Source organism: Hyperolius riggenbachi, chromosome 3 (genome assembly GCF_040937935.1).
Source record: "Hyperolius riggenbachi isolate aHypRig1 chromosome 3, aHypRig1.pri, whole genome shotgun sequence".
In the NCBI taxonomy this organism is placed as follows: domain Eukaryota; kingdom Metazoa; phylum Chordata; class Amphibia; order Anura; family Hyperoliidae; genus Hyperolius; species Hyperolius riggenbachi.
Window position 1 is genome coordinate 136,455,374 of NC_090648.1, and position 144,179 is coordinate 136,599,552.

The window sequence follows — 144,179 nt, forward strand, 5'->3', positions numbered from 1 at the left end:
CCCCGCAGTATAGATTAGATAGGTGCCAGCCCGCAGTATAGGTTACATAGGTGCCAGCCTGCAGTATAGATTAGATAGGTGCCAGCCTGCAGTATAGATTAGATAGGAAGGTGCCTGCAGTAGGTTAGATAGGTGCATGCAGTATAGATTAGATAGGTGCCTGCCTGCAGTATAGGTTAGAGAGGTAGGTGCCCCGCAGTATAGATTATATAGATAGGTGCCCTGCAGTATAGATTATATAGGTAGAAGCTCTGCAGTATAGATTAGATAGGTAAGTGCCCCACAGTACAGGTTAGATAATGTGCCTGCAGTGCTGGGGAGAGTGGGCATAGTTGTTAAAACTCAAGTGTCTTCACTGATGCTCACAGCTACCATCTAGTTCCTCTCTCAGCATCTGTGTATTGGTAACAGTGCCCTCCTGTGGTGACATGCGGTCACGTCATCCCAGGGGGCGCTGTTACCAATACACAGATGCTGGGAGAGGAAATAGATGGTGGCTGTGAGCATCCGTGAAGACATGTGAGTTTTAACAACTATGCCCGCTTTCCCCAGCACTGCAGAGGGTGCGGGGCCTGGGGCGATTGCCCCACTTGCCACCCTCAAAGGCCGGCTCTGACAGATATCTACCTGTAGTAATAAAATTAACAGCTAGAAGTGTGCCTTCCCCAACTCTCCAAATGGTGTTCCTATCACCAAAGAGGGGGCAGCAATTTGGTAATGTTAAATACTTTTTTGAGCACATATAGAGGTGATCTTTGCCACTGTATCTATCATCAATGAGGTGCTAGTTCACCTCCTGAAGGATGGCCCCAGGTGGGCCCTTTGGCCCAGGGGCCCAGGTGCAGATGTAGCCTCTGCATCCTCTATTGCTACACCACTGATCATTGGCACAATGTTGAGAGTTGTTACAATGAGTTTTACACAGATGATACATTGAATGCCAGCTCGCTATGCAGTTTCCATACTCTGGCTTCAGGTTTTGAAGCCACTCAAATGAGAGGGCGCTTATCTGACCTCATCCTAAACTGAAAATGTGGCATGCTAATTCTATCTTAAAGCGGCAGATCGACTCTTGCACAGCACACAATAAAAAGTCATTCGTACACATATAGTTGCTGAAGAAATCCACTGCTCTGTGTTCTGTGTTTGTTAAGGCAGTTTGGACAAAAAGTATGAGCCAATAAACGTTACACATCGCCCTGGATACTAGGCACCAAAACCATACAAGAGAAAGACATCCATATGGCGTAAAAAATGAAGTACACCAATACTCCAATATTAGGAAAAAGTAACAATCTTTATTTAAACAGGGACGTATTCCATAAAACCAATTAAAAACAGATAACCAGCGTGGATCAGTGGCTGACACTGGGCACTAGGCATATAATGTACCAAAAAGTAATACATGAGTATCTCAAAGACACAGGGGTAAGTATTGTTAGCTGCGATGCAACCGCACTCAAACAGCCATACCCCAACAAGGGGTCAGACGTGCCGGGCCTTTCACCTGGGTACCACCAGGATCCACAAACTGTCAAGGAGAGATAGAGGTCCGCACTGTCTTCTAGCGTTATCAAAGCTTTATTGTATCAAAATAATAAAACATAGTGCTGAAAGATAGCGACAGTCTGCTGTTTCGGGCGTCCGCCCTTCTTCAATCCATCCAGCATATGAACACAAGTTAAAACACATTGCTATATATACAAATTTCAACCAATCACAACGTTCCTTGCTACAAGAGGACCTGATGGGGAACTGCTCATTAATATGCACTCGCAAGTCACATTTTTTGTATGCCCAATCTCATTGGTCACTGCCACACGTCTAGAAAAAAAATCACAGCGATCACATGATACTTATCAGCCATATGATAGGTTGCTGCCCATGAGATGCAAACAAACCATTGTCACATCAAAAAACTGGTCATCAGATACATTATACATTATCCTTACATTACTGTGAGCTCTGCGCATACATATAGAGGAGAATCGCCATAGCAGGGGCAGCCAGCAGTGTGTACTAATGCGGCAAAATCAAACGCCCATTAGACCAAAACAAGACCAGAGTTCCGCCTCCATCCGGAAGTCAGCTGACGTAATAGCATCAGCCACAAGAAAAGCCTCTCAAATGCGTCCTAATGGTTGTGAAGAGATGCATAAACAAAGAGAGAGGCTGAAGTGTGTAAACACACTAGCAGCTACCACCGCAACAGTAAGAAAGAGAACGCTGTATATACAACCAATGAAGTTACTGACAACAAAGGCGTTAATTGTAATATAAAATATATGTGACAAATGACCAAAGATCTACCAATTGAAGCTAAGATCATAATCCTTATTAGGACCTGAATTAATGGTATCCAGTTCACGTATCCATTTAGCCTCCGTTTTAAGGAGTTTTTTTTATGTCTATCACCACCCCTAATGTCCAGTGGGACACCTTCAAGAACCATGACCCGTAGTTGACTAACATTATGTCTAAAAATGGCAAAGTGTTCAGATACTGCCTGTTCCTTGTCCCGATTTCAAATTGCAGTTTTGTGAGATGATATCCTTTTCCCCAATTCTTGTGTAGTCTTCCCGACATAGTATTTCCCACATGGGCATTTAAGCATGTAAACCACCCAACTAGAACTACAAGAAAACCTATCATAAACCCTGTATTTATTACCTATAGTGAGATGGGTAAAGGTGTCCCCTTAAATGACATTATGGCAGAGGTGACACCCCAGACAAGGAAAAGTACCGTTACGAGTCCCCCAAGGGCTTCCTAATGCTCACATCAGAATGAACTAGCTTGCTTCTAAGGGAAGGTGCACTCTTATATGAAAAAAGGGGCAGTTGACAAAATTCTTTAATATGGGGTAATGAGTCAAAATACTCCAATTACGACGTAGACTTTTCTCAATGTCCTTACTAACTGTGGTATAAGTGGACACAAAAGCCACTCTCCCATTATGGCGACTACTTCTTCTCCCCTTGTCACTTCTTTTTACACTTTTGTCCAGTTGTTCACACAAAACATGATCTGGATACCCACAGATCTTAAAACGCTCAACCATATCATTAAGTCTATGGGATTGTTTATCTGAATCACCCACTATCTTGCCAATACGTTGTAACTGCCCACCAGGAATGTTATACACTGTATGTCTCGGATGAAAACTATTGAAATGCAAAATCGAGTTTCTATCAGTCTCCTTTATATGCAGGTCCGTGACCAATGACCCATTATCTTTAGAAACCATGGTATCCAAATATGATATGCTGTTAAGATCTCTAGTGATAGTGAGTCTAATTGCTTGACACTTGGTTTGAACTGAATTAACAAAATCAATTAGGGTCGAGTGTGGCCCCGCCCACACACAAAAAACATGTTCGATGTAGTGCCACCAACATTTGACGTGCTTTTGGAACAACGATGATGTATAAATAAAGGCCCATGAATAAGTTGGCATAGGTAGGGGCCAAACTCGACCCCATCGCCGTACCCCTGCGTTGCAAGTAGAAACGGCCAGCAAAATAAAATTAATTGTCAAACAAAATAATGTTCAAAAGCTTAAGTAAAAAAACCTCTCTGTTGTTCATCAAGATCGGAACAAGTAAACAAATAGTGTTCGACAGCCTCCACACCCCCATCATGTAGGATGGAGGTGTAGAGGTTCTCGAAATCTAAGGTCACCAAAAGCCTTTCGTCCTGCACCCTACCTAAACCATGCAAAAGATCCAAAAACATTCCAGTATCCCTTACATATGAAGGCAAGCTGATGACAAAAGGTTGAAGAATACGGAGGGGGGGGGGGGGGGGTGGGGGAGGGGGGGGGGGGGCGTCACGTTTTTCTGAATCTTAGGAGGTGCATACAAAAACAGCGTCACCAGTTGTGCATTGATCAAAAGACATCGAAGATCACCACTAATTATGCCCGATCTGTGAGAATCAATCATTAATGTTTCGATCTTTTGCATAATCTGATGTACTGGGTTGTACCCAAGTTCCCCATATACCTCATTATTACTTAATTGTCTATACATTTCCTCTTTGTAATAACTTTTATCTAAGATCACTACCGCCCCCCTTTGTCAGCTGGTCGTATAATTATATTGTCGTTATGCTCCAATGACCTCAAGGCCTCCGTTGCTTAACCTGATATTGTCCTAATCTCAATGTATGTTCTAAAGCTTTAATCTCCTTGGTCATACGCTTAATGTATAGGTCGATAGCAGGATGACTATTAGGGGTAAAAATGCTTTTATTTCTGAGTCCCAAACCCTGTAGTGAAAGACGACCATCATCATTAGGACCCAAAAAAAATCGGGCGCAACTCAGGTCGTGGAGTCCCAATTTTTTTTTTCAATTTTAGAGTCCTGAAAAAACCATGAAGTTCCATGTCAAGTGTGAAAAAATTGGCAAAATTTGTTGGGCAAAAGGAGGGTACATTACTTAACGATTCCTCAGCTGTATGGGGCTCCTCACGCCTTTTCTTCTTATGTTTCTTCCCACCCCGCCTGTTCCTCCTGTATTTCTCATTGGAGAGGGGTCCTGGGATGACAAATAATAAGATGATGAGGCATCACATTCAGAGGTTACAGCATCAGAGTTCCTGGGATCAGTGTTAGGGTTTTTTTTCTTAGATTTATGCTTGTTGGTTTCATTAAACTTCCTAAAGGAACGCTGGGCTGATTCTTACCAGCAACAAAATGTCTTTGCCACCCATACACATAACCAGTAGTGTAATCCATCCGGTCTCTCTGAAACATAGATCTCTTGATATCCTCATTGTCACCAGAGGCAACACTCATTTTAATTTTTAAAGAGGCCATATATTCCTGAAATTCAGTATCAGATAACAACTTCTTCAGATCCAGCTCCAATTGTTTACACCTCTCATCCAATTTGGGCAATTCTTGGTGTATCCTCCAATGGTATGCAGCATAACATCAAAAGATGCCTTGTTCCAAATTCTGATCAATACACCAGTGAAATCATCATCATCGAGGAACAGCATTGGAGCTACTTGGGATCTAATGGCCCTCGGAATTCTGCAGGCCTTATGATATTTGGCAAGGGTCTTAGCATGCATGTCCAGAGATAACCAGCTTTTCTTCGTTGCCTCCAATTCTCGTTTAAGAAGTTTGATGTCAGGCTTGTCAAGAAATGTAGAACCTCCGTCAGCCATAGCTAGAATGGTAGCAGCTTGATCATTGTCATAGGAAAAAGTCAATTCCTTAATGTTACTTCCACCTTCCGCCATGGTGCAGGTGCCTCAGTACCAAAGAGAAGCACTTTTAGCTGTGATGGAACCGCATTCAAATGGCCATACCCCAACAATGGGTCAGACGTGCAGGGCCTTTCACCTGGGTACCCCCAGGATCCACAAACAAGGAGAGATAGAGGTCCGCACCGTCTTCTAGCATTATCAAAGCTTTATTGTATCAAAAGAATAAAACATAGTGCTGAAAGATAGCGACAGTCTGCTGTTTCGGGCGTCCGCCTTTCTTCAAGCCATCCAGCATATGAACACAAGTTAAAACACATTGCTATATATACAAATTTAAACCAATCACAGCGTTCCTTGCTACAAGAGGACCTGATGGGGAACTGCTCATTAATATGCACTCACAAGTCACATGTTTTGTATCCCCAATCTCATTGGTCACTGCCACACATGTATAGAAAAAAACTCACAGCGATCACATGATACTTATCAGCCATATGATAGGTTGCTGCCCATGAGATGCAAACAAACCATCGTCACATCAAAAAACTTGTCATCAGATACATAATACATTATACTTACATTACTGTGAGCTCTGCGCATACATATAGAGGAGAATCGCCGTAGCAGGGGCAGCCAGCAGTGTATACTAACGCAGAAAAATTAGCCTCCCATTAGACCAAACGAGACCGGAGTTCCACCTCCACCCAGAAGTACAGTAATGTAAGTATAATGTATTATGTATCTGATGACCAGTTTTTTGATGTGACAATGGTTTGTTTGCATCTCATGGGCAGCAACCTATCATATGGCTGATAAGTATCATGTGATCACTGTGAGTTTTTTTTCTATACATGTGTGGCAGTGACCAATGAGATTGGGGATATAAAACATGTGACTTGTGAGTGCATATTAATGAGCAGTTCCCCATCAGGTCCTCTTGTAGCAAGGAACGCTGTGATTGGTTGAAATTTGTATATATAGAAATGTGTTTTTAACTTGTGTTCATATGCTTGATGGCTTGAAGAAGGGCGGACGCCTGAAACAGCAGACTGTCGCTTGTTATAATTTAAGTAGGCCTCAGTTATTTGGACTGAGTTAGTCAAAAAGGCTTGATGAGCAGACCTGCCCTTTAAGGGGATTTTCTCTGAAGAGAGAAAATCTGCAGTTCTGTCAGCAGAACTAGAACATACCAAGAAGCTGTTCTGAACAAGGCCGCAGGTCTCCCTGACCTGGGCCTGGAACAATAAACATCAGTCATGTTTTGTAAATATTCACATTCCTGCATGTATGTCAAATGTCTCATTGATTATTAATCGAGTAGGTGTGTATGATGACACCACAAGTGGGTCCACCAATAGATTTATCTAGGGGGTGGCGAAGATGATGTCATATTTAACTCTTTCCTAGTCGGTATTAAATCTGGAGCGAGCGATGGGGAACTCACTTCTGCTTCTTCCTTCTGCACTAGCTCGCAAGGCCGACTTGGACCTCTAAGCATGTTATTCCTTTATGTAAGCTGATATAATGTATGCTATGTACATAGGTAGCTTAGTGTAACGTAGGTAGGAAGAAGGTACCTGATAGACTTCGGTAGGGAGTCCAATCAAGAGCTTGTAATGCAACATGAAGATTTGCATAGCTAGGATATGATGACTGTATCTATCTGTCTTTCTGTGATTTGAATAAATAACGGAAACATTGGAGAAGCCTGAGAAAGTCTATATCCTGTTTGCGGTGTGGAGAGTCAAGTGATCTCACAGTCTGTGAGACGTAACTGTAAGAAGTTACTGGTGTCGAAGCAAGGTGATATAAGAACAGTTTATAACAGTGGTGCCTGAAATCCTTCCCTGCCTAGCTATACAGGCAGACGGGGCCGGGGCCGAAGAAAGTGGTTTCAAGATATTCCACAGCAAAGCAAGCGGAATAGACGGACACGGACTGTAAAGCTTATCAAGCTGAGACTGATAAGCTGGTGTGAGTAGTGTGTGGGAGCCGAGCACACACGGGCACGGGCTGCAATTCGAGAGAACCAGCGGCGACACTCGTGGATGTTAAACTTTGACCGACAGTGCACATCAGTCACAGCCTAAACCGGATCACAGGTGACTGGAAGGCTCCGAGGCCGGCTGGCAGCTGCCGCTGGAGATTGATCCGCTGAGCCAGTGTGGGTACACAGAGCTGACGCTCAGTAGTTCCAGGGATCCACTCAGTGTCGTGGAAAGTTGCCAAAAGCTGGTCGAATTCGCAGGCTTACACAGTCCTCTGATCAGGCAAGTATGTTTTACGTTGTTGTGTTGCATTATCTTTATTGTATGAGAGGAGGATAATGTGTTAATGTGTATATTCTGTGTTAATTGCAGAGTGGAGGCTGCGGGCTTCTCATCTCTCCTGTGCGTGAAGGGAGGGGTGAGGAGGGGTGCAGCTCCGATGTAAATACAGAACGTGTTTTCAGAGTTTATGCGCTTTGATTGTTTCTTAGGATTCGATGTTCTTGTGTGGCAGAGGTTTTGTTTTCTCTCTCTCTGGGTTTTGTTTTGTTTTTCTCTCCCTGTCCAGAGACTGGGCAGGATGATAGATAAGGGGGGGGGGGCGTCCCCCGCGGCAGAGGGAAACCATCAGTGTTAGTGGAGAGAGGGGATAGAGGGAGAGAAGAGGAAAGCGAGTGTCTTTCTGTTTGTGAGATGTTCTGCACGTTTCTCGCATTTCCAGTCGGTGCTGCTGCTAACATGTTTTTTCAATGTCTGTATTGTGTTGAAGTTCTAGCTGGGATGTTAACAGTTAAAACAGTTACAGTGGTTTGGAGTCGTATAGCTCGCTCGGGCGGTTCTTAGTTATGTCTGTGATAGAGTGAGAAAGATTCCTACGTCTCTGGGGATCCGTATGTCTGATTGCAGTTCGGATTACAGCTGAGACGTGAAGGAATGCTGAGGCTGATTTTTGTGCATTGTGGATAGATGCTGTGTGTAACTATGCATAACAAATGTATGTTCTGTGTGAGTTTTGTTCTCTCTCCTAGGTCTATAGGAACGAGAGGCTGCTATGGGAGCAGCCATCTTGGCTGGCAGTCCAGGACTCAAAATGGCGGCAGTGGAGAGAGCCCGCCCCCATGAGTCATGGCCCCCACACGTCATGGCAGGGGGGAGGAGGGGCTGGGGGATCCAAGTCACGTCAGGCTGTGCTCGCGGCTCCGGGCAGAGCAGCTGAAAGGAAGGGGGGTAGAAATACAGAGACATTCTCCTGTGTGTCTCGGTTCTCAAAGTATTTCCCCAGAGCTTTTCCCTGGGTCCATGGACAGGAATGCCAGAATAGGAAGTGTTTCCCAGCTGGGTGCAGGGACACACGTAGCAGTACAGATCAGAAATGGGTCTGTACTGTGTTGCTTATGGGATTATTCCTGTAAGTGAGGCACCTTAATGGGTGGTGCAGCATGAGTTCCCAATAGAAGGAAAGGGGGACAGCGCATCAAAGGGGGTGCCGGAGTTGGAAAAAAGGGAGTTGACCAATTCGGGTTTCCGTCGCCGCTTCTGCAGAGCGGTAACGTTTTTTCCGGTTTTGTCGTGAACAGGGCCAGAGCTGGACCGAGAGGTCTATGCTGGGCTGGGGCTGTTTTTTGGTGCGGTTTTTTTCGTCCACTGATTGGTCAAAGGTGTTTTTTTCCAGCTCCTGTCAATTGTAGCACAAAGAACAAGGACTGACAGCAGTTCATGGGGCAATTATACAGATGATAGAATTGCCGTTTACAGAGTGACAGTGTATCAGTACGGTGTTTGCCATGTGACTACCTACCAAGTGGGCATTCAGGGATCTGCATACAGGCATGTGACACTGGTATGCTTAGCCCTGCACCCTGTGTAGTTTAAGTGTAAAGTGCTCCTTCCTACAGGGAGGCAGCCGTTTTTTTTGTGAAGTCTGGGGGTAGTGGCACGGCAAACATTGATCAGAGGGTACAACACACAGAACTTCTAGCAGAGCTGGTATCGCGATGAAGTTCTAGACAAGTAAATGCGATAATGAGTAAGAGCATTGCAGGCTCACCTGCAAAGCAGCATCAGGTGTGGCATCCGTAATCTGTGCATGCGACGGCCGCGCATGGACAGATAAGGGGGGATGTGGAGTGAGCTGCAATGGGGTGAGAGCTTCCAAAGGTGAAGCGAGCTTCCATAGGTGAAGTCCGCGGGAGCATATTTTAAACAGGTAAGTACTGAGGATAGTACTGAGGTAGGGGGGTGAAGTTTAACTCCAATCTACCAATAAGAGTAAACAGAGTTCATGAGAACCATAAAGCAACGAGATCAATTACGATATATATTGATCAATTTAAAGTGTAAAGAGTACAAGCCGCAGGGCGAATCCAAATCATTAATAAGAATTGATTTGTTTGTATTTCGATTTCAGGTGTTTGGCAATATGGATTTGAGACAGATACCGTGCTGGCAGCAAAGCTGGAGATGTCAGTCGGATAAGCGAAAGGTTCCAGATGCCAATCTAAGCTTGGAGGAACACGAGATTCCTGAAATCGGAAAGAGACTAAAACACGAGATTCCTGAAATTGGAAAGAGACTAAAACACGAGATTCCTGAAATCGGAAAGAGACTAAAACACGAGATTTCGGAGATCGGAAAGAGACTAACAAAACTGTCGGAGCAAAGCATAATGCAAAGTGCTAATGTTTTTCTTTCCCAGGGTGGTGCTTTTATAATGAAGAGTACCATGCTGATGGTGATCCTAGGTTGCCATTCCGTCCTAGGAGAACGAAGATAGGACATTCTCATGTATAATAAGGGGTTAATGAGAATGCAAGGCCCAAGCATGTTAATGTTGGGTGACAAAGGTACTGATCCTTTCACACCTCCCTCCGCTTGGCACAGATGGACCATGCAGGGACGGAGGAAAAGAGCACTTGTGCCAGAAAGCAAATTTCATGGCACAAGGTGGGTGAAAGGTCTGAAGGGTCAAGTGTGCGGGCAGTGGGAATTTAATGGCAGTGTAAATCTGCTATTGAATGCCACACTCCCAGAATCGATGCACCGATCCAAAGGTTTGTTAAAAGGTACATTGCAGTACAATGGGTACATGCAAAAGGTGGAGTGCGTGATTCAGGGGTACCTTGTCTTGGTTATGCAGAGTGAGATGGTTCCAGATTGGAGAGGAACAAGCAGGAGGCGTCAATTCTCTTACCAGAGAGACACAGGGGACAACATCACACTCTGGAGCTACCAACAGAGAGTGCCTCTGAAACAACTATACACACGTAAAGGCTGGAAAGCCGAGGGTGGGTGGTTCTCGAAACAAGAAGTAAAAATAGAGATCAAGCCACATTTCCAGGTGACAAAGAGGGTGGGGAGAGCGGTCCCGGGGGAGGGAAAGCCCACACAGGGAACCCCATTCACACCACACGGGTCACAACAGGGGACGATATTACACAGTCCATATGCAGCAGCTTATCCTCATGATAGTTGGGTAAGTGAAGAGGTACTCTTAATTGAAAGATTGCAGAGAGTACAGTCTTCCCGACCTCAGGTACATATTGTGCCTCAGGACGTAAGGGGGGAAGAGGTCCAATCAGGACAGCTGGGGACATATTTTGTCAGCGAGAGATTGGACAAGGGGAGGTATATTAATTTTTCTGGAGAAGGATCTTTTGCATGGCAGCTTCGAGATGTTTGGGTGAACAAATGGAAACGGTGCAACATTCCTTTAGGCACCGCTACTTCCTTAGTTCCCACCTCAACCCGTGTCTTACACCAGGACCTGAGAGGTCAACCTTTTTTGGTGCTAGACAGGGAGGTGAAACAAGTAGAGTTGTCCTCATGCGGGCAATTCTTGCAGAAGTACCTGCGTTGGCCGGGGCAAGTCAAATTTAGGGAAGAAGCCTGCAGGCTCAATAACGCAGAATGCGAGGCTACCATTCAAAAGATCCACCCTGAAGCCCAACCGATAGTTCCGGTGGCTGAAGGAAAGGTTTGGTTTTTTAACATAAGGTATAATGATACATTCAAGGTATATTCTCATAATTGTTCCGATAAGGGGGAGTTTCCAAGGGGAACATATTGTGTGAGTGGAGATCCCATATGGATCCGGTCATCCAGGTTTGATGACGTTGTTTCTCAAATTGTTAAGAGAACTCTAAAGGTCAAAGTTTCACGGGTAGTTCCCATCCTGAAAGAGAACCCGACATGGGACAAAGGGGAACAGGGTTTGATCCAAGACGACCACATTTTGTTACAAAGGTTAAACAAACAGTACACTAAGTTAGAGGTAAGATTTCACCATGATACAGGTGATCTTAACGAGGTAGAACACAAAAATGAGCAGGTGAGTTCCAGTCTGCCCTGGTGGACAAAGGTTCCGGTGATGTTCCAGGGACACTCGGACGGGGCATCTGCAGTTCCAAAGTTCTTTCTACACCCACTGGTCGTCTGGATGGGCATGACAACTTTAGGCATCATTATCCAGGTGAGGTTGCGGGTTAAAATTACGTAAAATAAATTAACCTGGTCCAGAGATTGGTGCCTCATAAACAATCTCCGGAACCAATAGTTTAAATTAAGGGATATACAGGGTTACGGGTATAGGTTTAGTAGTACCTAGGAGCTGATTGTATAAAGGCGCTCTTTTAGAAGGCACCTGGCACTGCTCCGTTTTGTAACAACCAAACGAGTTTCACTTTTCTGTGGTCATGCAAGTTTGTGAGTGATACGCAAGTGACGCAAATGCTGAGCATGTGGTATTGAGGGACTTAGAAGTAGGGCTTCCCCAGAGAGCCTGGTTACAGGAAGACCAAGAGGTCTTGCTCTCTCTCTTCGAGGGGTAACCACCGAGAGCAGAGAAGTTGTGTGAGCACGAACATCGAAAAGTGAAACAAACGAAAGAAACCAGGTACTGGGAGGTTCAGACGCTGGGATCTGCGGGTCAAGCCGTTTTAGGGGGGATTGTTATAATTTAAGTAGGCCTCAGTTATTTGGACTGAGTTAGTCAAAAAGGCTTGATGAGCAGACCTGCCCTTTAAGGGGATTTTCTCTGAAGAGAGAAAATCTGCAGTTCTGTCAGCAGAACTAGAACATACCAAGAAGCTGTTCTGAACAAGGCCGCAGGTCTCCCTGACCTGGGCCTGGAACAATAAACATCAGTCATGTTTTGTAAATATTCACATTCCTGCATGTATGTCAAATGTCTCATTGATTATTAATCGAGTAGGTGTGTATGATGACACCACAAGTGGGTCCACCAATAGATTTATCTAGGGGGTGGCGAAGATGATGTCATATTTAACTCTTTCCTAGTCGGTATTAAATCTGGAGCGAGCGATGGGGAACTCACTTCTGCTTCTTCCTTCTGCACTAGCTCGCAAGGCCGACTTGGACCTCTAAGCATGTTATTCCTTTATGTAAGCTGATATAATGTATGCTATGTACATAGGTAGCTTAGTGTAACGTAGGTAGGAAGAAGGTACCTGATAGACTTCGGTAGGGAGTCCAATCAAGAGCTTGTAATGCAACATGAAGATTTGCATAGCTAGGATATGATGACTGTATCTATCTGTCTTTCTGTGATTTGAATAAATAACGGAAACATTGGAGAAGCCTGAGAAAGTCTATATCCTGTTTGCGGTGTGGAGAGTCAAGTGATCTCACAGTCTGTGAGACGTAACTGTAAGAAGTTACTGGTGTCGAAGCAAGGTGATATAAGAACAGTTTATAACATCGCTATCTCTCAGCACTATGTTTTATTACTTTGATACAATAAAGCTTTGATAACGCTAGAAAACGGTGCGGACCTCTCTCCTTGACTGTTAGGGGTAAGTATTGTAACACCATTGCTTCTTCAGAGGTTCCTCAACCTTGATTGTCACATATGCTTACCGCTGTGTCTTTGAGATACTCATGTATTACCTTTTGGTACATTATATGCCTAGTGCCCAGTGTCAGCCACTGATCCACACTGGTTGTCTGTTTTTAATTGGTTTTATGTGCTGTTTAACCCTCTTGGACGTCATGGACGTCGTGATGTCAGAGGGAGTCCTGATCCACCCCTCAGCGCTGCCTGGCACTGATTGGCCAGGCTGCGCAAGGGGTCGGGGGGGGGTGGGCTGCGTGGCACGGCGGGTAGCGGCGGATCGGCGGCGAGCGGTGGCGATCAGAAGTTACACGCAGCTAGCAAAGTGCTAGCTGCGTGTAACAAAAAAAGAATTATGCAAATCGGCCCACCAGGGCCTGAGAACTCCTCCTGCGCGACATACCCCGAGCTTAGCTCGGGATTATCGCCCAGGAGGTTAAATAAAGATTGTTACTTTTTCCGAATATTGGAGTATTGGTGATACTTTATTTTTTCCGCCATATGGTTTCTAATTAGTGCTTATAAGCAACTGTGAATAGACTGCAGGAGAGCTCTGCCTCCACAGCTCTCCATACAGAAAACACTGAAGCTTATCCCATTCAGTCCTTCTGCAGACCTGAAATCAAGTAAAACTTCAGGAGGCTTTTTAGGATTTCCATAAATTGTAATTAAGATTTCCATAAAGGTTATCATGCTGTACCTAATCTTTTAGAGAAGAGAAGTTCTGAGTTTAGTTCCACTTTAATCATATAACCATATATGTCATCGCATTACACAACTTAATGAGTAATATTGTAAACCTGCCATGCCAGAAGAGAGTATGAAAGGATCTTAATTGCATGTATTTTCATATATGTAAATATATCAATATATCTATATGTATCATCATTTTTGCAGTTTTTTTATGATTCCCACGCATTCCTGTATAAATGACTACATATGTATGCAGAAACCATAACCGTACATGGGGAAAGTTCCCGGAGAAATAAGATGTATGATTTCCTTTTCAGTATTCAAATTCCAGCTCTATCATTTCTTTCTTAAAAATGTAGGCAGGGCACTTCTGCTCTCATTCTTGCCTTTATTGGTAAAAGGTAGCTGTTATCCTTGGTTCATGTAGCATGCCTGTACTAGTAGTTGCTGGGTAAGACTTAATAGATTATTTTTTAATGACTTGTGTTTAAAAATTTAAAGTGGGATAAAACTCTGACATAACATTCAATAAATATGTGTTTTCCTACTTTGTATTACCCATACGGTTACCATATTTGCTTTTGTGCACAAGTAATATTGTCCATTTACAAGTTACAAGTTTCCAAAGTGCATTTTATTCATTGATGCTGTAATTATATATTAAAATCTTCTAGTGATCATTTCTCAACTGTGTGCATATTGGAAGCAGAGGCAGCTCATTTTCAGCACAGCTAGGCATGTAGCAACAGAGGAAGGTAAACAAAAGAAAATGTTATCACCTCTTCGGATGTACAGTAGATCAGAAGCTGAAGGAGCTGTCCACTGAAGTACAAAGTCTTTGTTTAACTGTTTGAATGCTGTTTTGCTGCAAATATTTTTTGTGGTAGTAGGTTTAAAGAGACACTGAAGGGGAAAAAAATTATGATATAATAAATTGGTTGTGTAGTGCGGATAATCACTAGAACACTAGTAGCATATTCTCATATTATATATTTTTTTATAACATTGCATCATTCGCTAATATTTGTAGTTTACACACTACTCAGCATTCTAAATGATTTTACAGAGCAGGCTAGTGAATTTTTGAACTGTCCTCTGCAGAAAAAAAAATACAGTGACAGACACTTGAGATAATAAGCTTTAGAAGACAGAGCTCTCTGCGACTTTGAAAGTTGTGGAGCTCAGTGGCTCTTTTGCATAGATAGCAACTGGGGTTTCTTAACTCTACCGATACTGGAAACAATATTAGACGCATGTCTCTGCTCCTAATGCTTTATTTCTTAGCTGTACTACACATACAAATCATGATATCATAAGTTTATTTTCACTTCAGATTCCCTTTAAGGCTGTAAGTAATCTTTTAGAGAAAAGAAGAAATGCTGAGTTTCAGACCACTTTAACCACTTCATACCTTTACCTGATCACTTTAATACCTTCAGTGTATTTTCCCCTTATGCATCAAAGCAATTTTCACATTTCATTCGCCAATAACTTTATCACTACTTATCACAACAAAATGATCTAAAGTATATCTTGTTTTCTCTGCCACCAATTAGGCTTTCTTTGGGTGGTACATTTTGCTAAGAATTTTTTTTTTCTAAATGCATTTTAATGGGAATATTAAGAAAAAATGGAAAAAAAAATCATTATTTCTCAGTTTTAGTTAGTTATAGTTTTAAAATTATACATGCTACCATAACTAAAACCCACATATTTTAAATTCCCACTTGTCACGGTTACTACACCATTTACATTATGTCCCTATCACAGTGTATGGCGCCAATATTGTATTTGGAAATAAAGGTGAATTTTTTCAGTTTTGCATCCATCACTATCTACAAGCCCATAATTTAAAAAAATAATAGTAATATACCCTCTTGACATACATATTAAAAAAAGTCACTGTAAGGGCTGGCGGACCCGCTGCCAGCACGCACGTGGCAGCGGGCTCCGCTTCTCAGCCTCCTCCATGTGGCGTATCTCCGAGCGGGGCAATGTGGACGGCAGAGTCCGCTTGCCCGGCGGGGTCCGCATGCCCGACAGACTCCGCCGTACGCTCACTCCATGTGGGGTCCCCCTCGCCGGCCAATAGTCTCCGCTTGACGCGCGCGCGCGAGAGAAGACAAGAGCTTTATTCTTTGAGGAGAGGAGTCAGCTGACCAGGCCGGTCAGCTGACTCCAGCGAGGCTGTGGATTGGCTGGGGCTCTGGGGTGGCGCTAGGGAGCCTTCTGGCTACATATGGGACTTGCTTGTCAGTAGCAAGTTGTCTGCTGTCGTGAATACACATGCTGTGTTAGCGCTCAGACCTTAGTGCAGTTCCCTGGTGTTGATACTAAGGATTTCACCCCTTAGCTTAGGAATATTGTTGTATATTGATCTGTGTTTTGACCTTTTGCTATCCCTGACTACTCTATCTCTAGCTGATCTTGTACCTTTGCCTATCTGATCCTTGTTGCCGACCTCCGCCTGTTTATCGATTACTCTTCTGCCTTCCGCTCCTGTACTGCTGCCGACATCTCTGTTACTGAACCCCTGCCTGTCTGACCTTTCTCCCTTCAGTGGAACGTCTCCCACTGGAGGGTTATCTCTGAGGCTTGCCTCTCCGAGACGCCTGCCCCAAGCGGACGATTATTGCTGGGGGTCGAGATTCCTCACTCAGCCTGGTTAGAGGATCTCATTCACGGGGTTCCCATTCACCACACCTCTGAGGAATTACCGTGTGGTGGACATTTCCACACTATCTGATTTATTACTGTCTTTATTGTGTTCTTTTGCTGGTGTCCAGAGGTTAGCAATATATCGGATTATCGGTGATACTGCAGATCACCAATAATCGGGTATATATCTGCATTCTTGGTGATACTGCAGATCGCCAATAATCAGATTCTCTCTGCGTGCTGACACCGATCATGACAGTCTCTAAGGTAATTTTTTTTGGGGGGGGGGGGGGGTGTTATGTGTAATTTTTTTTTCATGCAAAAGTTTTATTTGAGTATTTATAGGAGAGTGTGGGAGGTAAGGAGTTAATGTTGAATTATATGTAGGTCTCTTTATTAAAATAAATATATGTAGGTGTAATTTTACTATTTGGCCACAAGATGTTCTCAGTCATTAGATTCCTGCGCATGCTTTTAGTACGCGAAACAGGAAGTAATGTGTGTAACTTACAGTATTTACAAATGACTGCAGGCATCTCATTGATGCCACGATCATTGACACGGGGACCTAGAGCATAAGACACACCTAGGTTTAGAGGACAAATCAAGGGGAAAATATATATACTAAACCTGGTGCATCCATGGTGAAGAGGCTTCTTGTGGATTTTGCCCGTTTTGTACCTCATGCCTTCTTGTACCTGTTGTGTCTCCCTGTGTCCGCCTCTGTCCTCCTTCTGTCCTCCTCTATGCCCCCTTTGTGTCCCCTGTGTCCTCCATTTGTCCCCCTGTGTCCTCCTCTGCATGGGCACAGTACAAGAAGTCCCCAACATTGCGGTGGGTTGGAGGTTGGTATTGGCAGGGCGTTCACAAGTCAGGAACTCCCAGCATTTGGACTATAAGACGCAGTGACTTTTTCACACACTTTTGGGGGATAAAAAGTGAGTCTTCTATTCCAAAAAATACAGCATCTCTTCCACTGTTCCTGTGATAACTTTTTATAACATATATGATGCTTTTGAGCTGTAGTGACAACCAGGGGCATAACTACAAATCATGGGTCCTCACAGCAAAAATTTGGTGGGTCCCCTTAAAGTGGACCTGAACTCTTGCACAGGACAGAAGGTAAACAGAGATAAATGCACCCTGTATGTATTTAGAGAGTTTAGCCTGTCTAATTCCCCCTCATCTGTGACTAATCACCACTGTATATTTGATCTCTCAACTGAGTCAGCTTTCCTCTTCTCTGCCACCACAGTGCAGCTAATTTATAAGCAAGGACAATATGTCTGCCTCCATGAAAGCAAGAAGTAGACACACCTCAGATTTATAGCAGGATTTGTATCAGCTGTAACAAGGAAATGCAGGGTGTGTGTGTGTGTGTGTGTGTGTGTGTGTGTGTGTGTGTGTGTATCCATAACATGCCTCTGTGTCTCTCTGCCCCCCCCCTCCCCCCTGCGCCACACTGTGATCCCCTGACATTGCCATTATTCAGCTTGTTGCCAATCTGGAGGGGTAGGGGTGTCCCTAGCAGGAGAAGAACTCCTGCAAAACGCCCACCAGGGGTGTTCCTAACACCCCTTCTCCATCTGCCATCGGGCAGCTCTGTCTCTCCCCGGCCGTTCCCCCCGCTGCTCCCCCGCCTCCCTGCACTCTGCTCTGTGTGAGACACACAGGGCACCGCATTCCAGCATCGTGACCCCAGGGGTCATGAAAATGAACATTAAAGATTGCTGGCCACATCCAGCCAGCTCCCTGAATCAGTTAGTAATGTATTTTAAATTTTACAATTTTCGTGATAGTAGTCCTTTAAGAGCTGTGTTAGGCAAAGTCCTCTTCTCTTCCAGTGTCATAATTTGTGCTTGTTATCTATGTGGATTTGTCATGTTCACACCTTTATTGTACAGTGCTGCATACAACACTTAAACTGTACCAGAGATGACACGAGACATGATGAAATAGAAATGTGCATATACAGAGGCAAGCATACAGACACTTATGCTGTGCCCCTTTTCTTTTTTCCCTGTCTGAAAGAGTTTATAATTAGCTATGGAACTGACAGACTTTCTCCAGTCAGGACCAGCTGACTGATAACAAATTACAGCTATAGAACACTTTCCTAAGCAGATTTACTGTGAGAGGAAAAGATAAAAAGGTTAATAGTTCATGTATTTTCACTCTGGAACTCTTGAGACACTGCAATTGAGCAGACACTATAAAACATTAAATCTGCTTAGTAAATGTTTATACATAAAATAAAACCTTGAGATATCTAAAAGAGTCATTTTTAGGAGTAGAGTATGTTTGCTTCTCTGACTGATAAAGATCCTAATAATGCTTTTGTAAACAGCATCTCTTCCTCTCAGCACGGCACTACATAATTAATTAATTCCTTTTTTTGTATAGTGCTTTTCTCCTGTCAGACTCAAAGCACTTGCGAGGCAGCCACTAGAGCGCACTCAGTAGGTAGCAACCTACAAAGTAAATGCAGCCTGGAGCGAAAAATCACAAGCAAGCCAGTCAGTCAGGAATAAGTGTATACTCGTCTCCCTGCTAGTTACATTACAGCAATATTACAGCACATCTAGCTACATGTTACCTCCTCAGATCAGCTTCCTCCTCCTCTTCCTCCTGCATGCTGTGACACAGTAAAGTATATTTGTGAGCTGTGTGAGGAATGGAGGAGGATTTTTAAGCATGGAAAGAGGGAGAGAGAACTGGGTGCCTCTAACACTAGTGGTAATGTGTACCCTAATATAAAATATTAAAAAAAAGTTGTTTTAATTGACAGTGTTCCTTTAAAGCAAACCTGTAGGAAGGTTGCCCCACACGCTTCTCATGTCCTCCTCAACCCCAGTGGCTGTGACATGTGTGAGTACAGTCTGCATCTGCACAGTAGCCCAAAGTTCCTGGAGCACAAAGTAAAAAATTGTAAATAGGTAGAGGAAAGTATCCGGGCACCAGTCGCAGCAATGATGCTTAAACAACCTTTAATTCATCCCCATAGTAATGACAGACAGAATGTGGAGGCCTGACAGCCGTTTCACAGGATTAACCTGCTTCCTCAGAGGCAGCAGGTTAATCCCGTGAAACGGCTGTCAGGCCTCCACATTCTGTCTGTCATTACTATGGGGATGAATTAAAGGTTCTTTAAGCATCATTGCTGCGACTGGTGCTTGGATACTTTCCTCTACCTATTTACAATTTGTTGCTTTACTGGTCTGGAGGTACAACTGTCTCAACCTGCTACCCCCTGTGTGTCTGCTGTCAGTAGTATCTTGTGCCAATCAACTCTATCCTCTACTGAACAGAGTAAAAAACAATGCATGGTTGAGTGGCTTTGTGCTACTGCCCAGGTGCGGACCATACTGCAGTATGGCGGCACTTGTACACAGAGGGGTGCACAGTCATGAGAAAATATTTTATAAGCTCTTGTCGGATGTATTCAGAGGGACCCTGCACAAGAACGGTGGGCTTATGGATGGATTGGGGGGTCTCTGGACTGTCTCCGTCAACAATCTGCCAGCGGCGATCGCCACTAACAGACTAAATAAAAATAAACAGCCATTTCTTTTCTTTGTATAGCGGTGCTGGCGCTGTACTGGGGACAGCCCTGTCACTCGGCTGTCCCCTGGAGGGGAAAAACAAAGAATCGCTGTTATAGGCTGATGTCTATGAGAGACGATCCTGTTGTTTGGCTGTTGGGAGGGGGGGGGTGAAGATAAAAAAAAAATTACAATTTTAATAAAAAAAACAACCAACTAATAAATTAATAAAAAAAAATAACACTGCCTGCAGCAGCGATCAGAGCCTACCAACAGAAAGCTATGTTGGTGGGCAGAAAAGGGGGTGGGGGATCCATTTGTGTGCTCAATTGTATGGCTCTGCAGCAAACTATCAAGGCTGTAGAGCACTGAATTGTAAAAAATAGCCTGGTCACGGGGGGAGGAGGGGGATGCTAGAAGTCTCTGGCCCCTTGAGGACCAGAGACTGCTGGTACTGATAAATGGTGCTTACTGACATCTCTCCACAGGGACCCACTGCTCTGGCCTTCACGCCGCTCACCCATGACAGCAGAGCTCTGTGAGCCAGTCAGGAGGTAATTTCATTGGCTGCTGACCCTGTGATCAATGGGAGATTGGCTCACAGTGACCATGGGGTCAGGAGCCAATTAAATCGGCTCCTAACCGCCTTACGTAGCTCTGCTGTCATAGTGATGGCAGAACAAGTGTCCTGTAGTAACGAGAGTGGGGCACGATCGGCGATAGTGGTGGGTCCGTGTGGTGCGGTATGTAAAATCTACACCCTGGCAGGGATAACAGGTCCCAAACAGGGTATAGATTTAAGTTACTGAGGTCTGGAAGCGGTTAAAAATAAAGGATATAAAAATAATTCATGTGTCATGGAGTTCTTTAACCAGACTTGATAAAAATGCAGGAGGATGAGGAGAATTTGTTTGTTCTTCCAGGCTTTGCTTGTTTGTACAGTCCAAATATCTTTCATCTGCACTTGTGTACCCCGCTGGTCTCATCTCAAGGCAATGCAGTCATCTGAGGGCACTGATGAAAAGCTCCTGCCTCTGCCTCTTAGCTTACTTCTGTTTCTTTCATATTTTTTTTTAATTTATTTTAGGACTGACTGATTTTGTGCTTGTTTGTCTACTTCAGAATTCTTCGAGTGACAGACCCAGAGGCAGAGAAGCACAGTATAGGTGTGGGATGCAGAGGTCCCACCATTATCCACCATGACAGCCAGACTGCGGAATCTGTAAAGCAGCACAGCCTGGGGGAACAGAAGCTCCCCTCAAAGCACTCGTTTGTTCCTATCTGCTCAGTTTCTTGTCACCTGCTGTTATGATCATGTCTGCAGCGTTTACTGCTGGCTGCAGTGGTATTGTAACCCAAGCAGTTCTGATGTCATTCCATGCATTTTCTTGCATAGTTTGGTTTGCACTTAAACTAGTTGCTGATTCCATCTGCAGTCGCTCTGAAGTTAATGACAGTTTAATATGCTTTTGTGTAAACAAACATTGTCTGCTACAATGGAGGGGCAATCCCTTTCCTGCAGGCTGCATATCATTGTCTGCCTTTTCCTGCTGTCAGCCTGTGATTAATTACCATTCACTTGTGTGGGAATCTGCAGGTCTGCTCCCATTGGATGACCTCAGTATAAAGAACTGCTTCCTGCAATGCTTGATGGGCTACCATAGTCTCAGATTCAGTCTGTTACTCTGCCCGTGCCCCACCTCGTTCCTAGTCCGTGTGGACTGCGCTGACTCCTGCGAAGGGGTCAGCGAGTCCTCCTAGTTCTGCTCTTGTTCTAGAAGTTGTTACTTTGCTTGTCTTGTGTCATATATTGGTTCATCGCCAATATATACGCATACTTGCACGTTTATTATTTTCCTTGTATTCGTGTTACGTTGATACATCAGTGTCGCTGATATATACGTACACGAACTGTTTATATCCTGTGTTCCGTTAGTCAGCGTTCCAGCACGTTTTGGTAGTTTGCGCGTACCGTGAGCACCTGTGCTGAGCTAGTTATCCTGTTCCTGGTCCTGTTTGTGGATTGCGTTCATCTCTGCGAAGAGATAACGAATCCTTCTGAATCCTGTTCTGTTACTGTTTGTGGATTGCGTTCATCTCTGCGAAGAGATAACGAATCCTTCTGAATCCTGTTCTGTTACCGTTTGTGGATTGCGTTCATCTCTGCGAAGAGATAGCGAATCCTTCTGAGTCCTGTTCCCTGTATTACTCCAGTCCTAGTCAGCGTTCCTGCTTATGTCATATTTCGGTTCATTGCCGATATATACATATGTTAGTCAGACGTTACAAATAGTTTCATTGATAGCTGTAATTGTAATACGCTAGGAAAACATACTTATTGTATATTTATCTGTGTTACGTTCTATCTTGATCCTGCTATTTCCTGACTATCCTGTCCTGTCTTTGTGAGGCACGCCATCGCCGCAACGCATTGGCTGCCTCATTCCAGTCTGTCTGGTTTTGGACGCTTGCTGTCGCTAAGTAGCCGCTAGCTAGCAAGCGTTCATTCTGTCTACCTGTCCTGATCTCCTCAGTCCTGGTTTATGCGCTCAGCGCTACTTTGCGCTGAGACGTTATTACGAAAGTGTTGTTTGTGGCTGTTCGGATCTGCACCGGCTCTGTGCACCACAATCTCCTATTGGAGTCAGTCCTCTCCTCCACTAAACTGGGGATATCCTGATCCCTTGTGCTGGTGTGTGTACCTCCTTCACGTCAGCTTATGTGTTGTATGCTGACTGTGGAGATTACACCTCCAAGCTTAACACCTGCAGTACACAATATTCTGTTCTGTTACCTTCATGTACAACATTTTCTCTGGATTTTCACTTCTGACAGTAACCAAGAAACTCTGGGTGACCCAAACCACTAGGAATGTATAGGGGGATAAAAGAGATCGAAAAGCCCTCCTAGTAAAAAGAAATGCTTGGTGTAATTTGCCTTCTTAAAACAGAAGGAAATTTGCAATAATTCAGCTATAAGTGAAAATTTGAGGTTACCCACAATGCACTACTACTGAATATGCAAATTATCTATTTTTGCCCCTGTAAGCCAGGCTAGCATCCAGAACCGCTGGTGTTCACTTCTGACCAAACTGATTTTGTTTCTGCAGAGCATTGCTGCATATGCTACTGTTGCCCAAAGGCACATATACGTAGCTACTTATATACATTCTACTGGCTCCCTTTACCTCCCAACCTCTTGAAACTTACTCACCACCTAAAACAAACTAAAATCCTTGCGCTCACACTGCTGATAACACACACTTGTCCAGGAATTCTTTCAGTCTTTACACAGTTCACACATGGCTCAGCTCCAAAATTATGGGAAATGTCACAAGATCTATACAAGAAAGGAGGAGGAGGAGCGCTCCATAGTGCATTAACTGAAACAAACTGAGAAAAACTCTATCAACATCAAGAGACCGCGCTGCTGGCCCAAGTCGCCAGGGTACTAAGCGGAAGGGCAACTCCGCTGATAAGCATTTTATTGACTCATCTTGTGAGTATAATTTTAATTTTGCGCAATAAAAGTTTTCCTCATTTAATGCACTATGGAGTGCTCCTCCTCCTCCTTTCTTGTATAGATTTTCTTACTCACCACCTACCCTAACTTTACCTCCAGACTGTTGCCTAACCCTAACCTCTCTCTTTGCCTATGCACAATAGGCAGCGTAATATGTTGGCACTTTATAAATACAATAAATAAATAAAATAAGAGGCTCTACCCCTCTCCAGAGAGCAGCATGTCTTATGATGTACAGTATATACAACTATTGTTCCAAAACTGCCTCCTAAAATGGTCTTATAAGATCATTTTGGCTGATATTTTAATGGTGTACACAGCTGACGCTGGAGATATTATGTCATTTCAGGAGGTACGGGTTATTCTTTCTTTTGAGAAATGAATCCTGAGTTTTAGCCCATTTGAGCCAGATCCTCTGCTGTTGACACTTTTCAAGAACTAGTAAAGATGGAACTAATGACCTAACAGGAAATCTCTCTAGCTATGAAAAGTGTCTCTAGCCTTCTTCCAAAATGACCCTTCTGTAGTCATCAGATCAGCTGACAAGGGATGAGCCATTGCTGTTATGGATACGGGTGATTATAAAGCAGAGGTTTTACGCCAAATTCAAGATGACTAAACTTATAAAAGACTTAAGGTGCCTACTAATGAGCAAATCTCTTTTGCCCAATCTTACCATTTCTATGTAAAATAAGGGACTGCCTAAATTATCCATTCAATATATTGACTCAGTTTACTGCATAGATTTGCAGTAGGGTATTGTACCGTGTTAGTCATCAGTAAAAGCAAGACGTTTTAAACCAGGATGATACCATTTATTGGCTAACTAAAAATGAATAAAAACAAGCAAGCTTTCGGCCTTGCAGCCTTCGTCTGGCTTATATCCTGTTAGTTTGCAGGCTGGTGGTACAGACAGCTTATATACATGCAACATCAAAAGGGAAAACAGATATTTTCTTAAGCATAAATACATGTCATTAAGATGCCTTAATTCACACAGACCATCGACCTGGGGTTAGAGGTTGTAAGCTAAGATAAGGATCCTTGTTTAACACCTGCTCACAGACCTGGGAGTTGGACTGACACAGAGGTATCGTAAATTCTTAGTTCACAAGTTCACCTATAATGGCTGAGAAAGTTCAAATATCATCAATCTCATACCAATATAGAAAGTTGTTGTCCTTATTCAAACCGTTCTGCACAGCTTTGAACCAATTTATAAATTTTGTTTCTGCTAATAATCGATCATTTGACGTTTTGAAGCCACCCTTCAGGGCAGTGACACGAAGATCATCCATGCTGTGTCCGTTGGACCGAAAGTGTGCAGCAACTGGGAGTCCAGATTTGGTATCATTAATAGTGTGCCTGTGTCCATTCATACGTTTGCGCAGAGTTTGTCTAGTTTCTTCCACGTACATAACATTGGGGCATTTAGCACACATGATCAGATATACCAGATTGGTGGAACCACAGGAAAATGTACCTTGTACTCTGTACTCCTGTTGTGAACCTGGTATCGTTACCCTGTCAGTGGAGTAAATGTGTCTGCAGGTCCCACATATTTTTTGTCGGCAGGGTGATGTTCCGTTTTGTTGAGGCCTATTCAAAGAACTCCTGACAATCATCTGTTTTAGATTGTGTGGTTGCCGATATGACAAGAGTGGAGGTTTCGGGAATATCGTTCTCAGTCTGTGATCCTTGTGTAAAATGGGATGTAGTTCCTTAGCAATCCTCCTTAAGATTTCCAGGTGTGGGTTGTAGGTGACAACCAAAGGGACACGTTCCTCTTTCTGGTTTTGCTTATATTTCAGGAGTTCAGACATGGGGATGTTGCTGGCTTTCCTGATTTGGGCCTCAGCCATAGGAGGACTGTAACCTTGTTTAATGAAAGTGTTCTTAAAGGAGTTCTTTCGCAAAAAAAGTAGGCAGTTATAAAATGTGACAGATGACAGGTTTTGGGCCAGTCCATCTTTTTAAGGGGTATTCTCAGGGCTTTCTTTGTTTTCAACAGCATTTCCGGAACAACAGTTGTAAAATTTAACTGACATAATAGTGTGCAAGTGAATAGGGAGGCCGGCTGGTATCTTGCTATTTTGGCAGTTAAACTGCTGTTCAGGAAATGCTGTTGAAAACAAAGAAAGCCCTGAGAATCCCCCTTAAAAAGATGGACTGGCCCAAAACCTGTCATCTGTCACATTTTTTAACTGCCTACTTTTTTCGCGAAAGAACCCCTTTAAGGGGGATTCTCAGGGCTTTCTTTGTTTTCAACAGCATTTCCGGAACAACAGTTGCAAAATGTAACTGACATAATAGTGTGCAAGTGAATAGGGAGGCCGGCTGGTATCTTGCTATTTTGGCAGTTAAACTGCTGTTCAGGAAATGCTGTTGAAAACAAAGAAAGCCCTGAGAATCCCCCTTAAAAAGATGGACTGGCCAAAAACCTGTCATCTGTCACATTTTTTAACTGCCTACTTTTTTCGCGAAAGAACCCCTTTAAGGCGATCCAGGTGCTTATCTCTGTCCATCCTGTCAGAACAATCTCTGTGTGAGAGTAGGTAAGTTTCAATTTGATTGTAGGATGGAAGGCATTGAAGTTCCTGTGGAACTGGAGAAGATCATCCCCACTTGCGGACCAGATGATTAAAATATCATCAATGAAACGGAAGTGCAAGGCCGAAAGCTTGCTTATTTTTATTCATTTTTAGTTAGCCAATAAATGGTATCATCCTGGTTTAAAACTTCTTGCATAGATTTGGTAAGATTGGACAAAAAAGATTGGATCATAGGGGCTACCATTATATCTGATCCCACAGCAGTCTCTACTAGAGAATGTGAAGATCTTTTATATGTGGGCTTCACCTTGGGGGTTTATCTTACCCTGGGATTCCCATGCTTCATCACCTCCCCAAAATTCACAAACCACATGTTCCCCCACGGGGCTGCCCAAGCGGGGGGGGGGGGGGGGTAGGCAAGCTCTCTGGGGAACGCATACCTCCCAACTTTTTGAAATAAGAGAGAGGGACACTGAAGCCACGCCCCTGCCATACCGTTAATCACGCCCTCGGCACACCCGTAGTCATGCATACCATAAAGATTTCATAAGAAAATTATGTTGTTTTGCCTTTCAAGCCATACAGGTCCTTTCTATCCTGGTTGAATTCCTTCATATTAACATTTGAAAATAAGAAAAATATCAATTTAAAGGATAGGAATAAAGTTAATTAAGCACATTTTTCAGTAGAAAAATACATATATTTACATAGATCTGTACATCAGTCCTGAAAGAGGAACAAATGAGGAAGAAAGAGGGACAGCGGGACAGGGTTCACAAAGAGGGACTGTCCCTCCAAAAGAGGGAAAGTTGGGAGCTAGGGGAACATCTCGGAGTTTGGGTAGATGCACGCCTATAGTATGTAGCTAGGAGATTACTGAGCTATTTACATCTGTTAAGCTGGCCACTAACGGTCCAATTTCTAGCGAAAAATCGTTCGAGCTATCAGAAATTCTGATCGGATTGGTTGTTAATAATCTCAGTTGATGGGCACAATCGATAATGAACGATTATAAAAACAATCGTCCGATTGAATTTTCGTCAAACCAAAATTTGGATTTTCTTGTTGGTCGTGATAGATAGGAAGCAATGATTGGTTAGTTGATGGTGTAGTGAACGATTTTTCGTCCGATCAGAATTTCTGTTCGCTCGAACGATTTTTCGCTAGAAATTGTACCGTTAGTGGCCACCTTTAGAATGATAAATGCAGATTGGCGACCCCTGAGGTCGCTTCTCTGTACTTGCCAATACAGAGATTTAAAGAGAACCTGAGGTGAAAATAAATTTATGAGATAAACAATTGTATCTATCCCCCTACTCCTAAAAATGGCTTTGTTTTTAGATATCTGACAGTTTTATTTTATGTTTAAAAACTTAAAAAGTAGATTGAATGTTTTATTGTCTTTGCTCAATGGCACAACCTTTCAGTGTCCCAGAGCTAAAATATATGTACTTAAACTCATCATGGGGTTGATGCACGAAGCAGTAGTAATAGTGCTGTGTGCATACTCGCAAGGCAATATTACCATTACTACCGCCAGCAGAGTACAGCGAGTTACGCTATTAGTGTGACCTGCGGTACTCAAGTACAGTAAGCATTCTTCCGCTAGTGCGCATTAGTAACACTTATTACTATAGCAACACTCACATTACACGAGTACCGCAGGTCTCGCTAATAGTGTAACTTGCAGTATGCAGCTCGTAGTAATAATGTCATGCACTGTCTACGCACAGCAATATTACCGCTGCTTCGTGCAATAACCCCCATATCTCATGTCATCTGGGGTATACTTTAAGATTTTATTTGGAGTGGCTCTGATGAGTCAGAAGATGAAATGGGTGGAAGTTGTGAGGCAATTGACACAGAGACGCTATTAGGAAGAGTGGGACCAGGTCGTACGAGCAGCTGTGGCTGTGGGGAACGCTTACTTATATGCTTTTAATGGTGAAGAAAACTGTGAACCTAACCTCACATGCCTTTTATGTACAAAAATATTCTTGACTTACATTTTTGGAAAGTCTGCTGTAGTTCTGCCTCACATTAGTGTTAGAATTCATTCCTGGTCTCATGAGAAAAACGTTAGAATTCAAAGAGATTAGGAGTTGTCGGTGAAACATAACATGAAATAAATGTGCTGCCTTGAAGTTGGCATTTTGTGCCCAGGGAACGATTTAGAGGAAGAGGGAGATGATTAATATATATTTTGCTTTGTTGTTGTTGTTTTTTTTTAGTTTAGTAATTCACGAACCTGGTACCTAAATAAATGTTATCTTCTGATGTCTACAACTAATTCTTTTAGATAACAGTGAAAATAATAATGATACTTCTTATAGGTACATTCCATTAAAAATGGAAAATTGAGTGGCATTTCCATAAAGCTACAATAAACTTAGCAGTGAATTATAACAGACTTGTGCGTTTTATTGCTGTGATATTGCTGCACTTCTCAGAGTAGTTTTCTTGGTGCTGTATTTACTGTATAAAGGGGCCCAAGATATGGTACTTAAGTTTACATTATACTGGTGTTTTTTTCTATGGATAATTTCTTACCTTTTAGCACTATGGGCTTGATTCACAAAGCGGTGCTAAGTGTTAGCACGCTTGTGAAAAGCCCTTTAGCACGCCTAAAATGGGTTTGCGCGCGCTGTGCGGTGCGCCGAAAACGCCGCGCGGTAACTCGCCTTGGCGTGAAACGTGGCCCCCGGTGCCCTGGAAACGTCGCACCCATTGCGCCGAAAACGGCGCATGAGGAGCACCCGAAACGTCGCATCGATGCCACGTTTCAGGCGCACACCCATGCACTGTTTTCGGCACACCGGGTGCAACGTTTCCAGGGCCCCAGGGGCCACGTTTCACGCAAAGGCGAATTACTGCGTGAGTAGGATGCGACGTTTTCGGCGCACCGCGCAGGGCGTGATATCTGGGCATGCTAACTGGTTAGTACCCTAGTTAGCAAGCCCAAACCCTTTAGGCGTGCTAGCTAGGTTAGCACCAGTTAGTGAATCGACCCCTTAATGTAGTCCCCCTCTGTTTTACTCCCAAAGGTAAAATGGGACCTTCTCCCTCTGCGCAGTCCTAATTGGAGTGGTAGCTGTGCCTGTCGCAGAGGCAGTGGGGGAGAGCCTGTTACACTAATACTTTATGCGCTATAAAATCTAAGGAACATGTGAGTGGATTTTAGAATAAAATTTGATATTTTTAAATCGGTATCACGCTACGGGAGTGTTTACTCTGGTTTGAGGCAAGCTGCTTATTGGATGACATTTGGTTGGGAGCCCGGATCCTGATGCATGGAGGATCTTGGACAGTACTGAGCGATCATTAACCCATCTAATAGGGGTTACACCATGAGGGTGAGTTTGTTCTCCGACGGGTGCTCTGGTGGTGAATTAGATTCCCTTTAAGTTAAATAACTGTTTTAATGAAGATATATGACCATTCTTCATGTGGATGAGACCATATTGATGTGCGCTTGACTCTATATGCTCTATGTTTGATTGTGGAATGCCATCCAAGAACTGAGCGCACTCAACATCTAATTTATTGACATTTGATAGGGTGTATATTTACTGGAGCGATTTTGGTGAATTTGTTTTTAATACCATAGCAAGGTTCGCATTACCCCTGTTTGGACAGTTTAAGTATCCCCACCTTAGTAAGAAGTGTGGTGGCTGTGGCTTGATCTACAAGATATAAAGCTAGACTAGGGGTTATGATCAAAAATTATATCAATTGTATTTTGCTTATATTGGTCCCTGGATTGTAATTGGGGCTTGGGTTCAGCTCTGCAACTGTATTATATAGTTCTGTTGGGTGTCTTGCACCAGCCATTGGCTGAGTGCTGTTGTAAAACATGCAAAATTCAATAAAATTTGTTGTTCCCCCCTTCTTATTAAGAAGTGCCAGTATCTGTCATTTTTTCTTTATAAGTAGAATTTCACATTGAGCCACGGAGAACCGGTTACACTTAGATTTTTGTACTGATCCAAAACCCTAATTTTATGCTTTATAAATAGCTGTTTAAAGCTATTTTTAGCTTACCTAAGTGCAAGGTATAGATTGATATGGTAGGGATAGCGGGGTGGAAGTTTTACCAAGTACACTTATGTAATGGAGAAAGAGAACCACGAGAGTTCCCATGGATGGTCAAAAGGAACCAAAATGATTTGACTATAAAACTATGCAAATAACAACTTTGCCTTCCTATAATGGAAGGTATTTGCAAGTATTGAGCTTCTAATGTGCACAAAGTTGCTCCCATAATGCTTCATTGTATAACAACAGATATGTGCCGCACTCGACCACTGCCAAATTTCCCCGAAAATAAGATACTGTCTTATATTAATTTTTGCTCCAAAAGATGTGCTAGGGCTTATTTTTAGAAGATGTCTTATTTTTTGGGGAAACAAAATGTACTGTATATACTGCATGCCATGCTGAAACACAAGCAGCATACACAGAGCTTGCGGTCTGCAGATATTGGCTCTCACTTACAAGAAATTGATTCTGTTGATTATGTGGATAAGAGTCTATTTCTTGCAGACAGAGAACTTTGTCAGGCTCCCCAGAGCTATGGTAGGATAAGCTGTGTGTCCTGGGAAAAGGTGAAGAGGTGAAGTGCTGCTGATGCTTATCACGACAGATCAGGAGGGCTGTCTCCAACAAAAACACAAATTGCCTGACACATATGCAGGACTGCAGAACTCACATTATACTGCTGCTCTCCTGTATCCAGGCTTTGTATTGAGCTTGACTTGCTTGTGTCATGTGGGCTGCTGCTAGGGCTTACATTTAGGGGATGTCTTATATTTCAAGCATGCTAAGAATTCCTGCTAGGGCTTATTCTCAGGGGATGTCTTACTTTAGGGCAAACACAGTAGGAGTGAACTATGGGCAGGCAAGACATAGAATCAATGGAAAGAGAATAGATCTCCCCATATTAACAGCACCATTCCAGGGTATAATAAAAAAATGATAACAAGTTTATTAGTATAAAAAACACATAGCAATTGTTATAACACACAATTAAAAGCAATTGGAACCATATACACTCTCCTATGGTAATAATGAATAATATCTGCATTAATGTTCAAATGAAACCTGGTATGACCTTATCTACACACCGCTGTTATCCAATTGATACAGAGTGTGCTTGAGCCCGGGTTCAGAAAGAAGTGCTATAGCAGTGAACAAAGGGAAACAAAGTGCATATACAAAAAACACAATTGAAAATGGCCATCTACTTAAATGATGCTGGTGGTGGCTGGTGAAAGGTATAGGAGTGTGTGTATATATATATATATATATATATATATATATATATATATATATATATATATATATATATATATATATAGATAGATAGATATATAGATATATAGATATATATATATAGATATAGATATAGGTATAGATATAGATATAGATATAGATAGAGAGAGAGATAGATAGATATAGATATACAGTATATACTTCACCCAGGTTGGCAGACCAGGACAGTGGCGTAGCTAAGGAGCTATGGGCCCCGGTGCAAGTTTTACATGGGGCCCCCCAAGCACTCTATACATAACAATTGATACGGCGCGCCAAAACCTGCCAAGGACAGCTGCAGTATCAGAGGGGATGAAGAACAGCTTGTTAATGATTATTATCATTCAGAGCATTTATAGGAGTGATCATTACAAGCACAGGACCAATAAAGAGCTAATACTTCAATTGAAGGAGGGCCCTACAGGGCCCCTCTGACCCAAGGGTCCCGGTGCGGTCGAGACCTCTGCAACTACTATTGCTACGCCCCTGGACCAGGAATCCCAAGGAGAGTGTCTCATCTTTGAAGAAGCGAGGTTACATCCCACAGAACTGGTGGACTCGTCCACCCTGCACATTGAGACACTTACACTCTCCTTGGGATTTCTGATCTGCCAACCTGGGTGAAGTAAAACCAAATAAATGAGAAAAGGAATGAGGTGGCTTACCTCAATGAAGACAAAATTAATATGAAAAATGAACATTATTATGCACAGACAACATGTTTCGTGGGTCTGTACCAACTTCTTCAGGCTGATTAAAGTGCTAACAGGTTCTTGCAGTCAGGATTCAAGTGCCTCAAATTTTGGCTATTAGCACCCTTTGGCAATTAGTTTTATTATATCCTTGGGCGCCTCTTCTCCTCCCTTTTGTGCTTGTTCATCCACCTTTGGGTGTTCCCTGGCCCTTGTTGAGGCTCTGCCGTCACCAGGACCAGTGGTATTTTTTACATGGGGAGTGCGACCGCATCCACTTTGCCCTGGACGCCCGAGTGGAGTCGGGTTATACATCTCCACCTGCCTCTTGTGGTTGGTTTCCCTTTCGGCAACTTCCCTTTGTGAGTACCATCTTTCCTTCTACTACTCTTCTGACCCTTGTGTGACACATTACACTACTGTGGCCTCCTCCGTGGTCTCTATGTTTTTTCATTGCAGGGTGTTTTTTCACCCTCCCTTCCTAAAGTTCAAATAGAAAGAATCTCATTTACTATTCTGCTGAAATAAAATTATACTTACCTTTCTGAAAGGCTTCATTGGACAATGTAAGTTGAGAAGAGCAACTTCAAATTCTCTGTCACTCTATTTTTAAGCTCGGCTGCTGCCATTCTGGTTACCTTGACCCACTCTGCAATGTTCACCTGATCAAAATAGGCACTTGTGAGTTTTCTTACTGCTGGCTCCATTTTCTTAGAGGTACTTCAGCAATATGAGATCTCCCATATCCTCTTATCAGCTCTTTCATCATCGCTATTCACTGCACGTTTCCATCTGCCGCTCTGATTAAAATATATCCAGCATACATCAATATAACATGGACACATGGACGTCTTATGTAGAAAAATAGTTTGGAAGGCCCATCTAAATCTCAGATATGGTCAGTTTTATGAATTTCAAGGCTTACTGAAAAGACCTATATAATGATGTATTACATTTTGTGAATTCAGTAGGCCAGTAGGCCACGAGGTACTTGCAAGTGTTATAAATCTACTAAACTGCATGGAGGAGAGCTACTAGTTTGTGGAATTCCTAGTATCTTGGTATTTCTATTGCCTGCACCTACCATAACTGGAGGTTATCTCTACCAACAACAGTACTGCATGGCTCCTGTCAAAACAAGTCTATAGTAGTCCGTACACTAGATCAGGGAAAATAATTAATACATCCCTGATGTCCATAGTTGTTTTTAGCCTACCACTTGATATTAGGTTAAAGAAAACCTGTGACAAAGAAAAAAAAACAGATACTCACTTCAATGGAAGGATGTGGTGGTTGGGAGGGAGCCACACAAATTCTTGGTGGAAGGAGGTTCTAAGAGACAGAGACCTTGGATGTAAGGCCTCCCGTAAGCCTAGATGTCTCCCTTCTAATTTAGAGCCATGGTTTATCTGTCATGCTGGGACTCTGGGAAATGAAGTCTTGCATCTATTGTTCTTCCTACTTAGTCAGGGCCGGTGCTACCATAGAGGCAAAGGAGGCAGCTGCCCCAGGGCCCAAGAGCTTGTAGGGGCCCCCAGTGGCTACAAGAGGAAAAATAAATTTTTCAAATCGACCTTATAGTTTATGAGAAAATTGATTTTAAAGTTTCAAAGGAAAATACACATTTAAAAACCAGCCGACTTAAATGGTTAATAGCAAATCCACCTTAAATGCTAGAAACCCTAAATTTGCAGGATGTTAAGAAGGTCATTGGGAATAAGAGAAAAAAAATATTTTTTCAAAAAGACCTTATAGTTTTTGAGAAAATCGATTTTAAAGTTTTTCGAAGGAAAAAAGTATACTTTTAAATGCAGTAAATGTCACTTTTAGTACCTAACGGTAGTGTAATTTTACATGTATCAAAAGAAAGAGCAATAAATTTCCTGACGGGGTTTCCAGGGGGTCCATACGCAGCCGCAGCGCTTTGGCCAGGGATCGCTATACAGCCGCAATATGGCTGTATGAAGATCCCTGGCATTTTTTTTTCCTATTTTCCCAATTTTTTTTTTATGTTTAGAGTGTGGGAATTTTTTTAAAAAAAAATTATGTGGGGTCCCCCCTCCTGAAACTTTTTAACCCCTTGTCCCCTATGCAGGCTGGGGTAGCCAGAATGTGGAGCTCCGACCGATTGGGGCTTTAAAACCTGACTATACCAGCTGCAAAAAAGGTCCCTTAATGCCAATTTTTGCTCCGGGGTATCTGTTGGGGGGCCCCCAGGTTTATTTTGCCCTGGGGCCCCATTGTTGCTTAAACCGGCCCTGTACTTAGTGGATCATATAGTCACACTAGTGACCTTCCCGTCAGTTGCAGCTAAAGAAAGTAACCCTAAAAGTAGGCGCTCCAAACTCTGCACCTTGGCTACCCAGACACTGCTTTATTTGATCTGAGGAAGCGGACTGTGCTCTGCGAAATGGGTTATCCTTTTTGTTTCTGATTACTACATCCATGGTTATTTTTTGGGGCACCTTCTCTCTCCCATTGATATTGTTTACAGCCCCCTAGCTATTAGAGGTTGCTGTCTATTGTTTGTTTTGTGTACTCAAACAATCATTTTTTTCTGGAGTGCGACCCATACATTTGAAGATAAAGAACCCGAGTGGGGATGGGATTTCCTCACTTGTTTTTATACTGTGGTTGCTGGTTTTGCAACCCACCTTTGTGAGTACCTCATCACTTTGTATTTATCCAGTACTTGACATTAATGTACTACACCATAAGGGGCTCCTGGTCTCTCTCTGTATTTTTCCTGTAGGAAGTCTTGGGATTCCTCTGGACTACACACCTCCCTACATTTACTCAGGTTCTCCTGATAACATTGGACAACAAAGCAGATCCAGCAAACAAGACATCCTGGATTTAACAATTTAGAAATCCCCACAAAATAATGGTTAGTGTTGTAAAGGAGACATCTTGGCCCTTATTCATTTCACTTTTTCTCCTAGGATTTGGGAGATCATTTTTATACACTGTTTAAAATAACTTTGCAGCACTTTGCAAATGAAAAAGTACCAAAAAGTAGGTGAAAAAGTGCTGCCAAAATTGCTGCGAATGTTTTCTTGCTTGATGGTGGCTTAAAAGGCATTTTATTGATAAGGGGCTAGATTCACAAAAGCACATCACAGCAGTTATCACGCGATCTGACGCGCACGGCGGTTAGCACGTAAAACATTACTCCGTGTGTAAACGAACATTTTCGCTTGAAACACACTCGTGATCGCACGCAAACGTTCATTTACCATGCGGAGTAATGTTTTACTCGGGCAAAGCGCAGCGCGTGGCAGATCGCGTGATAATTGCTGTGATAGCAGTTATCACTCTTTTGTGAATCAAGCCCAAGGTGTTAAAATATCACCTAGGAGAAAACTTAGCAGAAAAAGTGAATTGGATAAGCATGTGATTTGTTTGGTCAGCTGATAGATGTGCAAAGCTCTGATTTGCTGTGATCACATCCTGATTAGAGTTGGGCCGAACGGTTCGCCTGCGAACGGTTCCATGCGAACATCAGTGGTTCGCGTTCGCGTCCCGCAGGCGAACCTTTGCGGAAGTTCGGTTCGCCCCATAATGCACATGGAGGGTCAACTTTGACCCTCTACATCACAGCCAGCAGGCCCAGTGTAGCCAATTAGGCTACACTAGCCCCTGGAGCCCCACCCCCCCTTATATAAGGCAGGCAGCGGCGGCCATTACGGTCACTCGTGTGCTGCCTGCGTTAGTGAGAGTAGGGCGAGCTGCTGCAGACTGTCTCTCAGGGAAAGATTAGTTAGGCTTAACTTGTTCCTGTCTGGCTGCATACCTGTGCTGTGAACCCACCACTGCATACCTGTGCTGTGAACCCACCACTGCATACCTGTGCTGTGAACCCACCACTGCATACCTGTGCTGTGAACCCACCACTGCATACCTGTGCTGTGAACCCACCACTGCATACCTGTTCAGTGAACCTGCCACTGCATACCTGTTCTGTTCAGTGGACCCGCCACTGTATACCTGTTCATTGAACCCACCACTGCATACCTGTGCTATGAACCCACCACTGCATACCTGTTCTGTGAACCCACCACTGCATACCTAGTGAACCCGCCACTGCATACCTGTTCTGTTCAGTGGACCCGCCACTGTATACCTGTTCAGTGAACCCACCACTGCATACCTGTTGTGTTCAGTGAACCTGCCACTGCATACCTGTTCTGTTCAGTGGACCCGCCACTGTATACCTGTTCTGTTTAGTGAACCCGCCACTGTATACCTGTTCTGTTTAGTGAACCCGCCACTGCATACCTGTTCTGTTCAGTGGACCCGCCACTGTATACCTGTTCAGTGAACCCGCCACTGTATACCTGTTCTGTTTAGTGAACCCGCCACTGCATACCTGTTCTGTTCAGTGGACCCGCCACTGTATACCTGTTCAGTGAACCCGCCACTGTATACCTGTTCTGTTTAGTGAACCCGCCACTGCATACCTGTTCTGTTCAGTGGACCCGCCACTGTATACCTGTTCAGTGAACCCGCCACTGCATACCTGTTGTGTTCAGTGAACCTGCCACTGCATACCTGTTCTGTGAACCCGCCACTGTATACCTGTTCTGTTTAGTGAACCCGCCACTGTATACCTGTTCTGTTTAGTGATCCCGCCACTGCATACCTGTTCTGTTCAGTGGACCCGCCACTGCATACCTGTTCTGTGAACCCGCCACTGTATACCTGTTCTGTTCAGTGAACCCACCGCATCAGTGCGCATACCTGTGCAGTTAAGTGAACCCACCTACCTACGTGAGTGCACGCAGTGTGATATACCACTCCGTGCATACCCGGTGGTTCAAAGATTTGTGGCAAAGTACCCTGGCTTAGCGAATGTCCTGAAGCAGGCCAGGAAGTTCTGTGGGCATTTGAGGCGGTCTTACACAGCCATGGCATGCTTTGCGGAAATTCAGCGCAAAAACAACATGCCGGTGAGACGCCTCATTTGCGATAGCCCGACTCGCTGGAACTCGACCCTGCTCATGTTCTCCCGCCTGCTAGAACAGAAGAAAGCTGTGACCCACTACCTCTACAACTACAGTAGAATGAAACAGTCTGGGAAGATGGGGATGTTCTGGCCCGACAACTGGACACTGATGGAAAATGCATGCAGGCTCATGCGGCCGTTTGAGGAGGTGACCAACCTGGTGAGCCGCAGTGAGGGCACCATCAGCGACTTAATTCCCTACGCTTACTTCTTGGAGCGTGCTGTGCGTAGAGTGGCGGATGAAGCTGTGAATGAGCGTGACCAGGAACCGTTACGGCAGGAACAGGCATGGGACCAATTTTCATCAGACCCAGCTGTTTCCTCAACACCTGCGGCAGCACAGAGGGGGGAGGAGGAGGAAGAAGAGAAGTCGTGTGCAGAAGACGAGTCAGACTCAGAGGATGATGAGCAAGGTGTTTCTTTGGGGGAGGAGGAGGAGGAGGGGACAGCGGCAGGAGAACAACCTCAGCAGGCATCGCAAGGGGCTTGTGCTGCTCAACCTTCCCGTGGTATTGTTCGCGGCTGGGGGGAGGAGGTCGACTTACCTGACGTCACTGAGGAAGAGCAAGAGGAGATGGAGGGTACTGGATCCGACTTTGTGCAGATGTCGTCTTTTATGCTGTCCTGCCTGTTGAGGGACCCCCGTATAAAAAACCTCAAGGGGAATGAGCTGTACTGGGTGGCCACACTACTAGACCCTCGGTACAGGCACAAAGTGGCGGACCTGTTACCAACTCACCGGAAGGTGGAAAGGACGCAGCACATGCAGAACCAGCTGTCAACTATGCTTTACAATGCCTTTAAGGGTGATGTGACGGCACAACGCCAGCAAGGTACCACTGCCACTAATCCTCCTCCCGTGTCCACGCAGTCAAAGACAGGACGCTCCAGCGATCTCATGGTGATGTCGGACATGCGGACGTTCTTTAGTCCAACGCCTCGCCATAGCCCTTCCGGATCCACCCTCCACCAACGCCTGGAACGGCAGGTAGCCGACTACCTGGCCTTAAGTGTGGATGTAGACACTGCTGTGAACAGCGATGAGGAACCCTTGAACTACTGGGTGCGCAGGCTTGACCTGTGGCCAGAGCTGTCCCAATTTGCCATCCAACTTCTCTCCTGCCCTGCCGCAAGCGTCCTGTCAGAAAGGACCTTCAGCGCAGCTGGAGGCATTGTCACAGAGAAGAGAAGTCGCCTAAGTCACAAAAGTGTTAAGTACCTCACCTTTATCAAAATGAATGAGGCATGGATCCCGGAGGGCTGCTGCCCGCCCCAAGACTAAGTCAGTCCCCGCACACACAGCATCTCTGCCTGCACGCCGTGTGACTGGCTGCCTGGCCTGTCCCAAGAAGACTAAAGGTGGGTACACACGTCAGATAAAAGTCTTTGGAAAATGAAAGATCACAGATCAATTTTACCCCCTTTCATGTAGTATGAGAGCCATACTCTACACAGTCTATTCTATGGAGCTGAACTCCCCATCAGATAAAAATCTTTGCAAGATGCTGCACACAAAGACCGCTGTACACATGCAACAGATCAGTATCTGCAAAAGATCTGTTCCTGCAAAAGATCCATTCCTGCAAAACTCATTCATAGTCTATGATATCTGCAGATCTCATACACACCTTGTTTAACCTGCTGGGCGGTCTGGACGAGCACAGCTCGTCCAGTACCGCCGGAGGCTGCCGCTCAGGCCCTGCTGGGCCGATTTGGCTGAAATAAAAAGCAGCACACGCAGCCGGCACTTTGCCAGCCGCGTGTGCTGCCTGATCGCCGCCGCTCTGCGGCGATTCGCCGCGAGCAGCGGCGAAAGAGGGCCCCCCTAGCCGCCTGAGCCCTGCGCAGCCGGAACAAAAAGTTCCGGCCAGCGCTAAGGGCTGGATCGGAGGCGGCTGACGTCACGACGTCGGCTGACGTCGATGACGTCACTCCGCTCGTCGCTATGGCGACGATATAAGCAAAACAAGGAAGGCCGCTCATTGCGGCCTTCCTTGTTTATTCTGGGCGCCGGAGGCGATCGGAAGATCGCCTCCGGAGCGCCCTCTAGTGGGCTTTCATGCAGCCAACTTTCAGTTGGCTGCATGAAATAGTTTTTTTTTTATTAAAAAAAAACCCTCCCGCAGCCTGCCTGGCGATCTTAATAGAACGCCAGGCAGGTTAACGGACAATTATCTGTAGATCAGATCCACCAGGTTGGATCTTCAGATCGGCAGATAATTGTCTGATCTGCAGATGAATGTCCATTAAACAAGGTGTGTATGGGATCTGCAGATATCATAGACTATGAATGCATTTTGCAGGAATGGATCTTTTGCAGGAACAGATCTTTTGCAGATACTGATCTGTTGAATGTGTACAGCATCTTTGTGTGCAGCATCTTGCAAAGATTTTTATCTGATGGGGAGTTCAGCTCCATAGAATAGACTGTGTAGAGAATGGCTCTCATACTACATGAAAGGGGGTAAAATTGGTCTGTGATCTTTAATTTTCCAAAGACTTTTATCTGACGTGTGTACGCACTTTAAGTCGCTCCCAGTCCCTCCACACAGCATGTCTGCCTGCAGGCCGCTTGACTACCTTCTCCGCCACCCAGGGCCGGATTTACCATAAGGCACCCTAGGCACGTGCCTACAGGCGCCTGATTGGTCAAAGGGCGGGTCTGTGTCATGTCCCCTTTAAATTTGAATCAGTGAAAATGCAATAGCGCCCGCTCGCGCCCTTATTTACATGATAATTGGGTGACCGCGGGCGAAACTACAGAGAGGGGCGGGCTGCTAGTGGCAACACACGCACACACACATTCATTACCCGTTCTCCCCGCCCACCGGCCGCCGTTTCCATGCCTGCACGCAGCGCTTGTGTGAATAACAGCTAGCTGCGTGCATAGGCGGCGGGGGGCGGCGAGATTGTCCTTCTGCTGCTGACTGGGAGTTTGAGGAACCACTGCCCGCCCCCCGGCTGCACTATTTACCTTACAGCTCCGCCCCCAGCCCCGTGTGTATTAGAGATGGGAAGTTCGGATCTTTTCAATGATCCGGATGATTCGAATCGGATCATTGAAGAGATCCGGATCTTTGATCCGAATCTCGGATCATTTTACTACCGGAAGCATTGGGGGGTGAAATGAACAGCAGGACAGGTCTGTGGACAGGAGAAGGGGAGGGGGTGGACACACAGAGAAGGGAAGAAGATGGACAGAGGGCAGGGAGTGGACAGAGATGGGAGGAGGGACGAGCAGAAATGTTTGCACACAATACCCACATGCTGCAATCATATGCTTTACATATATTTCACTTATATGCTCCTCTGTACACTTTGAAAGAAAAGGTCGCACAGTGAAAGAAACCATTCCCAGAAGATAAGTGCAGCTGTTTGGTGCCGAGTGCAGGAGGATTATATTGCCTTTCAATCACACTGTCTGCAAAGTTACTGAGCTGTGCTGAGCCAAAAGCTTCCAATGTGATCACTGTGCAGCACAACTACGGAACAGACAGCCTGTAATGGGCAGCACATTGCAGCCAGTGTGTGTGCTCTACACATATCTGGCAGTGGCACCCATGTCCTCTCTCCCATCTACCTGTCTCCCTGCAAGGCTGCCTCCCCTGCAACAGAGCGATCCATCTCTGCTCTGCTTCCAGGACCCCGCTGCCCGCTGAGAGGGGGCGTGTCGCTCCTGGCCCCGCCCCTTTTGCGATCCGAATCGTTCATTTTGATGATTCGGATGATCGACTCATAAAATAGATTCGGATCAAAGATCCGAATCGTTCATGATCCGGACAACACTAGTGTGTATTCTATTGGGGGCACACATGAGATTTATACAGTGGCAGAAAGCGGTGTGTGACACAGTGCCTTGGACGGGGGTCGGGAAGATGAGAGTACTGTCCTCCGGCTGGCTTTATTTACTTTTTCACTCTGTAGCCGCCGGGAGCTATAAGGGGAGAAAGTTACCGAAGTGATTACAAAGTCTGCAGAGGGGGGAGGGAGGAGGAGGAAGTGGAGCTCGGCTAAGTACACACAGCTCCGTCCCCCCTTCCATTTCACACGTGCAGGCAAAGGGTCAATAAAGTGACAGGCGAGTGGTGGGGAGAGCAGCACGGAATGCTGTTACATGTGGCTTTGGGATGATTTTGCTGCAGAACGTGTGGGCTACAGCTCTGCCCCCACCCCCCTCCCTATGTCTACTGGTTCAGCCTGTTCCTATGCCCGGGACTTTTGAAGATGCCATTCCTTCCTGCTCCATGACATCACAGTGACAGGACCAGCCTGCATTCAGACTACTTGCATTGTGCCAGTGAGATCTGCAGACAGTTATAGTGACAGAGTAAGTGGCTGATCGTTAATGCAGAGAGGCTTGGGACCTTTGATTCCCCCCCCCCCCCCCCTTTTTTACTATCTGAGAGACTATAATGCTCCCCCTCCCCTCCTTCTGAACACTGTCCCCTGCTGAGACAATCCTGTGATGTTTCCATAGGGTGACAGGCAGCTCTGTCCAGATGTCACCTGACCTAATCAGATGTATTTGCTGCTCTGATCAGATCAGGTGACAGCTGGTCAGTGCTGAGGTGTCACTCTGTGAAAACACTGCTGGAGGCCAGGACTAGGTGTCAAATGGGGACCATTTGAAGGAGTAAGGGGAAGCATAGGATTGCCTCAGCAGGGGACACGGTTAGGAGGAAGTAATGTAGTCTCTCAGCTAGAGATCAGTGAGGGTTAAAGGAAATATGTATTTTAAAGAAAATGATATCTACTTACCTGTTCCTTCCTCCAGCCCCAGAAAGCTATGTGTCCCTTGCCACAGCTCCGCTCCCAGCCGGTCTCCAAAGGTCCCCTCAGTTGCAGATGCCAACCCAGCGATGTCGGTATCTTCTGCGCTTGCGGGATCATGGTCACGTAGCAGGGAGTGTTCTGTGCAGACGCAGAAGCACTGCACCTGCACACAAATCTCCCGGCTATGTGATCGTGAGCAGACGCACAATGGCGCAGAAAATAACGACCTTGCCAGGTCGGCATATGCAACAGAGGGGACCTTTGGAGACCAGCTGGGAGCAGAACTGTGGCAAGAGACACATAGCTTTCCGGGGCTTAAGGAAGCAACAGGTAAGTAGATCGCATTTTCCACATTTTCGCAAATGCCTGATATTTTATAGGATATCTTAGTCCTAAACATATCCTCACATTGTCTGTGTGTGAGGGCAGTTGTACATATGCTTACTGCACCTCCCGTGGGCCGGTGTCTGCCTCTGTTTGCCTATTTTCCTCCCCATTCTAAGGGTCCTGTTGGCACTCTCAAACCCAGACATACTATGCTGTGCATGCACAGTATGTCCGCTTTGGCGCCTTGTGACCGCACTTGCTGGGAACCTCCAAGTGCTTTACGTGCGCACTCTCGCACCAAGACGTACCCGTCTGACACGAAACTATGTGTTATCTGTATTAATTCCTTGTGATTTGTATTATCTGCTTGTTGGTAATAGCATATATTTGGTAAATTCTGCATGTCATTGGCAATATCTGCATATTGTTAGTATTCTCTAACTAACTTTGGTAATATCTACATTAGTTTGCGTAAGAAAAAGGGGCGTGAGTTAGGGGTGTGGCCTGTGCTGATAGGCGGGGCTTAGGGCGCCAGAACTTCTATGCCTTTAGGCTCCTGAGCTGTAAATCCGGCCCTGCCGCCACCACCAACAGGGTCCGGGACTCCAGGCGGATTGCTGAATTTTTTAGGCCGCTGCTAGCAGCGGCCGCTGTAATAATTTTTCTGGTGCGTGTACATGACTGCCTAATTTTTCTGGCTGCACTGCGGGCAGCCCGAACAACAAAAGAAAAGGCATGTACATGCGCCCATTCCCCTTCGTGATCATTACCTTGCCGTGGTGAAGGGGCTTGCGTATCACAATGAAGCAATGACCGGCGCCTAGATGAGTGTCTCGGGGGGCACACCCACGATAATAAGGTCGTTGCCTCATTGTGGTCAGACCAAATTTGATCAGCTGGACAGTCACTGTTCTGTCATTCAGCTACATCAGCCAGGTGACCATATGGGCTGTAAAGCCACCAAAACCTGCACTCTCGCCATGGTGCGCACCAGTCCAGCACGGCCGTCACTACACAAACAGCTGTTTGCGCTGCGTTACACGGTGAGTTTGGTGTGTCAGTGTGAAGCAGTACCTTAATTACACTACCTGATTGATGTATACACATGCAAGATGTTTGAAAGAACTTTAGGCCTGTCATTTAGCATTCAATGTGATTTCTGCCCTTAAAACGCTGCTTTGCGTCAAATCAAGATTTTTCCCGGGGACTTTTGGCATGTATCCCACTCCGCCATGCCCCCCTCCAGGTGTTAGACCCCTTGAAACATCTTTTCCATCACTTTTGTGGCCAGCATAATTATTTTTTTTTTTTCAAAGTTCGCATCCCCATTGAAGTCTATTGCGGTTCGCGAACTTTAACGCGAACCGAACCTTCCGCGGAAGTTCGCGAACCAGGTTCGCGAACCTAAAATCGGAGGTTCGGCCCAACTCTAATCCTGATTTAGCACATGATCCTGACTAGCAAAGCAGATCCAGCCTTACATATCTATCAGCTGAATAAACTGATTGCATGCTTCTCCATGAGTTCTCCTAGACATGACCATCACACTAGTAATGTTCTCACCAATAGGAAGGGTATAAACATTTACCACCAAATACCCTTCAAATTGTATGATAATCAATGGAGGTATGTGTTCCTACCCGCCGCCTGCTGCCACTGGTTATTGATGCTGGAGGGAAGAGCACGAGATGAGGGAAGGGGGGGGACACGTGGCCACGCTTTCCACTCATGCTGCGACCCCTCCAGCCACCCAAAACGGTCCTAAGCAGGTCCCAGAGGGGCCCCCGGCCCCATCGCAGGTGCAGGGGCTGTATCCCCTATTGTTACGCCAGTGGTGAGTGAGCGGCCGGTCATGTGACAACTTAGCGCCAGACTTCAAGGCCTGCAAACGGAAAGGGTATACGGGCATTGAATGGCAGTGAGAGATGCTCAGTAAAATCGGATTCCCGCTGCAATAGATCTCTCTAATTTTGCCCATACATGGTACCATTTTTTCTTTTTTTTCCAAATAGATAATTTTTTTGATTATTCTGTTAGATTGAATATACAATTTTTCCAATCTTTTGAAAAAACTGGATAATTGTTAATTTTTTTTATCATAAAAAAAGATTTTCGATTTGATCTTTTTGGTCGAATAAACAGGAAAATCTAACGTTTTCATTGTACTGTATATTCCTGCGTATAAGACTACTTTTTAACCCTTGAAAATCTTCTGAAAAGTTGGGGGTCGTCTTATACGCCGGGTGTCATTGATTCCGGGTGATACGCCCTATCCTGTTACCGCCTCTCGGATCTCCCTGCTGAGGGAGCGCAATCTATTCTTTCATACCGCTCTGATAAACAGGTAGACAAGGAGAGCTGACCAATGCAACAAGTCAATTGACTATATACTGTTATATACTGGGTAACACAGTACAGCACCAGTATCTGTTCATACACAGCACCAGAACATGATTTTTTTATTTTTATTTTAATTTGGTGTGCGTTGGAAGAGGGGTAGTCTTATACGGCGAGTATTAGTGTTGGGCGAACAGTGTTCGCCACTGTTCGGGTTCTGCAGAACATCACCCTGTTCGGGTGATGTTCGAGTTCGGCCGAACACCTGACGGTGCTCGGCCAAACCGTTCGGCCACATGGCCGAACTAAGAGCGCATGGCCGAACGTTCCCCGAACGTTCGGCTAGCGCTGTGATTGGCCGAACGGGTCACGTGGTTCGGGCCCGAACGCGCTCTGATTGGCCGAACGGTCACGTGGTTCGGGTAAATAAATACCCGAACCACGTCATATCTCCGCCATTTGTCTGTGGGTTTAGCTTTGGGTAGGCAGGCAGGGTAGTTCGCTCTCCAGCCACGCTAGCCAGGGTCCCCCCCAGTCATTGTGTGTCGCTGCTGGGAACAGTAGTACACCGCTCGCTCAGCCACACTATATATAGCATTGTTTACTGCCACTGTGTACCTCGCTCAGCCACGCTATATATATAGCATTGTGTTTTCTGACACTCTGTGTACACGGCTTAGCCTGACTAATATAGCATTGTGTGTACTGCCACTGTGCACTTCGCTCAGCCACGCTATATATAGCATTGTGTGTACTGCCACTGTGCACCTCGCTCAGCCACGCTATATATAGCATTGTGTGTACTGCCACTGTGCACCTCGCTCAGCCACGCTATATATATAGCATTGTGTTTTCTGACACTCTGTGTACACGGCTTAGCCTGACTAATATAGCATTGTGTGTACTGCCACTGTGCACCTCGCTCAGCCACGCTATATATAGCATTGTGTGTACTGCCACTGTGCACCTCGCTTAGCCACGCTATATATATAGCATTGTGTTTTCTGACACTCTGTGTACACGGCTTAGCCTGACTAATATAGCATTGTGTGTACTGCCACTGTGCACCTCGCTCAGCCACGCTATATATAGCATTGTGTGTACTGCCACTGTGCACCTCGCTCAGCCACGCTATATATAGCATTGTGTGTACTGCCACTGTGCACCTCGCTCAGCCACGCTATATATAGCATTGTGTGTACTGCCACTGTGCACCTCGCTCAGCCACGCTATATATAGCATTGTGTGTACTGCCACTGTGCACCTCGCTCAGCCACGCTATATATAGCATTGTGTGTACTGCCACTGTGCACCTCGCTCAGCCACGCTATATATATAGCATTGTGTTTTCTGACACTCTGTGTACACGGCTTAGCCTGACTAATATAGCATTGTGTGTACTGCCACTGTGCACCTCGCTCAGCCACGCTATATATAGCATTGTGTGTACTGCCACTGTGCACCTCGCTCAGCCACGCTATATATAGCATTGTGTGTACTGCCACTGTGCACCTCGCTTAGCCACGCTATATATATAGCATTGTGTTTTCTGACACTCTGTGTACACGGCTTAGCCTGACTAATATAGCATTGTGTGTACTGCCACTGTGCACCTCGCTCAGCCACGCTATATATATAACATTGTGTTTTCTGACACTCTGTGTACACGGCTTAGCCTGACTAATATAGCATTGTGTGTACTGCCACTGTGCACCTCGCTCAGCCACGCTATATATATAGCATTGTGTTTTCTGACACTCTGTGTACACGGCTTAGCCTGACTAATATAGCATTGTGTGTACTGCCACTGTGCACCTCGCTCAGCCACGCTATATATAGCATTGTGTGTACTGCCACTGTGCACCTCGCTCAGCCACGCTGTATATAGCATTGTGTGTACTGCCACTGTGCACCTCGCTCAGCCACGCTATATATAGCATTGTGTTTTCTGACACTCTGTGTACACGGCTTAGCCTGACTAATATAGCATTGTGTGTACTGCCACTGTGCACCTCGCTCAGCCACGCTATATATAGCATTGTGTTTACTTCCACTCTGTGTACACCGCTCAGCCAGACTATATACCGTTGTTTACTGACACTCTGTGTACACCGCTCAGCCAGACTATATACCATTGTTTACTGACACTCTGTGTACACGGCTCAGCCTGACTATAAAGCATTGTGTGTACTGCCACTGTGCACCTCGCTCAGCCACGCTATATATAGCATTGTGTTTTCTGACACTCTGTGTACACGGCTTAGCCTGACTATATAGCATTGTGTGTACTGCCACTGTGCACCTCGCTCAGCCACGCTATATATAGCATTGTGTTTACTGCCACTCTGTGTACACCGCTCAGCCAGACTATATACCGTTGTTTACTGACACTCTGTGTACACCGCTCAGCCAGACTATATACCATTGTTTACTGACACTCTGTGTACACGGCTCAGCCTGACTATAAAGCATTGTGTGTACTGCCACTGTGCACCTCGCTCAGCCACGCTATATATAGCATTGTGTTTTCTGACACTCTGTGTACACGGCTTAGCCTGACTATATAGCATTGTGTGTACTGCCACTGTGCACCTCGCTCAGCCACGCTATATATAGCATTGTGTTTACTGCCACTCTGTGTACACCGCTCAGCCAGACTATATACCGTTGTTTACTGACACTCTGTGTACACCGCTCAGCCAGACTATATACCATTGTTTACTGACACTCTGTGTACACGGCTCAGCCTGACTATAAAGCATTGTGTGTACTGCCACTGTGCACCTCGCTCAGCCACGCTATATATAGCATTGTGTTTTCTGACACTCTGTGTACACGGCTTAGCCTGACTATATAGCATTGTGTGTACTGCCACTGTGCACCTCGCTCAGCCACGCTATATATAGCATTGTGCTTTCTGACACTCTGTGTACACGGCTTAGCCTGACTAATATAGCATTGTGTGTACTGCCACTGTGCACCTCGCTCAGCCACGCTATATATAGCATTGTGTTTTCTGACACTCTGTGTACACGGCTTAGCCAGACTATATAGCATTGTGTGTACTGCCACTCTGTGTACACCGCTCAGCCAGACTATATAGCATTGTGTTTACTTCCACTCTGTGTCTGCTGGGCCTGGGAACAGTAGTACACCGCTCACCCGCCACTGTATAGCATTGTGCTCTGTGTCGCTGCTGGGAATAGTGGTACTGTATAGCATTTCTGTACTGCCACTGTACTGCTGCCAGTCAGCGTGTACTGTAAGGATAAGTGAAATGAGGAAGAAATCCGGTGAAAGAGGAAGGGGCAAGGGAATAGGTGTTTCCCCTGACGGTTCACGTACAGGCCACAGGGGAGCACCCAAGAAAACCCACTCAATACCGCCCATGTTGTCCAGGACAACAACCCTCACAAATCCAAAAGAACAGGACCAGATAATTACTTGGATGACCTCTCAAGCGTCCAGCAGTGGGTTAAGCAGCACCAGCACATCACGCACGAGGTCCGAGTCCTCAGCCAGTTACAAGGAGCCAGTGGGCACAAAGCTGACACAACCGGCAGCGACACCACGCACACAACTGCCAGATAACCAGTCCTATGAATTACCTCAGGACACAATGGGGTATTCGCAGGAGCTATTCCCAGCCCAACAAACTTCCACCTATGAAAGGTCAATGGAGGAACAGCCAGAAATGTTGTGCCCGGATTCACAACCATTAACTGTGGGAAATGCACCGCGCACTGAAATACAAGGCGAGTCCGAGGAGGACTCGGAAACCCAAATCCCAGAGCAAGTTGGGCAGGAGGGGTTGCAATTGCAGGAGGTCGGCCGACAAGATCTGGAAGACGACGTTGGAGTGAGCTGCGCAGAGGTTGTTCTGGGGAGCTCTACTCCACGGCGGCGGCCCCCCACAATGACATATGACGAGTTTGAGGAGATGGAAGAGGAGGGTATGGACAATGTGGACAGAGACCCAGATTTTATTTGTGAACGAGAACATCGCCGTCGTAGCAGCAGCACAGATGAGTCTGTTGAAGAACCCACTGCTGCACGAGTTCGCCTTGTGCCACAAGGTAGGCGGCGCGCAATTTCAGGCACCACAAGCGTGGAAGTTAGAGTGAGAGGCAAAAGAGGAGGAAACAGAAATCGCCAGCAAGGAGGCAGGTGCTCCAAAGTCTGGGCTTTCTTTGAAGACTGCACTGAGGATGTTACCATGGCGATTTGCAAGGTGTGCAAGACTCGCCTGAGCAGGGGGAAAAGTATTAACAACCTCTCCACCACCAGCATGAGCCGCCACATGCTATCCAAACATCCCACTCTGTGGGCAAACGCGGCAGGACAGGGTACCAGCAACACTGCCTCCCTTGGGTTCACCAGACTCACCACCAGACCCGCCTCAGCAGCAGCAGTAGCCCAGCCATTGCGTGGTTCACAACATTCACAAACATCAGACGACGCTGACACTGTCACTTTCCGGAGTAGTGCTCTTGAGGTCTCCCAGTGTTCATCAAACACAACAACCAACAGCCCTTCCGTGTGCAGCGCTACGGTTCAGTTGTCTGTGTCGGAGATGTTTGAGCGCAAGAGGAAATTGCCAGCAAATGACCCCCGGGCCGTGGCAGTAACAGCCAGCATAGCCAAGCTTCTGGCCTGCGAAATGCTGCCATATCGAGTGGTGGAGACAAACAGCTTCAAGGGCATGATGTCAGTGGCCATCCCACGTTACGTGGTTCCCAGCCGCTACCACTTTGCGCGCTCTGCAGTGCCTGAGTTGCATGAGCACGTGGTCAGCAAAATAACCCGAAGCTTGAAGAATGCCGTTGCCTGCAAGGTTCACCTCACCACTGACACCTGGACGAGTGCGTTCGGCCAGGGTCGATACATCTCCCTTACCGCGCACTGGGTGAACCTTGTGGAGCCTGGCAGCGATTCCTCACCTGCTACGGCGCGGGTGTTGCCCACGCCGCAAACAGCTGCACCGCCGTCCCTCCCACTGGATAACAACAGCAGCACCTACCTCTCTGACTCCTTCTCCTCCAACGCATCTCAAAGCTGTACCTCTTTCGGAAACGCTAACCCAGCAGCAGTAGGATCGTGGAAGCAGTGCAGCACAGCTGTTGGCATGCGTCAGCAAGCGTTGCTGAAGCTGATCTGCCTTGGGGATAAGCAGCACACAGGGGAGGAAATTTGGAGGGGAATAAAGGAACAGACGGATTTGTGGCTGGCACCGCTGGACCTGAAACCGGGCATGGTTGTGTGTGATAATGGGAGTAATCTCATTCGCGCTTTAAGGTTGGCTAAGCTGACACACATCCCTTGCCTGGCGCACGTGATGAACCTAGTAGTTCAGCGGTTCCTGAGGACATACCCAGGCGTGGCCGATCTTCTGTTGAAGGTGCGTCGAGTGGCCAAACATTGTAGAAATTCCAGTACTGCTTCGGGGGCACTCGCCAAGATGCAGGAGCGCTTCAATCTCCCCCACCATCGCTTGCTGTGTGATGTCCCTACGCGCTGGAATTCTACGCTGCACATGCTAGCACGCTTTTGTGAGCAGAAGAGTGCAGTGGTCCAGTACATGACGGCGCAGTACCGAGGCGCATCCGGACAGCTGCCAAGCTTCTGTGGATCCGATTGGGCCAACATGTTGGACCTCTGCCAAGTCCTCCAAAATTTTGAGCAATCCACGTTGCTTGTGAGCAGTGACAACTCTTCAGTCAGCATTACCATATCACTGCTGTGTTTACTGAAGAGGTCGATGTTAAAAATCAAGGAAACAGCTGTCATGATGCAACTGGGGGAATCTGAAGGAGAAAACGATCAGCGTGATGGTACCAACATCAGGCCATCCGCCTCAGGGAACGCTGGCCCCAGCAGCTATGACGAAGAAGAGGAGGAGGAACAGCTGGAGTTGGAGCAGGAATTTCATGCCACCACTGACGAGGGCCAGAGCGGTGCACGTTGGACTTCCACAATTCAACGCGAATGATCAGCAGAAGCAGACCAGGAGGAAGGTGACGACTATGATGCATCACAACAACTATCACAACGCTCACAAGAGGATGATGAGGATTCTGGTAGGACTCTGGCACACATGGCTCAATTCATGCTAGACTGCATTGAACGTGACCCACGCATTGTGCGCATTCTGGACAACACCAATTACTGGGTTTATACCCTTCTGGATCCACGGTACAAACACAATGTTCCAAAACTGCTTGAAGAAAGAGTCAGACAGGTCAAAATGGAAGAATACCAGCAGGCCCTTGTGGAGACTTTAGAGAGGAGATTGACATCCTCCCCCTCCTCTAGCCAGTTGTACGCAGACAGACTGACTTCCGCAAACCCAGGACGACCAGGAGGGCAGCAAACAACGCAAGCCGCAGCTAGTACCCAAAAGGGAACGGTATCGGCAGTGTCCTTGGAGTGGGAAAATTTTCTGACACCCATGCAGCAGCAGCCCACTGAACAGCAAGCGTGCAGATCCACCTCCAACACCGATCCCCTGGAGAAGATGGTCAAGGACTACATGTCAGATGACGTAGCTGTGTCGAACAATCCATCTGCACCCTTCAACTATTGGGTATCGAAGCTAGACACCTGGCACGAACTGGCAATGTACGCAATAGAGGTGCTGGCTTGCCCGGCAGCCAGCGTTATGTCGGAACGCTGTTTCAGTGCTGCCGGAGGCATCGTCACAGATCGGCGTATCCGCCTCTCTACAGAAAATGCAGACCGTCTGACTCAAATTAAAATGAATCAATCCTGGATTGGAAATGACTACGCAACACTCCAGGACCCCAACCAAGTAACATGACCAATGAACATCTGGGATGGTGTAGCGTTTCCGGTCCCTGTTTATTGAACCTCTCATCTGTATTACATTTATGACTGCATGGCGGCAAAAAGCATTGCTGCTATATCCGCACGCTTTTTGTCCTCATGCAAGGCCTGGGTTGTTGTGTCTCAAAAACCGTGGCCTTCTCCTCCTGCGCCTGCTCCTGTTCCATCACGTCTGCTGCTGCTGGGTTAGCGTTGCCGCGTGGTCCCTGTTTATTGAACCACTTATCTTTATTACATTTATGACTGCATGGCGGTACAAAGCATGCTATCCGCACGCTTCTTGCCCTCATGCAAGGCCTGGGTTGTTGTGTCTCACAAAGCGTGGCCTTCTCCTCCTGCGCCTCCTCCTGTTCCATCACGTCTGCTGCTGCTGGGTTAGCGTTGCCGCGTGGTCCCTGTTTATTGAACCACTTATCTTTATTACATTTATGACTGCATGGCGGTAAAAAGCATGCTATCCGCACGCTTTTTGTCCTCATGCAAGGCCTGGGTTGTTGTGTCTCACAAAGCGTGGCCTTCTCCTCCTGCGCCTCCTCCTGTTCCATCACGTGTGCTGCTGCTGCTGCTGCTGGGTTAGCGTTGCCGGTCCTTGTTTATGGAACCTCTTATCTTTATTACATTTATGACTGCATGGCGGTACAAAGCATGCTATCCGCACGCTTCTTGCCCTCATGCAAGGCCGGGGTTGTTGTGTCTCACAAAGCGTGGCCTTCTCCTCCTGCGCCTCCTCCTGTTCCATCATGTGTGCTGCTGCTGGGTTAGCGTTACCGGTCCCTTTTCCTGGAACCTCTTATATGTATTACATTTATGACTGCATGCCGACAAAAAACATGTTACCTGTGCAAAGAAAACAGACATTTCCCGCATTTAAAAGACAGTTTTCCCTTTGAAACTTTAAAATCGATTTTCTCAAAAACTATAAGCTCCTTTTGCTAATTTTTTTTTCCTCTTGTACCCACTCCCAAGGTGCACATACCCTGTAAATTTGGGGTATGTAGCATGTAAGGAGGCTTTACAAACCACAAAAGTTCGGGTCCCCATTGACTTCCATTATGTTCGGAGTTCGGGTCGAACACCCGAACATCGCGGCCATGTTCGGCCTGTTCGGCCCGAACCCGAACATCTAGATGTTCGCCCAACACTAGCGAGTATATCCCAAACTCAGACGCCCAGTCGTCTTATACGCCGGAATATATGTGTATGGACACCATTATGAAATATCTCTGTGTAGTGAATGATGATGAGTGGAGTGGAGGATCTTCCACTGTGGCTCCATTCAAAAGAGAATGACCAGGAGAAAGAAGCCCAGCTACTCGCTTTATCCCCCAAAACTCTGTCAGCTGGAGAGGTCAGGCAGAGATAACAGAAATTACAGACGTGGAGTTTTTGCCTGTCCTGATTAATAATGGTCCAAGAGGATGAACTGCAACAGTCGTTGCTAGAAAACATGGCAGCCAAGTTTGACATTTCACTAGTAAATTTTAACTTCTTAACCCTTTTCAATCCAATTTTTGGATCACCTGTGCTCCGCAGCACTCATTTTTTTTTACCGGTGTACAGTGGGGGTGGGGTAACAAGCGAGTGCTGCACCACCATGCTGTGCGGTGCTGGACTTTGTCTGACTTTTTGATCCACATAGGATGACGCCATGCCTAACTAGATCCAGCACGGACTGCTGTTAGCTCGTGCGCTGTAGCTCCACCCCCATTACACATGCAACAGCATAATTGCATAATTATGTGGCGCAGCGTTGTGCCGAAATTTGTCTGTCCCTATGATCTACATAGGGTGATGCTGTGCCGGACTACATTCTAGTGAGGAGCCATATGCGCCCATGTAATATTTAAATTACCTGGTGCAGTGCCAGAGGATAGGATTGGTGGGGACAAAGTATCGGATTTAGTCTGGCACTTTGATCTGAAGGGGCTGAGGCTGCACTGAATATTACCTGACAACAGTGGGGGCCACTGGGGCAGTGGCAGACATTCTTTCTACTTCAGACTACAAGGAGTGCAGAATTATTAGGCAAATGAGTATTTTGACCACATCATCCTCTTTATGCATGTTGTCTTACTCCAAGCTGTATAGGCTCGAAAGCCTACTACCAATTAAGCATATTAGGTGATGTGCATCTCTGTAATGAGAAGAGGTGTGGTCTAATGACATCAACACCCTATATCAGGTGTGCATAATTATTAGGCAACTTCCTTTCCTTTGGCAAAATGGGTCAAAAGAAGGACTTGACAGGCTCAGAAAAGTCAAAAATAGTGAGATATCTTGCAGAGGGATGCAGCACTCTTAACCACTTCAGCCTAACTGGACGAAATTTTTCGTCCAGTTAGGCTGCGCGCACTCCCGCGGGTCGCGCGTGCTCCCGCGGCCCCCCCGTGCGCACTCCCGCTACCGGCCGTTAGCCCATCGATCAATGAAAGGGATTATAAATCCCTTTCACTGATAGGACCCCCCGGAGAAAAGCCGACAGCGTCTCTTCAGAAAAGTTCCCCTGCTTCAAACTTCTTCCTGGGAGTGAGCTCGTTCACTCCCATGACGTTTTGACTGTGGCCATCTTGTGGCCAAATAGTAAAACTACACACACATACATTTTACATTACACATATACACTTTTACATTAAAAATTACCTGTTTACCTCCCACACCAAAAATTACCCACATACAATTTTTAATTGAATTTTTTTTTTTTACAATAATAAAAAACAAACAAACAAACATAAATAGTTACCTAAGGGTCTGAACTTTATAAATATGCATGTCAAAGGAGTATATTAATTTATTTTTAAAAAATTATGGGCTTGTAAATAGTGATGGACGCAAATTGAAAAATTGCACCTTTACTTCCAAATAAAATATCGGCGCCATACATTGTGATAGGGACATAATTTAAATGGTGTAATAAGCAGGACAAATTGGCAAATAAAGTAAATGGGTTTTAATTACGGTAGCATGTATGAATTTCAAACTATAATGGCCAAAACCTGAGAAATAATGATTTTTTCCATTTATTTCTTAATATTCCTGTTAAAATTGATTTAGAATAAATTAATTTTCAGCAAAATGTATCACCCACAGAAAACCTAATTGGTGGCGGAAAAAAGATATAGATCCATTCATTGTGCCGAGTAGTGATAAAGTTATTGGCAAATGAATGGGAGGTGAAAGTTACTCAGATGCAAAAAAATTTCAACCCTGTAGGCTGAAGTGGTTAAAATTGCAAAGCTTCTGAAGCGTGATCATCGAACAATCAAGCGTTTCATTCAAAATAGTCAACAGGGTCGCAAGAAGCGTGTGGAAAAACCAAGGAGCAAAGTAACTGCCCATGAACTGCGAAAAGTCAAGCGTGCAGCTGCCGAGATGCCACTTGCCACCAGTTTGGCCATATTTCAGAGCTGCAACATCACTGGAGTGCCCAAAAGCACAAGGTGTGCAATACTCAGAGACATGGCCAAGGTAAGAAAGGCTGAATGATGACCACCACTGAACAAGACACACAAGCTGAAACGTCAAGACTGGACCAAGAAATATCTCAAAACTGATTTTTCTAAGGTTTTATGGACTGATGAAATGAGAGTGAGTCTTGATGGGCCAGATGGATGGGCCCGTGGCTGGATTGGTAAAGGGCAGAGAGCTCCAGTCCAACTCAGATGCCAGCAAGGTGGAGGTGGGCTGGTATCATCAAAGATGAGCTTGTGGGGCCTTTTCGGGTTGAGGATGGAGTCAAGCTCAACTCCCAGTCCTACTGCCAGTTTCTGGAAGGCACCTTCTTCAAGCAGTGGTACAGGAAGAAGTCTGCATCCTTCAAGAAAAACATGATTTTCATGCAGGACAATGCTCCATCACACGCGTCCAAGTACTCCACAGCGTGGCTGGCAAGAAAGGGTATAAAAGAAGAAATACTAATGACATGGCCTCCTTGTTCACCTGATCTGAACCCCATTGAGAACCTGTGGTCCATCATAAAATGTGAGATTTACAAGGAGGGAAAACAGTACACCTCTCTGAACAGTGTCTGAGAGGCTGTGGTTGCTGCTGCACGCAATGTTGATGGTGAACAGATCAAAACACTGACAGAATCCATGGATGGCAGGCTTTTGAGTGTCCTTGCAAAGAAAGGTGGCTATATTGGTCACTGATTTGTTTTTGTTTTGTTTTTGAATGTCAGAAATGTATATTTGTGAATGTTGAGATGTTATATTGGTTTCACTGGTAAAAATAAATAATTGAAATGTGTATATATTTGATTTTTGTTAAGTTGCCTAATAATTATGCACAGTAATAGTCACCTGCACACACAGATATCCCCCTAAAATAGCTAAAACTAAAAACAAACTAAAAACTACTTTCAAAAATATTCAGCTTTGATATTAATGAGTTTTTTTGGGTTCATTGAGAACATTTATTTATTATTATTTATTGTATTTATAAAGCGCCAACATATTACGCAGCGCATGGTTGTTGTTCAATAATAAAATTATTCCTCAAAAATGCAACTTGCCTAATAATTCTGCACTCCCTGTATTATTATTATTATTTAGTATTTATATAGTGCTGACATCTTCCGTAGTGATATACAGAGTATACAGTCTTGTCACTTAACTGACCCTCAGAGGAGCTTATAATCTAGTCCCTACCATAGCCATATGTCTGTATTGTAGTCTAGTATCAATGTATGTATAATGTAGTATATGTATCATAATCTAGGGCCAATTTAGGGGGAAGCCAATTAACTATGTATGTTTTTAGGATAAACCAAAACAGAAAGAAGCAGGCGGTTGGCACTACAGCGATTGCGACAAAGACTACTCAGTTAAAAGGACATGCAGTGTGCACTGGAGGATTTTATACACCTCTTCTCTAGAACCTCTTCAGCGTGCTCAAGCTAGGAACATCAAACAGCAAGCAAGTAAGAAGAGCAGGAAAGCTGGCACTGCTGCAAGTGTTCAATTTATTGTAGCATACATAAAGTGCAGGCATGCAACATCTTGCAAAATGGCATAAAAAGTAATCGACATACCCTTGTGAGAGGAGGCGTGGGTGGTGGTGGGTGCTGGGCAATGATGCCTGACGGCCGTTTCGCGCTGGGATAGCGCATCTACAACCTCCGTAGAAGCGCTATCCCAGTGCGAAACGGCCGTCAGGCATCATTGACCAGCACCCACCACCACCCATGCCTCCTCTCACAAGGGTATGTCGATGACTTTTTATGCCATTTTGCAAGATGTTGCACGTCTGCACTTTATGTATGCTACAATAAATTGAACACTTGCAGCAGTGCCAGCTTTCCTGCTCTTCTTACTTGCTTGATGTTTTTAGGATGTGGAAGGAAACTGGAGTGTTCATCTATGCACCACCTAAGCACTACCTAGAAGAAATCAAGGAACACTGTTGAGCAAAGGGAGCAAATCTCGTAAAATAAGATGGAACACATCATATCAATCTGTAATCTAATGCTAAGTACACACGAGATTTTCTGGCAGGTTTACTGCCAGATCGATTATTTCAAATATGTCCGATCTGATTTCTGATCAACTTTCCATTCACAATTTTCAAGTCTGCATATTACACATCATCTGACCCACGCAAACACAGGGAGAACATACAAAAACCTTGCAGATAGTGCCCTGGCTGGGATTCAAAACCGGGGACCCGGTGCTGCAAGGCGAGAGTGCTAACTACTATGCTACCGTGTTGGACTTGTGCTAAAAGAGGGCAATGACATAGGATTTGAAAGGGTTAAGAGGATTCCAATGAAACTTTACTGCCATCGAAGCATAAATACCTATTTAAGTAAAACAGTCAGTGTACATGACAGATAAAGCTAAGGCTTGGTTATGCTAAAGCACCACCTAAGCACTACCTGGAATAAATCAAGGAACACTTTTGAGCAAAGGGAACAAATCTCATAAAATAAGATGGAACGCACAAACTCAATTTGTAGTCTAAGTTATCCACCGAAAGGCTCAGAAGTGCTCAGATTTTATGGCACCAAAATGATATATATTTTTACATTATTTAATAGACTTCTAGATGGAAAGTCCACATATTATACCTCGTCATCAGGCCAGATGCTGTTCAGAACATATTGTGCAAATACCAAATGTCACTCTCAACTCAAACATCTAGTAGAGAGGAGGATGTTAAAATAAATACCTGGGAAGTCAATATCAAGGTTGAGCTTTGAAATGTCAATGATTCATACCTATGCGACACATCGTAATCCTGCTCTTAGGGAGCAGATGGTAACACAGTTATAAAAGCAAAAAAAAAAAATCAACTCATCTACAGGCTCTATTATAAAATACTATAACATCTGATACTGCAACCCAAAATATCTGATACTGCAACCCAAAATATATATTTTGTATCTGAATATATATATATGCTGTTTGTACTTTTGTATTAATAAAACCTTTTGTATTAATAAAAGCTTATGGTTGAAAAAAAAAATACTATAACATTTACTACAAAATTTAAGTCTGGAATTGGTGTGGCATTCAGATAACAAAACTGTACTGAAGAAAAGTTTTACTAGTGCCATTACCACTAAAAAAATCTCATGTATTCTTTCTGTTAATTTTGATGATTATTTATTTATTTTTAAAGGGACTCCGAGCTCAAAATAAATAATAAAATAGTACTCATCTGGGGCTTTTTGCAGCCCAGTGTAGGTCGGGACGTCCCACGCCGGCGTCCTGGCTCTCCTCCCATCACCTCTTCAGAAATGGCGGGCGGGCGGCAGCCGGGCGACACTGGGACGAGTGTCGGGCTCCTCGCCCGGCTGCCGCCCACTTCAGCCCGCAGGTGTTTTCACCTCTAGGGTAGAAGCAATTTTCACCTGTCAGCGCTCCTTCCATTCATTCGCCAATAACATTATTACGACTTATCACAACGAAACAATCTATGTCTTGTTTTTTTCACCACCAATTAGGCTTTCTTTGGGTGGTACATTTTGCTAAGAGTTATTTTATTCTAATTGCATTTTAATGGGAATAATAAAAAAAAAATGGTAAAAAAAATAATTATTTCTCAGTTTTTGGCCATCATAGTTTTAAAACAAAATGGCCTACTGTGAATAAAACCCTCACATTTTATTTGCCCATTTGTCCTGGTTATTGCAATGTTTATAATAGCCCGTATATGCAAAAGATAACAGTAATATACCCTCACAACATACATATTAAAAAAGTTTAGTCCCTAAGGTAACTATATATTTTTTTTAAAACTGTCTTTTTTTTTTCTTTATTAAACATGGTTTTTTGTTTGTTTTTTTAGCTACTAGGTGGGTGGTAAACCAGGCTTTATTAAATGTGTAATGTATGTGGTTTTTTTTTCTACTTTAATTTTACTTTTTGGACACTAGGTGGCGCTAGGCACTCTTAAGGAAGTTACCAGGATACCGTTTTCATGAATCAACATGCCATGTGATTGGAAGCATGTTGATTCATTCACAGGGGATCGTTTGCCTCAGGGAAACACTCGTTCCCCTTCTGCAATCGATCCCCTCTAATAGTGACGGGGAATGAGTGTGCACCCGATGGTTACAAGCGCGCACCCGCCGCAACACCACTGGACGAATATATTCGTCCAGGTTGCCGCTAAGCGGTTTCTGCAGGACGAATATATTCATCCACTTAGGCTTAAGTGGTTAAAGCTAATGGTAAGCAAAAAAAAACAACCAAACAAACAAACATACACACTTAAGGAGAGGGAAGGCTCTGGGTCCTATAAAGCCTTCCTGCTTCACTCACAGTCTCTTTGTTCCAGCACTCTCACCCCTGGTAGCAGTATTTGACCAATGGGTCGAATACTGCTCTCTGCTGCCCCAGGAGGCTTCAGAAGTCCTCCGGAAACCTGAGTGCTCCCAAAGATGGGTGGCTCTGTTCTGTTCATGCATGCGCATTCCAGAGCTGCTCGTCTTTAGGAGCACTCTGGCTTCCCACGGCGGGGGTTCAAATGGGAGAGCCAGTGATGGAACAAGCACACCGTGAGAGGAACCAGAGTCTTTCCTCTCCTTAGGTAAGTCTTTTTTCACTTCTCATTAGCTTTAAACTTAACCACTTAACGACCGCCCCCAGCCGATGGGCGGCGGCAAAGTCCGGGCCCAAACGACCGCAATACGCCCATCGGCGGGGGCGGCATCAGCGGTGGCTGTGCGGCGATCGCGTCATCAATGACGCGATCGCCGCCGGCAATAGGCTCCGCCCACTCTGCACGGAAACCCGCCGGCCAATTAGCAGCGCCGGCGGGTTTCAAATGCGGCGATCCGGCCAATCAGAGGAGTATAATACACTTTGTTATTGTAACAAAGTGTATTATACTGGCTGCCTCCTCCGCTGATGGTCACTCGTCGTGCGACCATCAGAGAGGACGGCAGCCCTTACTGTGAGCATATCAACACCCGTTTTTACCCACACAGACCACCCGATCGCCCACCCCAGCCCTCAGAAACCCCCCTGCTCACCCCAGCACACCACATTTTGCACCCAAGCACCCCCATAAAACCCATCAATCACTCCCTGTCACTATCTAGGGACGCTATCCCCTAGGTTAGGTCCCTAACTGCCCCCTAGGGTCCCCTGATCACCCCCCCTACCCTCAGATCCCCCCCAGACCCCCCTCCCAGACCACCCCCCTGTATAGTGTTTACAGCTATATAGCTGCCTTACCCACTGATCACCTGTCTATCACCCATCTATCACCTGTCTATCACCCCTTGTCACCACCACCCATCAGCGCAGACCCTAAACTGTCCCTTGGGGGCACCTGATCACCCACCCAGACCCTCAGATTGCCCTCAGACCCCCCCCTCCTGATAACCTCCCCAGTGCATTGTTTACATCTATTCTCCCCTGTAATCCCTCACTGATCTCCTATCGTCACCCCCTGTGTCTGCCACCCACCAGATCAGGACCCAGTCTGCCCCGTGCGGGCACCTAATCAACCCCCCACACCCTTAGATCGCCCTCAGCCCCCCCCCCCCCAATCACCTTCCCAGTGCATTGTATTTGATTGTGCTGCAATTGTATTTGATTGTGCTGACATTCAATTTCATTGTGCTGACATTCAATTTCATTGTGCTGTAATTGTATTTGATTGTCCCGTGATTTTTTTGATTGTCCCGTGATTGCCCTTTGATTGGCCTGTGATCGTCTTTGATTGTCCCGTGATCGGCTTTGATTGTCCCGTGATCGGCTTTGATTGTCCCGTGATCGGCTTTGATTGCCCTGTGATTGCCCTGTGATTGGCCTGTGATCGGCTTTGATTGTGTCGTGATTGGTTTGATTGCCCTGTGATTGGCCTGTGATTGGCCTGTGATTTGCTTTGATTGGCCTGTGATCGGCTTTGATTGTGTCGTGATTGGTTTGATTGCCCTGTGATTGACTTTGATTGTCCCGGGAATTGAGTGCCCTGTGATTGGCCTGCGATTGCCCTGTGATTGCCTTTGATTGTCCTGTGATTGTTTCTGATTGCCTCCGATTCCCCACTCGCCACCACCCCCCTGTCACTATCCAAGTGATCTAAAAACAGTGAAAACTGTCACTTTTTTAGTATCACTAGTGTTAGCAGTTAGGCCAGTTAGCTAGGCCCCTTTGTAAGTGTCAGTTAGTGCTCTGCCCACTGCACCACAGTCACTAATTAGCGTCATCACTGTCGCTAATCAACATTGGTACTATATAGTATCTGTAAGTGATCATTACTGATCGCAGTCAGATCTATTAGGGTCACTAGGATCCACAAAAAAAAACGCAGTGTTTGCCCGATCAGGCCTGATCGTTCGCCTGCACTTGCGTTCAGCCCGCCCCACCGCAGTGACAGAATTTTTTTTCTGATCACTGCAAAAAACACTGTACAATAGCTGTGGCACTGTAAACCTCAGTTTTGATTTATTTTTTTTATCAAAACTCAGTGAGCACAGCTTTCTACCTCTCAAATACTCCCTTTTGCTAGGTAGGTGCTCTTTTTTCTGCGTAGTCTCAGAGGAATACCCCCTAAATTTAGCAGCCCACCATGGCAAGAAAGGGGTATTCCGATGATGAGGTTCTCAGGTACATGGCCCAGTCGGATGAGGACGATTGGGACGCCTCATTCGACGAATCTTCCGGGTCAGAGTTTGAACCTGAATTGAGCAGTGGCTCACTGACCGATAGTGATGACGAGGTTGAGGTCCCGGCTAAAGCCAGGCGTACCACACCCCATGTTGTTGGACCGCAGGTGGCGCAGGATCAGCCTCAAGGGCAGCAGAGTGGTGTTCGTGCTGGTCTGAGATTTCATAGTGGGGCAGGCACCAGCAGCACAACATCTCCTGGACCTAGCACCAGTACTTCCGTAGACCCTGGTGAAGTGGCGAGCACCAGCATGGAAGTTGAAACTGGTTCGGTGGCACGTGCAGTAAGATCCCAGTCGCAGCCACCAAGAAGACGGGCCCGTACTACCCCTAATTTACCAGAGGTGCTGGCAAACCCAAATTGGCAATCCCCTGATTCCGCCGCACCCGTACTTCCCCCTTTCACCGCCCAGTCTGGAGTCCAGGTGGAGACAGATAATCTAGGATCGGCCCTAGACTTTTTCTATCTGTTCTTCACCCAGGATCTCTTGGACTTAATTGTGGCAGAGACCAACCGTAAGGCCACACAATATATAACCGCCAATCCAGAAAAGTACCTTGCCCAGCCTTTTCGGTGGAAACCAGTCCAAGTTTCCGAAATGAAAATTTTTTTGGGCCTTCTCCTTCACACGGGACTAGTAAAGCAGAATGTGTTGCGGTCTTATTGGTCTACGGACCCAGCACATCATGTTCCCCTGTACTCTGCTGCCATGTCCAGGACACGATTTGAGAACATCCTGAGCTTCCTGCACTTCAATGACAACGAAACCTGTCATCGAAGTGACCACCCTGCTTTTGACCGGCTCCACAAAATTCGACCCCTCATAGACCACCTGTCATCCAGATTTGCAGATGCTTATACCCCTGACCAGGACATCTGCGTAGACGAGTCCCTCATACGCTTTACCGGGCGCCTTCGCATCAAACAGTACATCCCAAACAAGCGCGCCCGGTATGGGGTGAAACTGTATAAGCTCTGTGAAAGGGCCACAGGCTATACATCTTATTTTAGGGTCTATGAGGGAAAAGACTCAAAATTGGAGCCGGTCGGATGCCCTGACTACCTGGGGAGCAGTGGAAAGGTTGTGTGGGACTTGGTGTCACCCTTGTTCCAGAAGGGGTACCATCTTTTTGTGGACAATTATTACACAAGTGTGGCCCTCTTTCAGCACTTAAAAATAGAAAAAATCCGATGCTGTGGCACCGTGCGGCCTAGTCGCCGGGGCTTCCCCCAACGGCTCATTACCACCAAACTTCAACGGGGGCAGAGGGCCGCCTTGTGTGCTGACGACCTGCTCGCGGTGAAATGGAAGGACAAGAGGGAGGTTTACTTCCTGTCCACCATTCACGCAGACACGACAGTTGAAATTCAACGGCGAACTAAGGTCATTGAAAAACCCCTTGTCGTCCACGAGTATAATACTAACATGGGAGGGGTGGACTTCAATGACCAGAGGTTAGCGCCCTATTTAGTTGCTCGAAAAACAAGACGCTGGTATAAAAAAGTGTCTTTTTACCTCATTCAATTGGCAATTTACAACAGCTTTGTTCTCTACAGTAAGGCTGGGAGAACTGGCTCGTTTATTCAATTTAATAAACAGATCGTGATGGAACTCCTGTATCCAGGAGGTGCCGTGGCCCAACCCCAAGATGCAACTAGCCGGCTACATGGAAGGCATTACGCCTATCCAATTCCGACTACCCCAGGTCAACGAATCCGAAGAAAACGCTGTCGTGTCTGCAGCAGGGCTGGAATAAGGCGTGACACCACTGTTTATTGTCCCACCTGTCCTGACCAGCCTGGCCTATGCCTAGGGGAGTGTTTTGAGAGGTACCACGAGCAGGTACACTATTAGAGAATAGGGAACTCCACACACAGCGGTAGGCACACAAGGGTCTCTCAGTGCTATTTCACACTGCTGCGATGCGTTAGGGCAAAATGCCTAGCAAAAGTCACACTTTGCGGTCCCCCCCTACGCCGGAAGTGCTTGACTTAACGCTAGTGCATGCCTACGTTACTGCGTGGCTTCTGTGGCAATATCGATCGGCGCGGAAGTCATGTTAGTCTATGGCGACGCAGTTCATTACTAGGCCGAATGCTACTCTTGTGGTATTGCCTGAAGGTCTGTTTTGGACGATACGGTGCGGCGGGCTCGACCCACCGGATATGTCAATATGCAGTGTGAAACCAAACATCGAGTTTCCAGAGACCCTAATACACAGGGCTGCCAGAAACCTCTCCTTTCACTTGGGACAAATTGCGGAATGTATTTCGCCACAACTCTGTGCGATTTGCACTTCGCACATTGTTCCATGGGGGAGGAGAGGTTTGTCCTCGGGAGGTAAGTTAAAAAAAAACAAAAAACAGGTAAGCAAAGAAGTTAATGTTTGGTTTGCAATGTTAAGTTTTTTATTAAAAAAGTTCAAAGGTTATTAATGTTAATGAAGTAATTGCTTTGCTGCTTGCTTGTTTTTTGGGTTTTTTTTTCTCTTTTTCCATCCAATAACCTTCCAGGTGGACCGAGCGAACGACTAACCAGCTGCAGTACTGATGGTGCATCCTGACAGAACGTTGCGCGTCTGTCAGCTTACACACAAGTCGGTGCATGCAGCGCTGCAGGACGAGATTTCTCCTCCGCAGTCAAAAAGATACGTTTGCCGAGGCATATGGGCCGAGGAGTGGTGTTGGGGATTCATATGCTTTGGCAAACACTTTGTATCAAAAAAGAACTCTGGCAATGATTTGTTCATCCACATCGATCGGTGTGAATGGATAAATCAGGTTTGCCAGGGCATACGAGCTGGTGGGTTTGGATTTTTGGGGCGGCAGCTCCTATGTCCTGGCAGACGCCTTCCCCTCCTTTTTGTATTGTTTTGTCTTTTTTTCTATCCAGACCGACCAATCAGCTGCAGCACTGATGGTGCATCCTGACAGAACATTGCGCGTCTGTCAGCTTACACACAAGTCGGTGCATGTAGTGCTGCAGGACGAGATTTCTCCTCCGCAGTCAAAAAGATACGTTTGCCGAGGCATATGGGCCGAGGAGTGGTGTTGGGGATTCATATGCTTTGGCAAACACTTTGTATCAAAAAAGAACTCTGGCAATGATTTGTTCATCCACATCGATCAGTGTGAATGGATAAATCAGGTTTGCCAGGGCATACGAGCTGGTGGGTTTGGATTTTTGGGGCGGCAGCTCCTATGTCCTGGCAGACGCCTTCCCCTCCTTTTTGTATTGTTTTGTCTTTTTTTCTATCCAGACCGACCAATCAGCTGCAGCACTGATGGTGCATCCTGACAGAACATTGCGCGTCTGTCAGCTTACACACAAGTCGGTGCATGTAGCGCTGCAGGACGAGATTTCTCCTCCGCAGTCAAAAAGATACGTTTGCCGAGGCATATGGGCCGAGGAGTGGTGTTGGGGATTCATATGCTTTGGCAAACACTTTGTATCAAAAAAGAACTCTGGCAATGATTTGTTCATCCACATCGATCAGTGTGAATGGATAAATCAGGTTTGCCAGGGCATACGAGCTGGTGGGTTTGGATTTTTGGGGCGGCAGCTCCTATGTCCTGGCAGACGCCTTCCTCCTCTTTTTTTTTTTTCAAAATTTTTTGGCATCCACATTGATTGATTGTTTGACGTTCATTTTTCCTTTCAGCCCACAGTGCATTACCCTTATGCCCAATATAAGGAGTATAGCAGAAACTCCTAATACTGGCCATACATGTAATGATTGCAGAGACCCTAAAATGCCAGGACAGACCCCACGAATGATGCCATTTTGGAAAGAGGACACCCCAAAGTATTCCGTGAGGTGCATGGTGAGTTCATAGAATGTTTTATTTTTTTGTCACAAGTTAGCAGAAATTGTGGTTTTGTGTTTTTTTTTTTTTTTTCACAAAATGTCATTTTCCGCTAACTTGTGACAAAAAATAAAATTTTCTATGAACTCACCATGGCCCTCATGGAATACCTTAGCGTGTATTCTTTCCAAAATGGGGTCATTTGTGGGGTTTGTTAACTGTCCTGGCAAGTGGGCGGGGTGCTAAATTTTGAGCACCCCTGTAAAGCCTAAAGGTACTCATTGGACTCTGGGCCCCTTAGCGCAGTTAGGGTGCAAAAAAGTGCCACACATGTGGTATCGCCGTACTCGGGAGAAGTAGTATAATGTGTTTTGGGGTGTATTTTTACACATACCTATGCTGGGTGGGAGAAATACCTCTGTAAATGACAATCTTTTGATTTTTTTACACACAATTGTCCATTTACAGAGTTATTTCTCCCACCCAGCATGGGTATGTGTAAAAATACACCCCAAAACACATTGTACTACTTCTCCCGAGTACGGCGATACCACATGTGTGGCACTTTTTTGCACCCTAACTGCGCTAAAGGGCCCAAAGTCCAATGAGTACCTTTAGGATTTCACAGGTAATTTTGCGGAATTTGATTTCCAGACTACTCCTCACGGTTTAGGGCCCCTAAAATGCCAGGGCAGTATAGGAACCCCACAAATGACCCCATTTTAGAAAGAAGACACCCCAAGGTATTCAGTTAGGAGTATGGGGAATTCATAGAAGATTTTATTTTTTTGTCACAAGTTAGCAGAAATTGATTTTAATTGTTTTTTTCCACAAAGTGTCATGTTCCGCTAACTTGTGACAAAAAATAAAATCTTCTATGAACTCACCATACTCCTAACGGAATACCTTGGGGTGTCTTCTTTCTAAAATGGGGTCATTTGTGGGGTTCCTATACTGCCCTGGCATTCTAGGGGCCCTAAACCGTGAGGAGTAGTCTTGAAACCAAATGTCGCAAAATGACCTGTGAAATCCTAAAGGTACTCATTGGACTTTGGGCCCTTTAGCGCAGTTAGGGTGCAAAAAAGTGCCACACATGTGGTATTGCCGTACTCGGGAGAAGTAGTATAATGTGTTTTGTGGTGTATTTTTACACATACCCATGCTGGGTGGGAGAAATACCTCTGTAAATGACAATCTTTTGATTTTTTTACACACGATTGTCCATTTACAGAGTTATTTCTCCCACCCAGCATGGGTATGTGTAAAAATACACCCCAAAACACATTATACTACTTCTCCCGAGTACGGCGATACCACATGTGTGGCACTTTTTTGCACCCTAATTGCGCTAAAGGGCCCAAAGTCCAATGAGTACCTTTAGGATTTCACAGGTCATTTTGCGGAATTTGATTTCCAGACTACTCCTCACGGTTTAGGGCCCCTAAAATGCCAGGGCAGTATAGGAACCCCACAAATGACCCCATTTTAGAAAGAAGACACCCCAAGGTATTCAGTTAGGAGTATGGGGAATTCATAGAAGATTTTATTTTTTTGTCACAAGTTAGCAGAAATTGATTTTAATTGTTTTTTTCCACAAAGTGTCATGTTCCGCTAACTTGTGACAAAAAATAAAATCTTCTATGAACTCACCATACTCCTAACGGAATACCTTGGGGTGTCTTCTTTCTAAAATGGGGTCATTTGTGGGGTTCCTATACTGCCCTGGCATTCTAGGGGCCCTAAACCGTGAGGAGTAGTCTTGAAACCAAATGTCGCAAAATGACCTGTGAAATCCTAAAGGTACTCATTGGACTTTGGGCCCTTTAGCGCAGTTAGGGTGCAAAAAAGTGCCACACATGTGGTATTGCCGTACTCGGGAGAAGTAGTATAATGTGTTTTGTGGTGTATTTATACACATACCCATGCTGGGTGGGAGAAATACCTCTGTAAATGACAATCTTTTGATTTTTTTACACACAATTGTCCATTTACAGAGTTATTTCTCCCACCCAGCATGGGTATGTGTAAAAATACACCCCAAAACACATTATACTACTTCTCCCGAGTACAGCAATACCACATGTGTGGCACTTTTTTGCACCCTAACTGCGCTAAAGGGCCCAAAGTCCAATGAGTACCTTTAGGATTTCACAGGTCATTTTGCGGAATTTGATTTCCAGACTACTCCTCGCGGTTTAGGGCCCCTAAAATGCCAGGGCAGTATAGGAACCCCACAAATGACCCCATTTTAGAAAGAAGACACCCCAAAGTATTCAGTTAGGAGTATGGGAAGTTCATAGAAGATTTTATTTTTTTGTCACAAGTTAGCGGAAATTGATTTTAATTGTTTTTTCCCACAAAGTGTCATGTTCCGCTAACTTGTGACAAAAAATAAAATCTTCTATGAACTCACCATACTCCTAACGGAATACCTTGGGGTGTCTTCTTTCTAAAATGGGGTCATTTGTGGGGTTCCTATACTGCCCTGGCATTTTAGGGGCCCTAAACCGTGAGGAGTAGTCTGAAAATCAAATTCCGCAAAATGACCTGTGAAATCCTAAAGGTACTCATTGGACTTTGGGCCCTTTACCGCAGTTAGGGTGCAAAAAAGTGCCACACATGTGGTATTGCCGTACTCGGGAGAAGTAGTATAATGTGTTTTGGGGTGTATTTTTACACATACCCATGCTGGGTGGGAGAAATAACTCTGTAAATGGACAATCGTGTGTAAAAAAATCAAAAGATTGTCATTTACAGAGGTATTTCTCCCACCCAGCATGGGTATGTGTAAAAATACACCCCAAAACACATTATACTACTTCTCCCGAGTACGGCAATACCACATGTGTGGCACTTTTTTGCACCCTAACTGCGCTAAAGGGCCCAAAGTCCAATGAGTACCTTTAGGATTTCACAGGTCATTTTGCGGAATTTGATTTCCAGACTACTCCTCACGGTTTAGGGCCCCTAAAATGCCAGGGCAGTATAGGAACCCCACAAATGACCCCATTTTAGAAAGAAGACACCCCAAGGTATTCAGTTAGGAGTATGGGGAATTCATAGAAGATTTTATTTTTTTGTCACAAGTTAGCGGAAATTGATTTTAATTGTTTTTTTCCACAAAGTGTCATGTTCCGCTAACTTGTGACAAAAAATAAAATCTTCTATGAACTCACCATACTCCTAACGGAATACCTTGGGGTGTCTTCTTTCTAAAATGGGGTCATTTGTGGGGTTCCTATACTGCCCTGGCATTTTAGGGGCCCTAAACCGTGAGGAGTAGTCTTGAAACCAAATGTCGCAAAATGACCTGTGAAATCCTAAAGGTACTCATTGGACTTTGGGCCCCTTAGCGCAGTTAGGGTGCAAAAAAGTGCCACACATGTGGTATCGCCGTACTCGGGAGAAGTAGTATAATGTGTTTTGTGGTGTATTTTTACACATACCCATGCTGGGTGGGAGAAATAACTCTGTAAATGGACAATTGTGTGTAAAAAAAATTAAAAAATTGTCATTTACAGAGATATTTCTCCCACCCAGCATGGGTATGTGTAAAAATACACCCCAAAACACATTATACTACTTCTCCTGAGTACGGCAATACCACATGTGTGGCACTTTTTTGCAGCCTAACTGCGCTAAGGGGTCCAAAGTCCAATGAGCACCTTTAGGCTTTACAGGGGTGCTTACAATTTAGCACCCCCAAAATGTCAGGACAGTTAACACACCCCACAAATGACCCCATTTTGAAAAGTAGACCCTTTAAGGTATTCAGAGAGGGGCATGGTGAGTCCGTGGCAGATTTCATTTTTTTTTGTCGCAAGTTAGAAGAAATGGAAACTTTTTTTTTTTTATTTTTTTGTCACAAAATGTCATTTTCCACTTACTTGTGACAAAAAATAATATCTTCTATGAACTCACTATGCCTCTCAGTGAATACTTTGGGATGTCTTCTTTCCAAAATGGGGTGATTTGGGGGGTATTTATACTATCCTGGAATTCTAGCCCCTCATGAAACATGACAGGGGGTCAGAAAAGTCATAGATGCTTGAAAATGGGAAAATTCACTTTTTGCACCATAGTTTGTAAACGCTATAACTTTTACCCAAACCAATAAATATACACTGAATGGGTTTTTTTTTATCCAAAACATGTTTGTCCACATTTTTCGCGCTGTATGTATACAGAAATTTTACTTTATTTGAAAAATGTCAGCACAGAAAGTGAAAAAAATCATTTTTTTGCCAAAATTCATGTCTTTTTTGATGAATATAATAAAAAGTAAAAATCGCAGGAGCAATCAAATAGCAGCAAAAGAAAGCTTTATTAGTGACAAGAAAAGGAGGTAAAATTCATTTAGGTGGTAGGTTGTATGAGCGAGCAATAAACCGTGAAAGCTGCAGTGGTCTGAATGGAGAAAAAGGCTCTGGTCCTTAAGGGGCGAAAAGACTGTGGTCCTGAAGTGGTTAAATATGCTTCCATTATTTATGGCAGTAAGCGGCCTGCTTGTTTTTACACAAAGTTGGCCTAAATGTGTTGTTACTTCAGCTGTGGTTTAATTTTCACAGTGTCAAAAGTGGAGGCTTGGTTCACAGTGGGCCATTGCAGTGTGACTTTATGGGGACATCTTAACGCAGAAAGTCGTACTGCAATAGTAAGTCTATGGAATGTTCACAGTGCATGTGGTGCGTTGGGATCCAATGCACTATAGTAACCCAACTCACTGCATGCAGTACGTTACTGCATAACTTGTGTGTTAACAGAGGCAGTGAAGCATACTTCATTGGCTGTATGCTTCACTGTATCACACCTAACGGTCACATAACATGTGGTGCAAATTTTTTGTTCCATTGCATTGCGTTCCTGTTATACAGGGAACACAACGCAATGTCCTACTGTGAATCTAGCTTCATCCTAACCTGATATGTTTGCAAGAATGAGCCTATTTCTCTCACATCAGAATGTAGGCGCTTTCTTTACAACACCTTTTTTTATGATAACTGGTGTATGTATGAGTAATGTTTCCGACCATTTTAGTGTTGTAAAGGAGACTGTGAGGATCCGCTGGGCTGCCTGCGCAGGCAGGCAGCCTTTTGACCACTGTTCAGGTCTGCATGTCTCTGGAAGAGAGACTTTTTGTCAGTTGTGCAGCTTGCTGCTGAGGAATTTGCATACGTTTGTCATGCAGATTGCCTAGCCACATCCCTTGTGGGCTTGCTCTATAAAGAGCTATGTTTCCCACAGTAAGTGGCTGGTCATAAGAGTTAGTCCTGTGGAACACTCGCCTGGAGTGTCAGCCTTGCTCTTTGTTTGAAGATTAGCCTAGAGTAATCCCTGGAACTGCACTAGGCAGGGTTCCCTAGTGCAGTTAGGATTGCTTATCTGTTTTGTTTGTCTGTTGCGATTGTCCTGTCCCAGCGGTGGTCGACAGGAAATCATTCTGTGTGTCTGGGTGCTAACCGGAACAGCGGTTGTTACTGGTAGCCCCTTCTGATCTGTTTCCCTGGATCGCACCAGCCTCTTGCGCTAGTGCTGTGGATCCTTCTGTTCTGCTATTCTGTACTTGGATCGCACTAGCATCTTGCGCTAGCGCTGTGGATCCTTCTGTTCTGTCTTCCTGGATCGCACTAGCCACTTGCGCTAGTGCTGTGGATCCTATCGCTTGCTTATTCCTGTTTTCGTGTGTCTGTCTTGTCTGCTACGAACGCTTGCTGGAGGCTCGGTGAGGTAACCGTTAAGCAAGTGCTCGCGTCCTCTGTTTCATGTTTGTCTGTCGGTGGTTAGTTAGGCGTGCTTGTCTCTGTTGTGCTTATCACGCGGGGACCACGCATAAACGCGTGCACTGTTGCGAATGAGTGCGGTGTTCGCGTTTAGCTAGCGTTTGCTATTTTCCGTATCTTCTCATTGTATGATTTGCTGTGCCTTTGCTACTCTCGTGCTTTGCCTTGCTGTAGCCTTGTGTCACCTCTGGCAATCGCCTCTCCCGCAATTGCGTTCCTACTTCATATCTGCTGTTGTGTATGCACCGTCGCGGGTTGGCGACTAGTTTGGTGCACACACATACAATCTGTCCCTTTGCTCACTCTCTTTCAGGGCTATCTTGCCCTGCGTTTCTTCCCTTCGTGCAATTCCTGTCTGGCGTGTGTGGCAGGGCAGAGGAGCTGTTCCTCTGCACTCCACAGCTCCCCCTGTCGACAGGAATTTCCCTCTACAGGTGCATTGCACCTTTTGCTGGGTTCCCGCAAATTACACGCTTGTGGAGGATTTCCGCAGTGTCAGCGCACGTCTTGTGCACTGATCACGGAGAGAATCCCACAATCTTTACAGAGACGTAGTGGCCATTATTCAAGTTCACTTTTTCTCTTAAATTTTAGGAGATAATTTTTTATCCTCTGATTAAAATAACTTTGTAGCACTCGGCAATTGAAAAAGTACTAAAAAGTAGGTGAAAAAGTACTATCAAAATTATTCTGAATATTTTCTTGCTTGCTGGTGGCTTAAAAGCAAGAGGGATATAGAGGTTACCATAGTGATTTCTTTTTAAACAATGCATATCGCCTGGCAGGCCTGCTGATCCTCTGCCTTTAAGACTTTTAGCCATAGACCCTGAACAAGCATGCAGATCAAGTGCTCTGACTGATGTCTGACTGGATTAGCTGCAAGCTTGTTTCAGATATGTGATTCAGACACTGTTGCAGCCAAATATATCAGCAGGATAGCCAGGCAACTGGTATTGCATAAAAGGAAATAGATATGGAAGCCTCACTTTAGGTTCCCTTTAAAGGCATTTTATTGATAAAGTGTGAAAATATTACCTAGGGCAGGGATCTGCAAACCTGGCTCTCCAGCTGTTAAGGAACTACAAGTCCCACAATGCATTTGCCTTTATGAATCATGACTGTGGCTGTCAGACTCCCGCAATGCATTGTGGGACTTGTTCCTGAACAGCTGGAGAGCTAAGTTTGCAAATCACTGACCTAGGGGAAAACTTAGCAGAAAAGGTGAATTCTATAAGGGCCCCAATGTCACTCAAAAAAATAGTTCCAACCTTCCTTTCCTATAGCCTGGTCACTGGTGATGGTCATGTCTAGGGGAACTCATGGAGAAGCATGTGATTTGTTTGATCAGCTGATAGATTTGCAAAGCACTGATTTGCTGTGATCACATCTTGCTTTAGCACATGATCCTGACTAGCAAATCAGAGACTGACATATCTATCACCTGTGTCCATGGTTTTATCTTTGTGCGCACTGGCTCTACCTATATACCAAGTACTTCATTACTTAGTGGGCCTGCTGCTATAAAAAGTCTAAATAGTATAAACGTGTTCAGTCTTTAGCACCACACAGGTTAAACAATTAGACAGTTCTTCAGTATATCTTCCAACTCTATGATAGGGACAACCTCCACCGCTCCCAATCACATGGCACTCATAGGAGTTTTTGGCAACATGGTGCCCTGCCACCACACTGTAACCATCCTCAGTGACTCACTAATACTGCGGGGGAGTATTGGCTCACCTATGTGCTTTACCCATGCAATCTAATATCCTAATTAGTTAGGGTGACCATATTTTGATTTCCAAAAAAGAGGACGATCACAACAGCATGTGGGCGTGGTCATGGGTAGGGCCAAATATACAAGACCTTAGCAGTGTGCTGTCTAACTTCGCGGGCATGGAGGGCCTTTTTTTCCCAGACCACATGGTGGTGAAGGGCCGGCCGGCCGACCACAAAATGCAATCAGATTCGCAGAAGATTTCCCCACAAAATGCAATAAGATCACACAGGCAGGTGACAAATGACAATCATGGTGAGAACTCCAGAGAAGACTGTAAAAACCATGCTAGTTAAGCACAATGATTTAGTATTCTGGCTGAACTGGATGGCTGTATGTCTTCTGTTCAACCTAAAACTGTAACTGCTGAGAAAAGACAAGTTAAACATGCTGTACTGAACATTTTGCCATTCATTTGCCCGTACTGAAAGCTGGATATCTCAGTGACTTAACTGATCACTTTGGGGTTAATTCAAGCTAACAAAGGCGTTTATGATGAAGTGCAGGAATACAGGAGGCTCTGCCAGTCTCTCACACAAGTCAGAAAGCAGCCCTCCTGGAGTCTAGGGACTGTCAAAAACGTTTCAACTTTTTTAATGCCTTATCCACACATGCAGTCACTATAACAATGGGGAGAGACTAGACAGATATTTGCCCAGGGACCCTCCAGGCAAGCTCTGCATCATGCTGTGTATATTTACTAGCTTGCCTGCCCTCTAATTGCACTTTTATCAGCTAGCCTTGTGTTTCACATTACCTTACCACAACAAACCTGAATACACCAGACCTGCCCTAAATCACTGAATGAAAGGCTGCCTGGGGGGAGATTGCCCCCCTTCTCCCCTGGCCAGTCTGTGCCTGACTCACACACTGAACAAAGCAGCTCCCTCCCTCTGTGTTCAGTCACCCGGACATGTAAAAAATCCGTGAGGACGGCCCGGACAGGTCGTAAAAAGTGGACCTGTCCGGACAAAAGAGGATGCCTGGTCAGCCTAAATTAGTGAAACATGTTAGAACATGTGCCCACCTAAAATCTTTATTAGAGCCTTTCCGAACCGCTATACCCAGGTGAATCTCTGCTCACATACTTTACATACATACGATGATTATGCAAACTATTAAAATCAATGGAGACTCCCCCAGGAAACAAACCAGGTCAGTAACTATATTCAGGCTTTCTGACCTTCTAGAATGCTCTCCTAGTCTTTCTTTTAGTTGGCCGCCAGGCCTGTAGTTTCCCTGACATACTGTCACCAGCAAGGGCACCAAAGCAGATAGATCACATTTTTATCATTACATGTAATAAATTGTTTTATTTTAAAATCCTCCTATTACTAAAATATCTAATCTCCTTGGCTAACTAGATTCCTAACTAGATTGCGTTCTCAGCATTCTTTACATTTCTTGCATGGGAAAAGCCTTCTGTTTGTCTGCCCTGCTTTAAGGTAGCCATACACTGGTCGATTTGCCATCAGATCCGACCAACAGATAGATCCCTCAATGAACGTATCTGATCAGAGAGGGATTGTATGGCTGCCTTCACTGCAAACAGATTGTGAATCGATTTCAGCATGAAACCGATCACAGTCTGTGAAGCTGCCGGCCCTCCCCCCTGCATACATTGCCTGATCCGGCAGGCGCGAGTCCCCCGGTCTCCGCTGTCTTCTTCTCCACGCTCAGCTGCTCCAGCTTCACTGAACTTCTTGCCAGGGAAGTTTAAACAGTGGAGGGGGAACAGGAAGTTCAGTGAAGCTGGAGGAGCCGAGCACGGAGAAGAAGACAGCGGTGACAGCGGGGACACGCGCCGGCCGGAGCAGGTAATGTATTGCAGCTAGCGTCGGTCATCGGACATTCGAACGCTGCTATCGACGCACTCCCGACCCGCCGGCGATAGAGTGAAATCTTCCGCACGGACAGATCGACGGGAATCGATGGCAACAATTGATTTCGAATGGAAATCGATAGTTCTGTCAGCGTTTGCACAACGATTTCACAGCAGATTCGATCACAGTGATCGAATCTGCTGTATATCGGTGGGAAAATCGTTAGGTGTATGGGCCCCTTTACAATGTACTGATATTTTTTCCCTGTCTGCTTTTGTCTTTCAGTAAAGTTCCCCTTGATTTTTTTTTTTTTTATATTTTGCCCCTTGTTTTCCTTTTTTGCTATGATATAGTAGTAGAGCTCCATACTTCCGGTTGTCTTTCTTCTATAAACTCTGTCCCATGTCAGACAAGAATCATCATTACTGCTCTTCCTGGGCTGCTATACATTGTCATGGCAACATTTAATCTTGCTTGACTCAGTGCGTTCCTTTATACCATCAGATTTATAGTCAGCGAGGAATCCAGGCACTCAGAGGTAATTGTTGTGTTCTCAAAACAGCCAGTTCCCAGCCTAGTATAGAAATCCGACATTTTTCTTCCCCCCTTCCACACCTCCAGCACAGAAAACAGGTAGAACAGCAAACAGAATGTATTCTAAGAGTAAAACAAAATAGGGAAAGTTTACAAAAATTTATCAGGATTTTATTGTTATCTGTGACCCCACCAGGGATCTGTGAAGATGCAATTTCTCACACTCCTTCTTGTGTCTTCAGTGACAGAAAGGAAAGGCATCACTGAACTGTATTACAGTGGAACTCAAGCACCATATTTTTTATTTTACTTACCATGTCAGCTTTATTGATATAAAGCTATAAAACATATGAGGAGTAAGGTGGTCAAGGAGGATTGGCAATCAAGCTGTGGACAATGCAAGTAATGCAATGTGTACAGGTAAAGATACAACACATTGAACAATGAGTAAACAGAGAGCAATCAAAAAGGGATTTCCAAAAAACACATAACTGTACAGCGTAAAGAACAGGTCAAGTGACAATAGGCAAATCAAAAGAAATAATACCAATAAGAAAGAATTATACCAATAAGTGTTGTAGCTGTTACCAGTGGCGTAGCTAGACATTTTGAAGCCCTATAGCACCATAACGATTTTTGGTGGGGCCATCGTATCTAGGCACTCTTGAGCAATGATACCTGCCTCTACCCTATGGATATGAGTTGATTGTCCAATTTACATTTTCATGCAATGCACACAGTGTACAGTCCATGAGCATGGAGACCAAGTCAGCGGGTAAAGCAACAAAGCAAAGTTAATAGTGACACACCAAATACCATCTGGGCCCCCTCTTCTCCAGGGCCCCATAGCAGTTGCTATGGCTGCTATGGCTATTGCTATTATACCTGGATTGTCCCCTGCCTCCTTCCAATGGTGGTCCCTTCATAAACTAACCAATGTTTATACAACATTTCTATCCCTCTCCTACTGAGACTTTTCGCATCCGTCAGATTTTTCACTACCTTAACCACTTCAGGACCAGGGGATTTTGCGCTGATCTGTGCAGCCTGGGCTCTCCAGTAGAGATGTAGCGAACGGTTCCCGAACCGTTCGCCGGCGAACATCTCTGGATACATGGGGCTTTTACTACTTCCGGGTCGCTCTGACCCGGAGTAGTACGCCTGCGCTGCCCCGCGAAGCGCGTCCTAGATCGCGCTCCTGTTGCCGGGCACTCTCTGCGCATGTGCATGACGTCATGAACGACGTCACGCACATGCACAGAGAGTGCCCGGCAACAGGAGCGCGATCTAGGACGCGCTTCGCCGGGCAGCGCAGGCGTACTACTCCGGGTCAGAGCGACCCGGAAGTAGTAAAAGCCTTAGAGATGTTCGCCGAGCGAACAGTTCGCAACATCTCTACTCTCCAGCCCACAGCACAGATCAGCAGGCAGCCAGGGCGACCAGACTTCCCCCCTTTTTTCCCCACTAGGGGGATGTCCTGCTGGGGGGATCTGATCGCCTCCGGCACTATGTGGGCAGCGGGGGGCTCCTCAAAGCCCCGCTCCGCAGCGACTCGCAGCCTCGCTCCCTTTCCCTCCCTCCCCTCCTTCCCCTGGGCGGCGCAGGACGGAAATCCGTCCTGCACCGCCTCTGATAGGCTTCCTTTACGACGCTGCTGCGCAGCAGCGCTGTATGATGTAAACAGCGGGAATTTCTTCCCCGTGTGTTTACAATTAGCCTGCGAGCCGCGATCGGAGGCTCGCAGGCTGTTCACGGAGACACCCTCCGTGAACTGATATGGAACGGTTTCCATGGTAACACCACCTCGACTTGCAGACGCCTATCGGCGTTAGGCGGACGTTAAGTGGTTAATACCTTTGCATCTTCCGCAGATAGCCTCACTCAGGCCCGGATTTACATCACAAGAGCCTATAGACATAGATGTTCTGGCACCCTAGACTTCGCCCTCCATGAATCTACAAACCCCCGCCGAACCGCACCACAAGTGTGCTGGCTGTCCCAGCTATCACTTCTCCCTTACTTCCCTTGCCCATCATAGGTAGCTACAGGTGCTCCTTAGTATTAGGTATCCAGAAGTACCCTCAGTATTAAATTGCATAGATAAGGCAGGAGAAAGGCATTCGAGGAGCAGAGTGAGCAGAGTGAGCGGCCTTTCTATCATCAGGCGCCTGTAGGCACGTGCCTACAGTACCTTATGGTAGATCTGGCCCTGATCTCACTTACACTGCTTTTGAAGTCTTATGTAAGAACAGTCCGCTGGATGTAAGGGTAATATCACAATTATACTCCAAACTGAATGGCCCAGTTCTCAGGGAAAAAAACTCCTTTTATGCTTAAATGGGAGACAGACATGCAAAGGGTAATGCCAGTAAGAAAATTGGGGGCATTGTTGCCAAACCCTTATTAAATACTCAGTGTATTACTACACCCTTGAATGTTCTTTCAATTTTTTACACTGAGCTTATTATACACCTGACAGACTGGCCAAACTTGATGCTCTAAATCACCTCTTTGCTTTAGAGGATGTGGTAACGTCTGCATTTTATGGCATATCTGGTGGGCCTGTCCTGTGGCCTTCCATATAATCCCGGAGTTCTGTTCATTGGGGACAAGCCTTGTAAGCTTACTTTTCCTGCCCACAAGCTTCTTCGGCAAATAATGTCCACTGCTAGTGGAGTACTGGCTCGAAACTGGCTCACTTCTAACCTCCTTCCAGAGACGTTTATAAACTAATTTCGGAGATTATGCTTGCAGACTATATTACTGCAAAACTCACTGACAACATGCAGGGGTTTTATAATACTTGGACGCTATGGATTGCTTGACTTGATAGTATTGACTTACTATATATTTTGAATAACTTCTAACTCACCATAACTTCCCCCATTAATCAGTTACTCTTGATGAAGTGACCTGTGAAAGTACATTTTTTTTACTAATGGACAAGAAATAGAAAAGGATTTCTTTAGATTCTTCTAATGACTTGGTTAATAGTTGTGTAATTCTTACCTGTTCTCTAAATGTTGACCTATGGTTTCTATTATAACCCCTGCATGGGTATTCAGGCATTTTTAGCCTAACTTATCTACTAAACTCAAATAGGTTTTTGAAACTAGAATTTATGTACATGCTGCTTGAGTCAGCTGTTACTACCAGCTATAAGGAACCTGCCTGTTAATGTTGATAGGGTAGGGTAGGAGGCGCCCGTGACGGACAGATGTAGTATTATGCAGATAGTTGTATCTTTATGCGGATAGTTGTAACTTTAATTGTTAGCCAATATGGTAATAAAACAAGGGATGGTCCTACCTTAATAAGAGCAGTCCATCCACTTACAGGTTTAACGATTAAATAGTTTTAATGGGCACTTTAAAAATTGACAACGCGTTTCGCGGAAAAACCGCTTCCTCAGGTCGAGTGATGTACCCTAAGAGACATATACACACACAGGGCACTTAAAATAGTTCACAATCTCCATTACATTGGATTATACAGTAAAAACCGTGTTAGTGTAATCATATAGTTGCAATTCATGTTATACAATAATTAAACCAAAATCGTATCATATAAACTGAAAATATCAAACATACTCCCATCGTAAGCAGAATAAAAACATGCTCTATATCCAGAGCTCATAAAATAGTGCGAAACACGTATGTATATATGTATATAAAAAAACATTTAAAAACATGTAAAAAACATATAAGACACATGTATATGGACCGGTTTTCTAGAAGGGTATTGGAGTCTATAATGCAGGCTATTTGGCAAACCAACAACGTGGTGCTAATAGATATATAGTATTAGGTATCAAATAGTAGTGCAGAGAAAGGAAAAGAGTAAAAAGACTCGTTATGTAGGTGTTCTCTGGGAGTCTGAAATGGTAGAGGATTAGACATATATTGTGGCTTACCTCCGGGTAATAGAGTGGCTATCTCGGGCGCCTGTGGGTAGCGGCGCTCATATCCAGAAGATTTAAATAGGAGTTACTTCCTAGTAGCCGCTATGCGCTTGTGCAGAGCGTAAGCATAGTGTGTGGCGTACTACGTCATCGCGCCAGACGTGGCACGTGACGTCATTGGTTAGGTTACGGCTGTTGTATTCCGGCCTGGCATTGGGAGGAGGTGGGGGCTGGAGGCGTCTCTGAGTTCCCTAGCAACAGACTTGCGAAACGCGTTGTCAATTTTTAAAGTGCCCATTAAAACTATTTAATCGTTAAACCTGTAAGTGGATGGACTGCTCTTATTAAGGTAGGACCATCCCTTGTTTTATTACCATATTGGCTAACAAAGTTACAACTATCCGCATAAAGATACAACTATCTGCATAATACTACATCTGTCCGTCACGGGCGCCTCCTACCCTACCCTATCTGACGTCTTACCCCGATTCGGGGTTACCACTTTGGCAAGTGGAATTTTTTGAAGGAGCAGCGACCATTCAAGGACAAGGCCGAGCAGGGACGGTACTTCCCCGCATGCACTTCAAGTGGTTGCATGTTTTGCAACCCATTTTTGTGAGTACGATTAAATAAGATTTATTTTATTTACCACTTTACACTCGCAATACTACACCAGATTGGGCTCCTGGCCTGTTCTCCCGCCCCTTTCTCTATCCTATCACAGCTGTACTTATCTACACGGTACTGGAACCAGTAACCGTACGCGGGAAGGACAAGCTGGTGGAAGACCAACAGTCACTTTCTAAGGAAGATGGACCTATTAGAAAACCGACAACCACAACTAACCCGTCTATTTGATCAGTTCAAGAAGTGTAATTTTAGACCCGATTCATCCCCACCGACAGATCAAGTAGAAGAAACAACAAGAACTGAATCCCCAACACCCGACTTAAGCCCCATGTTCTTCAATTTGGAAAAACTTCTAAAGACCGAATTCTTCAATCTTGCAGATATTGAAATGCAATTAACATACATAGAAGAAAAGATCTCACCTGGGGGCCTGAGAGTCCCTACTGAATCTCCTTTTCCAGAAGACCCTATCTTTACCAAAGATTGGTATGAATATCTTGAACGATGCTCAAAGGGTAAGATGGAACGCATCATCACCAAACGTAGAACTATTATATCTGAACTACAACCACTAATACAGAGTCAGAAAGATCGAATGACAGAATATGCTGACTCCGACCAATATAAGTCGTTCTCCTATATATTAATCAACAAGTTAAGCAAGTTTGAGGTAGCTATTACTGAAAGCAAACTGAGTAAACTTAACAGGGATAGGAATCTTTATCTAAACAACCAGCAGAGAAAGTCTCGACCTAGACACAAACTACCAGAGGCCCCGATACCCTACACTGAACCCCATGAACAACAGGAGCATCTACCAGAGAATCCGACTACCACAGCACCTAAATCTGGAACAATTAGTTCACACACGGATTTACTTCCCCTGAATCAAAGCCAGACCCCTATCCAGACAGTGAAGTCAGGCAAAACCACTTATGGTAAACTAAATAAACCACAACCAAAGGACAAACTAATTCCTAAATTTGGGAAAACTTTCCCATACAAGAAGCGGGGACATACGACAAAAGATCCAATCCAAAGAGTCAGACACCCTACTAAAAATACCCATAGACTCCGTACCCCAACAAAACATATACCAGCTCTTAATCTACTAACACCAAGACCCTACGCCACACCGGCAAGGGCCACTCCTCAAGCCTTAAACGAAACAGAAGAAGAAATAGAGACTTTCAGCACACCCTTAACAAACCCCACCCCGTTAAACAACAAATTTAGGGTGAGTCGGCCGTATTCCCCTATCATTTCACCAGAATTATTAGAACTGACTATCCATGCCAACACTCAAGAGGAAAACCAACATGATACTAATGAACAAACCCTACCACAGGCGGAAGAAAGAGAGCCCATAAAAAGTGCCCATACTGGAAAAAACACGAAGAGTACAACAGACACTAGGCTACCTTCAACTTCAAGGATCAAACCAAATAATAAGAAAGAAAAGGAAAGACAACAGAATCAGATCACAGATTTCTTTAATAGCACACAGGAACAACCAAGCACCTCTGAATCTCTCTCAACAGGTGGCACGTCCTCATCTTCTTTTTTAGAACTTCCCACGGTACTGGGGGAGACGCCGCCTCTATACCCCAGACTTCGGGATACACTAAACAAACCGGCCCCGTTAACAATCTCGTCACCACTGAGACCATTAAAGAGAATGGCCCCAAGCTCAGAAAGAGAGGACGAAGAGGTGGCAAAAAGAATACATCGAAAAATCTCAGTTTAGAACCCAACCCACCAACGAAGGACCCTCAACTTAAGTCTGTATTTAATCTATCCAGTCATAAACTGAGCAATATAGAGGAACAGGTACTCATGAAAGGGCTGTCCTTCTGCCCAACAAAAAAGTCTAACTTATACGAACTCTTCGTGGACTTGAACTCATTTATTAGGAAGCTGACCCTGAAGAGATATTTCAGTACCAAACAACTACAAACACAAAGTACTACCCGAGACCGTCCACTATCACCAATAATATGTAACTCAGATGAACCGACCTGCACTATATACATCGACCACGAAGAGCAGGCCCTCGAGAAATATATCCACACAAACCTAAAAAACAAATCAAAGTTTTTTCCGACCTCTCATAAGGGGCCTTATATAGAAGCCTTTTACAGACAAGTCTTGGAAGACCTCAACACCACGGATACCAAGGTCGATAAACGGAACCTCACGAGGAATGAAGAGAAAGCAATAAAAAAATCTAGAATCCAATAAAGATCTGATAATTAGAGCGGCCGATAAGGGAGAGGGCATTGTGCTGATGGATAGAAAAAATTACCTTGCGGAAGCAAAAAGAATACTAGATGACAAGGACTACTATAAGATATTGGATAGGGATCCTACAAAGGAGTATATGTCAACTCTTTCAAATCTGACCAAATGGGCCTATTCAGAAGACATTATCAACAAACAAGAAAAAGAATTCATCTTAATCTCTGATCCAGCTATAGCATATTTCTACCATTTACCGAAAATCCACAAATCCCTAAAGGACCCACCGGGACGACCTATTATAGCTGGTATGGAATCTCTCACTTCCCATCTATCAGAACTCATTGACCGACATCTCCAACCCTATGTCATAAACCTCCCATCATATCTTAAAGATTCTACACATCTTCTCCTCAATCTGACCGACATCAAGTGGAAAGCAAACTACAAGTGGATCACCCTGGATGTCACAGAGCTGTATTCAAACATACACCATAAAGTGGGCCTCGGAGCAGTTTGGCACTACCTATTACAAGATCAATCCATGCCATATAAACAAAAATATTTTCTGATCCATGCAATCTCTTTCACACTAACCCACAACTACTTTAGTTTTCTAGATACCATATACCTACAGACGAGGGGTACAGCTATGGGGACGAACTATGCTCCCAGTTATGCGAATCTCACAATGGGACTGTTTGAGGAACGCTTACTGGGCCCCAACAACCCCTTCACTTCAAACATAATAATGTATAAAAGATACATCGACGACCTTATTGTCATCTGGGATGGTGATGAAGACTCAATAAAAAGCCTCTGTGGATATCTAAACAACAATGATTGGGGCCTCACCTTCACATCCAATCATAGTGCCAGCCAAATTGAATATCTAGACTTAACGCTATACCACGAGGGAGAAACAATCAAATCGAAGAATTTCTTTAAAACAGTGGACGCAAACTCCTATATCCACTATAAAAGCTGTCATCATAAACCCTGGAAGAAAAATATCCCCTATGGGCAGTTTCTTAGGATTCGTAAGAACTGCAGCGATACAAAAACCTTTGACGAACAAGCCCAGGTCCTTACCAACAAGTTCGCTGCCAGGCACTACCCCAAAAAGCTGGTCAATGAGGCAAGGAAGAAGGCTAGATACACTTACAGAAACTCCCTCATACACACAAGGAACAACACCAACACGGAAGAAGGGAATAAAGAGATAAGCTTTATTACAAGGTTCTCTAGCCAACATAAAGCGATTAGAGAGGTCATAGGGAAATCATGGCCACTACTACAGATGGACTCCCTACTCAAAGCTGATCTTAGACCTAGGCCGAGAGTCATCTTCCGTAGGGCTAAGACACTAAAAAATATACTGGCCCCCAGTCGTATTACTAACCCAAAAACACAAAAGATGGAGGGAACACAAACAATTAGTCGAGAACTGAGTATGGTCTCTCGTTGTATGCAACCAAGATGCCTTTGCTGCAAAAAAATTAACCAACAGGCTACAAACTTCTACTCAAATACTACTGGAGCGAGCCATCCAATTCATCAGACTATGGATTGCTCTAGTAACTTTGTAATATATCTAATAACATGTCCCTGTGGACTACAATATGTGGGACGAACCACTCAACAGCTCCGCTCAAGATGGGGACAGCACAGGAGGAACATCACAAAAGGTTTTCTCAAACACGGCCTATCTAGGCACTATAAAACTGCACATAACTGTAGCCATAAAGACACCACCATCTGTCCTATTGAGCAGATCCCGGAAACAATTCATAATAGGACTGGAAAACTTAAGAGCAGGGAAATGTATTGGATTTTTAAATTAGGTACCTTACAACCAGAAGGACTAAATATTTGTCTAGAACACAATCTCTAGAGACAATTTTACAGTATGTATGTTTATATTTCGTGACACACTATCAATACCTACAGATACCCCCGTACATCCCAACTAGTGCATCCACCATGCCCATTCAGGGCCCCTATCAGGACTACTGTTTTAGACCTACACATACTTTCTTTTCTGCCACGCAAGATTACCACTACCATTACATTGTCCCATCTAAGTTCAGACTCCACATGTAAGAATATTCCCATGGTCCCTTACTCTCCCTTAAGTTATGACCCTTATGTTTCCTCCACGGACGGTCTAAGCCCTTGGTCTCCCATTCCATCCAAAGACCCCTCACCTTGGCCTGTATAACTTTAAGTAAGACTCCCACTCTCCAAAATACATATTAGAAGCCCTACATACCTTAAGTAATTCATTCAGTTATATTAAACCCTATTGGGAATTTTCTGATACCCTGCGACATCCATTTATGTATATCTCAACCATATGGTCCTCCCTATGTGTGCTCCTTTTTGTATATATTTTAATTTTATAATTTTAAATGAACATTATGATCTTTATTGATCTTTATTGACGTAATTATCCCCGAGTATTTAATCATAATAAAAAAAATTTCACCTCCATTCAGATGGCCGCTATCAGCGGCCCCAACAAAATGGAGGACACATTTGGGTGGCATAGAGGGGAGCGGAGACTCTCCCTAGCACGCAAGTCTGTTGCTAGGGAACTCAGAGACGCCTCCAGCCCCCACCTCCTCCCAATGCCAGGCCGGAATACAACAGCCGTAACCTAACCAATGACGTCACGCGCCACGTCTGGCGCGATGACGTAGTACGCCACACACTATGCTTACGCTCTGCACAAGCGCATAGCGGCTACTAGGAAGTAACTCCTATTTAAATCTTCTGGATATGAGCGCCGCTACCCACAGGCGCCCGAGATAGCCACTCTATTACCCGGAGGTAAGCCACAATATATGTCTAATCCTCTACCATTTCAGACTCCCAGAGAACACCTACATAACGAGTCTTTTTACTCTTTTGCTTTCTCTGCACTACTATTTGATACCTAATACTATATATCTATTAGCACCACGTTGTTGGTTTGCCAAATAGCCTGCATTATAGCCTCCAATACCCTTCTAGAAAACCGGTCCATATACATGTGTCTTATATGTTTTTTACATGTTTTTAAATGTTTTTTTATATACATATATACATACGTGTTTCACACTATTTTATGAGCTCTGGATATAGAGCATGTTTTTATTCTGCTTACGATGGGAGTATGTTTGATATTTTCAGTTTATATGATACGATTTTGGTTTAATTACTGTATAACATGAATTGCAACTATATGATTACACTAACACGGTTTTTACTGTATAATCCAATGTAATGGAGATTGTGAACTATTTTAAGTGCCCTGTGTGTGTATATGTCTCTTAGGGTACATCACTCGACCTGAGGAAGCGGTTTTTCCACGAAACACGTTGTCAATTTTTAAAGTGCCCATTAAAACTATTTAATCGTTAAACCTGTAAGTGGATGGACTGCTCTTATTAAGGTAGGACCATCCCTTGTTTTATTACCATATTGGCTAACAATTAAAGTTACAACTATCCGCATAAAGATACAACTATCTGCATAATACTACATCTGTCCGTCATGGGCGCCTCCTACCCTACCCTATCTGACGTCTTACCCCGATTCGGGGTTACCACTTTGGCAAGTGGAATTTTTCGAAGGAGCAGCGACCATTCAAGGACAAGGCCGAGCAGGGACGGTACTTCCCCGCATGCACTTCAAGTGGTTGCATGTTTTGCAACCCATTTTTGTGAGTACGATTAAATAAGATTTATTTTATTTACCACTTTACACTCGCAATACTACACCAGATTGGGCTTCTGGCCTGTCCTCCCGCCCCTTTCTCTATCCTATCACAGCTATGTTAATGTTGATGTTTCTGCTGAGACCCAGGTGGAATCCAACGCTTCCGGGTCTCTGCGCTTGTTCCCCGCTGATGACGTGCAGGCTGGGACACAGGCCTCAATTCCTAATAGGCGGTGGGCGCGTTCTCAGTACGCCCTCTGCAAAGGTAAACAATAGTCAGCTGACTACGCGGCTGACACTTGGCAGGTGTGTCTGCTGTGATTGGATGTGGCGAGTGAGGCTGGCCACTGATTGGATAAAAGTTGTGTTTAAAAGCGCAGAGTGCTCCCAGTCATCGCCCGTGATAAGCATAGCTGTGGCTAGTTGCTGGGTGCGCACTCACATTGTCTGAACTATTGGAATTTGACCTTGGCTTGTATTTGACCATTCTTGCCTGCTGCCTGGACCGACCTCTGCTTGTTACCTGGATACTCTTGCCTGCTGCCTGGACCAACCTCTGCTCGTTACCTGGATACTCTTGCTTGCTGCCTGGACTGACCTCTGCTTGTTTCCTGGATACTCTTGCATATTACCTGGATTGACCATTGCTTGTTCCTTGGATAATGCTGACCTTGCATGAACTCCCTTACTTGCTACTTGGATCATCCACTGCCTGTTCCCTGAACCATTTGTCATTACTGGCAATTAACTCTGAGAGCCTCATCCTCCTAAAATCAAGGTACCAATCCTCTGTGATACTTATGAACTATTGAACTGTGTTATACTTGCCTCAGTGGGGTTCTGGTGGGTTATTGTCCTCTCTACTTCAGTCTGTATGCCTTGCACGCTAAGACCTGGGGTAACCGTAGTTAGGAGACAAATAAAGTGTTCTGTTCACGCGGGGGCTTATCTATAGGTGAAGACTGTAGGCCGAGCTCAGAGCCGTGGCACTAGATTGGGGCATAGAGACTGATTGGGGACATAACCTGTCAAGCCTTACACCAGCCTTCTATTACAGTCTACATATCGCTACCTGCCCATCACTAGAATCTAAGAATTACTACCAACCTGCCACTAGAATCTACCGATCACTACTTGCCTGCCAATTGATTCTATTGATAACTACACACCACTATAATCTATGGATCACTACTTACTACCACTATCAGCCTACCACTGGTATCACTAGCCTTAATTAATATGATCTACTTGTCTTTGGTAATATCTGCATATCACAGCTTTAGTTTATCAGTGGAGAAGTATGGAGGTGTGTGAGTGTGTGTGTGTGTGTGTGGGGGGGGGGGGGGGCTCAGGTGCATTGCCTTGGTTGTCAAATAGGTCATAAACAGTCCTGGTGCCAACAACACGTTTCCTGGTTTCCCCTAAAGTGTCTGTTCTCTACCCCACCCATAATCGATTGTGGCCATTCCCACTTTTTTCCATGGTGTGTTTTCCCCACTGGGGCCTGTTAGGTTCATGCTGCTCCAGCGCTCACTTTTGGCTTTGTCCGACACTGACTGCATCTAGCATGAGCTAGCTGAAGTAAGATGCACTCACTTGTTTGCAAGGCCTGGCACTCACTAGCTTACAACACAAAACAATCTTCAGAATCACACTACTAAGGAAAGCTCATGAACACATGGAGAAATCCCATTTGCTTACTACATCTGTTCAGGCTGCTGTCAAAGTGCATCTGTCTGTAATTATAATGCGCATATGCAAAATAAAAAAGATATGGATTCTTAAAGCAATATAAATGCAGAGCCAGTAGTAGGAAGAGCTAGCAAACCTGTGGGCTCCTTTCAAAAAATGTTGTATCTGAACAAATTTATAATGCTCAGAGGCTAGGAATTACTTATTCAACATCATTAGATCAAAAGATGTAAAGCTCTTTCTAGTTCTGCGAAAAAGTCACGGCGACTACCACCAAGAAGAACAAACTCATATCAAAGACTGGAAGAAAAGGCATATTAGATGTTTATGTAGTATTACTTAGATGGCAGAGGAAATCACCTGTATGGCATGGTAAATGGAATTTAGAGAAACTTAAAGTGATACTGAAGTGACCTGGGGAAGAAAAAAGGCAGATACTCACCTATGAAGAAGGCCTCCATCAATTTTAGCTACGCCACGGGCTTTCCATTCCTCCCTTGGTGTCTTAGTTCCAGTGCTGTCACCCCGTTGCACATTTTTGACCAATTGGTGAGCACGGTGGCGTAGTGATTAGCGCTCTTGCCTTGCAGCGCTGGGTCCCCGGTTCGAATACCAACCAGGTCAACATCTGCAAGGAGTTTGTATGTTCTCCCCGTGTCTTCGTGCGTTTCCTCCGGGCACTCCGGTTTCCTTCCACCCGAAAAACATACAGATACGTTAATTGGCTTCCCCCTAAAAATTGGCCCTAGACTACAATACATACACTACACAATATAGGCATATGACTATGGTAGGGACTAGATTGTGAGCTCCTTCAAGGGACAGTTAGTGACAAGACTACATATACTCTGTACAGTGCTGCGGAAGATGTTGGCGCTTAATAATAATAATAATAATACACCTTTGGCATATATAAATTCATTAGCGGGCAGCACGGTGGCGTAGTGGTTAGCGCTCTCGCCTTGCAATGTTGGGTACCCGGTTCGAATCCCAGCCAGGTCAACATCTGCAAGGAGTTTGTATGTTCTCCCCGTGTCTACGTGGGTTTCCTCCGGGTACTCCGGTTTCTTCCCACATCTCAAAAACATTACAGATAAGTTAATTGGCTTCCCCCTAAAAATTTGCCAAAGACTACGATACATACACTACACAATACGTACATAGACATCGGACTATGGTAGGGATTAGATTGTGAGCCCCTCAGAGGGACAGTTAAGTGAGAAAACAACATACTCTGTACAGCGCTGCAGAAGATGTCGGCGCTATATACAGTGATTTGCAAAAGTATTCAGCCCCCTTGAAGTTTTCCACATTTTGAACACATTACTGCCACAAAAATGAATCAATTTTATTGGAATTCCACGTGAAAGACCAATACAAAGTGGTGTACACGTGAGAAGTGGACCGAAATTCATACATGATTCCAAACATTTTTTTACAAATAAATAACTGCAAAGTGGGGTGTGCGTAATTATTCGGCCCCCTGAGTCAATAGTTTGTAGAACCACCTTTTGCTGCAATCACAGCTGCCAGTCTTTTAGGGTATGTCTCTACCAGCTTTGCACATCTAGAGACTGAAATCCTTGCCCATTCTTCTTTGCAAAACCACTCCAGCTCAGCCAGATTAGATGGACCGCATTTGTGAACAGCAGTTTTCAGATCTTGCCACAGATTCCCTATTAGATTTAGATCTGGACTTTGACTGGGCCATTCTAACACATGGATATGTTTTGTTTCAAACCATTCCATTGTTGCCCTGGCTTTATGTTTAGGGTCGTTTTCCTGCTGGAAGTTGAACCTCCGCCCAAGTCTCAAGTCTTTTGCAGACTCCAAGAGGTTTTCTTCCAAGATTGCCCTGTATTTGGCTACATACATCTTCCCATCAACTCTGACCAGCTTCCCTGTCCCTGCTGAAGAGAAGCACCCCCAGAGCATGATGCTGCCACCACCATATTTGACAGTGGGGATGGTGTGTTCAGAGTGATGTGCAGTGTTAGTTTTCCGCCACACATAGCGTTTTGCATTTTGGCCAAAAAGTTCCATTTTGGTCTCATCTGACCAGAGCACCTTCTTCCACATGTTTGCTGTGTCCTCCACATGGCTTGTGGCAAACTGCAAACGGGACTTCTTATGATTTTCTGTTAACAATGGCTCTCTTCTTGCCACCCTTCCATAAAGGCCAACTTTGCACAGTGCACGACTAATAGTTGTCCTCTGGACAGATTCCCCCACCTAAGCTGTAGATCTCTGCAGCTTGTCCAGAGTCACCACGTGCCTCTTGACTGCATTTCTGATCAACGTTCTCCTTGTTCGGCCTGTGAGTTTAGGTGGATGGCCTTGTCTTGGTAGATTTAGAATTGTGCCATACTCCTTCAATTTCTGAATGATCGCTTGAACAGTGCTCCGTGGGATGGTCAAGGCTTTGGAAATCTTTTTGTAGCCTAAGCCTGCTTTAAATTTCTCAATAACTTTATCAATGACTTGTCTGGTGTGTTCTTTGGACTTCATGGTATTGTTGCTCCCAATATTCTCTTATGCTGGGAATACACGGGTCGATCCGGCGGGCGATTAGCCGCCGGATCGACCCCAGCCGCGTCCCCGCTCGTCCGCGCATTCGCGCGGATCGATTGCCGCTCGTCCCCGCCGTCGCTTCCTAATCAGCTGCTCGATTCCCTGCCATTGTCCACCAGCAGGGATCGAGCAGGCGGCAGTCGAGCGGCATAATCGGGCCAGCTGAATATTATCAGCTGGCCGAATCAGCTGATCGATACATGGTACAGAAACGTACCATGTATTCCCAGCATTAGACAACCTCTGAGGCCGTCACAGAGCAGCTGTATTTGTACTGACATTTGATTACACACAGGTGCACTCTATTTAGTCATCAGCACTCATCAGGCAATGTCTATGGGCAACTGACTGCACTCAGACCAAAAGGGGCTGAACAATTACGCACACCCCACTTTGCAGTTATTTATTTCTAAAAAAATGTTTGGAATCATGTATGGTTTTCGTTCCACTTCTCACGTGTACACCACTTTGTATTGGTCTTTCACGTGGAATTCCAATAAAATTGATTCATGTTTGTGGCAGTAATATGACAAAATGTGGAAAACTTCAAGGAGGCCGAATACTTTTGCAAACCACTGTAAATACTAAATAATAATAATAATAATATATAAAAGCTTGGAATATTCGTTTTTTTGTCCATAGGATTATTCAAAGGGCGAGGTGACGGGATCTGTGTATAGGGGCAAAACGTTTTTACCATCTATTTAGAAAGTGGTTCTTTACAGTAAGTTTGGTTAAGATCTGGAATATTTTAGCAAAGGAAATTCCATAATTATGACAATGTTTATATGTGTATTTACAGAGGGCTTAAATGCTTTCCTTGAATTGAAGGACATCCATGGCGATAAATACTAGGTAATTCCTGGTGGTGGCCCAAGCCTTGTGCTGGTTTTTGGCCTTCCTCTGGATCAACTGAGGTATGTGTGGTTGCAGTACAGTGTTGTACAAATTACTATTCATATTTTTTTCTTGTTGATCTTTATGGGCGGATGTCAACCAAACTAACTATGTAACTATAAAAGAGTAGGTAAAAAACTCTCAGGCCATGTTCACAGTGGTCAGTTGTGAACTTTTTTAGGCTGAAGCAATCATTCCAGATCGTTGGCTATGTAAAATGTGTACTGGTGTCCCTAAGTGTCACAGTTATCCACTAGAACAGATTGCGTCACCAATGTCTTTTGTGTTGTGTGGCAACTTGAGCAGAAGTTCCTGCGGTTTGCACCACTTGAACACCTACCTACCTCCTCTCTCCACAGAGCAGAACATGGGTGTCAAAAGCATGTCTGTACTGCAGATGTTCTGAATCCAAACACAGATAACACCATCAATACTGTTGAATGTTGTTTTTATATTATCTAAATTTAAAGAAACTTGAACTGACAGGGGTATGGAGGCTGTCACATTTATTTCCATTTAGGCATTGCAAATTGTCTGGCTGTCCTGCTGATTGTCTGCCTGTGATACTTTTAGCCATAGCCCCAAAAGAAGCATGAAGTTTGATTGGATTTGCCACATGCTTGTTTCAGGCGTGTGTTTCAGACACTACCGATACATACTGTAAAAGATCATCAGGACAGCCAGGAAACTGGTATTGTTTAAAAAGGCAATACGTTTGGCAGCCTCCATATGAAGTGTAGTCCGGTGTTAGTCATTAAAGGTATCACCAGAATCAACGTTTGTTGGTTTGATGTCTGCAGCCTCCATATCTCTCTCACTTCAGTTGTCCTTTAATCTCAGCACTTAGTGATGGTGTTTTCTTCCAGAGCGAGTAGGACCATAGCCTTGCATTCACGTTGAGATTTGCTGGTATGCCTACACCTGAATGCCTAATACATGGTTCGCCATTTGCCCACCAACTGTACTGCACAACGTTCGACTCATTCCACATCACAATCTACCACCGCGATTCTCCGCCACCACCTTTCTCCCCTTCCCCGGTTCATCATGGACCTGGAACCTCTCTGACATCACCGTTCCAGGAGCTTCCAATCTAGCCAATACCCCCCCCCCCCCCCCCCCCCCCGCAGCTCTCTATGCTCTGGTGGCAGTAATGTTAGTGTGGTTCCAGGTTGGTGAGTTGGGGAAAAGGGGGAGAGGTGACAGCAGGGCCAATCAGGGAATGGGGAAACCAGCACAGTTTCAGTGCAGTTCAGTATGCAAACTGACTGCCACATCTGGATTTCTGTATTCATGAACTCCCAAAATAGCGAATACTAGCTTGTGCGTTTGCTGGTTGGCCAGCGAATGGTAATGCAAGCAGTTCGCCCATCAGGTTCACCTGGCAAAGTGGACTGCAGAATGTTCACACTACACTAATCAGCACTGATATTTTGGGAATTGCAAGCATCTTGAATTATATTAATTGTTAAAAGGAGCGCATTCTTAATGGGTTTGGATGTTTGTAGAAATTTACTATCATTATCCATTTATGACGTACTATAAAATGAAAGCATTATTTGAAAGCATTATTAAATAGAAAGAGCAGTATGTGGAAGCGCTCTATTAGATGTAGCAATACATACAGCATAATGGCATAACCTTTTCATGCAGAACCATTAAGAGCTACTCTGATAATTGGCTAAACCACATCTGGCATTGAGTTCACAGAGTTTATAATAAATGCAATAAAAGGTAATGTTTCAGAATTCCAAGGAAATCCAAAATGACTGGAAAACTGTTGTTATAAGAACTGAACAATGGCAGTGATTTACTAAAATTGGAGAACAGCATAGAATATTAAAGTGGTCCTGAACTCTTGCACAGCACATAATTAAAAGTTTTTATCCCACATATAGATGCTGAAGAAATTTCCTTTCTGTACTCTTTGTTTGTTTAGACAGATCAAACTACCTAATTAGCTTTCATCCGATTTAGTAAATAGACTGCAGGTGAGCTCTGCTGAGGCAGCTGTCCATAGCTCTCCATACAGTGAACACTGAGGCTCAATCCTTTCAGTACTTTCAGTACTCTCTACAGAAGTGAAACCAAGTTAAAACTATAGGATTTTTTTAAAGATTTCCATCAATTGTAATGATGACATTTTGTTTTCCGTGAAGGTTATCATGCTGTGGCTAGCTAATATTTTAGAGCAGATAGGAAGTATCCAATCTATAGAGGTAACTTCTGATCCCTACTGCCCTTTGATCCGGCTTCTATTTGCAGGAGACTGATGGAAACAAAGCAATGTAGCGTAACTATGCAGGATTGCATAGTAAATTAATTACACACCATACGGGAATGGCACGCCCAAGACATAGGTGACAGCCCCAGGTGCACAGTTACCTTAGGACATTGGCCCATTTGCAATTCACTTTTCCTCCTGAGTGTTCTCCTAGGACAGGTGATATTTTCACACCTTGGCACATATGCAATTACAATTTTCTGCTGAGTTTTCACATAGATAATTTTTCCTCTTCCCTTTAAGATACTTTTTCAGCACTTTGCAATTTGAAAAAGCAACAAAAAGTAGGTGAAAAAGCACTTTCAAAAATATTTTGAGTATTTTTTTGCTTGGTTTGAAAGGCATCTATATGTCATGTTCTGAAAATATCACCTAAGAGAAAAATCAGTTGAATCAGTTAATTGCAAATGGGCCCTTGTCATAAAATTCCCTTGAAACCATCAGCAAGCAAGAAAATACTCAAAATAATTTTGCTAATACCTTTTCACCTAATTTGGGGTACTTTTTCAATTGTAAAATGCTGAAAAGGTTTTTTTGGGTTTTTTGTAACATTTTTTTATTAAAGTAGCAGAAAGTGGATAGAAATTACAGTGCAAAGTCAGAGCGTACAATAACTCACTTTCATACTAACAAATATTTTCTTGTATAAACATATTTGAGAAAATAACGACCAAAAGAGCATATACAAAAACAAAGTATGTGATTGTCCAGAAAAAGCCGGTCATTGATCTGAAAATTTCATGTATAATGTACAGTACCATTAGCATCTTATCCCCAAGCTTATCATACAGGGAGTATCTCTCAAATTTAAAATAGAACATTGTCTTCTCAAATTTACAATCATAAGTATAACCAAAACCAAAATCAAACCGGTTCTCTTTACCCCACCCTCGCCCCACAAACCCAAACCCCTCCCAAATCCCTCCTAATCGAGATCTTGATTCATTATAGTAGAGTTAATTATTTTTCTAAACACCCCAGTTATCCCAATATCTTAGCCTTCAGGTACCATGTAGTATCCTCAAAAGGTTTCATCATTTGGATTATCTGTTCTCTTGTATGACATTTTTCAATAAAGACTTGCCATGTATTAAAAAATCTCTGAATTGTCTTGGACTTATGTCTTTCTATATTAAGTCTCTCCATGTGGAGAAGATGGTTAAGCAGATCCAGCACATCTTGTGTGGTGGGTGAAGATGGGTCAAACCACTTTTTCATTATTGCCTTCTTTGACGCTAATAAAAACAGGTGTTCCCATTTAGCAATTGAAGTGAGTTTTTCACTTTCCATCTGACTCAAGTCATGAAACAAGCAGAAGACAGGGTCTACTATTCTCTGGGTATTATAAAGAGAATTTAACAAAGTAATTGTTGCTGACCAGAATGTTTGTATATTAGGGCATTGCCAAAGCATATGATTAAGTGAAGGGTTGGAGTCCTCAAAATTAGGACATATATTCAGGGGGGTCCCATCTCCATGTCTATAAGGGCCTTTTATTAGGACTATAGGCCCTATAAAGTGTTTTTAAATACATTTCTGTAAGGAAACGCGGAAAAGCCGCCGTCTCTCGAGGTGAGGCGGCTGTTTCCGTGTCCAGCATGGCGTCACAACGCGGAAAAAACGCCGCATGCCGCATGGGCAGTGCGGCGGAATCCGCATTGGTAACGGCGGAATCCACATCAGAGGTGACCCCCGCATTAGATACATTGCAAAACAGTACTGATGTGGCTGGGACTGATAGTCCACCAAGATTCAGACTTACACGCGCGCGAGCACAGAGGCAGAGTTTAAATAGCAGTTAGAAGGGTGTCGGCTGACCAGCTGGGTCAGCTGACAAATTCCACTGCTCTCATTGGACCAGCAATTAGGGAGGTCCTGGAAAGGTCCTAGAGTATATATACTGCTGGTTGTTCACTTGCTCTTTGTCTGGCGTGCGATCACATATGTGGGAGCACCCAGATCCGTAGTCAGATCCGTTAGTGTGCCGGGACCAGCTGGAGCTGTAATCCTACACTAAGATAGATTCTGTTGATAGCTAAAATACTAGTTTGATTGTGATTATCTGTTATGACTTCCTGCCTGCCTTGACTATCCTCCTGAACTCTGATCTTGTACCTCGATATTTCTGATACTCTGTTGCCGAACCCCGGCTCGTTCCTTGACTCTGCTTCTGCCTCCTGATTTTGTACCCCGATATTTCTGATACCCCGTTGCTGAACCCTGCCTGTACTTTGACTCTGCCTTTGCCTCCTGATCCTGTACTTTATCTGTCCGTGTGTGTACGACCTGGCTTGTCCGACCTCGAGAACCGACCTTACCGTTAGAGGCGGTTCCTCGCTCTGTTAGCGATCCTTCCTCCTGAGGGTCACTTTCAGATATCCCTTCCTACTGTCAGTCTGACTCCTCCCGTCTTGGAGAGCTCAGGTCTGCGGAAGGAATCTGTGCAGTACTCCTTACTGCATTGAGGCCTTGTCCTCTTAGTGTTTCAGTTACACCAAACACTACACTCTACTCGGGTGATCAGAGGTTAGTTTGTATATCGGATTATCGGTGAGACTGCAGTTCACTTATAATCTGGTATATATCTGTATTTTCGGTGATACTGCAGATCACCGGTAATCAGATACTCTCTGCGCCCACCGATCGTTACAGAACGCCAGACCCAAAAAATGCAAATGGACGCACACACTGACCGTCTGGGCGCACTTGCCACTTCGGTGGAAAACATCAACCAAGTGCTGGGTAGCCACAAGACTATGATTGATGTCCTATCAGGCTCTGTGCGAACCCTCCAGACGTCAGTTGATTCAGTGCGATCCCCTCCTAGTGCTGACATACGTATGCCCGTGCCAGATAAATTTTCCGGCCACAAGTCTGACTTCCGGAATTTTCAGAGTAGAGTGTTATCGTACTTCGAGTTGAGACCCCGATCCTCGGGGACTGAGACCCAACGGGTCACCTTTATTAAAACTTTGCTGACTGGTGACTCCCAGTCATGGGCATACAACCTGCCTCCTACCGATACTGCTCTGATCTCGGTAGAGGAATTCTTTAAGGCCATGGCCGTAATTTACGATGACCCTGACCTTGCGGCAACCTCTGAGCGGAAGCTCAAACTTTTGCGGCAAGACAGGGGTTCAGTCGAGGATTACGCGGCAGAATTTCGCAGATGGTCAGTCACGGCCAGATTTGATAATTTTGCCCTCATGGATTACTTCTTGTCTGGGTTGTCGGAGGAGGTCTCCGATTTAATGCTAACCTTGCCCGAGCCCAGGACAGTCGATGAGGCCATCACATCGGCCATTCGAGTCGACCGTCGATTACGCCATCAGAGGCAGATTCGGGGCAGTCACCGTGCCAGGGTAACATCATATGTGGCACCCTCCGCTGCACCCTTGGTAACGCCATCTCCATCTGTCTCATCTCCTCCGGCCTTGCCTCCACCCGAACCAATGCAGATTGGTTGTTCGAAATTGACCCAGGTGGAGCGAAGGCGGAGAATGATGGATCAACTGCCCGAACAAGTCGGGAAACGAATTTGCCTAGGAGTAGTGGGGGGTGACACCCTAGGCACGCCACTTGCACCCCTTAAAGAAAAGAAATTGCTTCTCCCTTGTACAGTTACATGGGAGAAGAAATCTGTGGCCACTGAGGCTTTCATTGACTCAGGCTCAGCGGCCAATTTTATGAACTTTAAGTTTGCTCAGGAGTTGGGTATTCCGCTCACTCCTGTGACACCCCCCATTCAGGTCACGGCAGTAGACGATTCCCCTCTACAACGGAATCGTGCTCTGTCGCAGACCCCGGAGGTGAAGGTCACCATAGGGGTACTGCATGGGGAACAATTATCGTTTTTTGTACTGCACATGTCTACCTCAACTATTATCCTAGGCATGCCGTGGTTGCAACTTCATTCACCTCAAATAGACTGGGCCACGGGTCAGTTAACCACTTGGTCACCTCGTTGTTTTCAGCGGTGTTTGGGGAAGTTGACCTTGGGGCAAACCAGATTTCAGGTGGAAGGGGTACCAGATCAGTATTCTGAATTTTCCGATGTGTTCTGTCCCAAGGCAGCTGATAAATTGCCCCCACATCGTCCTTTCGATTGTCCCATTGATCTCCGTTCAGGTTGTGTTCCTCCCCGGGGTCACTTGTACAATCTATCAGGGCCCGAAAAATTGGCCATGCAGGAGTACATCCGTGAAAATTTGGCCAAGGGTTTCATTCGCCCGTCCCGGTCACCTGCTGGAGCAGGGTTCTTTTTTGTCAAAAAGAAAGACGGAGGCCTGCGACCCTGCATCGATTATCGCGGTCTCAACAAGATTACTATAAAGAATCGCTATCCGTTGCCACTGATAGATGATTTGTTCACTCAGGTTACTGACGCTAAGATTTTTTCTAAGCTAGATTTGCGGGGCGCGTACAATCTGATACGTATAAGAAGGGGCGATGAGTGGAAGACGGCCTTTAATACACCAGACGGGCATTATGAGTACCTGGTGATGCCCTTCGGGTTATGTAATGCTCCGGCCGTTTTTCAGGAACTCATTAACGAGGTATTCCGGGAGGTGTTGGGGAAATTTGTACTAGTTTATCTTGATGATATTCTTATCTTCTCCAACAACCTCACTGAACATAGAAACCATGTGAGGTTTGTGTTAAATCAGTTAAGGCAGAACTCGTTATACGCAAAGCTTGAGAAGTGCATCTTCGAAGTAACATCTGTTGCGTTCTTGGGGTACATAATTTCCACCACAGGCCTGTCTATGGATCCTGCCAAGGTCTCCGCTGTTCTGGAGTGGCCACAGCCGGTTGGGTTGAAATCCCTTCAGCGCTTTCTTGGCTTCGCCAACTACTATAGACGGTTTATAAAGGGGTACTCCACTGTCATTGCTCCCCTTACCTGCCTCACTAAGAAGGGGCAGATACCACTCACTGGTCTCCTGAGGCTTTACATGCTTTTGCCACCCTGAAGGGCCTATTCTGTTCAGCACCCATCCTCAGACATGTGGATGCCTCTTTCCCGTTCATTGTGGAGGTGGATGCCTCGGAGGTTGGGGTGGGGGCTGTGCTGTCACAGCGGTCAGGCTTGCAGGGTAAAATGCACCCGTGTGCGTATTTCTCTCGCAGGTTCTCCCCTGCAGAGAGGAATTACGATATTGGCAACAGGGAGCTCTTGGCCATCAAATTGGCTTTCGAGGAATGGCGACACTGGTTAGAGGGAGCTGAGCATACCATCACGGTTTACACCGATCACAAAAACCTAGAGTACATCGAGGGGGCTAAGAGGTTGAGCCCTCGCCAGGCTCGATGGTCGTTGTTCTTCTCCAGGTTTAGTTTCATTATTACGTACACCCCAGGGTGCAAGAATGTTAAGGCGGATGCTCTATCCAGATGTTTTGAGTCAGAGACAGCACAGCCCTCCATTCCAGAGACCATTATTCCCCAGAAATTAATACTGGCAGCCACTGAAACTTGGGAGGATTGGAGGGAGACATTGGCTCCCTTTCAGCAAGACATTCCGGAAGGGAAGCCCGCAGGGGTCCTGTTCGTTCCTCTGCCTTTTCGCCTGCAGGTTCTTGAGATGTTTCATGCACATAAGAACGCAGGGCATCCTGGGGCATCCAGAACACAGGATCTGATAGCCAGATGCGCCTGGTGGCCTTCCTTGGCAGCGGATTGTAAGGAATACGTAAAAGAGTGTTTGATATGTGCCAAGAGTAAACCCTCCCGGCTGGCACCTGTCGGTACGTTGCAGCCTTTGCCCACCCCGAATGAGCCGTGGACCCACCTGTCCATGGATTTTGTGGGCGAGCTTCCCAGGTCTGAAGGTATGGCAGTCATTTGGGTGATAGTCGACCGCTTTAGTAAGATGGCCCACTTTGTGCCTTTGAAAGGACTCCCCTCGGCTCAGGAATTGGCCGAGTTGTTTATCACTCATGTCTTCCGTTTACATGGCATTCCCGAAGACATAGTTTCAGACAGGGAAGTCCAATTCGTCTCACGATTTTGGAAAGCTTTTTGCCACCTCATGGGCATAAAGCTGTTTTTTTCATCGGGCTATCACCCACAGACCAACGGCCAGACTGAGAGAATAAATCAGTCTTTAGAGCAATTTTTAAGGTGTTATGTGGCAGAGGCGCAGGACGATTGGGTCAGATTTCTGCCCTTCGCAGAATTTGCCCAGAATAATTTAAAAGACTCGTCCTCCGGATTCTCTCCCTTTCAGGTGGTGACGGGGAGATCACCCAAATTTTCCCCATTACCTATAGCCTCCACTCCTTTCCCAGCCCTGGAAGCCTGGCAAAAGTCATTGAAGGACCTTTGGGGGATGGTTAGAAGTAACCTGGAGAAGGCCTTTTTGAGTCAGAAGGGTCAAGCTGACAAAAGACGGTCGCTGGAGTGGAAGTTCCGACCAGGAGACTTGGTCTGGGTGTCCACACGTCACTTGACCCTAAGACAACCTTCGAATAAGCTTGGTCCCAGGTTTGTGGGTCCATTCCCGGTTGTCAGGAAAGTCAATGATGTTACTTACACCGTTGATCTTCCCTCTAGCATGCGGGGGGTGAGGTCTTTCCACGTGTCCCTTCTTAAGCCAGCAGTCCAGGTGGGTCCCACTCCTCCTCCTCCTGTCTTGGTAGATGCCCAACACGAATATGAGGTGGAGAAGATTCTAGATTCACGCTCTGTACAAAACTCGGTACAATACCTCGTGCACTGGAAAGGGTACGGCATTGAGGAGAGGCAATGGGTACCGGGGACGCGCATGCATGCAGATGAATTAAAAAGGGAGTTTCATGCCTTACACCCCGAGAAACCTGGTGGGAGTTGTCCGGAGTCCACTCCTCGGGGGGGGGGGGGGGGGTACTGTAAGGAAACGCGGAAAAGCCGCCGTCTCTCGAGGTGAGGCGGCTGTTTCCGCGTCCAGCATGGCGTCACAACGCGGAAAAAATCCGCATTGGTAACGGCGGAATCCACATCAGAGGCGACCCCCGCATTAGATACATTGCAAAACAGTACTGGTGTGGCTGGGACTGATAGTCCACCAAGATTCAGACTTACACGCGCGCGAGCACAGAGGCAGAGTTTAAATAGCAGTTAGAAGGGTGTCGGCTGACCAGCTGGGTCAGCTGACAAATTCCACTGCTCTCATTGGACCAGCAATTAGGGAGGTCCTGGAAAGGTCCTAGAGTATATATACTGCTGGTTGTTCACTTGCTCTTTGTCTGGCGTGCGATCACATATGTGGGAGCACCCAGATCCGTAGTCAGATCCGTTAGTGTGCCGGGACCAGCTGGAGCTGTAATCCTACACTAAGATAGATTCTGTTGATAGCTAAAATACTAGTTTGATTGTGATTATCTGTTATGACTTCCTGCCTGCCTTGACTATCCTCCTGAACTCTGATCTTGTACCTCGATATTTCTGATACTCTGTTGCCGAACCCCGGCTCGTTCCTTGACTCTGCTTCTGCCTCCTGATTTTGTACCCAGATATTTCTGATACCCCGTTGCTGAACCCTGCCTGTACTTTGACTCTGCCTTTGCCTCCTGATCCTGTACTTTATCTGTCCGTGTGTGTACGACCTGGCTTGTCCGACCTCGAGAACCGACCTTACCGTTAGAGGCGGTTCCTCGCTCTGTTAGCGATCCTTCCTCCTGAGGGTCACTTTCAGATATCCCTTCCTACTGTCAGTCTGACTCCTCCCGTCTTGGAGAGCTCAGGTCTGCGGAAGGAATCTGTGCAGTACTCCTTACTGCATTGAGGCCTTGTCCTCTTAGTGTTTCAGTTACACCAAACACTACACTCTACTCGGGTGATCAGAGGTTAGTTTGTATATCAGATTATCGGTGAGAGTGCAGTTCACTTATAATCTGGTATATATCTGTATTTTCGGTGATACTGCAGATCACCGGTAATCAGATACTCTCTGCGCCCACCGATCGTTACAATTTCTCGCCAATCTTCTGCTACCATAGCCTTGCACACTGCCATCCATCCTGTCTTTACAGCATCAAAGAGGGCATCTTTAGTTATTTCAAATAAATCTGCCCATTTTTGTAAATGAAGATGATAATCTTTGCGATGTTCCCAGGTTTCTCTCAAAAAACCATATAACCAAGATAATGATTGTTTAACTTTAAGATTGTTAATGAGATCTTTGTAATGAGAATTAGATGTCACCATACCGCCTCTCCCCACTATTCCCAATACATAACTCTGTACCTGTTGGTAATGGTATTAGTAATAAAAAAAATATGTGTTTTTGGCAAAGCAGATTTCCTTGCTACCTCCTCAAAAGGTAAAAATGAACCCTCTTGGCTCAGAAAAAGCACCTAGGTGAATTATTCCCTTTTCTTCCCATTCACGATAGACCTTATGCATGCCACCCGGTTTAAATCCAGGATGATCCCGATTTCTTCCGCACTTCTCTCCATGTGATCAATGTATCACAAATTAAATGGACCCTTCCTGTTAGGGACAAAGAAAGATGCTCCCAATTGTGTAGTTCATGAATGATTTTCTTTATTAGTGGGGAATAATTCAGATTATATAATTGGTCAATCTGCCTAGGTATTTTTATACCGAGATAAATTATGAACGGTTTACGATAAGAAATCTGAAGGTAGTACATCTGAAGGATGAGCTTCTGGTATATATTTAGGAGAGAGGAACATAAATTCACTTTTATGGTAATTTATGCGGAAGCCAGATGACCTACCAAAAAGTTGTATATGAGATATTGTATTATCTAGATCCCTTTTCGGGTGATCCATAAATATCAAAATGTCATCGGCAAAAAGTGCAGAAGACACTGATATACCTTCATAGATGTTGTTCTGAGAGAGGGACCCGCGCCAAGGGTTCCAAAGCTAGATTAAAAAGAAGCGGAGATAAAGGACAACCCTGGCAAACTCGCCTCCCCAGAACAAATGAATGACTCATAGGCCCAACTAGAGAAATCTGAGCTTTAGGGTTGGCATGCATACGGTCTATGTATGAGCAAAAATTCCCAGTAAACCCAAAGCAATCCAGAGCCCTCATGTAAGGATCTGCACATGCAGATCCTTATCAAGGCAAAACAAGAAACAGAGACCACTTGTAAGGAAATACTGAGGTCTGCACAGATTGGATTTAAAGGTGAATGAACGTGTTTATTTACAGAAGTGCAACTACACATACAAACAATATGCATGCAATCATATACTTTAACAGCAGTGCCCCAATATCACCCTGAAAAAAACCTGCTCAGCCCTCAAGCACGAAGGGCAAGTTAAAATCCCCAGTCTGGCGGTACTTTACTGTTTGCAATGACGATAAGACCCGTGCCATTTGCCACAGTTGCGGTGCCAGCCTGAGTAGAGGTCGCGATCTCAACAAGTTGGGTACCTTGTGCCTGCAGACCAACTTGCAGACGAAGCACTTTGAGGACTATACTGACTTTATGAGGCTGAGGGACAGTGGCGCAGGCAGTGGTCAGAGCCAGACAGCCACTTCACATCCTTCAGCAGCATCAGCAGCAGCATCCCACCCTTGTGCTCATCCAGCATCAGCAGCAGGAGCGCATAAAGTCAGAGTCCCCCCCCCCCCCCTCCCTGGGCAGCCAGTCCTCAGTGGCCTCATCTGCTCCCTCCACAGTGGCCTCCTCTTCCTCCTGTGCAGGCAAACGCCGCCAGACCCTGCTCAGCAAGTCATTCCACGGTGTCACAAAAGTTCTGCCTCCCACCAACAGGCGCATCCGGGTTGCTTGCCCGGGCCATGTGCTCCCAGCTCCTGCCATACGCCTTTGTGCAGGAGGGGAGTGACATGAGAATGCTCCTGCAGTATGGGATCCCGGAGTGGCAAATCCCCAGCCACCACTACTTCTCCCGCATGGTGATCCCAGCACTGCACCGGTTCGCTATGGCGAACGTGGGATGCTTGCTCGATCACGCCATGAGTGAGGGGATCCACATTACCATGGACTCCTGGAGCAGCAATTGTGGGGCAGACCGCTACCTGTCCTTCACGGCTCACTGGGTCAGCCTGGTGAAATGCGCCAGCGAGAAAGCAGCAGGTCCATCCTCGTGCGCATCAGCAGCAGCAGCGGCACCATTTGTCCACTATGTGGTGCAACCACGCGGGGACAGGGGAGAAGCAGTAGCTTCCGCTGCCAAGCGACACCGCCTCAACAGCAGCGTGAAGGCCCGCCACTGCCAAGCGCTGCTGGAGATGGTCAGCCTGGGCAAAAACAGCTTGACTGCAGCCAACGTGCTCCGCTACCCGAGGCAGTAGGAGAAGACATTGCTGACCCCCAGAGGCCTCAGAGTTGGATTAGTGGTGTCCAACTATGTGGCAAACCTGCTGGCTGCCATCACCAGGGGACACTTGACTCACGTCCCCTGCTTGGCCCATGTCCTGAACCTAGTGGTGCAGAAGTTCATACGCACCTACCACGGGATGGACAATCTGTTGGAAGCGGCTCAGAAAATTGTTCGCAGTTTCCGGCGCTCAGCCGCTGCAAACCTGGCCGACATTCAGCAGCACAAGGGCCTGCCACGACACTATTTTGAAGCAGCTGGTTGAGCAGAGGAGGGCTGTCCACTGCTACATTGTTGAGGTCACTGTCGCCGGCACCACCAAACTCCAGCTCATCTCCAACGCACAGTGGGGGCAGATGCAGCAGGTCTGCAACTTGGTGAGCGAGGAACGGGTATCCCTCTGCCAGTGGGTGCCCTTTGTTTGTCTGCTGGACAGGGCACTTTGTTATTTTATGGATGTGGGAGAGGAGGCCCTGATCTTTAGATTGTAAGCCTCTGGCAGGGTCCTCCACTCCCTAGTGTAATCTACAGGATTGTGTGATCCTGTCCTATGACAGCCTGTACTTGTATTACTGGGCCTACCTAACCAGCCCATATCACACGTTCATGTATTTTGAACAATTTGCGTGTTTAACTTTGTTCTATGTTGTATAACCTTATGTCTGTCATCCTTGTATCATTGTATATATTTATTGTCCAGGGCAGGGTTGCCAAGCGTCCGTATATATACGGACAGTCCGTATTTATGACCCCAAAAAGGCACTGTCCGTACTTGTCCGTATTTGAAATCAGGCGTCCGTCCAATTAGTGTCATTTTCACAGCGATTGCTTCTGCGATAGAGCGCTTCGCTGTACACAGTCTGGCTGCCTAGTGCGGCTAAACTAGGTCCTCCTCTCTGTCTCCTGACCCCCTCCCTTCTTTCCTCCCTGGCTCCTTCCAATGAAAACAGCTGTGCTTCTCTTCAGCCAATTAGAAGCTGAGCCCGCCCACCCGTATGTCACATCCTCCAGCCAGGCACCACGAGGAAACGAGGAAGGAAAGAAGGAGCAGCCATGGCCATACAGAGCATACACTGGGGCTGCCTGACTGAGACTGAGGTGCCACCGACCGTCAGTGACAATTTGTCCAGTGCAGTGGCTGTGTGCTCCTGCTCCAACTACTGCCACCCACACTGGCTGTCTGCCTGCCTCACTCCAGGACCAGGATGGGTCAGAATCAGGAGGATGACCAGGACTCAGGAGCCGCAGTTGGACGCTGGTAGGAGGATCACCCACCCTGTGTTAGTGAGTGCCCGCCTGTATAGGGCGGCAGAGGGTCACAGGCAGAGAGAGAGAGAGACAGCCTGGGCCTGGCTGCTGCTGGCTTGAATATATTTAATTATTAGGGTGGGGTATCATTGTGGTGGTGGGTGGATGGGATCACACTCTGTGAGTGCACAGTCATTTCAGTGCTGCTGAGTGAAATTATGGGGGTTGGATTATGATGATTGATCATCAGATTGACAGTCTGTGGCAGCTGGCAGGTAAATTGGGAAGAGTGATTGAGGGTGGGAGGGGATTACGCAGTTTAGAAATGGGTGTTTCTGGAGGCAGTGGAGGACCAGGATGACATGTGGATAATGTGTGCTGAGATGGGGTAGCAGGAAAGGGATGATCATGATGTGGGGCTGAGGGAGTTATTAGGGGATGATTTGTGCAAGGATGGGGGAGCAAAGGAGAGACAACAGATAGATGGGGCATCACACACTGCAGAGATGGAGTGTTGCTGGAGAAAGTGGAGGATGAGGACCAGGATGATGACTGCGTGGTTTCTCCATATTTGTTCCAAACCGATTATACCGGTTGTGGCTAAAGAAAGGGAAATACTGTTATTTTAAAGGACCACTATCTTGAATAAAGTAGGCAATTAAAATCTGACAGAACAGACAGGTTTTGGGCCAGTCCATCTCCTTATGGGGGATTCTCAGGGTTTTCTTTTTCAACAGCATTTCATGAACAGCAGTTGCAAAGTCTTTAGTGTGCAAGTGATTAGGGAGGATGGCTGGTATCTTAATATTTTGGCAGTTAGACAGCTGTTCAAGAAATGCTTTTGAAAGCAAAGAAAACCCTGAGAATCCCCCATGAGGAGATGCACTGGCCCAAAACCTGTCAGCTCTACCAGGTTTTAACTGCCTACATTTTTCATGATGGTGGTCCTTTGATGTAGAAAATGGCAGTTGGAAAAAGCTGTTATTTCCCACCACAATGCAACAAGGTTCACAGACAACAAACTGTCAGGTCTGGAAGCACGGACACAGGAGGACTCAGCAGCACAGGGATTTTATTATAAGGATTGTATGAATCAGTCAGCAATAATAAAAAAAAAAAAAATACCACAGAGAACCCAAAATGTGTCATTCACAATAAGCTCCCCAAAAAGCCTGTTACTGACTTCGCCCCTGACTCCCCCCTGTCCGTCCAAAATTTTGGGTGTCCAGATTTTTTGACCATCTTGTCCAGGAAAAATATGAAATTGGGTTGGCAACCCTGGTCCAGGGCTGTGTAATATGTTGGCGCTTTATAAATACAATTAATAATAATCCAGCTGGAACAGCAGCCGCCTGCGCAATCCACTTCTGCGCAGGCGGCGCATGGCAGCAGCGCATAATTCTGTGGACCCTGGCGGTGGGAACACAGACAGCATGAGGCTAAATACAGCAGCAGAACCAGGTGAAGAAGAAGAAGAAGAACCAGGTGAAGAAGAAAAAGAACCAAGTGCCAGTTAAGAAGAAGATGATAGTGATGAGAAAGAAGATGGTAAAAAAGAAAAAGAAGAAGGTGAAGAAGAATAAACAAGCAAATGCAGAAAAATAATTTTCCATCAATTTTTTTTAATTACACCTATTTAATTACACCTATTTAATTGTAATTTCCCTTTAAAAATTGCTTTAAGGCCATCCGAATTCGTGATCACAAATATTACCCGAATTCAATTAGTGATCACGACTCAAATTCGAATTCGAATCGAATTCTATGATCGTGATCTTGGCCGAATTTGACCCGGACCCAAATTCGAATGTACTCGAATTGAATTTGGGTACATTCGAGCAACCCTGATAGTCATACAGAGGTACACGGATCACACAATATATACAATAGCAATAGTAAGGCAATATATACAGAAACGTATCAGCAGAATCAGCACACATGAGAATAGTCGAACAAACCAGGATCAATGACCAGAAAATCAGAAGTGTACAAGACAGTGAGCAAGAGAGTAGTCAGAGAAGGCAAGAGGTCGATACCAGGAGATCAATACTAGATACAGGAAGCAAGCAGCTAGGAACAAGGACGGGTGACCAGAGCACAAGGCTTACAGCACAAAATGATCTAGCAATGTTCTTCTGCTAGAGGCAGCATTAAATACTGCACAATGGTCAGGTGACTGTTCACAGAGTTCTAGAAATGAGGTGAGACCTCTGCTGGTGGACAGCGGAACTTCATGTAAAGTCCTTAGTGTGACACCAGCAGGAATTCGAACAGCAAGCAGCATGACACCTCATTACCCAAGACCATTCAATGCTGTCGAAGTCCTTCTCAGCATCAAGAGCCAAGAAGGCCTCCGACCCCGAGATAGGACCCCTCAGTCTAACATGTTCAAGAGTCACCGGAGCCCATCTGATATTAACCACTTTACCCCCCAGGTGCGGATATCTCCGTCCCTTTTTCCATCCTTTCACCCCCAGGGACGGAGATATCCGCACCTCCCACGCTCCCGCCGCAGCCAGCGCTCCCGCACGCCGCCGCCCGCTCTCCCGGAGATCAATGAACGGGAAAAACCGTTCCCGTTTGTTGATCTAAGCCCCCCGCAATGATCGGCTGCTTCTATGAGAAGCAGCGATCATTGTGAAAAAAAAAAAAACAGTTTCCCAGCCTCATAACACTTCCTGCAAGTGTACTTCCTGTACGGACACATAAACAAAAAGTTACTGTTGCCATCTTGTGGCCAGATAGTAAAACTACACCCTAAAGCATTTGTCACATACAAATATATTACTTTTACACTAAAAACTCATTACCTAGCACACTCCCCATGTTTTAAATATTTATGTCAAGAGGGTATAACACTGTTACTTTATAAACTATGGGCTTGTAATTAGGGATGGACGCAAAACTGAAAAACATGCACCTTTATTTCCAAATAAAATATTGGCGCCAAACATTGTGATAGGGACATAATTTAAATGGTTTTATAACCGGGACAAATGGGCAAATAAATTTAATGGGTTTTAATTACAGTAACATGCATTATTTAAAAACTATAATGGCCGAAAACTGAAAAATAATGATTTTTTTCCCACATTTTTTCCTATTTTCCCATTAAAACACATTCAGAATAAAATAATTCTTGGCATAATGTCCCACCTAAAGAAAGCCTAATTGGTGGCGAAAAAAACAAGATATAGTTCATTTAATTGCGATAAGTAATGATAAAGTTATAGACGAATGAATGTAAAGAGCGCTGAAAGGTGAAAATTGCTCTGGTGCTTAAAGAGAATCTGTACTCTAATATTCTTACAATAAAAAGCATACCATTCTATTCATTATTTTCTCCTGTGCCCCTCTGTGCTGTTTCTGCCACTCTCTGCTGCAATCCTGGCTTGTAATTAACAGTTTTAGGCAGTGTTTACAAACAAACTAACCAGCTTCTAATAGGCTCAGCTAAGCATAGTGTATGAGTCATTCAGAGTATGCAGGGGGCCTGCAGAGGGTGTGTATCGCTTCTACCAATCACAAGCAGCCCTGCACATTCCACACAATCAAGCTTTAGCCCGACAAACAGGACAGAGGAAAGATACATTGATTTATTACAAAGACAGTGCAGTTAGGAAAGACTGCAGTAAGCCAGAGCAGATTAGAACAGGCATAGGAACTTATAGGATAGAAGAACTAAGGCTGAAAAAATTGTTACAGAGTCTCTTTAAGGGGTAAAACCCCTTAGTTGTGAAGTGGTTAAATACTGCACTTATATTCTGAATAAAACCCACTTGAGAATCATGAATTAGCTTTGGTAGAAAGAAAGCCAGCCTATCGGCCAATATCTTAGATAACAGCTTGAAATCTACATTTAATAAAGATATTGGCTGGTAGGCAGCCGGATCAAGAGGGTCCTTCCCAGGTTTAGGAAGTAGTTTTCTAAATGCATCATTAGCTGTTTGGGGAAATGTCTTTTTGGTAAGAATACTATTATACATTTCTGACAGTGGAAATTTCGGGCTTTAATAGTTTGAAAAATTCTCCTGACAGGCCGTCAGGGCCTGGTGCCTTATTTAGGGATAGATTTTTGATTGCATATTGAACTTCACCTGAAGTGGTCGGTGCATTAAGAGTCTCTAAGTATGCTTCAGCAATTTTAGGAAGCCTCACATTATTAAGTAAAGCTAATTTGATCATCCACCGATCGTGGGTATGAGGTGTATAAAGATTCATAAACGTGCAAGAAGACTTCAGCTACTTTTTCTGGGGTATTATCTAGTTGGCCTTTGGAATTCTTAATCTGGGGATGGAAGGTGGGGAGTTTCGGGTTTTTGTAAGATTCTCAAGCAATTTACCTGACTTGTTACACCATTTGAAGTATTTTGCAGAGCCAAAAGACCTGTATACCTTGTCATATTTTTCCAGGGAGATATCACAATTTAGTTTATCAAGGATCCATCTTTCCCTGTTAGTATCAGAGGGATCTTCCTTGAAAAGGAGATAAGAGGCCCTAGCCTCTTTACAAGAGGACATATCATTTTCTAGAGATTTTTCCTTGTAAGAGCTGGTGTATGCTAATATTTGACCCCTTAGGACTGCTTTGGCTGACTCCCAAAAGAAAACAGGCTGATCCTTGTGTTCCTTATTTTTACTTTGAGTCTCTCCACCACATGGTTAAGTTATGGCTAGTTGTTCATCTGAGTATAAATATGTTGGGAAACGCCATGATAAAGGTCTGACTGGGCTTAGTCTTAATTCCACGAGAACTAGAATATGCAATTAACTTTTTCTCCTGATTTTTCTCCGAGGTGATAATTTCAAAACCCTTAAACCACCAGCAAGCAAGAAAATACTCAGAATAATTTTCATAGTACTTTTACACCAACTATTTCAGTTGCGAAGTGCTGTAAAGTTATTTTAAATTGAAAATGAAAAATGATCTCCTAGGAGAAAACTCAGGTGAAAAAAGTGAATTGTATATGGCCCATTGACCCATATGCAATTAACTTTTTCTCCTGACTTTTCTCCTAGGTGCTATTTTCACACTTCTCAATAAAATGCTTTTTTAAAACAACAGCAAGTGTGAAAATGCTCAAAAACAAATAAATAAATAAATTGATAGTACTTTTTCACCTACTTTGTGGTACTTTTTCAATTGCAGTGTTGAAAAGTTGTTTAAAAAGAGGTTGAAAAAATATCTCCTAGGAGAAAATTCAGGTGAAAAAGGGAATTGCATATGGGCCATTGTCTCTATTGGTACAGGCAATCCAAAGATCTCTCTACTGCATGAGATTCCAGTTAACAGGAGGCAAAGTGCACTAAAGTGTGATTTGGACAAAATTTACGTAATTGAACAATGGCATCGTTATGATGATAGTAGGCCCCTAGTTGGCAAGTCCTGGTCCACAATATGCTGACAAAGTAATTTGTCAGCATACAGTAGCCTAAATAGGATAGTTTCAGCAGGTATAGTGGAGCGCTGTTACTGCACAACGGCATGCACAAGTGTAAAGTGCGGCTGCTATTGTGCAAAATAATGTTCTTGCTTTATAGTTGCTTTTGTAGTATTCATCATCCAAAGTGAGATGCAACATGTAGTATGTAGACGATTTGGCTTAAAACTTAACATTTACTACTGACTGGTACAATACAGTTTATGATGCAGATTACCTCTTCAGGATAAAATATTCAGTGTCAGGGAGCGGACCTCGTACCGTTATGCTTGCACTAAGGCAGAGGTTGCACTTATTAGAATTCGCTTCTAAATTGCATTTCTTAGAAAAACGTTATTGCTGCATATCTGATATCTTTCAATGGCATTGCATTTTTGAGTGTTCATATGCAATTTGTGTTTTTATGATTCTTCTGCATTTTAAATTCGGGTATCAGATCTGCTTTTTTTTTTGGAGTTATGTTCGATTCCTGTTTCATTGCAAGCCAAGAAAAAATTCACGTTTTGTACGAATAATCGCATGCAATAGTTGATTAGATACATTTTTATGTAAATTAACTTGCCAACAAACTCTCCTCTCAGCTCTCCCTGATTTCACTTCTGTTTATGGATTTTCCTGTCCAATACTGAAATATAAAACCACAGAAAAGTTACATATAAATGTCACCACTGTTTAGAAAACCTGTATCGAGAAAAACCTCCCCTGGGGGTACTCACCTCGGGGGGGGGGGGGGGGGGGGGAAGCCTATGGATCCCATTGAGGCTTCCCCGTCCTCCTCGGTCCCACGGGGTGGCGGCGAGAAAGCTCCCTGAGCAGCGGGGATGTAAATATTTACGCTCCAGCGTAGGCGCAGTATCGGCTCTCCGCTCGGAGATAGGCGGAAATAGCCGATCTCTGTTGGCCCGCTCTACTGCGCAGGGCAAGTCTCCTGCGCCTGCGCAGTAGACTGGACCCGACGGAGATCGGCTATTTTCGCCTATCTCCATGTGGAGAGCTGCAACAGTGCCCTGCTGGAGCCAGGAAAGGTAAATAAATCAGTGCTTATCAGCGCTTGTCAGGCTTGTCGAGGGAGGATTGCCGGACACTTCGGGGAAGCCAGCGCTGGATTGCCTGCAGCTACAGGAATGGGGGAAGTCTCATTGGGACCCTGAGGCTTCCCCCTCCCAAGGTGAGTACCCCCAGGGGACCTTTTTTTATACAGGGTCTCTTTAAGGCCCTGCTCATCCATGTCAGAATTTGGGTGCATTTTTCCTTAATGTTTCTTCTTTTCAGAAATATTACAGTTTTGTGTAAAAATCTGTGAGAATCTGCTCAGCTGCCTGTGCAGACAGGCAGCTTTTTGACCACTGTTCAGGTCTGCATTCTGCAGGTCTCTTTAAGAGAGACTTTTTGTCAGTTCTGCAGCTTGCTGCTGAGGAATTTGCATACATTCGTTATGCAAATCCCCTACCTGCCTCCTGTGATGACTGGCTGTGTAAAGGTTGGGATTACCCACAGTCCTTTGCTGGTCATTCCTTCATGGTTTGTAGTAAACACTCCAAGAGAGTGTCAGCCATGCTACTTCTTGTTGAAGTTATCTTAGAGTAATTCCTGGAAAACTGCACTAGGCAGGTTTCCTTAGTGCAGTTAGGATTGCTTATCTGTTTGTTTGTTCTGTTGCGATTGTCCTGTCCCAGCGGTGGTCGACAGGAAATGGTTCTGATCTCTGTTCTTGGAGTATAGCTGGTGCAGTGGTTGCTACCAGCTATCTCTTCTGATCTGTCTCACTTGGATCGCACTAGCATCTTGCGCTAGCGCTGTGGATCCTTCTGTTCTGTCTCCTTGGATCGCGCTAGCCACTTTTTGCTAGTGCTGTGGATCCTTCTGTTCTGCTACTCTGTACCTGGATCGCACTCGCCTAGTGCTAGTGCTGTGGATCCTTCTGTTTTGTCTTCCTGGATCGCGCTGGCCACTTTCGCTAGTGCTGTGGATCCTATCTCTCACTTGTCCCTGTTTTCGTGTGTCTGTCTTGTCTGATACGAACGCTTGCTGTAGGCTCGGTGAGGTAACCGTTAAGCAAGCGCTCGCGTTCTCTGTTTCGTGTTTGTCTGTCCTTGGTTAGTTAGGCGTGCTTGTCTCTGTTGTGTGTAACACGCGGAGACCGTGCACGAACGCGTGCACTGTTGCGAATGAGTGCGGTGTTTGCGTTCAGCTAGCGTTTGTTGTTTTCCTTTATCTTTCTCTTTGTATGATTTGCTGTGCCTTTGCTACCCTAGCGCTCTGTCCTGCTCAGTCTTGTGTCGCTATTGGCAATCGCCATTCTTGCGATTGCGTTTCCTACTTCGTTTCCGCCGTTGTGTGTTCGCCGTTGCTGGGTGGCGACTAGTTTGGTGGGCACACATTGGTTCTGTCCCTTTGCTCTGTTCCCTGTGGGCTATCCAGCCCTGCCTGATTGTACCTTGTCCTGGATCTGTACAATTCCCATTTGGCATCTGTGGCTAAGCAGCGGCTGTGTTCGCCTGCACTCCACAGCGCCATCTGCCGGTGGGAATTGCCCTCTGCGGGTGCACAGTGCTGGGCCGAAATTATGCATTAGCGTAATTACGCATCGTAATTCACTACAAATGCACCGTAAGCATTACGTGTAAGGTTACGGTATTACACGTAATTAATTACGCGTAGACCGTAGGTTACGTTATTACGTGTAACAAATTACGCGTAAGACAGTAAACTCCTATTGAAATTACACAGTCTGCCGTAATCGCGTAATATTACGCTCCCGTATAATATAAAAAAACGCCGACTTTAAGGGTTAATAGCAAAGCCCCCTTAAGTGCTAAGGGCCTCAAATTTGGAGAATATATTAAGGAGATCAGAAGGAATAAGAGGAAATTTTTTTTTTTAAAAAGACCTTATAGTTTTTGAGAAAATCGATGTTAAAGTTTCAAAGGAAAAATATATACATTTAAAAACCCGCCGACTTTAACGGTTAATAGCAAAGCCTGCTTAAAATTTAGGAACACCAAATTCCCAGGGTATATTTAGGGGATCAGTGGGAATAAGAGGAAATTTTTTTTTTCAAAAAGACCTTATTACCATATTAATGTCAGTTTTTTTTGCACAGGTAACAATAGTGTATTATTTTCATAGATTCCCCCAAGTGGGAAGAGTTTTACTTACTTTGTTCTGAGTGTGGGAAATATAAAAAAAAATGACGTGGGGTCCCCCCTCCCAGACCTCTTTAACCCCTTGTCCCCCATGCAGGCTGGGATAGCCAGAATGCGGAGCACCGGCCGCGTGGGGCTCCGCACCCTGACTATACCAGCCCGCATGGTTCATGGATTGGGGGGTCTCGGAAGGGGAGGGGCAGCCAAGCTTTCCCCTCCCCCTCCGAGCCCTTGTCCAATCCAAGGTCAAGGGGCTCTTCTCCACCTCCGATGGGCGGTGGAGGTGGAGGCCGCGATTTCCTGGGGGGGGGGGGGTTCATGGTGGCATCTGGGAGTCCCCTTTAAAAAGCAGTCCCCCAGATGCCCACCCACCCTCCCAGGAGAAATGAGTATAGGGGTACTTGTACCTCTTACCCATTTCCTTTAAGAGTTAAAAGTAAACAAACACACAAACACTTAGAAAAAGTATTTTAATTGAACAAAAAACATAACCACGAAAAAAGTCCTTTAATATTCTTAATTAACCATTAATACTTACCTGTCCCTTTAAATAAATGATCCCTCGCAATAGCCTCGGAAATGTTCTATCAGTTACAATGTAACAAAGTTATTACAATGTAAAAACTTTGTTACATTGTAACTACGCCGCACCCGACGTCACTCGCCGCTCAGCTGCCGCATACACTTACGCGTCCGTGCAGGACGCTAAGTCCCCGCCGGCTCCCGCCGTCCACCCCGCCCACATCTGTCACCCACATGTCACCCACATGTGGGTGACATGTGGGAGAGGCGGGGAGGGCAGCGGGAGCCGGCGGAACTTAGCGTCCTGCATGGACCTGACAGAGCTCTGAGCTATATAGCTCAGAGCTCTCTAAGCATCTTTGTATTTGGGCTCCAAGGAGCCCCATTGGTCCTTAGCAGACCAATTGGGTTCCTTCTGATTTGAAGGAACCCCATTGGTCTGCTAAGGACCAATGGGGCTCCTTGGAGCCCAAATACAAAGATGCTTAGAGAGCTCTGAGCTATATAGCTCAGAGCTCTGTCGGGTCCGTGCAGGACGCTAAGTTCCACCGGCTCCCGCTGCCCTCCCCGCCTCTCCCACATGTCACCCACATGTGGGTGACAGATGTGGGCGGGGTGGATGGCGGGAGCCGGCGGGGACTTAGCGTCCTGCACGGACGCGTAAGTGTATGCGGCGGCTGAGCGGCGAGTGACGTCGGGTGCGGCGTAGTTACAATGTAACAAAGTTGTTACATTGTAATAACTTTGTTACATTGTAACTGATAGAACATTTCCAAGGCTATTGCGAGGGATCATTTATTTAAAGGGACAGGTAAGTATTAATGGTTAATTAAGAATATTAAAGGACTTTTTTCGTGGTTATGTTTTATGTTCAATTAAAATACTTTTTATAAGTGTTTGTGTGTTTATTTACTTTTAACTCTTAAAGGAAATGGGTAAGAGGTACAAGTACCCCTATACTCATTTCTCCTGGGAGGGGGGGTGGGCATCTGGGGGACCCCTTTTTAAAGGGGACTCCCAGATGCCACCATGAACCCCCCCCAGGAAATCGCGGCATCCACCTCCACCGCCCATCGGAGGTGGAGAAGAGCCCCTTGTCTTTGGATTGGACAAGGGCTCGGAGGGGGAGGGGAAAGCTTGGCTGCCCCTCCCCTTCCGAGACCCCCCAATCCATGGACCATGCGGGCTGGTATAGTCAGGGTGCGGAGCCCCACGCGGCCGGTGCTCCTCATTCTGGCTATCCCAGCCTGCATGGGGGACAAGGGGTTAAAGAGGTCTGGGAGGGGGGACCCCACGTCGTTTTTTTTTATATTTCCCACACTCAGAACGAAGTAAGTAAAACTCTTCCCACTTGGGGGAATCTATGAAAATAATACACTATTGTTACCTGTGCAAAAAAACCTGACATTTTCCGCATTTAAAAGACATTTTTGCCCTTGAAACTTAAAAATCGATTTTCTCAAAAACTATAAGGTCTTTTTGAAAAAATGTTTTTCCTCTTATTCCTTCTGATCTCCTTAATATACCCTGGGAATTTGGTGTTCCTAAATTTTAAGCAGGCTTTGCTATTAACCGTTAAAGTCAGCGGGTTTTTAAATGTATATATTTTTCCTTTGAAACTTTAACATCGATTTTCTCAAAAACTATAAGGTCTTTTTGAAAAAATTTTTTTCCTCTTATTCCTTCTGATCTCCTTAATATATTCTCCAAATTTGAGGCTCTCAGCAATTAAGGGGGCTTTGCTATTAACCCTTAAAGTCGGCGGCTACCTAACATTGATCCATGCGTCAACTTTTCCGCTTGCGAACATTGCCTTACGCATTAATTGCTAGTAGGAAATTATGCGTAAGGCAATAACGTAACAACCTGCATTACGGTATTCTTACGCGTAATTGCGTAAGGGCCATGCGTAATTACAGACATGAACCGTAGATAAATGTCTACGCCGTAAGCGTAATTCCGTAATGCGTAATAGCGTAAAATTACGGGTAATGATCCGTAAGCGTAGATTTTTCCATTACGAGCAGCACTGCGGGTGCATAGCACCTAGCCTGGGTGTCCTCAATTATACGCTTGTGGAGGAAATCCGCCGCGTCAGCGCACGTCTGGTGCGCTGACCACGGAGACGATTCCACAATCGTTACAGAATGACCAGCCAAACCAAAATTCCCAGGGCAGAGGGAACCTTTGATTTGCTTCAGATGTCATTGCCTGAGACAAAAGCGTATGTGGATCCTATTATAGGTAGGATCGCACGCTATATTAAAGCAGTTAAAAAATCTGTACTCGTTCCTGATCCCCACCCATATGGAGATTAGCTAGATACCGGGTTGTTTGAACCACCATTCGCCTCATGGGAAATCGGGGACTTGGTGGAAGAATTTGATTTTGATTGGAAAACCTTTTGCGATTTTTATATCGCAAAAAGCGCGGATGTCCTGAACGATTGTCTTGACTCTATGTACCTTTTGATTGATTCTGATGAATGTGACGAGTGTGTTGTGGATCTGGTGATGTTTGTATGGCAGAACATTTTGGATGAATTACACACACACCAATCAATTGATCCCAATAAAGAGGTAAAAGTTTCCCGTTCTGTTCCTGCTTCAGTTCCATCTGTAGACTGTGCGCACTATGATTGTTCATCCTTTGTTAAGTGTGCATGGGAGCCCCCGTTTGAGAAATGGGAGATCGAGCTCCTGGTCTATGAATTGGAAGGTGATTGGAGATCGTTTTGCAATCATTACCTTTCTACAAGTGAAGCAGTTTTGTATGCGTGCATTGAGTCTGCGTGCACTTTAATCAAGACTGGTGAATGTATCTCTGACTTTGTGACTCCGCTGTTTGACGTGTGGAGAATGATTTTGGATGAACTACATGCGCTTCAATCTGCTAATTCCTGTAAAGACACATTGTCAACAGACGATTGTTCCAATCCTCTCGATTTAAAGAAAGTGAGTTTTGAATGCATTTCCTTTCCCAAAGCAACTGAGTGTTTGAAGCCTGAGTGCAAGTCGTTCAGAGCAGTTGCTTGTGTGGAAGTTGAACCAGTGCGGTCTGATGTCGCCACCGCACGTATGGCTGCAAAAGGTCTGTGTGGTCCTTTGTCTAAGAAAGACAGATCTTTTCCCTCAGGTTCTGTGAGATCGTCCATTTATGAACCTGCTATGGGGAAAATTCCTAAGTTATGCAACTTTAAGAAAATTATTGATGTGTCTAATAAAGTTTCTTCTGTTGTTGTCGCCACTTCTTTTGCAAATGAATCTATGTCTTATTCTGTTCACACCTGTGAAGGCCTGTTGCCTAATGACAGTTGCTCCAGTGTTTCTGTCCTAGATGCCTTGCAGTCTGCTCCGCAGATCGCGGAGGTTTGGGCTATGGAAGCATCAGTTTCGCAACCTAAAGTGATCTTGGATCCGCAAATTTTGCGTTCTGTCTCCTTGGATTCGACATCGTTAGCCGAGTCTAAGAGTGAGACAGCACTTTGGTTTTACGAATATGACTCTGAAGCATCTTTGCTGGGTCCAGAGAAGGTTTCTCTGAGCCTGCCCTGTACCATGAATAACAATATGATGTCCAATCACACTGACATTTGGGAACCCCTTTCTTGCTTTGAAGAAAGTTCTGCCTCTCCACCCTGTACTCTGGATGAGTCAATATTGCCTTGTACAATATCTCCTGCAGTGTCCCTAGAGGCTCGTCTAGGTATTGCTGCTATTTTCACCTGTTTTTCTGCACTTTTGGAATTGCAAGCTAGTTTGACTGCTACGCAGAATTCTGGGTACAGTGAGAATGAAGTTAGGGAGTCAGTGTGTGTTCCAGTAAATATTCCTGTACATCCTGCTAGTTATGATGAAGTTCAGTCTCAGTTTATGGTGGAACCTTCCCTGGGACATCTGCCCTGTCCACAAAATAAAGTTCCAGTTTTGCCCTGTAACTTGGATAGTTTAGAATCCTTCTTAGAAAACCTGGAAAATGATGTTCCTGAGGTCTTGTTTGATGTTCTGGAGGTCTCCGAGTTCCTCCCAAAGGGAGCAGAACTTGTAGGAGATGTCTCCTGCCCCCCAAGTCCTTCTGAGGTGTTGCCCACTTCAGTAGGCATTGCTGTTGTGCTGACTACCTTTGCAGCTCTGGTGGAGCTTCACTCATATGTAGTCAATGATGATATTACAGTCACAGAAAATTCTGAATTTATGTCCGAGTCTTCTTTTGAAAGACCAGTTCCTGTGACCTCCACTCATGATGATTCTCTGCCCGGTACTGGTTTTGGTCTTGTCGTGCCGGACTCTGAGGTTGGCAGTTCCCCGACATGTCCTGAGGTTTCTCCTGTGCTGGTGTACCCCAGTGTGCTCTGTGACCCAGAAAGCCCAAGTGTGCCTCGGTTACCAGCGTACTCAGATGCTTCCTCGGTGGAGACATGTTCTGATTTAGCCTGCCTGCTTGCATGCCCAGAAGTGGTCCCTGAAAGTCCTGATCTTGATGGGTGTCCCGCTAATTCTGAATCTGGAACTGTCATAGGTTCCATGGGGGTGCTTGGTAGCTCTCCATGTGAGCCTGGTGAGCGTTCTAGCTTCTTGGAATCTCTGCGGAGCTTCAAGGCGTTCTGGGAGATTCCGAGAGAAGTTTTACTTGGTACCCTGAATACGATCAACAGCGGCTTTTGTTTTGAAAGAGACACTTCGAACAGGTTTTGTGGCAGATTTGGTATTTTCGGACGCTCCTTGGAAGGTGGTGGGTATTGTCTGGAGGGTGTCGGTGGCTTCTTCTCTGGTATCCACAGTCCTGATGGGTGTTACGCTGAGACTTGTAGTGCTGATGGGCATGTTTTGGTGGCTTCTGTTTCCGATGAGGTCGGTTTCGGGTGGACTGACTCTGGAATTGGACCTTGTCGGGCTGTCCCGACCTTCATGAGTCTTCTGTTAGAGTTGTTTGGAGATATCATTTTTGAGGGTCGTCTGGAGTTCGACCCTAGAAGGGGGGGGGGGGTACTGTGAGAATCTGCTCAGCTGCCTGTGCAGACAGGCAGCTTTTTGACCACTGTTCAGGTCTGCATTCTGCAGGTCTCTTTAAGAGAGACTTTTTGTCAGTATTGCAGCTTGCTGCTGAGGAATTTGCATACATTCGTTATGCAAATCCCCTACCTGCCTCCTGTGATGACTGGCTGTATAAAGGTTGGGATTACCCACAGTCCTTTGCTGGTCATTCTTTCAGGGTTTGTAGTAAACACTCCTAGAGAGTGTCAGCCATGCTACTTCTTGTTGAAGTTATCTTAGAGTAATTCCTGGAAAACTGCACTAGGTAGGTTTCCTTAGTGCAGTTAGGATTGCTTATCTGTTTGTTTGTTCTGTTGCGATTGTCCTGTCCCAGCGGTGGTCGATAGGAAATGGTTCTGATCTCTGTTCTTGGAGTATAGCTGGTGCAGCTGCTGGCGCGTGCCTTAAAAAAACAACAAACAGCTAATTTTATACCATATATATGTGATAGTAAGTCTGATAAGCATTATAGGAGCGAATCCCAGGCGAGGGTTTTCTGAGCATTTTATGAAAATCTATATAATCTGAAGATGCGAGACCAAGAAACAGAGGGGAAGATAAGATGGGAAGATGTGTGGGAATATGTTGAAAGTGCAGGGATGGGGAAACTCACAAAGGAGGAAATAGAAAAAAATGGAGGCCCCTATTACACCTCAAGAACTAAGGGAAGCGGTAAAAAGTATGCCTGGGGGGAAGGCCCCAGGCCCAGATGGATTTGGGCCAGAATATTTTAAGCAATACATTCAAGACCTAGAAGCCCCTTGGGTATTGGCAATGAATGCATTAAGTGAAGAGAGAGAGGAGAGATTTAGTAGAGAATCCTTGGAATCTCACATAGCTGTAATACATAAGCCGGGCAAAGACCCGTCGGTATGCCCTAGCTACAGACCGATATCATTATTGAATACGGACCTGAAAGTTTATGCAAAGATTCTGGCTAGAAGAATGTCCCCATGGCTTCACAGAATTATACAGACGGATCAGGTAGGGTTTGTCCCTAAGAGGGAAGCCCGGGACAACACGCTGAGGACACTCGGTGTGTTGCAATGGGTGAGCAACTCGACCGACCCTGTCGTGCTGCTCTCTACTGATGCGGAGAAAGCATTTGACAGGGTCGGTTGGGATATTATTAGGGCGGTGCTGCAGTCCATAGGGGTAGGAGGTAGGATGTCCAAATGGATAGGATCATTATATAAGAATCCGACAGCAAGGGTGAAGGTAAATGGGGCCCTATCAGACCCTTTTGTGATCTCGAACGGCACACGCCAGGGGTGCCCTATGTCCCCTTTAATCTTCGCACGGGTCCTAGAACCTTTTTTAAATCATATAAGAAAGAACCCGGATATTAAGGGAATAAAGATAGGACAGAGGGAGCATCGAGTAGCTGCATATGCGGATGATTTACTGTTCTATCTCAGAGCCCCTAGGATTTCAATACCCCTCTTGATGGGAGAATTCAAAAAATTTAGGGAAATCTCCAATTTTAAAATCAATTGGGATAAATGTGAAGCCATGGGAATAAATATAAACGCATCTGAAAAGGGAAATTTAAAGGCAAATTTCTCATTTAAATGGGTCAAGGAAGCACTTACATATTTGGGCACCAAAATTACAGTAAATTTAAGGGGATTATACACATTAAACTATGGGGCACTTCTTGAGACTGTGAAAAAAGATCTTCTGTCATGGAGGAAGTTAAAACTCTCCATGCTAGGTAGAATTAACATATTAAAAATGAATGTACTCCCAAGACTGCTTTACATATTTCAAACACTGCCAGTCCCGGAGTCCTTTTTTAGGACTTTAAAAAGAGAATTTACTAGTTTTGTATGGAAAGACAAACCCCCTAGAGTAAAATATATATTGATGACCCAGATAAAAGCCCAAGGAGGACTCGCTTTGCCAGACCCTAAAATGTATTATATGGCCGCGATAGTGGCTAGGATTGTAGACTGGCATAAAAATAGTCAACATAAACTCTGGGTGGAGTTGGATCAGAATACGGTTGAGATCCCCTTACAGGGAACTCCATGGACCACACATGCCTTCAGGACTACACACCCGGCAGGAGTATACGTGAATCACACATTAAAAACTTTTAATAGATTAAGGGAAAGATACGAACTGTCCCCTCTGCCATCCCCGCTGATGCCGATAGTGGATAACGATAAATTTATGCAGGGCTCAAGTGAGGGGCAGTATGCGAGATGGAGAGAGTCAGGGGGGGTTAAAGCAGGGGACCTGATGGTAAGAGGAGAATGGAGATGTCTGGAAGAGTTAAAAGAACGGAGGGGGAGGGAAGACCTAGATTGGTGGAGCTTTATGCAATTTAGGCATTTCTTACTGTCACAAGGACGAAAACAAGAATTTACAAGAGAATTGAAACAATTTGAAAAACTCTGTAGTATGGAAGGAGATGGCAGAAGGTGCTTAGCTAAGATCTATGGATTGTTAAATAACAAGAAGGAAGCCAGTGAATCATATAGGAAGAAATGGCAAGATGAGCTAAACCAACAATTCACAGATACCCAATGGAACAAAATTATAATTTTTTCTTATAGAACGTCAATATCAACTAGGATGCAAGAAATAGGTTTTAAACTATTAGTAAGATGGCATCTCACCCCGGACAGATTCAGAATCAGAATCAGAATCAGAATCAGAATTTATTTCGCCAAGTACAACGGTGGATTGTACCCGGAATTGGTTTTGGCGCATACAGGGTCGTTGATGAAAAACAGAAAAGAGCACGGTTAAGCATGGTACATACATAGACATGGGACAAGCACACATAGGACAGCATTACAGCTTGTGCGTACAATTAAGCAGAGCAAGGTCGTATACAGTTAAGCATGGTACATACGTATAAACAGTAAAAGCAAAGTAAAAGCAAAGACAGAGAGCATTACAGCATAAACGTACAGTTAACGTAATACAAACAGAGCAAAACATACACTGATAGCAGGAACAGAAAAGAGTGGGACTGGAGGAGCAGCCTGAGAGCTGATCTGAGCGCTGCCATTTTCGGCACTGGACGCTACACAGCGACACGCTCCAACGAGACAGGTACTCCGATTGTCCACGAAAAGTAGAGAGGAAACTGAGGGGGGAAAAATGGAGGTGGAAAGCAGAGATAAAGAGAGAAGGGATAGCTAAAGAGAGAATGAGGAAAGAGAGAGAACCAAAGCGAACCAAAGCAAGAGGAGAGAGGCAGAGGCAGGGACCTTTTGGTTGAACAGATTAAAAGCCCCTGGTACAGTCCGATAAACAGTCACCATGTGCTTGATCCGAGGTGGTCCAGAGTCCTTATGCTGGTGGTTGCGGGCAGAGGGGGCCCAGTGGTGGTGGTTGTTCCACGTGGATTGCGGCAGCTGCTCAGCTCCGCTGATCAGGCCCAGGCTGGTCAGGACAGCAGCTATGTGCCTCCTGGATTGTTGTGGTCAGATGGGGAGGCATCCTGAATGTGCCCGAGGTGGCTTCCAGGCAGCGGTGGTGAAGGACTCAGTGCCTGCCTGGTCCCCTGGTAGCTCCACGTGGGTGGTGGCGGCCGCCTCAGCCGATCGGCTCTGTGGTGTTCTGACTGTGCCCAGAGGGAGCAGCTCCCCGACGAAGGTGCGGCGCTGGTGAGATGCGGATGGTATGGCTGCGGGGTTGCAGCAGCAGATGTGCTCACAGTGAGCGGATGGGTCAATGGAGGGCACCGACATCCGGCTGTCCTCTCGATCTCCGGTGCACCCCTCATGCGGCGTCCTGGTCTCCTGGCAACTAGTGCAGTGGCTGGCCCGACTCATCAGCCTGCCGGAATGCGGAAATCGGGCCGGTGGAGTCAAAGCGCGTCCTCCTCACTCCCAGGTCCCGGCGGACGGAGGAACGGGCCATGTGCCAGAGAGCATGCACTGGGGTCAGCTCCTCGGCGGCAGAGCAGACGATGCCAGCCTGCGGTGCACGCCTGGAGCCTCTGCATCTCCCTCAGGCGGACGGCGGATGTTACTGAGAGCAGGTGGGAAAAATTAAAAGAAAAAAAAGAAAAAAAGACCAGAGCCCTGTGGCCGTGGCGACCGCAGCCGGCGCCATCTTAGATGAAAAGAGGTATGTACTCAGACTCGGATCCCAGGTGTTGGAGGTGCCGGACTGAAAGGGGCACATATCTCCATATATTTTGGAGCTGTGATATGCTGCGAGGATTTTAGGAAGGGGTGAGACGAATAGGGGGGGGAATATTGGGGTGTGAGCTCCCTCTGGACCCAGCCTTCTTCCTCCTACACCATAATGAATGGAGCATTAAGAAATATAGACAATCCTTATGTAGTTACCTAGTCAACGCGACGAGAATTCTGATCGGAAGACACTGGAAAACACAGCAACCCCCTACGTTAACAGAGTGGATAGGAGAAATAAATAAAACACAAAGGCTAGAGGAATTAACAAAATATATTACGGGGAAAGAAGAACAACATAGGTTAACATGGGAAAAATGGGAGCTGTTTAAAGACAGTGAAAATTATAGGAGGTTGATATGTGGTTGAGGATTCTTTTTTCCTGGGGGGATGGAGCACAGACATGAATAAAACCTATATAGTATGGAAAATCCCCGTAATGAGGGGGAAAAACTGGTCAGGGTCGATTGCCTCGAGGGGAGACGGGGAGCGGAGACTGATGTGAGGGGGTCTGATGCTGCTGCGGAGCCCCCTTTTCCTTTCTTTTTCTTTTCTTTTTTTTTTTTTTTTTTTTTCTGTTCTTTTCTGAGTGTAATTTCTTCTACTCCTTATGTCTGGTTGTGTGAAGGGTGCTGGGAATGGAAGGTGGGGAATGAAGAGACTGTGGAGGAATGGGAATGAGTGACTGTAAGGGATGGGATGAGAGGAGAGTAACAAGTGAGGGAGGAGAAAGGAATTATATAAACTGAATATATAATAAATTGAAGGTATTGTTAGGGAAGAAAGGTTAATTTATTAAATAAAGATGATAACAGGTATAAAAGTAATGGGATATAAAGGTGGTAATATTTTCTCCCATGTATCTTAAGGTCTTGATGTTAAATATGCACTAAGAAATACCCATTGCTACCTCTGGGTTATGACTGTTTAATATTTTTTGTACAAAAATGTTGATAAATAAAGAATCTTTAAAAAAAAAAAGGAAATGGTTCTGATCTCTGTTCTTGGAGTATAGCTGGTGCAGCGGTTGCTACCAGCTATCTCTTCTGATCTGTCTCACTTGGATCGCACTAGCATCTTGCGCTAGCGCTGTGGATCCTTCTGTTCTGTCTCCTTGGATCGCGCTAGCCACTTTCCGCTAGTGCTGTGGATCCTTCTGTTCTGTCTCCTTGGATCGCGCTAGCCACTTTCGCTAGTGCTGTGGATCCTTCTGTTCTGCTACTCTGTACCTGGATCGCACTCGCCTAGCGCTAGTGCTGTGGATCCTTCTGTTTTGTCTTCCTGGATCGCGCTGGCCACTTTTGCTAGTGCTGTGGATCCTATCTCTCGCTTGTCCCTGTTTTCGTGTGTCTGTCTTGTCTGATACGAACGCTTGCTGTAGGCTCGGTGAGGTAACCGTTAAGCAAGCGCTCGCGTTCTCTGTTTCGTGTTTGTCTGTTCTTGGTTAGTTAGGCGTGCTTGTCTCTGTTGTGCGTAACACGCGGAGACCGCGCACAAACGCGTGCACTGTTGCGAATGAGTGCGGTGTTCGCATTCAGCTAGCGTTTGTTGTTTTCCTTTATCTTTCTCTTTGTATGATTTGCTGTGCCTTTGCTACCCTGGCGCTCTGTCCTGCTCAGTCTTGTGTCGCTATTGGCAATCGCCATTCTTGCGATTGCGTTTCCTACTTCGTTTCCGCCGTTGTGTGTTCGCCGTTGCTAGGTGGCGACTAGTTTGGTGGGCACACATTGGTTCTGTCCCTGTGGGCTATCCAGCCCTGCCTGATTGTACCTTGTCCTGGATCTGTACAATTCCCATTTGGCATCTGTGGCTGTGCAGCGGCTGTGTTCGCCTGCACTCCACAGCGCCATCTGCCGGTGGGAATTGCCCTCTGCGGGTGCATAGCACCTAGCCTGGGTGTCCTCAATTATACGCTTGTGGAGGAAATCCGCCGCGTCAGCAGACGTCTGGTGCGCTGACCACGGAGACGATTCCACAATCGTTACAAAATCACATGCAAATTTAAAGGATAATTAGATACACTGTTTATGAAAATTATCTTCATTGGTACTGTATGCTCAAAAAATAGCAATCCAAAAATGTGCTCATCCAATTGCAAAAACACAAATTTTAATTTACCAGAAAAATCTTAAACGTAGATTTGTAAACTGAATGAAGAAAATGTAAGGATAGGTTTGAGCACTGCCTAAGGCTGTCAGCAGCAGCCATGCTTTATGTGTTGAGATTTCTGTTGTCAAAGGGAGGAGCAAAGGAAGACACATGTTTTAGGGTGCAGCACCATGAGGGCACACTAGAGGTGAGTCACTGGCTGCCCAAAGTGACCCCGATCCTACCCCCCCTTCCCTCCACAACAGTAGAAGACTCACCGGCTCCCCCATTCCAGCAGCAGATGACATCATCTCTCCTCTGCAGCGTGCCCAGCGTCCTCTACTTGGTAACAGCGGCATCTTCTGTCACATTACACCCCTGTTACCAAGGAGAGGGCGCTGGGTGTTCTAAAGAGGACACATGATGTCGTCTATCGCTGGAATGTTGGAGTCAGTGATGAGTAGATTCCGCTCACACTCTGCAGAGGGAGTGGAGCGGGGGCACATTGTCCATAGGGACGGAGAGTGGCACATAAGGCCATTTATGAGTGGAAGGGGGATCTAGCTATCTATGAAGGGGATAGGAAGGAGCAATAGCTACCTATCTAAACAAGGGAAAGGGGGGGCACATCTGGCTATCCATAGGCGTAGAAGGGGGACATGTCTAGCTATATAAACGGGGAAAGGGGGGGACATCTAGCTAAATAAATGGGGAAAGGGGGGGCACATCTAGTTAAATAAATGGGGAAGGGGGGGCATCTAGCTAAATACATGGGGAAAGGGGGGCATATCTGGCTATCTATGGGGAGGAAGAGAAGGACACATCTATCTACCTTACCAAAACACCCTAGCTACGCCTCTGCTACTTACTTTTAAATTAAATGCAGTTAAATTCGAACTAACTGGTGCAAGCTAATAACAGTTCCAAACTTTGAAAGGACCATTACTGGAAAAGTATGGTATGCCACAGCGCCGACCTGCGCATTCTCTTATATGTAAGGTAGTTTCTGTTTTTGTAGAACTGGCCTTGTCAGCTCATCACAGATTCATATCTGAGGTATTCGCAAACAATTCTGAGCACTTTATTACTTCTTTTGAATGACTTATTCTAGCAAAAAGACTTTAAAACGCTTCCTTTGAAAAGTGAGGTTTTGCATTATGTGTATTAAACATCCTGAGGGAACATGCTTTAGAGATATTGGGGCAATCAGGAAAAGTGGTTATAATGCGATGAATCATTCAGACATTTCCTGGCAGCTGGAGTGGCAGAACAATTCAGGCACTGAGAGAAGAAAGGAGCTGTAAATGGCTTTCTACTTTATTTATATATAATGAATTATGGACACCAAATAATGTAAAGCTACCTGTGCTGTCTGCATGATAGTAAAGGTATGACATCATGATAATATTTTGCATAATACTGCATTAAGTCAGAATTATTTACATCCCATTGACCTAAATTTACCTTTACACTGGATATGTGAGACCGCAGATATTAGGCTACGGTGCGGCGACAGGGTCATATGCAAACACCCATCCTCCGGCTAGTGACGACACTGGGATCCCCGCTGGTCCGCACATGCACGCCCCACCTCGCTCCCGTCATGCACACTGCTTGCATCACCCATTGACTTGCATTACAGCATAATTCGAGCGTTAGGCACGGTTCATGTAGTAATGTGCTGCAGACTTTGCATCAGATCGGATGCTTCTGGCACATGATGTGATTTACCAGTTCAGTTACCATCTTCCCCCCCTCCAAATGACACCCCCAACCACCGATGGTGTATACACTGACCATTATCTGAAGTGAAAGGGAAAGAGAACACTATTAATACCTCAAAACATATTACAGAGAGCATTCAGGCTAAACATATTGTTCACCCCTCTAGGAGTAATTGTATCCAATTTTCTCATCCAACTTGCCTCCTTCTGAAACAGTCACCGGTCTCTATCTCCCCCCCGGTTGGGTGCTAGAACATGGTCCACCATCAGCCAGCCAAGCTGTGACACCCCGTGGCCATGAGCGTGGAGATGTCTGGCAACTGTGGTGTCACACCTGGCTTGTAACCACGTATGCACCTTCTATGTTCTTGTATTCTGGCTTTGACAGCTCTGGTGGTCTTTACAACATAAAACATCACACATAGACCACATAGACAACAAATTCACTGTTCATCATAAATCACTTTGCTCTTAATCTGCCACGTGGGAGCCCCTGAACACTTTTCATAATGATCAATCATCTGTAGCTATTTGCTTCTGCTACATACTGCACTTTATCCTGGACAACAGTGGCACCCCCTTGTCTGTGTTAAGTACAATGATCTGTTCGTTCCTGCTCAATGTCTGTAGTGCCTTTCTTTCAGCTTCGGTGAGATTGTGAGATTGCTCCCCATCACGCTCCTGTCGCCAGGAGCCTTCTGTGCCTGTGCAGTAGTACTGTGCAGGCGTAGCTGCAGACCGTTCTTGTTGACAGGAGTGTGTTCGGGAGCACGTGCATAAGCAGTATGCCCCAGACTGGAGGACTTTCCGGGGCGAATTGTGTAGGATCCAAGCGGTGAAGGAGGACGGCGAGGGAGTGATCAGCCCAGAGGAGGCTGGAGGAAGCCCCAGGTATATATTATTATTTGTATTTTTTTGCCCCATCTCAGGTTTTTATAGAGAATAGAATTGCTATTTATATTATAACTTATATTAAAAAAAATGTATGTTTCGAATGATTGGCTTTTGTTTGTATATATATTTTTGTTAATTTGTATTCATTTTTAAACTATTTATTATTTATTTATTTATTGTATTTATAAAGTGCCAACATATTTAGGGGTGACATACAGCAATATGACAATACAGGAATACAAGAAAACCAGATCACACACCATAGTATGAGTACCAGGTAATGCTTAGTCAGTCACTGGATGGAGCATGTAGATTAGGCAAGTTAGGTTCACTCAAATGCATAGCATGGGTTCACAGTAATGGAGGTGCATGGTCAGGTAGGACACAAAAGGAGGAGGACCCTGCCTAAAGACTTACAATCTAGAGGGAGAGGTAGGGACACGAATGGTAAGGGACCAGAGTTCAGCTTTAGGTTTAGAGCATTTGTGAGGGGTGGTAGGCCAGAGTGAAAAGGTAAGTTTTGAGGGCCTTCTTGAAGATGTTGAAGGAGGGGGCTGCCCTAATGGGTGGAGGTAGGGAGTTCCATAGTGTCGGAGCGGCTCTTGAGCAGTCCTGGAGGGATGCATGGGACTGGGTGATGCGAGGGGCGGTCAGGCGAAGTTCATTGGAGGAGCGCGGAGTGAGCGGCTAAGTGTGTACCTCTGAGTAAGATAAGAAATGTAGGTTGGACAAGTTTTGTGGACAGATTCGTAGGTCAGACACAGTATCTTGAATCTGATTCTGGACTGGATAGGAAGCCAGTGGAGGGATTCACGGAGGGGAGCCGCCGTGGTGGAGCGAACTATGATTTCAGTTATGTAATTACAACATTGGCATAAAAAGACATTCATTATGAACGATGTGTTTGATATAATATTTATTGACCCATCTAGAAATAGACATCTGGGTATATTTCCTTGAATTTGTCTGGGTTGTTTAGCAAATCCGGGAACAATGTGGCAAAATTTCCCTTCTCAGACCACTCCACAAGCAGGGGATCCATTATCTCCTGCACTATCAGTACCGACGACGCAGGAGACGCCACACAAAAATAAGAGCTAAACCATCCAGAGGCCTAACTAGAGGGGAGCATGGGAAGCCCAGAGCTGTAAGGGGCCCCAATTACTAACCTTCCTTCCTCTGATACAGGGGACTATACTTCAGATCAGGTGTTTTTGTGGCTACACATGTTACGGGTGTGAAGACAATGATAGACACGTCTTCTGTTCTATTCAATAATTACATGCCTAGAAGCAATTACACAATCATATTATATCGGTTCAGTATTACTAGTTACATAGAAATTGCTATATTCCCCAGAGTCAATTTGTTTCTTTCGAGGTGGAAGACAATCAGGCTGTAATATGATAACAAAACCTGTGTCGGAAATGGCTGGAATAAATTAGGAGGACAGAAGCTGGAAAATGAAAAATTAGAGGACTTCTGACTGAGAGAAATTGCTTGTCTCTGTTAAAACAGCAGGACAAGCTTACAAAGGATTGGAACTCATTCCCGAGGAAACAGACGTAACACAGCAGAAAGTAATGCTTTAGTAAACTTTCAAAGCAGATTATACATTAAGGTAAAAAATTAATTTATGTATTGATTGAAGTAAATTAAAGTATGAATCATGAATACTTTTATTTAATACTTCATGGAGTGCTGAACACACAGTTATGTGCCCGTTCTTTATCTTATACAACCCTGACATCTAAACAGATACTTTAAAACGTTTCTCCAAAGCAGTTTGAAAGGTCAGTAATGTGGTGACATAACATCTTTTCATACAATGTCCCTTTTTTTTCTCCAAATAAAAATCAGCCTGTTTATAGAAGGGCATAGAGTCTTTTGTGCAAAACATAAATTGCGTGTACAGTAATGCACTCTCTGTGGCTGTTGGAAACTCTATATTTCGGTTCAAACACTCTATATTAGGTTTCAAACTGTCGGATTTCCAATATTAAGAGATTAATTAATTAATTTAAAGGCTGAATAAAACAGATATATTTTTTTCTTCCCCTTATATATAGATTATAAAGATTCTAGGATTGTATGATTCATCATAGTTATTAATAAGTGTGTTCTGTTTTAAATATCATGCATACATGATTATCATATACTTATGAATGAATAATAGATAGTTTATTTCGTTTTATTATAAAACCCAATGATGAGTCAGTGAAACAGAGAAAGACAGTTTAGTTTGTTTGAAGGTGTAGCAAAAGTCTTAACTTTAAACAAATCTTAGCAATGTTTTTGTTTGAAGGCTGATGAGTAAAGGTAGTTTGAAGTTAAAGAATGTGCAGATTGAATGGAAACAGGCCTATATGAATCTCCTTATTATTAAGAATATGTCATATCTAGAATGTTTTACATATATGTAGTGTTAAGAATAAACATTATTTCATATATTTTCTTCTCATAGCTTGATTGATCGTATATGAAATATATAATATTGTATAACACCACAAATAGAAGAAAATTCTATGTCTTTTTTGCTGACAAAAAAAAACCTTAGCCATTATTTGAACTGAATGTTTAACATGGCTATTTGTTGACTAGACCCAAGAACAATAAGAACTGAATCTGCTAGAATTGGTTAGTTTTAACCAGTTGCCTGATTTTATATACTAAAAGATTATGGGCCATATGCAATTCACTTTTTCTCATGAGTTTTCCCTTAGGAGATAATTTTTCATTGTCGATTTAAAATAAGTTTTTAGCACTTTGCGATGGAAAAAGTACCAAAAATAAAGTGAAAAGTACTGCCAAAATTATTGTGAGTATTTGTTTGCTTGCTGGTGGTGTAAAAGGCATTTTATTTACAAGTTGTGAAAATATCACCTAGGAGAAAATTCAGGTGAAAAAGTGAATTGCATATGGGCCTATGTGTTGAATAGTCAATGTGTATCAACCATTGTTTATTCAAGAGGGAATGTCAATGTTTCATGTGCAGGACCAAACTGATAAGGGCAAACATCAGCTCTTATTTTGAACATGATACGTTAGTGCCACCTGCTAGAGAATACTACACGTCAAACACACCTATCAGCTACAGATTGGGTTAGAAGTTAATCCCCGGGGCTGGATTTTAGATAGGGATGAGGATAAATTATGAGGCCCAGTCATCAGGGAAGGAGGAGACACATCCAAACACAGGCACACCCTTACAAGACTCCCACACCTAAGAGGTTCTAGAAAGGAAAGACAGGAGTGGTACCTATGGCCCAGCAGGATCTGATCATTAATTGGTAAATATAAAGATTTTCATTATTTTAACATCATTAAGTTATTGGCTTGGATATTTGTTGATTCTAGGTATTATACAGTCACCTTGAATGGTGTAGGCTTTTTTTAGAGTTGCAAACTGAAAACATCTGTTTATTTTTCTATTTATTTTCCATAGATTTTTCTTTATTGACATCATATATATGATGGTATCCAAGCTATGACTTAAAATGCTGAGCGTTCTGGACGAGCTGAGCTCGTCCAGAGACGCCGGAGGGTGCCGCTCAGGCCCTGCTGGCCCGATTTAGACAAAATAAAAAGGAGCACACGCAGCCGTCACTTTGCCAGCCGCGTGTGCTACCTGATCGCCGCCGCAGCCGCGTGCAGCGGCGAAAGAGGGTCCCCCCAGCCGCCCGAGCCCAGTGCAGCCGGACCAAACAGTTCCGGCCAGCGCTATGGGCTGGATCGGAGGCGGCTGACGTCCATGACGTCACTCCGCTCGTCGCCATGGCAATGAGGAAAGCAAAACAAGAAGGGCCGCTCATCGCGGCCCTTCTTGTTACTTCTGATCGCCAGAGGCGATCAGAAGTGCGGATTAGTAGCGCCCTCTAGTGGGCTTTCATGCAGCCAACTTTCAGTTGGCTGCATGAAATAGTTTTTTTTAATTAAATAAAAACGTCCGGTCGCCAGCCTGGCGATCTTAATAGAATGCCAGGCAGGTTAATGGGGAAATAGAGAGCTTCTTAAAACAGACCTTCTTCCCATGTTCATCTTTGCTTTCAAAAATAGGTTTTGCTTTCTCTTTAAAAAGATCACACCCAAATATAATATATGTTGTTTTATAGTTACTTATTGTAGTTTAAACAGGTCAGATCAGTTCCAGTTTCTTCTTTATTTTTAAGCTAGACCATATATTAAACTACAATTAAAGATAGAATTTCTGTTATCTTATAATTGCACAATTTACTTGTGAATTACTGGTTTTAGCCTTTGATATTTATGGTCAGTTTGTATGAAACTGTATAATTAGCTCATATCCAAAAATATCTTGTGAGTCTTATGTGATTCAGAAATTCAATTTAAAATTGTTCTGACATAATCTTGTATTTATTTATATAAAATTATTTTATTATACTGCTGTCTTGACTTTTCTCTTCTTGTTCCAATGTATTGAGAAATACTTGAAATTGAAGTCAGAGTTAGGCATATGTTATAATAAGACTCCTCCCCTTTTTATAGGAGCCTTAAATGTTTGATTTTTATACTTCCGGTTATAACCTATATGACCGTATCATAATTCGCCCGACAAAACACGTAGACAAACTCTACATGAGCGGATGAACCTCATCAGGTTCACTATTAACAGCAAAAAAAACTGACAACAATAAATATACTAAATATAAATATCTCCCATTGCCCACACATTTCTGTTTACGTGGACACAGTTTAAGGCTTCAAGTCGCATAAAGAAAGACAAACAAAAGAAATTAAATGTATACATTGGTTGAAAACTGTAGAAGAAGGTTTTAACAAAGACTCTATCTTCTTGGGCTGCTATGATGGGCTTTAAATGCCACTATTTGTTGTATTTCATGTGCTGGTAAGATGGGTTTTAAATGCCACAATCCTTTCTAGCTTATAACTAAGAGTGTATATACTCTGACTAGTTACGTTGGAACTCTGGATTTACAATGTCTCTCCATCACCCACAGTTTGTGGTATGTGATGTTTTAGTGAACAAGTGGTCTTATCTATTTGCCATAAATTAGCTAGCATCCCTGTGAGACCCTCCTGAAGTTGTAATTAAAAGGGACTCTGAACAGGAGACAAAAATGCCAAATTTTACTTACCTGTGCGCACAGGGTTCATTCTTTCAAGAACCGCACTTGTGAATGCTCAAGGCCACAGGCGTGCGAGTGAGACGGGCCATGTATGCGGAGTTGCACACGACTCCTGGAGAAGTTGAAAGCTAGGGGAGCTGCTGGCTATTGAACGAAGGGACCTCGGAGAACGCAGAGGGACCTCAAAGGCTACTTTGGACTGGAGGAAGCCCCAGATAAGTTCAATTTGGCATTTTTATCATCTGCTCAGGGTCCCCTAAGGCAGTGTTCCCCAACCCTGTCCTCAAGGCCCACCAACAGTGCATGTTTTGTGGAAATCCACAGAGGTAGTTAATCAGCTCTGCTAAGACACTAATTACCTCGCCTGTGCTTGTTTGTGGTTTTCTGCAAAACATGTACTGTTGGTGGGCCTTGAGGACAGGGTTGGAGAACTCTGCCCTAAGGCATCTAATGACATTTATGTTGCAAAAGAATGTTTCTCCTCTAAATGTCCAGCATATATAAACTGTGTGTTTTAACATCTTGTTAATATAGAGGAACAAAGTTAATATAGAGGAACAATGTTAATATAGAGGAACATAGTCTGAAGAGGGTTAATTAGCCGGAAGCTAGCCAATAACTGGTAACATCCTGATTCAAAACTTATTACTTCCATAAAAGAGAAAGAGAAATAATTTTTTCAGCAACTTTGGAGCCATTGATATTTTTGGAGTGATTTTTGTATCAAATTGCATTTTTAATGCCGAAGTGAGCCCAAGATAGATGCTCAAGCAGGATGAATATAAAGAACTATATTTATCATGGTGCCAGGCTTTAGACACAGGAAATGTGTTAAAGTACCACATTTTGTATTTATTTATTTATCATGTATGGAGTTTAATCCCAAGGGCCTACCCAGTAAAATGCAGTATACTGTGGCAACCAATCAGAATATTTTTAACTGAATTAATTATAGTAGCAAGCACTGTTTTAACATGATCACATATGAGCTTTTGTGTGTGTTTGTGTACATTAAATCACATGCGTTCATGGTGGTAACACAATGCTTTTTAATGTAAAAAATGAATGCAGTGTGTGGAAAAGGCATGAAAAATTCCTTTTGTGCCCTAATTTTATTGCAGGGACAGGCAGGGTAGTTTATTGTTAATGCAAACAAAGATACGGCACACAAAAAATGTAAGTAACTTTGGAGTGAGGCGTTTGTTACTTAACAATGGCCTCAATTCACTAAGCTTTATCAAACACTTTATCAAACGTTTGGTAATTTACCTCATGGGTAAAATCTAATTTTGAATTCACTAAGGTGTTATAGTTTTATTGATTGTTTTATCATTAAAACATTTGATAAATATATAACACCTTAGTGAATTGAAAATGAGATTTTACCCATGAGGTAAATTATCAAACGTTTGATAAAGTGTTTGATAAAGCTTAGTGAATTGAGGCCATTGTCTGGTATAACAGATTATAGCAAATTAGTATGATGGAGGAAAAGCTGAAAACAAACGACATTTAATTACCGATAAAGTCAAAATAATACATGGTCTACACTAGAGATAAAGAGGCACGTTGATCAAAAATGCCTTTGTATAAGAGTAAAAAAAAATAGTATTGTATTTGTGTAATCAACAAAATGTGAAGCTCATAAAAAAGCTGTGAGAATAGAGGATGAACTCTTGTGGGAAAATACCGTACCTGCAATTCACAAGGTCAGGAAATGAATACTATCAGCGTTAAAAGTAACAACTGTGCAAAGAGGCTGATATATTTATTTCATTTTAAAAAATGCACATTACCTGGCAGGCCTGTTGATCATCTGCCTCTAACATCTTTAGTAAGGGACCCTGAACAAGCATGCACGATCAACTCCCCAGCCTAACTAAGTATTGTTGCTCACCATGTCTATTCCTTTATTACCACAGTCTACCCGACATCTCCTGATGGCTACTTCAGCTGTGCACCATGTCAGAAAGCTCACATCATCTCAAACTGTCTTCTTGAACATGACAATGGTTCACTGACTGTACTCCAATGATCCCCACAGTGACCAGATCTCAATCCAATGGAGCACCTTAGGGATGTGGTGAAAAGGCCTTGCTGTATGTGAGGATACCTGTAAACAACATGGATGTCATGTCCTGTTGTGCAATACACTTTTGTACTAGTGAAATGTAATTGGACTGTGGAATTGTGTGTGTGCATGTGAACTCCAGAAACCAGAGCAATTCATTTGGCTGAAGTTTGGGTTATTCAGCAGCCTATAGTCTACAACTGTGTTGTTTGTACTAATTGATAGAAATTGAACTGTAATTGTGGTGGTGGGGATTCTCCTTTTTAACTGTATTCAATTAAACTTGAATGTTATACTGTATGCTAGTTAATATTTGATTAATAATGAGGGAATGATATATTGAGCCTATGTATTAAGCCTCTTGTACAGTTTAGCATGGCTACATTAACTATAATTTTTTGTCTTTTTCAAAATTTCTGACGATCCAGATCGGATGGATTTGGTATCACCATTTTGAAATAACCTTTGCTTACAATTACTTTAATGAAACTTTTTAATGAAACTTTTTTTCTTTCTTTCTTTTTCTTTTTTTATTATTGGTTCACAGGAAGATCATGCAGAAACTAATAGAGTTTTTTTGTGTGTGTTCCTGTTTGAATTTGGCCTGGATATGTGGAAAAAAGGTGTTAGTTGATACAGCTTCAAAACTACTCTGTGTCACAGGGATCTTTAGGATCCAAGACTATGGGCCTGATTCACAAAGCGGTGCTAACAGTTAGCATGCTGGTGAAAAGCCCTTTATCACGCCTAAACTCAGTTTAGGCATGATAAGTTTAGGTGTGATAAGTTTAGGCATGATAAGTTTAGACGTGATAAGTTTAGGTGTGATAAGTTTAGGTGTGATAAGTTTAGGTGTCATAAGTTTAAGCGCCAACTGGGTTAGCACCGCAGTGCACAGCTGATCAAAAGTTTTGCGCTAGCAAAGTCTGGTGCACTTCGCATAGAGTTTAACCACTCAATGACTGCCCACTTCACAGGGGCGGCCGGAAAGTGGATCCCGCAAGGACCGCCACATGCACACAGGGGGCGGTCTTTGTACGGGCATGGGCGGAGCGGTCGCGTCATCCGTGACGCGATCCTCCGCCGGGGATCAATGGCCGGGGACTTAGACTCCAGTCCCCGGCCAATTAGCAGCGCCGGCGGGCGGAGGAAATCTGCAATCGAGGTAAATTAAGTGTATAAAGCACTTTGCTAGGTAAACAAAGTGCTTTATACACGCTTCCTCCTCGCCTCGTGGTCTTATTGTTCCAGAGACCACCAGCGAGGAGGAAGCAGTAGTAAGTATACACCACACATTTTTTTTTTTGCCCACAGCCCCCCTGATCTCCCACCCCAGCCTTCAGACCCCCCCCCCCTGCCCACCCCCCAGAACACTGTTTGCACCCAATCACCCCCCTAATCACCCATCAATCACTCCCTGTCACTATCTGTAAACGCTATTCTTTTTTTATGCCCTAAACTGCCCCCTGCTCCCTCCTGATCACCCCCCCACCCCTCAGATTCTCCCCAGACCCCCCCCCCCCCCCCTGTGTACTGTATGCCTCTATCCCCCCTGTAATAACCCACCGATCACCTGTCAATCACCCATCAATCACCCCCTGTCACTGCCAACCATCAATCACCGCCTGTCACTGCCACCCATCAATCAGCCCCTAACCTGCCCCTTGCGGGCAATCTGATCACCCACCCACACCAATAGATCGCCCGCAGATCCGACGTCAGATCACCTCCCAAGTGCATTGTTTACATCTGTTCTCTACCCTAAACACCCACTAATTACCTATGAATCCCCCATCAATCACCTCCTATCACCACCTGTCACTGTTACCCATCAGATTAGAACCTAATCTGCCCCTTGCGGGCACCCAATCACCCGCCTACACGCTCAGATTGCCCTCAGACCCCCCCTTATCAATTCGCCAGTGCATTATTTACATCTGTTCTTCCCTGTAATAACCCACTGATCACCTGTCAATCACCTGTCAATCACCCATCAATCACCCCCTGTCACTGCCACCCATCAATCACCCCCTGTCACTGCCACCCATCAATCAGCCCCTAACCTGCCCCTTGCGGGCAATCTGATCAACCACCCACACCAATAGATCGCCCGCAGATCCGACGTCAGATCACCTCCCAAGTGCATTGTTTACATCTGTTCTCTACCCTAAACACCCACTAATTACCCATCAAGCACCCATCAATCACCCCCTATCACCACCTGTCACTGTTACCCATCAGATCAGACCCTAATCTGCCCCTTGCGGGCAGCCAATCACCCGCCTGCACGCTCAGATTGCCCTCAGACCCCCCCTTATCAATTCGCCAGTGCATTATTTACATCTGTTCTTCCTTGTAATAACCCACTGATCACCTGTCAATCACCTGTCAATCAACCATCAATCACCCCCTGTCACTGCCACCCATCAATCACCCCCTGTCACTGCCACCCATCAATCAGCCCCTAACCTGCCCCTTGCGGGCAATCTGATCACCCACCCACACCTATAGATCGCCTGCAGATCCAACGTCAGATCACCTCCCAAGTGCATTGTTTACATCTGTTCTCTTCCCTAAACACCCACTAATTACCCATCAATCACCCCCTGTCACTGCTACCAATCAGATTAGACACCTATCTGCCCCTAGGGCACTCAATCACCCGCCCACACCCTCAGAATGCCCTCAGACCCCAGCCCTGATCACCTCGCCAGTGCATTGCTTGCATCTATTCCCCCCTCTAATCACACCTTGAGACACCCATCAATCACCTCCTGTCACCCCCTAGCACACCTACCCATCAGATCAGGCCCTAATTTGTCCCGTGTGGGCTCCTGATCACTCGGCCAAACCCTCAGATCCCCCTCAGACCCCCTTCCAATCACCTCCCCAGTGCATTGATTGCATCTATTTTCCCCTCTAACCACCACCTGAGACAGCCATCAATCACCTCCTGTCACCCCCTAGCACTCCTATCCATCAGATCAGGAGGCCCAATACAACCTGTCATCTAAAAGGCCACCCTGCTTATGACCGGTTCCACAAAATTCGCCCCCTCATAGACCACCTGTCATCAAAATTTGCAGATGCTTATACCCCTGAACAGTCATTTTGAGACATTTGGTTTCCAGACTACTCACGGTTTTGGGCCCGTAAAATGCCAGGGCGGTATAGGAACCCCACAAGTGACCCCATTTTAGAAAAAAGACACCCCAAGGTATTCTGTTAGGTGTATGACGAGTTCATAGAAGATTTTATTTTTTGTCAAAAGTTAGCGGAAATTGATTTTTATTGTTTTTTTCACAAAGTGTCATTTTTCACTAACTTTTGACAAAATATAAAATCTTCTATGAACTCACCATACACCTAATGGAATACCTTGGGGTGTCTTCTTTCTAAAATGGGGTCACTTGTGGGGTTCCTATACTGCCCTGGCATTTTAGGGGCCCTAAACTGTGAGGAGTAGTCTAGAAAACAAATGCCTCAAAATGACCTGTGAATAGGACATTGGGCCCCTTAGCGCACCTAGGCTGCAAAAAAGTGTCTCACATGTGGTATCGCCGTACTCAGGAGAAGTAGTATAATGTGTTTTGGGGTGTATTTTTACACATACCTTTACACATACCTTATTTTTAAACAGTCTTCTTTCTAAAATGGGGTCATTAGTGGGGTTCCTATACTGCCCTGGCATTTTAGGGGCCCTAAACCGTGAGGAGTAGTCTTGAAACGAAAATGACCTGTGAAATCCTAAAGGCACTCATTGGACTTTGGGCCCCTCAGCGCAGTTAGGGTGCAAAAAAGTGCCACACATGTGGTATCGCCGTACTCAGGAGAAGTAGTATAATGTGTTTTGGGGTGTATTTTTACACATACCCATGCTGAGTGGGAGAAATCTCTCTGTAAATGGACAATTGTGTGTAAAAAAAATCAAACAATTGTCATTTACAGAGATATTTCTCCCACCCAGCATGGGTATGTGTAAAAATACACCCCAAAACACATTATACTACTTCTCCTGAGTACAGCGGTACCACATGTGTGGCACTTTTTTACACCCTAAGTGCGCTAAGGGGCCCAAAGTCCAATTAATACCTTTAGGATTTAACAGGTCATTTTGCGACATTTGGTTTCAAGTCTACTCCTCACGGTTTAGGGCCCCTAAAATGCCAGGGCAGTATAGGAACCCCACAAATGACCCCATTCTAGAAAGAAGACACCCAAAGGTATTCCGTTAGGAGTATGGTGAGTTCATAAAAGAGTTTATTTTTTGTCACAAGTTACTGGAAAATGACACTGTGAAAAAAAAAACAATTAAAATCAATTTCCGCTAACTTGTGACAAAAAATAAAATCTTCTATGAACTCACCATACTCCTAACGGAATACCTTGGGGTGTCTTCTTTCTAAAATGGGGTCATTAGTGGGGCTCCTATACTGCCCTGGCATTTTAGGGGCCCTAAACCGTTAGGAGTAGTCTTGAAACAAAAATGACCTGTGAAATCCTAAAGGTGGTACAATACTTATGGGAGAGTAGGCAGGCACTCGGGGACAGCTGCAGATGACTGGCAAATAAAAAGTTGCATCCAGTGGAACTATGTGCTCAGGGCAGCGTATAGGCACTATAGTTCACATGAACTATAGTGCCGGACATTTCCTGTCTTCTTGATTTTTGGAAATCCTAAAGGTACTCATTGGACTTTGGGCCCCTTAGCACAGTTAGGGTGCAAAAAAGTGCCACACATGTGGTATCGCCGTACTCAGGAGAAGTAGTATAATGTGTTTTGGGGTGTATTTTTACACATACCCATGCTGAGTGGGAGAAATCTCTCTGTAAATGGACAATTGTGTGTAAAAAAAATCAAAAATTGTCATTTACAAGATATTTCTCCCACCCAGCATGGGTATGTGTACAAATGCACCCCAAAACACATTATACTACTTCTCCTGAGTACGGCAATACCACATGTGTGGCACTTTTTTGCAGCCTAACTGCGCTAAGGGGCCCAAAGTCCAATGAGCACCTTTAGGCTTTACAGGGGTGCTTACAATTAGGCACCCCCCAAAATGCCAGGACAGTGAACACACCCCACAAATGACCCCATTTTGGAAAGTAGACACTTCAAGGTATTCAGAGAGGAGCATAGTGAGTCCGTGGCAGATTTCATTTTTTTTGTCGCAAGTTAGCAGAAATGGAAACTTTTTTTTTCTTTTTTGTCACAAAGTGTCATTTTCCGTTAACTTGTGACAAAAAATAAAATCTTCTATGAACTCACCATGCCTCTCAGTGAATACTTTGGGATGTCTTCTTTCCAAAATGGGGTCATTTGGGGGGTATTTATACTATCCTGGAATTCTAGCCCCTCATGAAACATGACAGGTGGTCAGAAAAGTCATAGATGCTTCAAAATGGTAAAATTCACTTTTTGCACCATAGTTTGTAAACGCTATAACTTTTACCCAAACCAATCAATATAGGCTGAATGTTTTTTTTTTAATTAAAAACATGTTTGTCCACATTTTTCGTGCTGCATGTATACAGAAATTTTACTTTATTTGAAAAATGTCAGCACAGAAAGTTAAAAAAATCATTTTTTGACAAAATTCATGTCTTTTTTGATCAATATAATAAAAAGTAAAAATTGCAGCAGCAATCAAATAGCACCAAAAGAAAGCTTTATTAGTGACAAGAAAAGGAGCCAAAATTCATTTAGGTGGTAGGTTGTATGAGCGAGCAATAAACCGTGAAAGCTGCAGTGGTCTGAATGGAAAAAAAGGGTCTGGTCCTTAAGGGGGGGTAAAGCCTACGGTCCTCAAGTGGTTAATGGTGCTGCTTTGCGTGCGGGACTTTGCGTGTGATCTAAACTTATCTAAACTTATCATGCCTAAACTTATCATGCCTAAACTTATCATGCCTAAACTTGTCATGCCTAAACTTATCACGCCTAAACTGGCTTTTCACCAGCGTGGTGCAATGGTTATCACACCTAAAGTCTCTAACTGGGAGAGCACCGCTTTGTGAATCGAGCCCTATGTGTGCATTGGGAGGAGGGTAAACCAGTTTTTAGGTTTGGGAACAAATGTAAACAGCTCATTTTGCTTATACTCATAAAAAGACCTGCTTTCCAGAAGCCGGTGGACTGTGCTACTGCTAATGGTCTGGGGGGCAATAGGTCCCAGGAAGAGATGAAGCAAGAGGGTAGCATTGGGGCCCAGGGCTGTGGAAGTCCCTGACTTCTCCCCTTCCCTTCTTCTAATATAGGAGATGGTCCTCTAAAAAAACCTGTTTTTTTGCCACCCATGTGATGGGTGGAGGAATCATGGTGTCCACACTTGTTATAGTTGTTATGCGACTCCTGGAAGTTATTCTCCCTGGTTGTAGAATTCACCATGTAGGAAAAAAGGCGGGGGGGGGGGGGAGAGGGGATAACTTCATAGTTCTTGGTGATCTAGTCCCATATGGAGTGTTATGTTTTGGACATTTTTGGCACAATAAATAACCTTTGCACATTTTTTTATCTTAAATACACCGAATTAATAGTAACACTGTAGTAACCTGTTGTATAATAAATATTCAACAAAATAGAAAAAAGTGCACAGGACCTACTGGACTGGCTCTCTAGAGTGCTCCAAGCCAATGATAGAAGTCAACTGCTTGTAATAAGAAAAAGAAGCTGCGCCCATTCGGTATACAACGCCAACTTTAAAGTGACTCTGTAACAAAAATTACAACGTTTTTTCTACCATCCTACAAGTTCCTAAACCTATTCTAATGTGTTCTGGCTAACTGTAGCACTTTGTACTATGACAGTCTCTGTAATAAATCAATGTATCTTTCCCCTGTCAGACTTGTCGGCCTGTGTCTGGAAGGCTGCCAACTCTTCCGTGCTGGTCTGTTCCTCTATGCACACTCCAGTGTGTGTTTTATTTACATAAGCCAGCAGCTTCTCTGCTATCTTATCAGTGATAGAAGAGAGCTGGATAAAAATCCGCTGTGAAACTAGCTGGCTGACACATACTGAGGAATTACAAACACAGGCACAGGCAGAGCTGTCTGCAGGAAGCCTGTAATGTTCAGTGCATGAGAGAAGAAGGGGACAGAAGGTAAACACACAAATGATCTTTTGAGATTCAAAAGGAAAGCTGTATACAGCCTGCTTGTGTATGGATGTATTTTCTATGTGTGGACATATTGTACATCAATCTACTTCCTGTTTTGGTGGCCATTTTGTTTGTTTATAAACAAACTTTTTAAAACTGTTTTTGACTACTTTTAATGCGGCGGGGAGCGGCGAAATTGTGACAGAGGGTAATAGGAGATGTCCCCTAACACACTGGTATGTTTACTTTTGTGCGATTTTAACAATACAGATTCTCTTTAATCAAAATCTGGACAGCAAATCCATGATAAAGCCTACCTTGGAGAGAGAGGAAATACAGTATGATCAGAGGTTGACAGCTGTTTCGCACCCACACAGGAGGTGCTAAATGGCTGTCGACCTCTGACATATTTACGCGCAGCTGCTTTTTCTTGTATAATAAATATATATACCATGGTGTGTAATGTATATTAACTCTTCGGCGCCTATACCTCTATGTGAGGGATGCAAAATGCTAATCATACCAACAGAACCTAGAAATCCTTTCCTTATAAAGAAAATCTATTTCTACTGTATGTTATCTCACTAGTCAAAGGAGATCTAAACTTAGAGGGATATGGAGACTGCTATATTTATTTCCTTTTGAACAAAACCAGTTGCCTGGCAGCCATCTGATCATTTTACCTGCAGTAGTATCTGAATCACACCCCTGAAACAAGTATGCAGCTTAAAGGGGTTCTTTGGTGGTTTTAAAAGAACAAAAACCAACACTTACCTGGGGCTTTAATCAGCTCCCTGCAGCTGTTATGTCCCACGCCGCCGTCCTACAATCCTCGGTTCCCCGCCACTGGTCCCTGTCTAATATTAGCCTAACTAGACGAATAGTGCTCGCTCCCACGCGCATAACTGGGAGCTTACTGCGCAGGTGCAGTACGAAGTTTTGTTGTACTGCGTCTGCTCAGTAAGCTCCCGATGATGTGCGCGGGAGCGAGCACGTGTGCGGCCATGGCTGTGCAGCCGCAGTTTAAGTAGAAGCATAATTAGTCCGGGACCGGCGGCAGGGAATGGAGGATCGTAGAAGGACAGCGTGAGACAGGACAGCTGCAGGGGGTTGATAGAAGCCCCAGGTAAGTGTCGTTTTTTGTTTTTTTAAGCCACCAAATAACTCCTTTAACCAGTCAGACCACAGTCAGAAACATCTGATCTGCATGCTTGTTCTGGGTCTATGGCTAAGAGTATTGGAGACAGATGCTCAGCAGGGCAGCCAGGCAACTGGTATTGTTTAAAAGGAAATAAAAATGGCAGCCTTCATATACCTCTCAGTTCAGGTGTGCATAAAACCTATCCTTAAAGTGAACCTCCAGACTAAAAATCTACTCAGCCGAACTGAAAAGGCGTATTGTTTCTTTAACAGTTTCACAGCATCAGAACTTTGTTTTTCTTATAGAAGTCTCATTTTTAGCTGCAGTTTTAGCTAAGCTCCGCCCCATCAAAGAAAACTGCCCAGGCTTTTTTCCCCTGATGCTGTGCAAAGCATGATGGAATTTCCTATATTGTTATTCACGTTGCCTAGCAACTGGGAGGGGTGATCTGGACACAGGACAGTTGGAACGGTGTCTCATGCTCCCTGTCACCTTCTTTCAACCAAAAAGATGGCTGCCCTCATGAAATCACAAACCTTTGCCTGTTCTTTTAAAGCAGGTTAGGTAAGAGATTATATTACCTATCTATTTTAATTAACATAACTAATGTAACTTAATGACAGCATGTTTGTTTAGGCTGAAGTTCCTCTTTAAGAGGATAGTTGTGCTACAAATTGATGATAGGGTTACATTTTGTGCAGTGTTAGTTTTCCCAAGAGAGGCTTGGTACTGTTGTAAGCATTTGCTTCAGATACTTGCAGTAAAACCAGGCAAAGTGAATATTTTGCTGTCATAAATGGGGATTTGTAATAATTTGAATCAATACATGTGAATCTGTTGTGACAGTAAAACAATAACGTTAGTGCTTTTTATTTGCTGGCCTTGCCTCCATTCTCTCCAGTGTATAAAGCTGTGTCTTATGTGAAGAGAATTCCTTATTTCAGTTCATGGTAAGACCCACTCCCCACACCAGGTCTCAGGAAGTCATGAAAGACACATCAAGGCTTTTTAATCAGAGTAGACGCAGAGGGGGCAGCAGAGACCACAAACTGTTATCAGCACTTAGTATACTGTATTACACTGCATCACTTAGGAGTCGGGACCTTCTTTTTACGAATGAGCAGAATGAGACCACTAAATAAA